Source organism: Oncorhynchus nerka, linkage group LG8 (genome assembly GCF_034236695.1).
Source record: "Oncorhynchus nerka isolate Pitt River linkage group LG8, Oner_Uvic_2.0, whole genome shotgun sequence".
In the NCBI taxonomy this organism is placed as follows: Eukaryota; Metazoa; Chordata; class Actinopteri; order Salmoniformes; family Salmonidae; genus Oncorhynchus; species Oncorhynchus nerka.
Genome location: NC_088403.1, coordinates 54527692 through 54648872, shown reverse-complemented (window position 1 = coordinate 54648872; position 121181 = coordinate 54527692). Strand labels below are relative to the sequence as shown.

At 43.1% G+C, this 121181-nt stretch overlaps 4 protein-coding genes across 8 annotated transcripts in view; 3 read left to right on the top strand and 1 right to left on the bottom strand.

Annotated features, from left to right (window-relative positions):
• The window catches only part of LOC115133570 (DENN domain-containing protein 4C-like), a 64140-nt gene extending 48083 nt beyond the window's left edge, over window positions 1-16057 (top strand). Inside the window, 19 exon segments of the mRNA XM_029666966.2 lie at window positions 1294-1500; window positions 1697-1825; window positions 2787-2934; window positions 3251-3382; window positions 3604-3729; window positions 3883-4026; window positions 4213-5333; window positions 5609-5813; window positions 6046-6137; window positions 6399-6574; window positions 7686-7877; window positions 10229-10293; window positions 10296-10417; window positions 12025-12135; window positions 12423-12560; window positions 12798-12915; window positions 13147-13300; window positions 13438-13502; window positions 13725-16057. Coding sequence (XP_029522826.2) covers window positions 1294-1500; window positions 1697-1825; window positions 2787-2934; window positions 3251-3382; window positions 3604-3729; window positions 3883-4026; window positions 4213-5333; window positions 5609-5813; window positions 6046-6137; window positions 6399-6574; window positions 7686-7877; window positions 10229-10293; window positions 10296-10417; window positions 12025-12135; window positions 12423-12560; window positions 12798-12915; window positions 13147-13300; window positions 13438-13502; window positions 13725-13861 — 3582 coding nt within the window. The 3' untranslated portion in view covers window positions 13862-16057.
• Window positions 16058-31237: 15180 nt separating this feature from the next.
• On the top strand, window positions 31238-61290 carry LOC115133581 (tetraspanin-5-like). 2 transcript variants are annotated; one of them, XM_029666984.2, is made up of 11 exons: window positions 31238-31594; window positions 42056-42106; window positions 48309-48455; window positions 49336-49506; window positions 52437-52562; window positions 53118-53165; window positions 53411-53527; window positions 55596-55657; window positions 56360-56472; window positions 59052-59097; window positions 59269-61290. In XM_029666984.2, the coding sequence occupies exons 1-9, from the start codon at window positions 31514-31516 to the stop codon at window positions 56433-56435; spliced, it is 879 nt and encodes a 292-aa protein (XP_029522844.1). In that variant the 5' UTR covers window positions 31238-31513; the 3' UTR covers window positions 56436-56472; window positions 59052-59097; window positions 59269-61290. The 2 variants fall into 2 exon arrangements, with proteins under 2 accessions (XP_029522844.1, XP_029522845.1); XM_029666985.2 differs by lacking the exon at window positions 56360-56472 and having other exon boundaries at window positions 31242-31594.
• A 452-nt stretch (window positions 61291-61742) lies between these two features.
• On the bottom strand, window positions 61743-116173 carry LOC115133573 (rap1 GTPase-GDP dissociation stimulator 1-like). 4 transcript variants are annotated; one of them, XM_029666969.2, is made up of 16 exons: window positions 115896-116173; window positions 115696-115780; window positions 108794-108904; window positions 106703-106825; window positions 104640-104765; window positions 100459-100605; window positions 95665-95793; window positions 95115-95240; window positions 75418-75561; window positions 70519-70650; window positions 67122-67256; window positions 66584-66709; window positions 65314-65453; window positions 64353-64479; window positions 63742-63870; window positions 61743-63558 (listed from the first exon to the last, which is right to left on the bottom strand). In XM_029666969.2, the coding sequence occupies exons 2-16, from the start codon at window positions 115697-115699 to the stop codon at window positions 63431-63433; spliced, it is 1827 nt and encodes a 608-aa protein (XP_029522829.1). In that variant the 5' UTR covers window positions 115700-115780; window positions 115896-116173; the 3' UTR covers window positions 61743-63430. The 4 variants fall into 4 exon arrangements, with proteins under 4 accessions (XP_029522829.1, XP_029522830.1, XP_029522832.1 ...); XM_029666970.2 differs by having other exon boundaries at window positions 108794-108901; window positions 115696-116173; XM_029666972.2 differs by lacking the exon at window positions 115696-115780 and having other exon boundaries at window positions 108794-108901; window positions 115896-116172.
• On the top strand, window positions 76468-78687 carry LOC115133582 (CD276 antigen-like). Its single transcript, XM_029666986.2, has 4 exons — window positions 76468-76662; window positions 77356-77703; window positions 78017-78298; window positions 78486-78687. The coding sequence occupies exons 1-4, from the start codon at window positions 76593-76595 to the stop codon at window positions 78581-78583; spliced, it is 798 nt and encodes a 265-aa protein (XP_029522846.1). The 5' UTR covers window positions 76468-76592; the 3' UTR covers window positions 78584-78687.
• Window positions 116174-121181: the final 5008 nt, after the last annotated feature.

The window sequence follows — 121181 nt, the reverse complement described above, 5'->3', positions numbered from 1 at the left end:
CTCGAAGCTGTTCTGAATGTCCAGATGCTGTTTTTGGTCATAGGAAATTATGGCGGAGACATTATGTTAAAAAAAGGGGGGGGGGGGAAGCAGAATTGCTCAGGAGCCCGTAAAACCGCTACAATTCACTGCAGCGCCATCTTTGTCAACAACATTGTCCTGATCATTTTAGTTTTACTCACTGTGTCCTGTCTACTGCCCTGACCACATGACCAATTCCCCAATCAGGGAATAACGTTGCCTGCCATGGACGCTGTCGGCTGCTGAGTCATTCTCTCACCTGGTGTTCCAAATGGCACCCTGTTCCCTATATAGTACTGTACTTTTCACCAGGGCCTATAGGGTAGTGTGTGCACTATGTAGGGTATATGGTGCCATTTTGGACAACCATTCTCCTTCTGGAATGGTACACAGGCTGGTTCTAATAAAAATAAGTCACTCACCACTGTCATCAGCAGCAACTTATTTACAATCGGGCCGAGTAGAATAGCAGACTCTGGGCTATGACGCTGCTGCTCTTTGAGTTTTGTCTAGGCCAAGTACAGACAACCAGCTTACTCTGGACAGAGATGGAAGAAGGGGTGTGTGTGTTTTGGGGAGGGGAAAGGGGGTCACTGTGACCCGTTTTTAGAATAATAGACCTCCCAGGAAACAGGCTTATTTTTTGTCTTGTGATTCTTGTTGTTTTGTCATTCTCTGCTTTTGTGGGAGGCCAATATATTTTCCCAGGTCAGACAAAACTGTTTGCTGTGTATGTGTAGCGCTTGTCTGGCTACATGTAGAAGACCTAAAAAGTACCTTGAAAATAAATAGATTACATAATATAAACTGGTTGATTCGAGCCCTGAACGCTGATTTGGCTAAAAGCCGGGTTATGTTAGACCGTATACCATGGGTATTACAAAACATTTATTTTTACTAATCTAATTATATAAATAGATTCCATGATGTGCACCACACATTTTTATATTCACACACATACCACAAACATGGTGCGTGGTGGTGTCAGTATGTGGGCGTTAATATTTCTGTGGCGCTTGAAAGACTCGCCTCAGAAGGCCACATGCAGTATTATTCGGCCATTGTTGTACGGAGGGAGGGAAGGAAGGTTCACCATTAGGAACGTGCACAGTCACACACAGTCTCCTCCCAACTCTGACCATGAGGAAATAGCACAAGATAATAATAAACTTTAAATCATCTGGAATCACACATAATCATTCAATTGTATTCATGTCTCCCACCCCCATTAAATAAAGCTAATTTAAACTGAACAGAAATGCCCCTCTGCAGGAGATCAAGCTGGCCTACAAGATGGCCAAGCGCTTCTACTCCGACCCTCCGCTGTGGGCCAAGTGTCTGTTCAGCCACTGCTACAGTCTGTGGTTCATCTGTCTGCCCGTGGGGGTGAGGCTGGTCCAGTCAAAGAGCTGGGCCATGCAGCAGGCCTACAACGTCCTGCTCAAGATGAGGACGTCTGAGGTGGAGGTCCTGGATGAGGTGAAGGGAGGGGAGTTGGGGTATGGTTGGGTTGTGGGGATTGGTATGTAAGGGGGGGGTGTGTTTGTCAATGTTAACATGAGTCGTTATGTGTGTGCGCGAGTGCCATCATTTCCACTACAGGGTTAACGACTACAGTGGAAGTCTACTGTAGCTATTAGGTTGTTATTATTAGCCACCATCTCTCCCTCTGTAGGTGTGTTACCGTGTAGTGATGCAGCTGTGTGGTTTGTACGGTCAGCCGGTCATGGCCGTCCGTGTTCTGGTGGAGATGAAGAAGGCAGGGGTGCACCCTAACGCGATCACCTATGGCTACTACAACAAGGTGGGTTACTTTAACCAGCCCATACACTTACAGGTAACTGCCAAAATAAAGGGAAAGCCAACATAGTGTCTTAATCGGGCGTTGGGCCAGAACGGCGTCAATGCGCCTTGTTACAGATTCTACAAGTGTCTGGAACTTTATTGGAGAGATGCGACATCATTCTTCCACGAGAAATTCCATAATTTGGTGTTTTGTTGATGGTGGTAGAAAATGCTGTCGCAGGCGCCGCTCCAGAATCTCCTTTAAGTGTTCAATTGGGTTGAGATCTGGTGACCGAGACATGTATGTATACACTACTGTTAAAAAGTTTGGTCACTTAGAAATGTCCTTGTTTTTGAAAGACAAGCATATTTTACTGGGTATTTGTATACTTGGCCCTAAGCATAATGGGATGTTAATTACTTAGGAACCATACCTGTCTGGAGGCACCTGCTTTCAATATACTTTGTATGCCTCATTTACTCACGTGTTTCCTTTATTTTGGCAGTTACATGTACATACAGTCCAATTAGCTCCCTGCCCCATCTCCTTTGACCCTTCAGTGTTTGGTTTGGATAGGGTTGAAGGGATAGATTTGGGCAATTTCCCGAGAGTGATGAATTCATGGACACCATTTTTGTGTATGAAGGAAGTTTGCAGTAGTTTTGTGAGATAATACTAACTAGCGTTAGCGCAATGACTGGAAGTCTACAGGAAACATTGGCATGCTACCTTCATACTGGACACAGAGACATAAAAATGGTATCCACTAGTTCATCAGGCTCTGAGGAAGTAGGTTAAGGGCTTCATTACCAAAATATCGAACTATCCCTTTAAGATGTTTAGTGGTGGAGATTCCACCATATTGCTTATACCTTATGTATCTGCAAACATTTAAGATTAGGGCACTTTAAACTAGCTCATACAAATACCTAAATTCAAAGCAGGTCCATGTTAACTTGCAATCTGCTCTTTCCTCCAGGCTGTTCTGGAAGGCCCCTGGCCAAGTCGGAACCGCAGCGGTCTCTTCATGTGGGCCAAGGTTCGCAACGTGGTGCGCACTGTGGCCCAATTTAAACAGGCACTCCACCGGATGCCCGCCACGAAAGGACCCACCATCATCACGACAGGTGAGGTGTCAGAACACTACAGGGACAGAGCATGAGAGAGTGTCCTTCACTTAGGTTGGAGTAGAATCACAACAGGTTTTGCACCAAATTCATATTTCTTTCTAAATGTTTTAAATCCTTTTTAACGATGCAATGTAATGAATCAGTGCTTGATTGTAGGACAGTAAAGTCGATTCACAATAATACAGTATTATACTGTACAGGCTGTATTGCTTTGTTTCTTTGTATAACTACTACATGGTAAAGGGCAGTAGCTCCCTTTTACCTTACTGATCTGGGACACAGGAAGTGATGTAGGCTTGTTCTCTGTCTGTAGTGGTGTCTGTGAGCGGTGACCTGCTGAGCCACGGGAGTGCAGACCACTCCAGTGAGGTGAACGGAGAGGATCACACGCTGTTCGCACGCAGCCTCATCATAGGAGACGCCACGGACAACCACTGCAGCACAGGTAGGCTGCAGCACAGGTAGGCTGCAGCACAGGTAGGCTGCAGCACAGGTAGGCTGCAGCCTGGAAACACTGGACCAGGCCACTCACACAACTTTGCCCAGCCCCTCGCTGCTAGCCCCTAACCCCTAGGTACTAGCCTATAGCTCCGAGCCCCAACTCCTTAGATATGCACAGATCTGAACGGACTGGGTAGATGACAACAATATGTTTGTGTCCCACAGGAGGTCAGTCTGACCAGGGCTACGGCTCTAAAGATGAGCTGCATCAGGTGCAAGTGGATTTGGCTCCATCAGCAGCCCCTCTTGTCGATGTGGATCACCGCAGCAAGCCCAAAGCACAGCACAATGGTAACCAAATTAGGCATTTCCAAAATATATACGCCAGTCTAATCTAGAAGAACGCATCTGCAGGTTGAGCAATGCATTTTTATTCAGGATTTTCTGTCAGCAAAAATTAATAAAATAAAAATGTTGACTTGATGTGGGATAATGTCTCTTCAGGTGGGGACATAGCTGGCTCGGTGGACAGTTCTGTGGTCGTAGAGGAGCCCACCAGCCCTGTTGAAGCCATCCCACATGTCCCCAGCATCGTCAAGCTGTCCACAGGAGGGAGCTTCGATACTGCCATGAAGAGAGGAGAAACTGGTAAGTGACAGGAGCAGACCCAAACTTATAAACCTAATCTCAATCCGAGGTTGACACATTTGATATTAAGGGTAACGTCTGCGATATCACTGAACTCTGGGGGGGTGGTTTATTTGAGTAAACTTCCGGACAGAAAAAGGTCCCCAGAATTGAAGGCATGCTTCTGTGTTCCTCTCTACCAACCAGCCCCAGGGAAGCTGTTCTCTCTGCGCAGCCAGAGCGAGAATGTCTCTCTGCCGGAGGAGGGTGAGTCTACAGCCCCGGGTGGCTCTGGGGAGGCGGGGCCTGCAGTTCAGGGGCAGGGCCAGCGCCAGAAGGCCTTCTCGGAGCGCAGCTGCAGCTTCAGCGTCGAGAGTCGTGCCGGCATGCTGATGGAGAAAAATGGTGTGGACCACATCGCGAGACGCATGGGTGCCGATGCCCGAATCCTCGCCGATGCCCTTTCTGGGTGTGGCACCACCCAACCACCTACAAATCCACCATCCAAGGCCCTTTTTAAGGAGTTGGAGTCAGAGGAGGGGCGTTGTCCGATGCTGGGGAAACTGTCAGAGGAGGAGGGTCCTGTAATGGACCCAACCCCATTGGAGGAGGGGCTAGGGAAAGGGGAGGAGAGAATGGACGGGGAGGATGAGATGGGACTGAAGTTGGAAGAGGAAGGAGATTCAGGGGGGAGGGGTGATAGCTCTCTGCCAACCCTGGAGATGAAGGAGGTGGATGTGGGGGCTGATCCCCTCTCCCTGCTGGTCTCAGAGCACGAAGAGTTGGCCTCCGTAACCAGCCAGGAGCTGCCGCACTCCCTGCCCGCCGTGGTGTCTCGAAACCTGGCAGACGAGATTGAGATGTACATGAGCCTGCGAAGCCCACTGGGCCCCAAGTCCTCCAGTATGGAGTTCCAGCAGGGGGGGCAGGGAGGGGACTCTTCCCCGGACACTGCCCCAGTTAAACAAGCTCTAGAACGGAGGTCCAGCCTCCCTGTGCCCCCTGTCAAACACCCAGGGGGTTCAAGCGGGGACTCGACGCCCAAACGCAGCCCTGCTGCTGTCACGCGCTCCAAGACCTTTGCCGTTATGGCCACCAAGAGCCGCGGTGTTGTTGCCAGCCCGAGGTCGTCACTGACTGCGCTGGTGAGGTCATCGCAAAATGGCTCGCTGGGCTCGGTCATCAACTCCATCTCAGGCATGAAGATGGACACCCTGCTCTCTGGTCCCAAGATGGACGTGTTGAAGTCAGGCATGAAGCAGGCAGGGAACCTGGCCAGCAAAGTGTGGGGGGCTGTGGCCTCAGCCTATTCCTACTCCGATGACGAGGTGAGCAGGGATGGACTGCAGAACTAACCGTAAAATGGTCATTAATTGCACAAAAATAACCTGCAACAGCCAGATGATATAGATACCACACGGTCAAACACCATTATATACAGAAAAATGATGTAAGACTTTCATTATTCAAGCAGAGCTTCTCATTTCAGTTTCACCTCGCAAATCATATTGCAGAATGCATTCAATGTTGTACATGGGAATAATATGAAGATTCACAATCGTTTGGAAGTTTGAATTTCTTCTTATTTCCCCCCTCTCCCCAGGATGAGCTGGCCCCGGGCTACAGGGATAGGGATAGTTTCCCTGCCGGGCTGGATGAGTCCATGCTGTCAGGGGGTGGAGGAGGGGACAGTCCCACCCACAGAGGGCCAACCCAAGGCCTGGTGTCCAATGGACTGACACAGAGCAGCACCAGCCTGGCCAGCAGCAGTAGCAGCAGTGACACAGGGAGAGGACCTCACTCCACACGTAAGACGCACGTGCGCGCACACACACACACACACAGCTTATATAAATACAAACATATGTAGGCATATACTCACATACTCCTATATATGCATGCAGAGACAAACAACGTTACCTGTATACACAGTCGCAACGTTACCTCTGCGCGCACAGTAAACACACAAAAAATATGTAGACGGGTGTATGGTTGAAAACTGAGTGTAGAAGTGAGTGACTGTATACTCTGTGTGTGTAGTGACTCCAGGACGGCCAGGGAAAGGTCCAGACTCTGATCAAGGCTCCCACCACACCAGCTCCTCAAGTATCTACCAAAACTGTGCCCTAGAGGTGAGAATATCATACTCACAATTACTGGCTACAGTACTCAACATACTGTCTCACCGAGTCAAAGAGTGAGTACAAGTGCTTTAATAACCTGGCAGTACATACACGGGAGCTAGAGAGTCATTTTAGACTGTGACATCTTGCTATCCATAACATGAGTTTGCTGCTGTTATCTAGCCAGGGAGCCTCAAGTAGCCTATGCCAGGTGCATCTGTAATGTTTCTCTGTGTGTGTGTGTGTGTGTGCGTTTCCGCATGTTCCTAGGTGCTGATGTCCAGCTGCTCCCTGTGTCGGTCCTGTGAGTGTCTGGTGTACGACGAGGAGATCATGGCGGGCTGGACGGCAGACGACTCCAACCTCAACACCACCTGTCCTTTCTGCCGCGCCGCCTTTCTGCCTCTGCTCCACGTCGAGTTCCACGACCTGCGCACCAACACAGCGTGGGTGTCTGTGGATTTGTTGATCGTTGAATAGATCCGTTTAATAGTACATTTTCCCGGTTTAAAACCCAGTGATTTCCCTGTGTTTTATATACACTACCGTTCAAAAGTTTGGCGTCACTTAGAAATGTCCTTGTTTTTGAAAGAAAAGCACATTTTGTCCATTAAAATAACATCAAATTGATCAGAAATTCAGTGTAGGCATTGTTAATGTTGTAAATGACTTTAAGTTGACTCAGGTTTGCCAAAAAGCATCTAGAAGCACCTGGATGATCGTCAAGACTCTTGGAAGAATGTTCTATGGACAGATGAGTCAACTTTTTGGACCACATGGGTCCCGTTATGCCTGACAAATCAAACACCGCATTCCACACTAAGGACCTTATACCAACGGTCCAGCATGGTGGTGGTGGTAGTGTGATGGTTTGGAGATGCTTTGCTGCCTCAGGACCTGGATGACTTACATTTACAGAGCAGAATTCACGGTTCCTTCTATATCAGAGAATTCTAAAGGAGAATGTCAGGCCATCCGTCTATGAGCTGAAGCGCAGCTGGGTCATGCAGCAAGAAAATGATTCGAAACACACTATCAAGTCAACATAAAAATGGCTAAAAAGTTGACGTTTTGGAATGCCCTAGTCAAAGTCCAGTCCTAATCCCAATAGAGATGTGGCAGGACTTGAAACGAGTAGTTCATACTTGAAAACCCACAAATGTCGCTGAGTTAAAGCAGTTCTGCGTGGAAGAGTGGGCAAAAAGTCCTCCCACAGCGACGTGAGAGACTGATCAACAACTACAGGAAGTGTTTGGTTGCAGTCATTGCAGCTAAAGGTGGCAAACCCAGTTATTGAGTATAAGGGGGCAATTACTTTTTCACACAGGGCCATTGGGTGTTGCATAACTTTGTTTATGAAATGAATTAAATAAGCATGTAATTGTTGGTTCCCTTTATCTAAAATTAGGTTTTGGTTGAAGATCTGATAGCATTCAGTATAAAAATATAAGAAATAGAGATGACTAGAAATGGGGAAAATACTTTTTCACAGTACTGTATATGGCTGGATAGTTGTGTATGCTCTATTCTGTTTCAAAGTGTCGATCTCCCCTACAGGTTCTACCTGAAGCCCAGTGCATCAGGAGACAATATCCACAGCGCCAGCCACCAGCCCACAACTACAGACTCCACCGTGCTCGGGGTTGGGGATGCAGCCGACACCCCGCGCCCGGACCTCATCAGCTTCCCAGAATCCTCCTCTGAGGACCCAGGGGAGGCCCCGGCCAGCCAAACCGCCACTCACAAGAGGTCTGTTCACAGAAATGCCTGTCTCATGAATGACTTGGTGACTATACTAACACAGGCAGAACAAGAACCCAGATGTTTCACCAGATGTATAAATCTGGTGAGGAGAGGAAATGCAACTGAGCCTACATTCTGCAGACGTTCCCTAACAGAAATATGCAAATGCATGTTGGAATGCGCCAATAGGGCCTCGTTAGCTTGTTCTTGGCTCTGCCCACTGTGCTTAATTTGCTCCCATTGAAAAGAACACAGATGAAGTATCTTGGTTTAGTTCTATATATAAACTCAGCAAAAAAGAAATGTCCCTTTTTCAGGACCCTGTCTTTCAAAGAACATTTGTAAAAATCCAAATAACTTCACAGATCTTCATTGTAATGGGTTTAAACACTGTTTCCCATGCTTGTTCAATGAACCACAAACAAATTATGAACATGCACCTGTGGAACGGTCATTAAGACATGAACAGCTTACAGACGGTAGGCAATTAAGGTCACAGTCATGAAAACTTAGGACACTAAAGAGGCCTTTCTACTGACTCTGAAAAACACCAAAAGAAAGATGCCCAGGGTCCCTGCTCATATGCGTGAATGTGCCTTAGGCATGCTAAAAGGAGGCATGAGGACTGCAGATGTGGCCAGGGCAATAAATTGCAATGTCCGTACAGTGAGACGCCTAAGACAGCGCTACAGGGAGACAGGACGGACAGCTGATCGTCCTCGCAGTGACAGACCACGTTTAACAACACCTAAGCAGGATCATCTGAACATCACACCTACAGGACAGGTACAGGAAGGGCAACAACAACTACCCGAGTTACACCAGGAACGCACAATCCCTCCGTCATTGCTCAGACTGTCCGCAATAGGCTGAGAGAGACTGGACTGAGGGCTTGTAGACCTGTCGTAAGGCAGGTCCTCACCAGACATCACCGGCAATAATGCCCCCTATAGGCACAAACCCACCGTCGCTGGACTAGACAGGACTGGCAAAAAGTGCTCTTCACTGACAAGTCGGTGTTTTGTCTCACCAGGGTTGATGGTCGGATTCGCATTTATCGTCGAAGGAATGAGCGTTACATCAAGGCCTGTACTCTGGCGCGGGATCGATTTGGAGGTGTAGGGTCCGTCATGGTCTGGGGCAGTGTGTCACAGCATCATCGGACTGAGCTTGTTGTCATTGCAGGCAATCAACGCTGTGCGTTACAGGGAAGACATCCTCCTCCCTCATGTGGTACCCTTCCTGCAGACTCATCCTATCCTGGCCTTCCAGTATGACAATGCCACCACGCTCAAAAGGAGCAGTATGGCTGATTTCCTGCAAGACAGGATTGTCAGTGAAGAGCCCGGATCTCAATCCCCTTGGTGAAAGAGTGGGGTAACATCTCACTGACAAATCTGGTGCAGTCCATGAGGAGGAGATGCACTGCAGTACTTAAGGCAGCTGGTGGCCACACCAGATACTGACTGGCTTTTGATTTTGACCCCCCCCCCCTTTGTTCAGGGACACATGATTCCCTTTCTGTTAGTCACATGTCTGTGGAACTTGTTCAGTTTGTCTGTTGAATCTTGTTATGTTCATACAAATATTTACCATATATATATTTGTTAAGTTTGCTGAAAATAAATGCAGTTGACAGTAAGAGGACATGTCTCTTTTTTTGCTGAGTTTTAAATATTTAAATATATATTGTGTGTGTGTGTGTTAAAAAAAGTTTTTTTACAACGCTCCTTTTTCTCCCCAATATTGTGGCATCCAATTGGTAGTTAGTCTCGTGTCATCGCTGCACCTCCCGTACGGACATGGGAGAGGCGCATCCTCCGAAACACAACCCAGCCAAGCTTCACTGCTTCTTGACAACAACACCCACTTAACCCAGAAGCCAGCCGCACCAGTGTGTCAGAGGAAACACCGTACTCCTGGCAACCGTGTCAGCGTGCACTGCGCCCGGCCCACCACAGGAGTCGCTAGTCCCCGATGGAACAAGGACATCCCTGCCGGGCCAAACCCTCCCCTAACCTGGACGACACTGGGCCAATTGTGCACCGCCCCATGGTTCTCCCAGTCACGGCCGGCTGCGACAGAGCCTGTACTTGAACCCAGAATCTCTAGTGGCACAGCTAGCACTGCAAGCCAGTGCCTTAGACCACTGCGCCACTCAAGAGGCCAGTTCTAAATATATTTTATACTATTATAAGGGCATCACGTGTATCCTAATGATACTAACTTCTTCCTCTTTTAAATTGAACTGTCAGAGCCGAAACATCACAAGCTGACGACTTGACTCGCACTTGCTGTAAATGTTTGTTAAAGTTCCTATGTCTCTGTATTTGCCCTCTCCTCTGTACGTTTGTCAGTTTGGTACCGGTACCGGAGCCGGCTCAGTCGGACCCTCTGGGCTTGCTGGAACACCAGGCAGGGAAGCGGGGACTTCTCTGACGCGCAGTAACAGTGTGGGCGGGCCACTACAGAGCCTGGTCTCTTACCAGAGACAACCCGGACACGGCGTGTCCACCACCAGCCTGCCCTGCAGCCTGACAGAGGTGGTGAGTGTCCTTAGAATGTTTTCATAACGTATCAATCATGTCCTCACAATGTCCCAGTAATGTCCTCACAATGTCCCAGTAATGTCCTCACAATCCTTACCACTTCCAGGACTTGAGTCAATTACATTTCAGTAAAGTCAATTCAGGGTATCAATTGAAATTCATCTTTGAGTCGAAAATGACTTTCTGTTTGTGGACTTTCATTGAAATGTAATTTTCCGGTACTCTAAAACTGCAGCATGCATACTGGCCATGCAGTTACAGTGGGGCGGGCGACAGGGTAGCCTAGTGGTTAGAGCGTTGGACTAGTAACCGAAAGGTTGCAAGTTCGAATCCCCGAGCTGACAAGGTACAAATCTGTCGTTCTGCCCCTGAACAGGCAGTTAACCCACTGTTCCTAGGCCGTCATTGAAAATAAGAATTTGTTCTTAACTGACTTGCCTAGTAAAATAAAGGTAAAATAAATAAATAAATAAAATTCGGAAAGTATTCAAACCCTTGACTTTTTCCACATTTTGTTGCAGCTTTATTCTGAAAGGGATTACATTTTTTTTAAATCCTCATCAATCTACACACAATACCCTATAATGGCAAAGCGAAAACAGGTTTTTAGACATTTTAGCAAATGTTTTAAAAATAAAAAACATAAGTATTCAGACCCTTTGCTATTAGACTCAAAATTGACCTCGGGTGGATCCTGTTTCCATTGATCATCCTTGATGTTTCAACAACTTGATTGGAGTCCACCTGTGGTAAATTTAGTTGATTGGACATGATTTGGAATGGCACACACCTGTCTATATATGGTCCCACAGTTGACAGTGCATGTCAGAACAAAAACCAAGCCATGAGGTCGAAGGAATTGTCCGTATCGCTCCGAGACAGGATTATGTTGAGGCACAGATCTGGGGAAGGGTACCAAAACATTTCAGCAGCATGGAAGGTCCCCCAAAACACAGTGGCCTTCATCATTCTTAAATGGAAGAAGTTTAGAACTACCAAGACACTTCCTAGAGCTGGCTGCCCGGCCAAACTGAACAATCGGTGGAGAAGGGCCTTAGTCAGGGAGGTGACCAACAACCCGATGGTTACTCTGGCAGAGCTCCAGACTTCCTCTGTGGAGATGGGAGAACCTTCCAGAAGGACAACCATCTCTGCAGCACTCCACCAATCAGGCCTTTATGGTAGAGTGGCCAGACGGAAGCCTCTCCTCAGAAAAAGGCACATGACAGCCCGCTTGGAGTTTGCCAAAAGGAACCTAAATGATTCGGACCGTGAGACACAAGATTCTCTGGTCTGATGAAACCAAGATTGAACTCTTTGGCCTCAATGCCAACTGGCATGTCTGGAGGAAGCCTTGCACCATCCCTACTGTGAAGCACAGTGGTGGCGGTATCATGCTGTGGGGATGTTTTTCAGCGACCGGGAGACTAGTCAAGATCGAATGGAAAGATGAAAAAGAGCAAAGTACATAGAGATCCTTGACGAAAACCTGCTCAGGACCTCAGACTGGGGCGCCCATTCACCTTCCGACAAATGATATCTTGTGTGGATGGTCAGAAGGAGTTACGCAACTGCCTAAAGCCGTCTGTATGTGTCTCTCTCAGGATGGCCTGGGACAAAAGCGGCCCAACCCCATGCCAGTGTCTGTGCCCTACCTCAGCCCCCTGGTCCTCCGTAAAGAACTGGAGACCCTACTAGAGAACGAGGGGGACCAGGTAATGCACATTTAACAGACCTAAGAATGTTCAGAAAGATGCAAAATTTCAACTAGACAGCACCGCAAAATGGAACCCATAGATTGTTACATGAATTATGACTTATTTATGTGTCAATGATGTCAAGATGCTTTTGTATGTGTGTCCCATTTACTTTTTAAGTCATTTAGCAGATGATCTGCTCAGATTTCAACCTTGCTTTTGCTGTTTCCATCATCCCAGTGACTTGACATATTTGAACAATAAGCTGTAGTACCCCTTTTGAGCACTGTTTAATTCACAACCAGGTGATCTACACCCATAAATTCCTGAGTCAACACCCCATCATCTTCTGGAACCTGGTGTTTTATTTCTGTCGTCTGGACCTGCCCAGCTACCTGCCGGGCCTCATCCTCACCTCAGAACACTGCAACAATGGAGTACAGGTACATGACCATGCTGAGCACACACACACACACACACACACACACACACACACACACACACACACACACACTCTACTCCTCTCCACATGAGAGTACTGTAACAATAGACTAGTGGTCAATCTCATGCAGATAGGAACATTGCTCTCTCTACTTATGATCACACCGGAGCGCTGTTCAAGTAGGGTAACAGAAGATGACTGTGTTTGGTCTGTATTTTTTTATTCACCATGTTTGCAGCTCCCCCAGACCTCCCTGTCCCAGGACAGTAAACAGGTGTATGTGCAGCTGCTGTGGGACAACATCAACCTGCACCAGGAGCCTGGCGATCCCCTCTACCAGAGCTGGAGGACCCTGCGTGAGTACAGAGAGACAGAGCGCGAGAGCTCTTACGTCTGATCAAGCAATCACCCTCAGAACACTGTGCATTCTCTCTCTGGGTCTCTGTCTGCGTGTGTGATGTATTTTTGGCCATATTCATTAATGGACAGGATGTCTGCTATTAAAAATATCTATACCCATGACATACATTATTCTAATGTATTGAACAGTGAATGTAATGAGTAATGACTCATCTGTTGTTCCCCAGTGGAGAAGAAGGCCACCCTGGCCCCTACGGACCATCAGGAGACACGGACCTTCCTCAACAGCATCGTCCGCAGCATCCAGACGAACGACGTATACGGCCCCATCAATCTGCTCCTCCGAGAGGTCAAGCGGCACCCAGAGGTCAAACGCCAAAGGTATGTCCTCTGAAGCTTATGGTTTTGGGTGATCCATTTTGTGAGACGAAAGCATTGCATTTGTCAATGTTCTCTGTTGGTGTCTGTCTGTACTGTTTTGATCTATTCATGAATCGATCGATCTGTCTCTTTATCAGGGGTATCTATAGGGAGATCCTCTTCCTGGCGCTTGTGGCATTGGGACGGGAGAACATTGACGTCGGTGAGTGAACTGTTTTCATAACCCAACCACTCTCTTTAAACCAAGACTGGGATTTGGGTAATTCCAATCAACAACTGTTGTTGAGACTGCTGTAGTTACCACAGCTACTATGAGCTTTTCTATCCTGAGTTTGATAAGCTATGTATAAAAAAAAAACGAATTCTATTTCCAGGTTTCTATCATGTTCTGATTGGATATTCTTCCCTCCTGTGTTTCCAACAGAGGCCTTTGACCGTGAATACCGCCAGGCCTTTGATGGTCTGAGCACAGAGCAGCTCAAGGCTCTGCACAAGATTGACCGGCCACCCAACAGCAATGTCCAGTGGTGCCTCAAGTGCTTTGGAGCTCCAGTCATCTGACCTTGCCACCGCTGCCCTCTACTGGACGGTCTGAGAAGTGCTCCACCTGTGGCCCTCACTCACGCCGTGGAGAGGAGCAGAGAGGAGACAGAGGGAAAACGGGAAAGAAACTTGATGGGTAGTGGTGGGTCAGGGTGTAAGGGAGAATCTTGGACAGATCATTTTTACACCCTCCTATCGCCCAAAGATGGTACTTTTTTTTTATCCCTATCCTGAAAGGCCCTATTGTTGATGTTTTTTCTCCTGCCTATTGTAGCTCTTCCCACAGGCCGATTTGTAACTCAAATAGTTATTTATGTGAATATTCTGGAGGGTGCGGTAGAGAGACTTGTTCTTTATGAAATGGTGTGTTTCTTTATCGATGTTGTAGAGCGAGTGAAGTGTGTATCTCACTGCCCAGTCCTGTGTGTGACCTTGCTCCAGCTCTGTCCTACTGTCCTGTAGCCCCACGGTGACCTCTAGAACCACCTTGTAGTAACCTAGGAGGCCATTCACCCATGGACAGAATACTGATCGTCACTGTCATTGATGTGCACTTTTAGAAACGGTAACTTTACCAGTCCATTGGTTGTCTTTTTTGTACATATTTTTCTAAATGGGGGGCAATTTGAAAACCGGGGTTGCCTTTTTTTCAAAACGAGGAGGAATATTGGTGCCTTGATAAGTTCTCCAGATTCAGTCTTATAAACTAATGTTATTGTCATTGTGGGTGTTTCTCTCGATGCAATTTATTTTTGAGGAGTACTTTTCTCTTGTTTGTGTGTGAATAAGTGTTTGGTAAGGGCGTATTGAGGCTGCCGCAGACAGTCAGTCAAGATCAGTTCGAGAACATTCCAGAACCCTGCACTTGTGTCTTAAAGAAAAGCAAGAACTATACGAGTTTGGATTCTTACAATATTGACATCCCAATTGGAGAGAAATAGTATACCCAAAAACCTTGAATGTTCCAGACATTTTGTGGCTAGACATCAAACGTAAGCGTGAATTGGAAGGGAACTGAGATGCCAAACCACTAACGTGCAGCTCTTTCCTTCTCTTGCCATCGCTCTATGCCTTAAGCAAAGAGACGAGAGCTGTTCTCTGACATGAAAAGAAACCATGGTAAGTTACTGCGGTACCAGTCAGTCAGTCCAATGTGTTTGTTTGTTTTTAACGATTTCATTTTTAACTGCAACGTACAGTTAAAACGATTATGGTAAAGTATGCCAAAATATGCAGTCATGTGATAAAAAATCTGCTTGTGTACATGCTTGGGTCACTCCTTAATCATAAACCATAATATATAGATTAGTACATCTCCCTTGGAAAGCATCATGAAGCATTGTAGTTATGGCAAATACAGTTTTCTTTGGACAAGCTAGCTTTTAAGGTTTCCATATTAGTGTGGTCTGCCTTAATTCATGTTGTCACGTCTCTTGTTTTCCATTGATTGTGAATGGAATATCAATTTTGACAAAGAAGAGCGGAAGAGACTACACAGAACGTAAAGGACTCATTAAAACCAACGCGCTATAGTGTATTCAAACAGGAGAGATGTGCCCAGAGCCTGTGAATAGAAGTGTCGATCCTAGATCAGCACTCTAAGATGCTTTAAGAATACGGACCCAAATTACATTCCAGAAAGTATCATAACTCCTACAACGGCTCTACACACCGCGTTGTAGGACAATGGGTGAATATATAGACGTGTGAATATACTGTTCATTGTCCAGATTGCCCTGCTTAGATTAGTACATGATTTAACCACAATTGTTATCCTCTGTTCCAACATTATAAAGGTTTAAACATCAAACTTTACCACCGATGAACATTTTATTTCACCATTTCTTTCCAAATCAGTAAATAGGATGAGAATCTAAAACTTACAGGAAACCTAAAACAAAACCTAATTCCAATGATTTGTTATTATGATATGGTAACATATGGACTACAGAACATGTATCAGTCCAATCACACAGTGGTGTTATACGTTTGACTAACTTCTTATATTGAAGTGATCCCACCATTTGTGGCATTGTACATTTGAGCGTTTCCTGTTGGCTAAGAGCTTATGATGATATGCTCGCCAGAGGATGTACAGAAAGAGCGTTCTATTCAAAATGGTTAAACGGACCCTCTACTGTCCTGTGGAATTGATGTGAATGTCTATACACTATTGTGCCCCAATAAATTAGTTGTGACCTGATTCAAAACAAACCCTGCATCTAGTGATTTATTTGCATTAGTCACTGCATTGGTTTGGAGACCATTACAAACCCACTCTTCAACATGGCATTAAGGGAGTACATCTTGCCACCAAAACACCAACACAGTTCTGGAAAAGTAACTAGTTATGAATAAATGATTTTAAAACACTAACAATATGTAAAAAATAAATGATACAAAAATATAAAAACAGCATTCAACAATTTGAAAGGTTTTACTGAGTTACAGTTCATAAGGAAATCAGTCAATTTAAATTATTTCAACCGGCCCTAATCTATGGATTTTAGTGTCCTTTCCTTGGCCCCAGCACAAGGTGCACCTGTGTAATGATTATGCTGTTTAATCAGCTTCTTGACATGCCACACCTGTCAGGTGGATGGAAACAAATTTGAGTGGGCTGAGATTAGAATAATATTTCATATCTCATTATGACTGCAAGAAAAACATTTATAGCATGTTTTTTTTTCTAGTTTACCTACATCTTAATCTCTCCTACTTCCTCTCTCACTACCCTCATAAGTTTATTTTCGTGGTCTTGCGTATCAAAGCCATTTGCACTGTAAAGTACGAAAGAACACCGACTGTTTTCGAAGTGCTTGCTTTGCAAGGTCGGCTAACCTATTATTAACCACTGAACAGATGACGCCTGATGCAGGAAAAACACTTTGGAAAGCTTTTTCTGAACCATTGTCTTGTTCTCTCATACAGATAGTGATCAAACAAAAAACAGTCTTCTAGAAGGGGAATCACCAACATACTTAAGGTCTAAAGCAACCTAAATCATCTCTTACTCCAAGGTAAGAATTCATCAGTGTACTTCGTCACAGTGACACACCCAACTACACGAAAGCCACCAAAGTTTGGAATAACCTTTGACCTGTGTGTCAAACCAAATACTGTGTAATCTACTGTTCACCATCCCTCTTCTTCCCTGACCCTTTCCCTGATGTAAACTAATAGAAATATAAGTACAGTACAATTTTTTTAGGGGAAAATTTAAGCTTTTTAAAGCTTTATATCCTACATTCAAAACTTCCTAGAAACTGTAAAGCTAAATATGTTACTAGTATGCTAAAGTTAACAATCTAATAAAATAGACATATCTAAAATAGGCTATGCTGCAAAACAGTGCTTTAGCTATTTCAGTCCCTGAGAAAATGTTTATTGGCCCATTGGCACATGCAGTTTGTGTAAGATGGACATATGTGGAACCCGCTTTATCTCCTGATGCAGACACACATATAGTACCAGTCAAAAGTTTGGACACACCTAATCATTCAAGGGTTTTTATTTTTACTGTTTACATTTAAGAATAATAGAGAAGACATCAAAATTATGAAATAACATATGGAATCATGTAGTAACCAAAGTGTTAAACAAATCCAAATATATTTTATTTTATTTAAAGTAGCCACCCTTTGCCTTGATGACAGCTTTGCACAGTCTTGAAGGAGTTCCCACATATGTTGAGCACTTGTTTGCTGCTTTTCCTTCACTCTGCGGTCCAACTCATCCCAACCCATCTCAATTCTGTCGAGGCCAGGTCAACTGATGCAGCACTACCTCACTCTCCTTCTTGGTCAAATAGCCCTTCCACAGCCTGGTGGTGTGTTTTGGTTCATTGTCCTGTTGAAAAACAAATGATAGTCCCACTAAGCGCAAACCAGATGGGATGGCTGCAGAATTCTGTGGTAGCCATGCTGGTTTAGTGTGCCTTGAGTTCTAAATAAATCAGTGTCACCAGCAAAGCGCCATCACACCTCCTCCTCCATGCTTCACGATCGGAACCACACGTGGAGATCATCCATTCACCTACTCTGCGTTTCACAAAGACACGGTGGTTGGAACCAAAAAAAAGGACAGATTTCCACCGGTCTAATGTCCATTGCTCGTGTTTCTTGGCCTAAGCAAGTCTCTTCTTCTTCTTGGTGTCCTTTAGTGATTTATTTGCAGCAATTCAACCATGAAGGCCTGATTTTCACGCATTCTCCTCTGAACAGTTGATATTGAGATGTCTTTTAACCCAAAATATAAGCTCCTTTTAGTCCAATGTTTGTTAACAACGTACTTTTTTTTTTTTAATCAAAAATTCACCTTTATTTAACCAGGTAGGCCAGTTGAGAGCAAGTTCTCATTTACAACTGCAACCTGGCCGAAATAAAGCAAAGCAGTGCAACAAAAACAACAGAGTTACACGTGGGATAAATAAACATATAGACAATAACACAAAAGAAAAAAATATATATAGTGTGTGCAAAATATATATACAATGTAAACAAACTATTTAGCCAAAATAAATTAAATGTAAACTATAATTTTATCATGCATGCTTTATCATTGCTCTGTATATGAATTTGAGAGTGGTTACATTTTTCCAGACCCATCCCTCAGCTGGTTACCGAATCAGTGGCAGGGACTCCGCTTTGTTATTGTTTCAACTACTGATTTACCCCTGTAATGATCAGCTTCTGCCAGGCTGAGTCTAGTGAATTAGCCCTCTCTATTGCCACTTTTACATTTTTACAGCAAAAAGCAGGCTTGGAGTGTATTGCTTTGGAAATGCATTAATTCAGGTATTCCCAAACTGGGGTACGGACCATGACATCAGGTGTATGCCAAATACAAATGTGATTGACATTTAAAAAATGGGGCTAAACAGTTGGGTGAGGTTTTTTTCTTGCCTGAGTAGCCTCGTTTCACTGCCAAAGTTTAATTTTATTTATCTAGTCTTCAATAAAATAACAACACAATGTCAAATACAGGTAGCCTCGTCAAATACTTAACATCCAATCACATTAACCATTACTCTCTCGCAGGAATTCCACTAACGGTCTGTATGTAGCCAAATGTAGCTGCTGCTCATGTTCGTATCTGTACTGATGGCGCAAAAGCTATGACAGGGAGACATAGTGGAGAGATAAGGCGCATGCAAGCGGTTGCTCCCGACGCCACTTGGGTACAATGCAGCATCCACCGAGAGGCTCTTGCTGCCAAGGGAATGTCTGACAGCTTGAAAGATGTTTTGGACACTACAGTGAAAATTGTTAACTTTGTTAAAGCAAGGCCCCTGAAATCTCGTATTTTCTGCACTATGCAATGATCTGGGCAGCGACCATGTAACGCTTTTACAATATACAGAAGTGCGCTGGTTATCAAGGGGCAAAGTATTGACATGTTTTTTTTAAATTGAGAGACGAGCTTAAAGTTTTCTTTACTGATCATAATTTTCACTTGTCTGATATATTGAAGCACCTGAGTGAGTTGAGTGTGCAATTATCAATCAACCAATCAAATGTATTTATAAAGCCCTTCTTTCATCAGCTGATGTCACAAAGTGCTGTACAGAAACCCAGCCTAAAACGCCAAACAGCAAGCAATGCAGGTGTAGAAGCACGGTGGCCAGGAAAAACTCCCTATAAACACCGGAACCTAGGAAGAAACCTAGAGAGGAACCAGGCTATGAGGGGTGGCCAGTCCTCTTCTGGCTGTGCCCGGTGAAGATTATAACAGAACATGGCAAAGATGTTCAAATGTTCATAGATGTCCAGCAGGGTCAGATAATAATAATCACAGTGGTTGTAGAGGGTGCAACAGGTCAGCACCTCAGAAGTAAATGACAGTTGGCTTTTCATAGCCGATCAATCAGAGTATATATGCAGCTCCTGCTGTCTCTAGAGAGTTTAAAACGGCAGGTCTGGGACAATGTAGCTCGTCTGATGAACAGGTCAGGGTTCCATAGCCACAGGCAGAATAGTTGAACTGGTGCAGCAGCACGACCAGGTGGACTGGGGACAGCAAGGAGTCATCAGGCCAGGTAGTCCTGAGGTATGGTCCCAACACAAACTATTGCAGCATAAAACTGGAAGCTGAGACCGGAGGGGTCGGGTGACACTGTGGCTCCGTCCGACGATACCCCCGGACATGGCCAAACAGGCAGGATATAACCCCACCCACTTTGCCAAAGCACAGCCCCCACACCACTAAAGGGATATCTTCAACCACTAACTTACTATCCTGAGACAAGGACGAGTATAGCCCACGAAGATCTCCCCCAGGGCACGAACCTGAGGGGTCGCCAACCTGGACAGGAAAATCACGTCAGTGATTCAACCCACTCAAGTGACGCACCCCTCCTAGGGCCGGGATGGAAGAGCACCAGTAAGCCAGTGACTCAGCCCCCGTAATAGGGTTTGAGGCAGAGAATCCCAGTGGTGAGAGGGGATTACGCAAGTACTTTCCCGAAACTGATGACACAAACAACTGGAATCTTATCCCTTTCATGCCCTGCCTCCAGTCCACTTATCGATATCTGAACATCAAAATTGCAACAAGCGGTTCTGTGAAAATGTAATTTAATCAGAAGCCACTGCCAGATTTCTGAATTGGGCTGTGCTGTTAAGACACTGATGCCCTTTGCAACCACATACCTATGTGAGAGTGGATTCTCGGCCCTCACTTGCATGAAAACTAAATACAGCCAGATTGTGTGTGGAAAATGATTTAAGACTGAGATTCTCTCCAATACAACCCAACACTGCAGAGTTATGTGCATCCTTTCAAGCACACCCGTCTCATTAACCTGTGGTTAATGTTGTTCACAATTATTCACAATTTTCAATTAACAAATAAGTTTTATATGTAAGATAGTAAATTTTATGCAAAATGATTGATTATTATTATCTTATTATTTGTGCCCTGGTTCTATAAGAGCTCTTTGTCACTTCCCAAAAACTCACACTCATTTTTATGTTTAATAAATGTATCGCATAGTGTGTGTGTGGCAGGCTTACAATGATGGCAAAAAAACAACATTTGAGAGTGTGCTGACCCTGGTGCAAAAGGGGGTATGCAGCTGGAGGTTAAATGTTTGAAGGGGTACGGGACTATAAAAAGTTTGGGAACCGCTGCTAACTGATTGATTGAGTAGTCTGTTCATAACATTTAATTTGGTTAGACTGCTTAAGGGTGGCCGCCTGCCCAACTGTAAACTATTTAATATAGTTTAAAAAATGCATGTTCATTGAGCAGTTTTTGTTCTGAAGTAGTTATCTATTGTGGAGCATTGTAAAACTTACACATTTAAAATAACAATCCAAGCATTGCATGTAAAGTTCTTGTTGACCCTTACTATAATGCCACAGTTTTTTATGATGGACAAACTATAAATAACTGCAACAAGCAACAATTTCAAAGATTTTACTGAGTTACAGTTCATCGAAGGAAATCAGTCAATTGAATAGAATTCATTAGGACCCACTCTATGGATTTCACATGACTGGGCAGAGGCCCACCCACTTGTGAGCCAGATCCACCGACTGGGGAGCCAAGCCCAGCCAATCAGAATGAGTTTTTCTACAGACAGAAATAGCATTTCCCATCATCCTGGGATCAGATAAGATGATTACACATCGGCTCATCCCAGACACCTGTTTGAGAAGATTTTTTAATCAAAGGTTTGTATTTAGAGTTTTATGGTGGTGTGCAAACCAGCTTTTTAGGTGAATTATCTCAAAATCCTGTTTGTGAAGTTTAAGGTTTTTGAATTAAAGGTTCTTCTGTGCAAATCAGCTTATTAGGTGCATTAGACAACCACTGCCTGTTTGAGATGCCTGCATGTCATACTGTTCCTTCTGCTGTTGAATTGTGCCTGGGGCATATTTCTCTCAGGCGACCCGGAGATGTCTGCACCGCATCAAGCCAAACCACACCCATACATGAGACAGGTTTACCAGCTCCTACACACACAAGAGGCCCGAGACTTGGGCAGCTCTGATGGAACACTGGCACAGAGTTTACGGAGTGTCCTGGGTAGGAGCCTAACTTGAAACGGTTAACATAAATCAGATGTTTTCCTGACATTGATTGGTCCTCATATGGAATTTGAGCAATATGTTTTATGATTTATAGCTAGTGAAATTCTTCTTAGTCCTTAAAATAATGTTAGCTTGTAGTTCGCTAATATCAACTGCATTATACCATAGTTGTCCCAGGAAAATTATGTATGTGATGTTGTTAATTGATGCCTGTGTCTTATCCCAGGAACGTCATGTCTGTGTTGTGTGCTATGGGCTGACTTTGGATGCAATCAACTCCATTGATCAACATTGTCTATCTTTATGCTCCTTGGACCGAGCAGGCCCATAACCTGAAGCCTTCCAAGCTTGTGTTGCTCTGCAAGACCCTCCACCCGACCCCCTCAGTGTCACAGTAGCTTTACACACCCTGACACAGGGGGCCTGAGCATGAGACCCCCCTGGTGGAGAGGCTCTTCACCCTGAATCAGCTACCCTCGTCCGGGCACTACGTGTTCGGCGTGTCCCCCTTCATGTTCTCCTCCAAGCCTCTGGACGTGGTGGGCTTCTAGCTGTGCTACACAGACGAGAGTGGGAGCCTGGTGCTCCACGAGGAAAATTAATGCGTACATTTTTTATTTAACAACCATCATTACAACAATCTTGCCCGCTGACTGGGTCATGAAGTGATCATCCAACTCCTAGCTTTTATAATGAGTGTTATCCCATTCAGAGGTACCTGCCACATTGGGAATTCAGGAGTGTCCATAGAAGGATTTAGACAGAGATGACCAATTGAGGAGAGAACTCAATATCCACCATGCATTATAGATAGCCTACTGCAGTAGCCTGGATACATGTAGACATCCACTTTGTGTAGTGTCATATCCACTATGCATTACCAATTGTGCGCCGCCCTATAGGACTCCCAATCATGGCAGGTTGTGACACAGCCTGGAATTGTACCAGGGTCTGTAGTGACGCCTCAGCACTGAGATGCAGTGCCTTAGACCTCTGCGCCACTTGCGAGCCCAGCATTTCTTTTGAAAGTTTACACAAACACTGGTATATTTAAAGCTATTGTGTAGGCTATAGTTAAAGAAATACACTTTTAATAAAATACAAATATATGTTATTGGAATTACTCAAAAGAGTCTGCAAAACCTAAATGGGTATCTTGTGTACTGGTGAGTCTTTACACCAACCACTCCTATCACTGCAACGAAATACTCGGTATATGGGATACTCTCAGCTAAAGTGGGGAGGGAAATAGTCAGTACTAACCAAATATGGTTCGTTTTGAAGTGTGTCGTTCTCTGTCCCCTCTATAGCGCCCGATTAGTGCTTGTTGAGGTCGGTTCAGTTTCAGTGCAAGTATTTTTTTTATTTTTTTTCAATGAAATGTATTATGAAATAATGACCGTACAATGATTTTGGGGCTTTTTAATGGAAATTCCAACGCCAAAAATAGTGAACATTGAATTACCAAAACAATGAAAATGTTCCATTGTCTCTGTCAGGTCCACATTGGATAGACATCAAAAGAAAAATAGGAAATTACTATGAAATAATAAAATATTTCAGTTGTGTATATTACTTTTTATTTGATAACTATTATTTTTCATTCCTTAAAGGTTCACCCATTTTGAATGTTGTATTGTTTTTGTGCTTCTCTGAGTGATATTCTGTCAATTCCCTCTGTCATTTCATGTTTTCCTGTGTATCTGAGTTATTGGCATTAAAGCAGGCAGAAATCCGTCCGATATGACATAGCACCGTGATTAACTCGCTCTCACCACACTGGAAGGAATACAACTTTTAGATCGTGAAACGTCTATCATACATGTCAGATTTTAATACTGGCCGATGTCATAAATCGTGAGGATGTCTTCTCTCAAATGAGCCATTGATAATTTGCGATATTCCTACCTTGATAAATGTTTCATTTAACGGAGGGTCTAGCACACATTTTTCCTATTTGCCTGCCTCTTTAGTCCAGGGTGCATTGCATGGTTCCATTGCCCGAGACATTATAAAAAGGAGATAGGAATTCAAAGAATGAAGGAACATATAACGCCCTCATTGCACAAAAGTATTGCTAATGTTGGGTTTTTGAGTTTGTGCCCAATAGACTCTCATACACTCCTTGAAGGAGAGCTCTCCTGGTCCCAGAATCGCCCAGAATGCACTGCGTGGCCCATTGACGAAGCATGGGAAACGTAACCCATCTCCTCAACCGTTAAGAATGTTAGACTCGGTGAGGTTCATCGATCTGCGGGTTGAACATGGTGCGATTGCAGACTCCTAAATTGATAGTGCAGTTTGTTTAGGCGATTTTACAGCTAACTAACTATGTTACATGCTGATATTTATTGTGTTTCGCTACGTTTGCTAGCTTGCCGACCAGTCCTTAGAGAGAACATTGCATTGTGGACTTTGTAGTGGACTTTGGAGTCGACTGGAGCTGCAACAGATTTCCACAAGGATTTTCCATGTTGCTACCAACCTTAAAACGCCTAAATGAAACATTTGTTCACAAAAAATATTGTTTTCACATATTAGTGCTATTTAACACTGTAAATTAAAGGAATGAGTGGTTTTGGGTGGATTTTTCCATTAAAGTAATAATCTCATCTCTGCCCAGGCAGTAGCAGTAACCCAATGTGCTCCCCATACTATACTTACTGTCCTTAGTCATCCTATTTAGCTAGCCTGCCTATGTATGCTGCACAGCTGTCTGACAAAATCATTTGACTAGTTCTTCAAAGTAGATAAGGTAGATGTTCATGAACTGTCTCTGTCTATCTCGCCCTTGTGTTGTGTACATTCCTCTCTCATGTGGTCTGTGTGTATCTAACCTAAGGTACAGGCTTAAAAGTGTAGGCCTTTCCATCCAGAGATCTGTATATAATGACGAGGTGCTCATGTCTATGCCCTAACAATGGGAGTTGTTGTCCCAACGGCGGGAAGGCAGGCAGGAGACAAGCTTAAATCCAAAATAAGCCCACAGAGTTTATTTTGGACAGATTTTGGTGAGCGTGAAACCTCTCGCATCGCCTCTTCCTCTCTGAGCCGGAACAAACTGGTGCAATGGATTATGATCATTGTAATTAATTGTCACATTTTTTGCGCTGAACTAGGTTGAATATTTGCTTAATGAAAATTACAACTCCCTTCAGCCCAGTGTTCCTCAAAGTTCTTGATTTTATTTCTCTATAAAGAAACAGCTAGTAGAGACCCTACTGAGTATTTCCCACCCTACTTTAGCTGAGACAGGTAGAAAACGTATCTCCCTACAAGCCAATATGTATCCCATGTACAGTCTATTACAGTGTATTGCATTGGGGGCTATGGAGGGGGTGGAGTGAAAAGCCAGGAGAAGGCCGTGCGACACAGTCCCTCTCCAAAGCTAACCATACTACTGAGTATTTTCCACCGGACTTTAGCTGAGACAGATACAAAAGTTCTCTACAGCCCAACATTCAAATGAAATGCTTACTTACGAGCCCCTAACCAACAATGCAGTTAAAAAAAATATGGATAAGGATAAGAAATAACAGTAACAAGTAATTAAAGAGCAGCAGTAAAAATAACAATTGCGAGACTATATACGGGGGGGGTACCTGTACAGAGTCAATGTGCGGGGGCACCGGTTAGTTGAGGTAATATGTACAGTTGAAGTCGGAAGTTCACATACACCTTAGCCGAATATATTTAAACTCAGTTTTCACTACCTAAGTATGGTTCCCAATCAGAGACAACGATAGTCAGCTGTCCCTGATTGAGAACCATACCCGGCCAAAACAAAGAAATACTCAACATAGAAAAAATAACATAGAATGCCCACCCAAATCACACCCTGACCAAACCAAAATAGAGACATAAAAAGCTCTCGAAGGTCAGGGCGTGACAGTCATGCACAAAGTAGATGTCCTAACCGACTTTCCAAAACTATAGTTTGTTAACAAGAAATTTGTGGAGTGGTTGAAAAATGAGTTTTAATGACTCCAACCTAAGTGTATGTAAACTTCTGACTTCAACCTTACATGTAGGTAGAGTTATTAAAGTGACTATGCATAGATGATAACAGCGGTGTAAAAGAGGGGGAGAGGGTAGCCATTTGAGTAGGTGTTCAGGAGTCTTATGGCTTGGGGGTAAAAGCTGTTTAGAAGCCTCTTAGGCCTAGACTTAGCGCTCTGATGCTGCTTTCCATGTGGTAGCAGAGAGCACAATCTATGACCTCTGACACCGCCTGGTATTGAGGTCCTGGATGGCAGGAAGCTTGGCCCCAGTGCGAACGGCCCAGTACATCACTATCTTCTGTAGTGCCTTGTGGTCGGAGGCCGAGCAGTTGCCATACCAGGCATTGATGCTCTCGATGGTGCAGCTGTAGAACCTTTTGAGGACCCATGCCAAATCTTTTCAGTCTCCTGAGGGGCAATAGGTTTTGTCGTGCCCTCTTCACGACTGTCTTGGTGTGCTTGGACCATGTTAGTTTGTTGGGGATGTGGACACCAAGGAACTTGAAGCTCTCAACCTGCTCCACTGCAGCCCCATTGATGAGAATGGGGGCGTGCTCGTTCCTCTTTTTCCTGTAGTCCATAATAATCTCCTTTGTCTTGATCACGTTGAGGAAGAGGTTGTTTTCCTGGCACCACACGGCCAGGTCTCTGACCTCCTTATAGGCTGTCTCGTCGTTGTCGGGGATCAGGGCTACCACTGTTGTGTCATCGCCAAACTTAATGATGGTGTTGGAGTCGTGCCTGGCCCTGCAGTCATCAGTGAACAGGAAGTACAGGAGGGGACTGAGCACGCACCCCTGAGGGGCCCCTGTGTTGTGGATCAGTGTGGCGGACGTGTTGTTACCTACCCATACCAGTGTCAACATTGTATTTTTTCATTATTGGTCATAAAAAATGTTTTTAAAACCATCTTTGATTTGTTTTCATAAATTACTTATTGCATTTTCTTGTTGGCACAATAAAAGTGGCCATTGATTAAAATTCAACACTGTTATCCACCTAATTTTCGAATGTTGCTACGGGTATTGCCAAACAATCGACTTCTGTTTTACCTCCCTACAGCAGCGCGCCTGTGGCAAACTTGCCAGAGTACATTATTTGAAGGAGTCAATTTATAGAGTATAAAAGTCAAGTTAACAAGTGTATGTGTAATTTTTTATTTATTTCATTCAGGTTTGCTAACGTTAGCTAGACACACTAGTAGACTATTTCTGTTGTGATAATAATGTTAGTTATGTTGTCAGTTAATGGCCATCCACCAAGCCAATAACTATAAAACGTTGGTGAGCAGCCACACTAGAGGACACTAACAGTTTATAGTTCTGCAGCTCTACACCTGTCAATCAAGACATCCTACTGCACGCTGCCTATTAGAAAAGTTGTAACAAGACTATTCATGAGGTCTCTCACACACAGATACTGGTTCAGATCATTCAGTGCTATCAGCATGCGTTCATTGTCAAAAGGACAACTGCAAATTTAAGTCACATGTAGGTGTAACAGTATTGCTTCCGTTCCTCTCCTCACCCCTACCTGGGCTCGAACCAAGGATCCTCTGCACTCACAGATAACAGCCACCCTCGAAGCATCGTTACCCATCGCTCCACAAAAGCTGAGGTCCTTGCAGAGCAAGGGGAACAACTACTTCAAGATCTCAGAGCGAGTGATGTCACCGATTGAAACGCTATAAGCGCGCACCCCGCTAACTAGCTAGCCATTTCACATCGGTTACATAGGTCTAATGAAAATAATAAAGTAACTTGTATTTAAATGTAACAATTCAACAACAAACACTGTTTAGCTTGCGCACATATTATAGCATGTCATTGTCTCCTTGCTCAAGTGGTTTGCAAGTGATTTCCATTTTTCTAATGGTTGTCAATTCCTTTGTGCCTTCTTTTTCACTGTGCTCATCTCTCTGTCCATCCTCTGCAACTATTTGTAATGCATCAGTGTCGCAATGTTATCATAACCTGCCAAAAGTGATCACACCAATGCACTTTGTCTCCTCGACATTCCCTGACATACATGTTCTATGCTGTGGGCCTGTTCTACATTCAGCAAGAGCAAGCCTCCTGCTTTCCCCAGAGGCTTGTATAGCCTATAGCCCAGGGGTAAGGCAACCCAGGGTTTTTCCCCAACTAGGCACCACACCTGAGCAAATTGATCAGTTCAATGATTGCCAAAATTCAACACACCTGGTCTTCCAGATCGGTTAAATCAACCAACATGAAGTCGAAGGTTACCCATCCCTGCTATAGCTTGTTGTTGTTCACGGAACAGCTGGAGGAGAGGCTAGTGAGGTGAAGTAAGATGCTAGGTATTAGGCCATTCATTATCTACAATTTTGCTAATGATTGGCCTAATATCTAGCTTCTTATGGCTTTAGGCTAAATATTTTCCTGTCAAAGTGCAAAAAAAAGATGAACAGATTATGAAATGAAAGATCTGTAGTGCATTCCAGCAGGCTGCAATCTATGGTCCCAGGGCACGCAAAACGCCACAATTGATTAGGCCTATGTTTTTAGACGATCATGTTTATCCTTGGGCTACAACAACAAAGTACAATGAGGAATGTATTATTTTTTATCAAGTGAGTACACAATTATTGTCCATAGGCCAATAATGGGCCATAAACTGCGGGGATGCAGGCTAATTTGAGTAACCTCTTAAACGTCCTATTTTGTTTCATTATGAAATAACTCCTTTCCAACTCCCTGCCCGTTCCTAATACTGTAGTGTAGCCTATTTCACGTTCAACAAGCGAGAGGGAGCGTGCATCTCGTCCAATAGGCTTTTAGTATGCTAAGGCAAATCAATCGAAATAAGTGTCCAACAAGCTTTTGTAGTTTGGCTTTTCCAGGGACTTCACAAGATTTGCGGAGAGGCAGGTGACTAATTGCATAACAGAACAAAGACAGACAGGCCTAAAGCCTAAATTAGAAGCGTATGCATATTAGCCCATAATTCATAAACTCAATGTTAGGCTTAATGCTGCATTGAAGTCAATTTACGGCGAGGGGAAAAAAGTGGATCAGATAATGAAATCATAGGAAACCTAGCCTACACTATGCACCCCCGAAACTACGCTGAGTGGACTGCTCCCTCCCAGACCCTGGGTACCAGGTCGAAAATCGACCATATTGTTAAAAAATGTGAAGGACGAGAAATGCATCCTGCCTAGGCTACAACAACACAATGTAATGAAGAACGTTATTGTTTATAAGTGCGTACAAAACTCTAGTCTAGGGTGTAAACTGCATTGAATAGCCTATTATGGCCTATACCATTTGAATAACCGCTCAAACGCCTGGCGTTTGAATGCATAAACGGCACATAGCCTGCCTGATTGGGCAACCATTTGGATCAGTTATGGGTTTGTTCATTGTAGTTTAGCCTACAATGTCCAGGCACATTAGCAGACCAGTAATATCTGGTGTATTTTTTCAGGATATTTGGCTAACAGAAGCATGCTAATGCAGGGATTTCTAATGGCATACATATTAATGCGCGAGTGCGGAGGAAGTTGTATCTAGTTTCCACGTTTTGCTTTCGGGTTTTAAAAGCGTTAGAAAATTAGAGGTGCGTTCGTAAATTCCATCAGGAGAGCCCTCAGTGTGCTCTGGGCGTTCGTAAAATTCAGAGTTGTCAGATTAATTCGTTAATTCAAAGCGTTTCGTTCTCTGAGCGTTCAGAGCGAACAACGGCAGTCAAGCACCCAAGCTAACTGGCTAAAGTTAGCTAGCTTGCTAGCTACTTCCAGACATAAATGAGAGAACACCTCACTGACCATTTTTGTCACCCTAGCAGAGCTGGTTAGGCCGTTTTCATGTTATCCAGAGCAATGGTGACTGTAACTGTGCTCCTGGCAACAATTTAATTGCATGTTTACTGACACCGGCCATATTCAACGTCCATAAATTCATCATTTATTCTACGCTCTAGCACACTCAGACAAGAGCGCTCTAAAATCGGACTAAGATAGCCAGAGTGAATTTACGAACACGCCCTAGGTGGATACCATGGCATTGTTGAATACTCATTTCTGATTGCCTTGAGGGGCATTCTAGACATGCATTATTTCCACATTTGTTTAAATTTAACTAGGCAATTCAGTTAAGAACACATTCTTATTTACAGTGACGGCCTACCAAAAGGCCTCCTGCGGGGACGAGGACAGGGATTCCAAATAAATTAAATAAAGATAGAGGAGAAAACACATCCCGGCAAGCGAGACAACACTACATAAAGAGAGACTTAAGACGACAGCACAGCATGGTAGCAACACAGCACAAAACAGGGTACAAACATTATTCGGCACAGACAGCAGCACAAAGGGCTTGAGTGTAGAGACAACAATACATCACGCAAAGCAGCCACAACTGTCAGCAAGAGTGTACATGGTTGAGTCTTTGAATGAAGAGATTGAGATAAAACTGTCCAGTTTGTAGTTGCAGCTCGTTCCAGTCGCTAGTTGCCCGAACTGAAAAGAGGAGCGACCCAGGGATGTGTGTGCTTTGGGGACCTTTAACAGAATGTGACTGGCAGAACGGGTGTTATATGTGGAGGATGAGGGCTGCAGTAGATATCTCAGATAGGGGGGAGTGAGGTCTAAAATAATTGTATAACTAAGCATCAACCAGTGGGTTTTGCGACGGGTATACAGAGATGACCAGTATAGAGTGTAGTGATGTGTCCTATAAGGAGCATTGGTGGCAAATCTGATGGCCGAATTGTAAAGAACATCTAGCCGCTCGAGAGCACCCTTACCTGCCGATCTATAAATCTAGCACGGGTAGGCTGGTCATCTGAATCAGGGTTAGTTTGGCAGCTGGGGTGAACGAGGAGCGATTTACAATAAAGCACTGTATATTTGCATGGTAGAATTCAATGGCTATAGTTTTTTACAAGTTTTGTTTGAGCTCATTCTGAAAGAAAAAGTCGAATTGAAAACAGTATTGCTATTGTTGAATTCGATTTTCATATTCTGATGTTTTTGTTAGCCAAACTAGCTAAATATGTTTGCTTGGTTACCATGGCAACTACTGTAGCCTAAATTTGCTAGCTACTTCAATGGCTGTTGAACACATTTCTAGTGGCAAATGTATAGACATTGTATTAACGAGATAATCAACGAGGGGCTCTATGCATTATCTGAAAAATAATGCAACTTTGTGGAAGGTAAATTCCAGTCTGCTTGCGCGTTCGAACACACATTCTACATAGTTCATTATTTTCCATAGAACGCATAGCCTTTTCTTGAGTATCCTTTATACATCATTTGAAGGAGTTATTGTCATTGCAATGCTTTGAAATGCGGGCTTTTATTTTGAAGGTTTCCTCATTATCATACGAACGTGACCTCGTTTGTGCTGCGGGCAGAATACTAGTCAGTTAGTTCTAAATACAAAGCCTAGTAGGTTGACGTTTGTTGCTCTTTCCTGTGTTGGATTGTGCATTGTTCTACTCTTGGCATTGTGGCATCCGTATCAAGGGATAGGCTACATTATGTTTATTTTATTTGGATGAATCGAGCAGGCAGCAAGTTGCAAGAACTGGATCGCTGAACCTGCCACTTGCGAGCCCATGATCCCGTTGACTTGAAGCATACTGTATGTTGATGAAATTCAAGCATGTCAGGAAAACAATTTAAAGGTCATGAAGTCAGTTGCTGCATCAAATATTTTATTTTTGGATTTAACATAATATTTTGGGTAAGTGTTTTCTTATTTTTGCTATATTTGTCTCTCATTGTTTTTCATTGGGCAATCTTCAATCCATGTTGTTAAATTAAACAGTAGGCCCATCTAGAGGAAATGGCTTCATAAATGAAATGATAATTTGTCATTTGTTCATGCTTATTTTACGACCAGTCCCTCACAAGCTAGCTAGGTCTATAATAATAGGCTATAATAGCCGATGATAAACATTCAAATGTGATCGTTTGATATGTGAATAGCAGCAAAACCTTTTGTTTGTGTTGATATGCATTACAAGCGCTTTTTAATCTTGCTTATTTAGATTTGTTGACATACACAATAGCCTTCACATACTGTAGGCTGCTACCCAGAGCACTTTTTAATTTAAGTCGCCTACACTCCAGTGTCCCCGGTAATCCGCTTTCTGTCCTTGTTTGTCGTGACGAACTCACGTACGTGACACGTGAGAAGCTTATTGTCCTCACATGCAAATGTATGAATAAACATGAATATGCAATATATCATCATCATACAACATTATGTCGCATTCAATTCCCACTGCGTAAGAAAGTACACTAGGCCTGATTTGAACGTTCTTCCCGAGCAGTGGCGACCTGTCATTCATGGCAGGTGCAGAGCCCCACATTTTGTTGTTGTTGCCTGTTTTGCATGTTATTTTGGCATTAATATGTGTCACACATCCGTTTGCAAACAATGTACAGCAAAACGCGTTAATAAAGCTTCCATACAAATTTGGATCTTCTCTTCTTTGCTTTCTTGAGTAAGGCAGCTCCAAAATGCAGGTGTTTCAGCCACATTTTATGCAGTGTTAGCTCGCTGTAGCTTATGCTTTCAGTACTAGATTAATTCTCTGATCCTTTGATTGGGGTGGACAACATGTCAGTTCATGTTGCAAGAGCTCTGATAGGTTGGAGGACGTCCTCCGGAAGTTGTCATAGTTACTGTGTAAGTCTATGGAAGGGGGTGAGAACCAAGAGCCTCCTAGGATTTGTATTGAAGTCAATGTACCAAGAGTAGGATGGAAGCTAGATGTCCTCTAGCTACACCCTGGTACTACCCTACAGAGTGCTGTTGAGGCTACTGTAGGCCTTCATTACAAAACAGCATGTTTTAATCAATTATTTGGTGAAATGTGAATATATTTAGAATAGTTTTATCTGAAAATTATAACTTTTTAATTGTAATAAAAAATATATAAAAAAATACTGAGGAGGATGGTCCTCCCCTTCCTCCTCTGAGGAGCCTCCACTGGTGTCGAGGAAATCATGTGTGTCGTAGAAAAACATAATTAAAAAGGAATTAGTGCAGGTGCAAAAATAAGTGAACCCAAAGTTGCATTGGTTAAATCAAGTAGGTAAGTAGAATCAGGTGGGTAAATAATTGGGTACAACATGAACCAATCAAAGGAGAGATTGTTAGGAAAGAGTTTGGGTGGGACTTATTGGGTGATAAACAGAGATAAGAAACGTGGTCAGTTTGGTGTTACCCATCCAGGTGAATACAAACCACACCATGCCGAGAGGAAAGGAGATCTCAGAGGACATCAGTCTGGGGAAGGCTATACAATCATCTCAAATATATTTGAGCTCCATCAGTCCACTGTGAGGCAAATCATTTACAAATAGAGAGCATTTAATATGACAGCAACTCGTCCTAGAAGTGGACGCACTTCCAAAATATCCCCAAGAGCCACAAGAACAATAGTAAATCAGGTAAAAGCCAACCCAAACATAACATCTAGAGATTTGCAGACCTCCCTTGCTGCATTTCGGGTAACTGTGTGTGCTTCAACAATAAGAACACTGAATCGAAATGCCATTAATGAGAGGGTTGCTAGGAAGAAGCCTCTGCTGTCAAAAATAACCGAACTGCCCATCTTAACTTTGCCAGAGACCACTTTATCCCAACAGTAAAGCATGGTGGTGTGAATGTCAAGATCTGGAGCTGCTTTTCCTCCTCTGGACCTGGATGACACCACATCATTAAAGGGAACCATGAATTCTGAGGTATACCAGGAGATTCTTGAACAGAATGTCAGGCCATCAGTAAAGGAGCTAAAGCTGGGCCGAAAATTGATCTTCCAACAAGACAAAGACCCAAAGTATTGAAGCAAATCTACCAAAGAATGGCTCAGGAGAAGGACGATTTCTGTTTTCGGTTGGCCAAGTCAAAGTCCTGACTTAAATCCAGTCTAGATGCTGTGGCAGGACCTGAAGCGGGCAGTTCATGCCAGACACCCCTCAAACTTCACACAATTGGCTGAGTTCTGTAAGGAGGATTGGGCAAAAATCCCTCAAAACAGATGTCAGAGACTGTATACTGGCTATAGGAGATGTTTACTCCAAGTTATCGCTGCTAATGGAGGTGTCACAAGCTATTGACTGAAGGGGTTCACATATTTTTGCAAACAGCAAATCTGAGTTTCTGTTAAATAAACCACTTTTGTTAAATAAACAATGAAAATATATATATTTTTTGTTTCTGTCATTAAAGGATTTTATATGTTTATTTTAATATTCTATAGCAAAATAATTACCAGCCCTGTAGGTTTCATATACTTTCAAGAAGCACTGTAAATTGTCAGTAGAAACTACGTTTGTTTAAGCAAGTCAGCCACAGGCAGTAAATGAGGCTGAATGAACTGTTTCACTGCCAGACAAGGCTCTGCTGATAGCCAGGTGTAGCGATGGTAAGGTGTTGGGACTGATGTTGGGACAGCTTTATGGCCCTAACAGTTTGTTGGCACCATTTGTCACTGTTATAGTGCAATTAATTTATTGATTCGTGTTGTGTAGTGGCTTTGCTGGCATGCATCCTAATTTTTGTTTTTTTGTTTGACCAACCAAGATTTACATGCTAAAATCGCCACTGATTCCAAGACAGTTTAGGTGTGTTAGTGTTAGGTGAACAATAATCTAATTGTGACGAGGCCAATTAGTGAATTGTCTCAAATCTACTGCGAAACTATAGCCTACCATTGATTGCTGGACTACGAGTACACACTGAAAAGGGAGGATAGCTTCTAAAGCTCCAACCATTATTTCAGGGACTTCATCTCAGACACAGGAAGAGCTCATTATAGAATACCCAGTAGCTGGAAAAATGTACTAAATAAACCTCTCAGATTCTATTGTTGGTGGAACATGTTTTCTTATTCTCATTTTGTTTCAACTTCTCTCTTAGAGAAATGCACAAGCCTGAGCTTAATAGTAATTTCTCATCTCCAGAGGGACAAAGACAATAACAATGTTGAAATATAATAACCGTATGGGCCGGATAATCTCATTTGGCTCTTCAACGTCTTTCCCTGAAGGATGGCCCTGTATGGTTTTGGACTGGGAATAGGAGACTAGAGATATTCTCCGCTTGTCCCATTCAGATGATGTCACGTCGAGGTCATGTGACTCTCTCGGGTCTCATTCTGGCTCACAGGAGTTTGGCTGAATTGATACCGACAGGCCGGTTTCCTGGTCAATTCAATGCTAATGTATTCCCATTCAACGCCCTCCATCGCCTTTGTTTCCCTCAACCCCTCCACCCCTCCCTCTGTCCACCCTCCTAAATTCTTTCCCATTCGCCATTGTCTGCTTTCAGTGCTGTTTGCCATGTCCATGACCGTGAGAGCCAGTGTTGTACTGATTTGGCCATTAGTGAGGTCTTCAGTAATGGGGCAGCAAGTGCCTGTTTAACCTTTCATGTTAGTGCACCTGCAATGTAGCCATGTCGCTGGCATGCTTAGGCCTATAAAATATGTGCTTTTGATATTTTTCATAAAGCTGATAAGGACTACAACTTAAATGTCTTTGGAAGGGAAGTGAATGCGTCTTTCGCAGAGTGGTGCGGGGGTCTGCCGTAATTGACATCCTTGTCTTCAGTGCCCTGGGAACAGTGGGTTTACTGCCTTGCTCAGGGGCAGAACGACACATTTTTACCTTGTCAGCTCGGGGATTCGATCCAGCAATCTTTCAGTTACTGGCCCAACGCTCTAACCACTAGGCTACCTGCCGCCCCAGGGTACCGTGCATTGTGTAATACATACACTACCGTTCAAAAGTTTGGGGTCACTTAGAAATGTTCTTGTTTTAGAAAGAAAAGCTATTTTTTAGACATTGTAGACATTGTTAATGTTGTAAATGACTATTGTATCCCGGAGTCGCATCTTCACTGTTGACGTTGAGATTGGTGTTTTGCGGGTACTGACAACATTAACAATGTCTACACTGTATTTCTTATCAATTCGATGTTATTTTGATAGACAAAATGATGTGCTTTTCTTTCAAAAACAAGGACATTTCTAAGTGACCCCAAACTTTTGAACGGAAGTGTAGGTGCATATGATATCAGATTTAACTAATGGAGCTAGTGAGCTGAAGAGAGGTTGTGATAATAATTGATTGCTTTTCAATTAGATTATGAGTGCAGTGTCAGCCTGAAACTTTCTGTCATGGCATATGCTATCTGATCCAACACCTTCTCAAAAACGTTCTCTTTGTGTAGCCACCCATTCACATGATGCCCAATGTAATACATACATTCAGTATTTCCATATATTGTGCTACCACATAGTTGAGCGGGACTGTTGACGGCATGTAGCTTAGTGATTTTAAGAGCTTTGGGCCAGTAACCGAAAGGTCGCTGGTTCGAGTCCCTGTGTCGACTAGGTGAAACATCTGTCTGTGCCCTTGAGCAAAGCTCCTGTAAGTCGCTCAGGATAAGAGCGTTTGCTAAATGACTCAAATGTAAAGGTTGTAACTCACTGAATGCACTCAACCACTTTTTAACATGATCATTTATAACCCAAATAATGTTGTTCTTTCTGGTATTGGAAGTCAGTATTTGCATTATATAAAAGTTGTATCTACACTACATTCTATAAACATTACAGAATGTTCTCATGGAGTTGTAATGAACTGAATGTCAGTGGATAAATGAAGGCTTTGGACACAGCTATAGTAATAGAACCGTAGCCAGGAGACTGGTCCATCTGGGACCAAAGTCTGGAGGACCTCGCAGTGTGTGGTGAAGTTCGGGGTAACATGTTGCACAATTGGAGTCTTTACAAAACAAGAACCATGGAAACCAAAGGGTTAGGGTGTAATTTGTCACTGTCACGTCAGTAGATCTAGTTACATCTGTATGGACACAGAGGAGTGTGGGGGAAATATGGCTATAGCTTTATACAGTATGATAATCCTCCTCGTTGCTTAAATCTATCCATGTGAGTTTAGACCGAGATCCCAGAGAGTGTTGAAATAATGCTGAAATTGACATTTATCCTCTGGCCCTTGGAGATATTCTCATTTTAATCCGTTCTGATATAGTGTCTGATGGTTTTAGGAAATGTATGTCTATCCCCCAAAAGCCACCCTATTCCTTACACATAGTGCACTACTTTTGACCAGAGGTCAATGGGCCCATGGTGAAAAGTAGTGCACTATATAGGGAATAGGGTGCCTTATACGGTGCCTTTTGGGACGTCTCTCTCTATGCATTGATTTGACACACATACTTATTGGCGGACATCTTTTCCCAATGTCTCTCCCATAGCTCAATGCTTAGTGCTTAGCTCTGTGCTCCCCAGCAGCCCAGTTAACTTCACCGGCACCCCCTCCACCAATCTAGACACTAGAGGCGTCGCCATAGAAACAGCATGAGCTTGCACTCTGACATTTGGCTCCACTGCAATATTTATGTGAGCTGTGTAAAAGACCCTCCAGAAAATGTCCGGGACATCGTCAGGTCAAGTTACCTACATTTGAATGTGTATAGGTTTTTGGAAAAGCTATCAGGTCTTGCCACCCATTTTAATATTCAATGTCATCTCAGGGAATTAAAGTGACAGTATGCATTTTCCTGTGCCAACGTTGCACTTGTCTTGTTTTCAATGGCTGAAGGGAGAATTCATTATAGAGAGGGTTATAATTCACACACGTTTTTACAAACAAATAACTAGTATTTATGTGTACTAGTCAAAGTAACCTTTAATCCATCTTTCAATGATGCAGATTTAAAATATACCTTACCCTAACATGTTAGATGGTTTATTTAATTTAGGGTGTCTTCAATTATATTGTCTCTCTCTTCCCTCAACCAGGTTACCTTCAAAATGGTACCCAGTGGACCAGATCCACTTTCTCTTTTCTCTAGAGCCGCGTATGGGGCTTCAAAACATACAGTAAACGAACCATATCTAGACTACGTGATCCACAGTGTTGATAAGGTGGCTCTGATACAGCATTGAACAACCTGAGATTTAACACCATTATTCTCTTCCCAAAGTCAGTCATCATGTATAGGGTGGCAGGTAGCCTAATGGTTAAGAACATTGGGTTAGTAACCGAAAGGTCACTGGTTTGAATCCGTAACCCGGCTAAGTGAAAAATCTGCCGATGTGCCCTTGGCCAAGGCACTTAACCCTAATTGCTCCTGTAAGTCGCTCTGGATAAGAGTTTCTGCTAAATGACTCAATTGTAGATATATGAAAATACAGCTTACTTTCTATTCTCACTTTTAACTCCATTGTCTCTGTCATGAAATCAAAACTAGGACTGTAATTACACAGTAATGATAATACTGATTGTGGTGGTGTGATGGCTTATTCTGCTCCCACTCTGTTACAGTGACATTGTGAGTGTCAGTTATTACAGTGGCATGTTTGGTATGAGCATGTCATGCAGGGTTATATGTGACCGTGAGCCAAGCTGAGATGAGGGACAGGTCGAGGTCCTCTCTGACGTCACGACAACGGATGCCTTTAGGAGTTGGCTCGTAGTCGAGGAGAAGGAACTTAGCAACCAGGTTGTTCTTAGGAATCATCTGGCAGATGAGCTGTAAAGAGGAGCAGCACACCTCTAACTTTCGATCATCCTTAGTTCGATGATCAACGATGCAAGTTCATTGCCACTTTGGAGAAGAATAACTGCAAGGCCATTACATGTAAAAGGAAGGCCCAATATTGTTGGCCATAGTGATGATCTATTTCGATCATCCTTAGTAGGTAAAAAACTTGTTGAATCAAAGTTGTTTCCACGTCATTTAAATAAAAATGATGGACATTGATGTTCATTGCCAAAACTTTGGTAAGAGTCTGTTTGTGATAACTGCAAGACAGCCATTACATGCACAAAAGGAAGGCCAAAACCACCCTTATTGTCATTGGCCAAAATAGTTTGATGATCAAATATTTACCTTTTACATGGAAAGGTTGCTTTAACTGGGACATATATTTGAGTTATTCTTGAGAACATCCAAAGTATCACTCCATTTGTGATTTGAATGTTTGCATGTCTGAATGTCATTGAACAAATGTGTTTATTGACAGTGTGAAACCCCAGCTGATGAGGCTTAGCTGTTTCTCGTGTTAGTACAGCCTATTGATCCAAGCCCTTGGGGTGTTCCGACCATCAGGACAAACAGGTCTGCTCATTCTGCCTCACTGGTCACAGATGTCAGTTCATCTCTAGTTTTGTTACATTTGGTTGAGTTGTCAACTTTGAATTCAACTCAACAAAATAATTCACAATGTCATCTGATCTCAGAAACCAGCCCTTACATTGATGACTTAAAAAACAGCTTTGTATTATTCAATTTCATCACATGACATTTTGGCTCTTGAAAGTGTTTCAATGGCCACTCTGCCACTGACAAGGTCCTCTGTTGCTGGAACTTGCATCATTGAGATGCAGCAGTTTGTTCTTATCTCTTTTTTCAGTGACATTATACAACCACAGGACAAGCTGTTGCTGGCTTGTAGATGCAGCAGTTTGTTCTTATCATTCAGTGACATTATAGGACAAGCAGAGTTAAACATAGCTGGCTGACATGGCCTGATCAAGACAAGCTGGAAGGGTGGAGCGCTTGGGCCTGTCCCGTTCACTTGTTGTTGTTGTTGTTTGAATTGGCCCCGGCATTCAGTCTGCTTCCAAATGCCCGGGCCCCCACCCCATAGCATCCTCTCAGACAGACAGGCAGAAGGATGAACAGGCAGAAAAACAGAATAGACAGGCAGGCAGACAGACAGACAGACAGGCAGGCAGACAGACAGACAGGCAGACAGGCAGGCAGACAGACAGACAGGCAGACAGGCAGGCAGACAGACAGACAGACAGACAGACAGACAGGCAGGCAGGCAGGCAGACAGACACCCCCCTCTCAACTTACCCTGAGACAGTGGTTTTAGATGTTACCACCAAGCCTACCTTTAGTTCTGACAAACCTGGAATTTAAAGGGCTTCAAAATTTTAATCCTCTTTTCTCTTTGCACAAAGTCACTTGTCCCTGTCATATCCTCACATGGTCTCTCCAATAATTGCTATGCGGATTAGAGGTCGACCGATTAACCGGAATTTCAAGTTTTCATAACAATCGGAAATCTGTATTTTTGGGCGCCGATTTGCGGATTTTTTTATATATATTTTTGTATACCTTTATTTAACTAGGCAAGTCAGTTAAGAACACATTCTTATTTTCAATGACGGCCTAGGAACGGTGTGTTAACTGCCTTGTTCAGGGGCAGAACGACAGATTTTCACCTTGTCAGCTCGGGGGATCCATTCTTGCAACCTTACAGTTAACGAGTCCAACGCAATAACGATTTGCCTGCCTCTCTCGTTGCACTCCACAAGGAGACTGCCTGTTACGCGAATGCAGTAAGCCAAGGTAAGTTGCTAGCTAACATTAAACTTATCTTATAAAAAACAATCAATCATAATCACTATTTAACTACACATGGTTGATGATATTACTAGATATTATCTAGCGTGTCCTGCGTTGCATATAATCTGACTGAGCATACAAGTATCTAAGTATCTGACTGAGCGGTGGTAGGCAGAAGCAGACGCGTAAACATTAATTCAAACAGCACTTTCGTGCGCTTTGACAGCAGCTCTTCATTGTTTTGACAGCAGCTCTTCATTGTGCGTCAAGCATTGCGCTGTTTATGACTTCAAGCTTATCAACTCCCGAGATGAGGCTTGTGTAACCGAAGTGAAATGGCTAGCTAGTTAGCGTGCGCTAATTGTCGTTGTGTTGCTGGTTCGAGCCCAGGGAGGAGCGAGGAGAGGGACGGAAGCTATACTGTTACACTGGCAATACTAAAGTGCCTATTAGAACATCCAATAAATCAAATCAAATCAAATTTATTTATATAGCCCTTCATACATCAGCTGATATCTCAAAGTGCTGTACAGAAACCCAGCCTAAAATAGTCAAAGGTTAATGAAATACAAATGGTATAGAGGGAAATAGTCCTATAATTCCTATAATAACTACAACCTAAAACTTCTTACCTGGGAATATTGAAGACTCATGTTAAAAGGAACCACCAGCTTTCATATGTTCTCATGTTCTGAGCAAGGAACTGAAACGTTAGCTTCTTACATAGCATATAATGCACTTTTACTTTCTTCTCCAACACTTTGTTTTTGCATTATTTTAACCAAATTGAACATGTTTCATTATTTACTTGAGGCTAAATTGATTTTATTGATGTATTATATTAAGTTAAAATAAGTGTTCATTCAGTATTGTTGTAATTGTCATTATTACAAATAAAAATAAATAAAACCGGCCGATTTAATCGGTATCAGCTTTTTTGGTCCTCCAATAATCGGTATCAGTATCAGCGCTGAAAAATCATAATCGGTCGATTATGGCAGACATCTCAGCTTGAATGTCGGCTCACCACTTCATGGCCAACCTCAACAAAACGGAGCTGCTCTTCCTCTCAGGAATGCCCGAGCATTCCATTCCGCCACTCAGCCCAGTCAAAGCTCTTCTCTGTCTTGGGACCCCAATAGAGGAACAACCTTCCCCCTAAAGTCAGGACAGTGTGGCGTCAAGGGGAACTGGCCATCTTCCGGAAACGTCTGAAACCCTACCTCTCTGAAGAGTATCTTAAATAACTCTCACACCCCCCGCTTCAAAAAAGGGCACTTTTCCTACTACCACTGACTTTGATGATAAATACTTTCTTTAGGGAAAATGTACTTGATGTACTTGTGATGTGTTGTTGTCTCATCAAGCTATCTTAAGATGAATGCACTAATTGTACGTCGTTCTGGATAAGAGCGTCTGCCAAATGACTAAAAAGTTTTTTTTTTTTTAAATCGGCCAAGAAATTAAACCAATGACTTCTTTACTTTGCAGACATTGTAGGCTACTTATTAAGGGTGAAGAAACTCCCCAGGAGGATTGTACATTCCTGCTTGTTGATGCTTGACTCTTGTTTAGATTACCCAATTGAAGATGTCCAAACATGACATTTAGTACTCGAAAGTGAAGTAATGTGTGTTTCTGTAACCTTTGTAAGCATCGAAGGAGAAATTGAAAGATAATTTATCTTCCGGGAATTTCAACAAAAGTGAACTTGAGGGGGAGGTTTCACTCTTTGGGTATCTCCCTGAGGTTTGTTATGTGATTATTAATGTTACTTATTGTCTGTCTGTTCTCTTTCAGCTGCTCGGTGTGGCCTTCCTGGGCATTGGACTATGGGCCTGGAATGAGAAGGTGAGTGAGACTGGGTAACATAAGAACCCTGTAAGAACATACAATGATGTCTAATATACTTTTATTTATTTTATTTAACCTTTATTTAACTAGGTAAGTCAGTTAAGAACAAATTTTTATTTACAATGACTGCCTACCAAAAGGACTCCTGTGAGGGCGGGAGCGGGGATTAAAAATAAAAATAAAATATAGGACAAAACACACATCACGACAAGAGACAACACTACATAAAGAGAGACCTAAGACAACAACGCAGCATGGTAGCAACACCAACATGACAACAACATGAAGCAGCACAACATGGTACCAGCACAAAACAGAGTACAAACATTATTGGGTACAGACAACAGCACAAAGGGCAAGAAAGGTATAGGCAACAATACATCACGCAAAGCAGCCACAACTGTCACTAAGAGTGTCCATGATTGAGTCTTTGAATGAAGAGATTGAGATATACATGTACTGTACCAGTCAAAAGTTTGGACACACCTACTCATTACAGGGTTTTTCTTTATTTTTTACTATTTTCTACATTGTAGAATAATAGTGAAGACATCAACACTATGAAATAACACATATGGAATCATGTAGTAACCAAAAAAGTGTTAAACAAATCAAAATATATTTTATATTTGAGATTCTTCTAAGTAGCCACCCTCTGCCTTGATGACACTCTTTGCATTCTCTCAACCAGCTTCATGAGGTAGTCACCTGGAATGCATTTAAATTAACAGGTGTCTTGTTAAAAGTTAATTTTCAGAATGTCTTTCCTTAATGCGTTTGAGCCAATAAGTTGTGTTGTGACATGGTAGGGGTGGTATACGGCCCTATTTGGTAAAAGACCATTTACATATTATGGCAAGAACAGCTCAAATAAGCAAAAAGAGTAACGACAGTCCATCATTACTTTAAGACATGAAGTTCAGTCAAAATTTCAAGAACTTTGAAAGTTTCTTCAAGTGCAGTCGCAAAAACCATCAAGCGCTATGATGAAACTGGCTCTCATGAGGACCGCCACAGGAAAGGAAGACCAAGAATTACCTCCGCTGCAGAAGATAAGCACCTCAGATTGCAGCTCAAATAAATGCTTCACAAAGTAACAGACACATCTCAACATCAACTGTTCAGAGGAGACTGCGTGATTTTTAAATTTATTTTTTATTTCACCTTTATTTAAACAAGTAGACAAGTTGAGAACAAGTTCTCATTTACAATTGCGACCTGGCCAAGATAAAAGCAAAGCAGTTCGACACATACAACGACACAGAGTTAAACATGGAGTAAAACAAACATACAGTCAATAATACAGTAGAAACAAGTCTATATACGATGTGAGCAAATGATAAGGGAGGTAAAGGCAAAAACAGGCCATGGTGGCAAAGTAAATAGAATATAGCAAGTAAAACACTGGAATGGTAGATTTGCAGTGGAAGAATGTGCAAAGTAGAAATAAAAATAATGGGGTGCAAAGGAGCAAAATAAATAAATAAAATAAAATAAATACAGTAGGGAAAGAGGTAGTTGTTTGGGCTAAATTATAGGTGGGTTGTGTACAGGTGCAGTAATCTGTGAGCTGCTCTGACAGCTGGTGCTTAAAGCTAGTGAGGGAGATACGTGTTTCCAGTTTCAGAGATTTTTGTAGTTCGTTCCAGTCATTGGCAGCAGAGAACTGGAAGGAGAGGCGGCCAAAGAAAGAATTGGTTTTGGGGGTGACCAGAGAGATATACCTGCTGGAGCGCGTGCTACAGGTGGGTGATGCTATGGTGACCAGCGAGCTGAGATAAGGGGGGACTTTACCTAGCAGGGTCTTGTATATGACATGGAGCCAGTGGGTTTGGCGACGAGTATGAAGCGAGGGCCAGCCAACGAGAGCGTACAGGTTGCAATGGTGGGTAGTATATGGGGCTTTGGTGACAAAACGGATGGCACTGTGATAGACTGCATCCAATTTGTTGAGTAGGGTATTGGAGGCTATTTTGTAAATGACATCGTCGAGGATTGGTAGGATGGACAGTTTTACAAGGGTATGTTTGGCAGCATGAGTGAAGGATGCTTTGTTGCGAAATAGGAAGCCAATTCTAGATTTAACTTTGGATTGGAGATGTTTGATGTGAGCCTGGAAGGAGAGTTTACAGTCTAACCAGACACCTAGGTATTTGTAGTTGTCCACGTATTCTAAGTCAGAGCCGTCCAGAGTAGTGATGTTGTATTTACTTGTATTTAAGAGCAATTGGAGGCCACGGAAGGAGAGTTGTATGGCATTAAAGCTTGCCTGGAGGGTTGTTAACACAGTGTCCAAAGAAGGGCCACAAGTATACAGAATGGTGTCGTCTTCGTAGAGGTGGATCAGAGACTCACCAGCAGCAAGAGCGACATCATTGATGTATACAGAGAAGAGAGTCGGTCCAAGAATTGAACCCTGTGGCACCCCCATAGAGACTGCCAGAGGTCCGGTCAGCAGACCATCCGATTTGACACACTGAACTCTATCAGAGAAGTAGTTGGGGAACCAGGCGAGGCAATCATTTGAGAAACCAAGGCTGTCGAGTCTGCCAATGAGGATGTGGTGATTGACAGAGTCGAAAGCCTTGGCCAGATCAATGAATACGGCTGCACAATAATGTTTCTTATCGATGGCGGTTAAGATATTGTTTAGGACCTTGAGCGTGGCTGAAGTGCACCCATGACCAGCTCTGAAACCAGATTGCATATCAGAGAGGGTATGGTGAGATTCGAAATGGTCGGTAATTTGTTTGTTGACTTGGCTTTCGAAGACCTTAGAAAGGCAGGGTAGGATAGATATAGGTCTGTAGCAGTTTGGGTCAAGAGTGTCCCCCCCTTTGAAGAGGGGGATGACCGCAGCTTCTTTCCAATCTTTGGGAATCTCAGACACGAAAGAGAGGTTGAACAGGCTAGTAATAGGGGTGGCAACAATTTCCGCAGATAATTTTAGAAAGAAAGGGTCCAGATTGTCTAGCCCAGCTGATTTGTAGGGGTCCAGATTTTGCAGCTCTTTCAGAACATCAGCTGACAGGATTTGGGAGAAGGAGAAATGGGGAAGGCTTGGGCGAGTTGCTGTGGGGGGTGCAGTGCTGTTGACCGGGGTAGGGGTAGCCAGGTGGAAAGCATGGCCAGCCGTAGAAAAATGCTTATTGAAATTCTCAGTTATAGTGGATTTGTCAGTGGTGACAGTGTTTCCTATCTTCAGTGCGGTGGGCAGCTGGGAGGAGGTGTTCTTATTCTAGCCTTGGCTTTTCTAACTGCCTGTGTATAATGGTTTCTAGCTTCCCTGAAAAGCTGCATATCACGGGGGCTGTTCGATGCTAATGCAGAACGCCATAGGATGTTTTTGTGTTGGTTAAGGGCAGTCAGGTCTGGGGAGAACCAAGGGCTATATCTGTTCCTGGTTCTATATTTTTCTTGAATCGGGCATGCTTATTTAAGATGGTTAGGAAGGCATTTAAAAATAAATAATCAGGCCTTCATGGTTGAATTGCTGCAAAGAAACCAATACTAAAGGACACCAATAATAAGAAGAGACTTGCTTGGGCCAAGAATCACGAGCAATAGACGTTAGACCGGTGGAAATATGAGATTTCCAAATATGAGATTTTTGGTTCCAACCGCCGTGTCTTTGTGAGACGCACAGTAAGTGAGCGGATGATCTCTACATGTGTGGTTCCCACCATGAAGCATGGAGGAGGAGGTGTGTTGGTGTCGGGGTGCTTTTCTGGTGACACTGTCAGTGTCACTTAAACAGCATGGCTACCACAGCATTCTGCAGTGATACGCCATCCCATCTGCTTTGCTCTTAGTGGGACTATCATTTGTTTTTCAACAGGACAATGACCCAATACACCTCCAGGCTGTGTAAGGGCTATCTGACCAAGAAGGAGAGTGATGGAGTGCTGCATCAGTTGACCTGGCCTCCACAATCACCTGACCTCAACCCAATTGAGATGATTTGGGATGAGTTGGACTTCGGAATGAAGGAAAAGCAGCCGACAAGTGCTCAGCATATGTGTAAACTCCTTCAAGACTGTTGGAAAAGCCTTCCTCCTGAAGCTGGTTGAGAGAATGCCAAGCTGTCATCAAGGCAAAGGGTGGCTACTTTGAAGAATCTAAAATATATTTTGATTTGTTTAACAATTTGGTTACTACATGATTCCATATGTGTTATTTCATAGTTTCACTGTTATTCTACAATGTAGAAAATAATACAAAAGAAAGAAAAACCCTTGAATGGGTAGGTGTGTCCGAACTTTGGACTGGTACTGTATATTACACAAAGAAATCATACCATAAGAAGAACAATATACAGTAAGAAAAGAACATACCCAGCTAGCACATAACGTTCTGAGAACCGTATCTCTTAGAGTTTGGTGAGATAGTGGTTGTGATATGGATATTCTCCATACAACCTTCCCACAGCATTCTAGGAATGGTGCAGTGTAGTTCCTTGGTTTTGGAACATTCTCAGCACATTTAAGGAAATGTAAAGTTATTTTCTTGGTATTACATGACTTTAACAGAACGTTTACTAAAAGTTCAAACATGGTTACGTTTAATGTAACGTTTGGTAGTTCAGAGGATGTTAATGAACAACGTTCTTCTGTGGGAATTTCAATACATCAGCATAACGTTTCCTACAGGTCTCCTCATGGTTCCATTTAAAGTAATGTTCTCACATTTTTCAGAGAACCTTAAGAAACAACGTTCTTCTGTGGGAATTTCAGTAGTTCAACATAACGTTCTAAGAATGTTAGTTAAAAATATATTTAATAAATATCTAATTGGATCCCGCAAGCTTGTGCTTGACTCTTTTATTTTATTTAACTAGGCAAGTCCGTTAAGAACAAATTCTTATTTACAATGACGGCCTAGGGAACACTGCCTTGTTCAGGGGTAGAACAACAGATTTTTACCTTGTCAGCTCCTTTCGGTTACTGGCCCAACACTAACCACTAGGCTACCTGCCGCCCCCACATATACACTACCTTCCCCACATATACACTACCTTCACCACATATACACTACCTTCCCCACATATACACTACCTTCCCCACATATACACTACCTTCCCCACATATACACTACCTTCCCCCCACTACCTTCACCACATATACACTACCTTCACCACATATACACTACCTTCACCACATATACACTACCTTCACCACATATACACTACCTTCCCCACATATACACTACCTTCCCCACATATACACTACCTTCACCACATATACACTACCTTCCCCACATATACACTACCTTCCCCACATATACACTACCTTCCCCACATATATACTACCTTCACCACATATACACTACCTTCAGAAAGAATTCACACCCCTTGACTCTTTCCACATTTGGTTGTGTTACAGCATGACTTTAAAAGGGTTCAATTAAGATTTTGTTTTACCGGCCTACACACAATACCCCATAATGTCAAAGTGGACTAATTTGGGTTTGGTGGATGCCAGGAGAAGGCAACCTGCCCAAATGCATAGTGTCAAGTGTAAAGTTTGGTGGAGGATGAATGAATAATCGTGAGGGGCTGTTTTTCATGATTCTGGCAAGGTCCCTTAGTTCCAGTGATGGGAAATCTTATAGCGTACAATGACATTCTAGACGATTCTGTGCTTCCAACTTTGTGGCAACAGTTTGGGGAAGTTTCCTGTTTCAGCATGACAATGCCCCTGTGCACAAAGCGAGGTCTGTACAGAAATGGTTTGTCGAGATCGGTGTGGAAGAACTTGACTGGCCTGCACAGAGCCCTGACCTCAACCCCATCAAGCACCTTTGGGATGAATTGGTACACCAACTGCAAGCCAGGCCTAATCAACCAACATCAGTGCCCGACCTCACTAATGCTCTTGTGGCTGAATGGAAGCAAGTCCCCGCAGAAATGTTCATCTAGTGGAAAGCTTTCCCAGAAGAGTGGAGGCTGTTATAGTAGCAAAGAGGGGAAAGACTCCATATTAATGCCCATGATTTTGTAATGAGATGTTCGACGAGCAGGTGTCCACATAGTGTATATATTACACAAATAAATAATCAAATAAGTACAATAGATAATCAGTATTTTCCCTGGACCGCCTTTGTGTCTGGAAGAGTGGCAAAGCATACAATTCTTACTGTGCTCACTGTTAACACGTCTGTCTGTCTCTGTCTCTGTCTGTCTCTGTGTCTGCCTCTCTAGGGTGTTCTCTCCAACATCTCGTCCATCACAGACCTGGGGGGCTTTGACCCCGTCTGGCTCTTCTTGGTGACGGGAGGGGTCATGTTCATCCTGGGCTTTGCCGGTTGCATCGGAGCGCTGAGGGAAAACACCTTCCTGCTCAAGTTTGTACGTCCACAACTCTCTCACTCCCACTCGGCTCGCCCCTTAGACATGGACATGAACAAATATATGAATATACACTCCCCTCTGTATTTATTTAATTTGGCTCTATACTCCAGCATTTGGGATTTGAGATCAAATCTTTCATATGAGATGACAGTAAAGAATGTAAACCATTTATTTGAGGGTATTTTCATACATATATGTTTTTACCGTTTAGAAATTAAAGGACTTTATGTACGTAGTCTCTCTACTTATAGTGTATTAAAGTAGTCAAAAGTTTAGTATTTGGTTCCATAGTCCTAGCACACATTGACTACATCAAACTTGTGACTGCAAACTTGTTGGATGCATTTGCAGTTTGTTTTGCTTGTGATTCGGATTATGTTGTGCCCAATAGGAACTGAATGGTGAATAATATATTGGGTCATTTTGGAGTCACAAACTAAAAGTTTTAGCTTCACTGTCGAACTAAATACAGAGGGGAGTGTCTATGTATTTCTCCATGAAAAGCTCTAAATAATACCTATGCATTATTAGGCTTATCATTAGATGTCTTTATAGTCATCATTGACTCCACTTTGAACTCTCACTCCCTCCCCAGTTTCCTGGACTCAAATTAAGCTTATTCTTGGACTGTCCCACTCTGTATAGTCCATGATGAGTAGGCTTACTCTGAATCTGGGAGACCAGTCCTCCATGTCCCCTCTATGACATGTCAGAATTACAGCTGATTAATCAGGTGTGTTAGTGCTGGGTTAGAACACAAATATACACCCCTGGATCCCCCAGGAATGGAGTGAGAAACACTGGACTTTGGGGCTTAATCATAGCTTTGTTCTATGTTTGCTCACATGCTCCCCCCCTCCCCCCCATTCTGTTCCAGTTTTCTGTGTTCCTGGGGATCATCTTCTTCCTGGAGCTGACAGCTGGAGTGTTGGCCTTCACCTTCAAGGACTGGATCAAGGACCAGCTCAACTTCTTCATCAATAACAACATCCGGGCATACCGTGACGACATCGACCTCCAGAACCTTATAGACTTCACTCAGGAATATGTACGCATTTGAAAATCAGTGTGAATGTGTGTCAGAGGATGCTGGTGGGAGGAGCTATAGGAGAATGGGCTCATTGTAATGGCTGTAATGGAATACATGGAACTGAGTCAAGCATGAGGTTTCCAAATGTTTGATGTGTTTTATACTGTTCCATTTATTTCATGGAGCTCTGGTTTGAGTGAGGTGAAGAGTTGGTAGGTTGCGGGGGTAGGAGCAGGTGTGCGAGTGAGCAGGAGAGAGCCTGGTAGCCCCACTCACAGGCATGGGAGGGAATAGGCCCAACTACTAGGGAGCCAGAGCCAGCCAATCAGAATACGTTTTTCCCCACAGACAGAAATACTCCTCAGTTTCATCAGCTGTGCTTGTGGCTGGTCTCAGACTACCCTGCAGGTGAAGAAGCCAGATGTAGAGGTCCTGGGCTGGCGTGGTTTGATGTGGTCTGCATTTGTGAGGCCAGTTGGAATGATGTTGGAGGTGGTTTATGGTAGAGAAATTAACATTCAATTATCTGGAAACAGCTCTGGTGGACATTCCTGCAGTCAGCATGTCAATTGCACGCTCCTTCAAAACTTGACATCTGTGGCATTGTGTTGTGTGACAAAACGGCACATTTTAGACTGGCCTTTTGTTCCCCAGCACAAGGTGCACCTGTGTACTGATCATGCTGTTGTCATGGGAATTCTACACATGGGACACTCAAAGTTTATATTAAATTAATCATTGTTTATTAAGATTCAAGAGTTTTCTAGGCTCTCCCAAGTGTCATTGGTTTTGAACAAGATCTTAATGAAAAAGACAATCAGCTGCCAAACTGATAACAGCTTTGCTCACCTCACCCTCCAAGAGTTCTTTGTAGAACTTGACGTAGGCACTACTGTGGTGGCGGAGACTGCATCACGTTTGGTAAGCTTAATCCTGAGGTGTGAAAGGCTACACAGTGTACATATCCGCTTGATTGGCATCCTTTTCCATGCCTATATTTCCAGCAGTGATAAATGGTCACAGTGTTTTCATTTTCTTGTTACAAGACGAGGCTCGCCAGAGAAGACCACAACGGTAAGTTGTTCTGCATTTGGCTGACACAGGAGGCGATCAGAGTACTTTGTGGATCCCAAGGTCGTAAAGACATCAAGCTAACCGTTTCTGGGTGGAGATGTGACAAACCAGAGTATCAGTGCTCTAACCTGAGACGGGTAAAAGAGGACTGCAACTCTCTCATCACACTTGATACAAGGGGGAACAATCACAGAGCAGCTAAATGAGTGCAGGTGTTCACAATGGTGGTGTTCATATTTGATTGACTTTGGCAATGAGGTGGCGGAGTATGGCTGCCGCGAGGAAGGCTCATAGTTAAGACCGGAATGGAATACATGGAACAGTATCAACCACATGGAAACAGGATGTGACAGAATCATGCGTTTGATGCCTTTCCATCATTCCATTCCAGCTATTACAATGCGCTCCTCCTCCAATTTAGTGGCATCAGCCACCACTGGCACTAAATTGAAATCTCCGCCCACCTTGGGCACTGCAACCAAAACAAACTGTGGCATCCATAGGTTAAGTTACTGAAATCGAGATTGCCTTTTTTAAACACTTCAATGACCTCCAGTAGATATTTCAGTAGAGGGCAAGTCCTTGAGGGCTCAAGTGTCTACTGGGATTTGCTACTCTTGAATCTAATCAATGGGCTCACTAGATTGTTGTGAAACTGCAGTTACTCCCATTGCTGTACTTAGGTTGTGTGTCAAATTAATAACGTTGTACATGCTTCATAATTGATCCCTATATTTGTTCCAGATTGTTTGAAATGTGTTTGGAAAATGTTTTATTGCTCTGTGTGTAAAAGGGCATGAAATTCTCAAGACAAATCATAGTCTTAAGCACCTATGACCTAAATGTGACAACAACAAAAAAACATTTATGTTTAAAACTTTTCGTTATGGAAATGGATTTATACAGACAAAATGTGAAAGAGAGGGGGGGGAAGGGAGATAAACAGTGGAAAGCTAATGACAGTGTTCAATACAATTTACCCCAGCACTAGCTAAACCCTGTTTCCTTATTGGGCTGCTAATCACCTCGTAAAATTATTATTATGTGCTAAAGCTATTAAGCCTACCCTTCTTGTGAGATTACCATTTTAGAGTTATGCTGAATTACTTGCAGTGCAATACAGTAGTTTTGCAACAGCATGATGTGTAATGAAATATGATATACTGTAATACATGATTCATAACATCTACATTTAAGTTGTTTTGCTTCACTTAAGAATGTGTCTTAAAATCGTCACTCAAGTTTCTTATATTGTTAATGTAAATGATTTGATATGCTTTAGCCCAAATTTGTATTGAATTCACAAGGGCTTTCTTGAGTAGAATCTCCTCTCTGGCGCTGGATTGGTCTAAAGTCAGTTTCTCTATTCAGTAGCAGGCCTTTGTTATTGTAGCCAACTGGTTGGCAGAGACACTTGTGGCGACTCTGACCATATGACTCCCAGATCGTATTCCATCTGAGCCTCTATTCACAAAGCAACTCAGTTGGAATGCTGATCTAGGATCAGTTCACCCCTTTTGTTATTCATTAGGGTCTGAAAGCACTCCTGAGACACTGTGAATACGGGCCTTGTTGTCAAGCCTTCCCCAATCTCTGTTGGTCACACTCCACCCACACTGATGCTGTGTGAGACGAGAGAGGAATTCACTACAAAGTTATCCCCTCTAAACATTGGACCTCTTTTTGTTTTGATCATGTATGATGCCGCTGCAGAAGAGGTGTGTGTGTGCGCGTGCGAATGCATGTGTTGTGGGGTAAAATAATTATCCTGATCTCAATGGGACTTCCTGGATAATTAAAGGTTAAATAAAAAGGTTAAAAAAAACATGGATTCTTTATTGACGTTCTCTTCTTCTCTGTTTTCTTCTCCTTAGTGGGATTGTTGCGGCGCGTTCGGAGCGGACGACTGGAACCTCAACATCTATTTTAACTGCACGGACACCAACCCCAGCCGGGAGAAATGTGGAGTCCCCTTCTCCTGCTGCACCAAGGACCCTGCGGCAAGGAACTCTCACAGGGGCTAGGGAGGGTTGGTCAGAGACATGGGTCATGGGGTTTCGGCTAATCAAGTCTTAGATTTTAAAGTGAAAATTACAAACTTCAGAAGCCTTTTTAAACCTCAACTAGGCTACAAGTTTGCATTTGCTACTGTGCAGGAAAATTCTCTGCAACAAAAGAGTGGTCAAATTAAGATCCTACGTTGAAATGAATGAGTACTATAGTCGCTGAAAATACAGATTTACATGGTTTTCCATTATTTGGTTTGCCCCGATGACAGTATCTATGAGAGGGCAAAACTCATTTCTCAGACTGGCACCAAGGTTAAGGGCACCAACACACTGGGATTTTGTGTCCCGAGAATGTTGGATGGAGCTAACACTTAATTGGGAGTTGCCGGGCTAAATGACAACGAATGATGATTGTCCGACAAAAAACAGTCCATCTTTTGAACAGGAAATGGTCATGTGTGTCAGTGGTATTATCAGTGGTGGTCAGGGTTATGATGACAGTTGACATCTGCTTTTTTTGATAACACTTCTATTTCTCTTCATTAGGAGGATGTGATAAACACGCAGTGTGGCTATGACGTACGAGCCAAAACTGTAAGTGCTGTTCCATTTCTCTCTGTCCATCTACCTCTTTCCTTCTACACTTTTCCTTGATATAGTGACCTTTATTATTATGGAATCTAAGAGATACTCAGAATATACAAAGTCATATTATATTATAAAGGGTTATATGATGAATGATCACATATGGTTGTATAATGATGTATATGTTTGGTTTTCATGCCATTTGCAGGCTAAAGAGCTCCCTCTAATAAACATGTTACTGTCCCTTGTTGTAGGACGTAGAGCAGAAGACCTACATCCATGTGAAAGGCTGTGTGCCACAGTTTGAGAAGTGGCTACAGGACAACCTGACGCTAGTGGCTGGGATCTTCATAGGAGTTGCGTTGTTACAGGTGAGAGAAGCGTTTCTTTGACTCCTTTTAGCCTAGTGTACAAACAGGGCTAGCTACTCTCCGACTCAGAACACTAACTTGTCTCATCAGGGTGACAAGGTGTTGAAGGCGTTCCACAGGGATGCTTTCCAGTGTTGACTCCAATGCTTCTCACAGTTGTGTCAAGTTGGCTGGATGTCCTTTGTGTGGTGGACCATTCTTGATACGCACGGGAAACTGTTGAGCGTGAAAAACCCAGTAGCGTTGCAGTTCTTGGCATAAACCGGTGCGCCTGGCACCTACTACCATAACCTGTTCAAAGGCACTGAAATCTTTTGTCTTGTTCATTCACCCTCTGAATGGCACACATACACAATCCATGTCTCAATTGTCTCAAGGTTTAAAAATCCTTCTTTAACCAGTCTCTTCCTCTTTATCTACACTGATTGAAGTGGATTAAACGAGCAGAAATTCAGAGCAGAGAAGCTTGCATGTGACTCAGTCACTGGTTACTATGGCTGACCATGTAAAACAACACATTTCACTGCACCTATCTGGCATATGTGACAATATAAACACGTATACACTGAATAAAAAATATAAACGCAACATGTAGTGATGGTAAATTGTTTCATGAGCTGAAATAAAAGCTCCCAGACATTTTCCATACACACAAAAAGCATATTTCTCTCAAATTTTGTGCCCAAATTTGTTTACATCCCTGTTAGTGAGCATTTATTCTTAGCCAAGATGATCCATCCACCTCACAGATGTGGCATATGAGGAAGCTGATTAAACAGCACGATCATTACACAGCTGCACCTTGTCCTGGGGACAATAAAAGGCTGCTTTAAAACTTGCAGTTTTGTTACGCAACACAATGCCACAGATGTTTTGAGGGAGCGTGCAATTGGCATGCTGACTGCTGAATGTCCACCAGAGCTGTTGCCAGATAATGTAATGTTCATTTCTCTACCATAAGCCGACCCAAACGTACATTTTAGAGAATTTGGTAGTACTAACCGGCCTCACAACCACAGACCTCGTGTAACCACGCCAGCCCAGGACCTCCACATCCGGCTTCTTCACCTGCGGGATCATCTGAGACCAGCCACCCGGACAGCTGATGAAAATGTGGGTCTGAACAACTGTCAGAAACTGTCTCAGGGAAGCTCATCTGCGTGCTTGTTTGTCCTCACCAGGGTCTTGATCTGAGAATTTAATGTTAATTTCTCTACCAATGTCGTTTTTGAGAATTTGGCAATAAGTCCAACCAGCCTCACAACCTCAGACCACGTGTATGGTGTTGTGTGGGTGAGCGGTTTGCTGATGTCAACATTGTGAACAGAGTGACCCATGGTGGGGTTATGGTATGGGCAGGCATACGCTGCCAACAAATACAATTGCATTTTATCAATGGCAATTTGAATGCACAGACATACCGTGACAAGATCCTAAAGCCCATTGTTGTGCCATTCATCCGTCGCCATCACCTCAGGTTTCAGTATGATAATGTTGCAAGGATCTGTACACAACTCTTGGAAGCTGAAAATGTCCGAGTTCTTCCATGGCCTCCCTACTCACCAGACATGTCACCCATTGAGCATGTTTGGGATGCTCTGGATCAACAGGTACGACAGCATCTTCCAGTTCCTGCCAATATCCAGCAACTTCGCAGAGCCATTGATAAGAAATGGGACGACATTCCACCAGCCACGATCAACTCTATGGGAAGGAGATATGTCGCGCTGCATAAGGCAAATGTTGGTCACACCAGATACTGACTGGTTTTCTGATCCACGCCCCTACCTTTTTAAGGAATCTGTGACCAACAGATGCATATCTGTATTCCCAGTCGTAAAATCCATAGATTAGTGCCTAATACATTTATTTAAATTGACTGATTTCCTTATATGAACTGTAACAGTCAAATCTTTGAAATAAATTGTTGCATGTTGTGTTTATGTTCAGTGTGTGTGTATATATATATATATATATATATATATATATATATTTTTTTTATGTTAATGAAAACATGATTTAATTACAAAAGACATCACATTCATAATTCTCTTTCTTTCTTTTACAGATATTTGGAATATGCTTGGCACAAAACTTAGTTAGTGACATCGAAGCTGTGAGAGCAAGCTGGTGAGGAAATATAAAATACTTCAAATTAACGTCTCAAGTTAATTCTATCACATCTGATGTGTTTCCTCATTCCCTACCACTTTTTATTAACTAGGTTCATTATTGATTGACACTTCGTAGGATAGGCTTTAACAGCATGGAAAATCAATCACTGAATCAAAGGTTCTAAATGGTGTTTTGTTTGATAGTGTGTCATCATGTGGACCAAAAGGGAATTTGAAATCACATTTTCAAAACCAGACAGTATTTTAGAAAAGGTTCTTCATTATATTTGGCATAGAATAAAGTAAGAAGATATTGCGCCGTATGTATCAAGCTGCTGTAAAAGAAACAATGGTGGAATTGAACTCCTCAAAATGAAAAGTTCAACAGTATTGATGTTTGTAACCACTAAATCTGCATTTTACAAGGTTCTTAATAGTTTTTGGCTACATATCAACCTAGATAGATCCAGAATATGCTGAGTAAAACTTTTATAAAAACTTTTATTTGTACTTTGACTTTGCTCTGCTTCCTAACTTAACCTATTAGTTTGACAGTCATTTGGCGAAGGTTCTACGCCCTGCTCCTTCCAGCTGGCCGCTCAGCTAGGAGACAGGAGCACAGCACCCCCTGTCCACATTACTATCCCATCCCCTCTGCCACACCATTGTCATGCCAACTCACCTCACACTTCATTTTTCATCCCCCATACTTTGTCAGGATGCCCCCGCCCTCTCTCTCCATGCACCGACCCCTGCCTCACTCTGGAAAAAAAGGGTCTGCATACTACGCATGAGGAACGTACTCGCGAGCGTGCGTATGAACTGTAGCCGGTGGGTGTTGTTGTTTTCCTCCGTATAACCTGTAGCCGGTGGGTGTTGTTGTTGTCCTCCGTATGACCTGTAGCCGGTAGAGGTTGTTGTCCTCCGTATGACCTGTAGCCGGTGGGTGTTGTTGTTGTTGTCCTCTGTATGACCTGTAGCCGGTGGGTGTTGTTGTCCTCTGTATGACCTGTAGCCGGTGGGTGTTGTTGTTGTCCTCTGTATGACCTGTAGCCGGTGGGTGTTGTTGTCCTCTGTATGACCTGTAGCCGGTGGGTGTTGTTGTCCTCTGTATGACCTGTAGCCGGTGGGTGTTGTTGTCCTCTGTATGACCTGTAGCCGGTGGGTGTTGTTGTTGTTGTCCTCTGTATGACCTGTAGCCGGTGGGTGTTGTTGTCCTCTGTATGAACTGTAGCCGGTGGGTGTTGTTGTCCTCTGTATGATCTGTAGCCGGTGGGTGTTGTTGTCCTCTGTATGACCTGTAGCCGGTGGGTGTTGGTTGTTGTCCTCTGTATGACCTGTAGCCGGTGGGTGTTGTTGTTGTTGTCCTCTGTATGACCTGTAGCCGGTGGGTGTTGTTGTCCTCTGTATGACCTGTAGCCGGTGGGTGTTGTTGTCCTCTGTATGACCTGTAGCCGGTAGAGGTTGTTGTCCTCTGTATGACCTGTAGCCGGTGGGTGTTGTTGTTGTTGTCCTCTGTATGACCTGTAGCCGGTGGGTGTTGTTGTCCTCTGTATGACCTGTAGCCGGTGGGGTGTTGTTGTCCTCTGTAGAGGTTGTTGACCTGTATGACCGGTGGGGGTGTTGTTGTCCTCTGTATGACCTGTAGCCGGTGGGTGTTGTTGTTGTTGTCCTCTGTATGAACTGTAGCCGGTGGGGTGTTGTTGTTGTCCTCTGTATGAACTGTAGCCGGTGGGTGTTGTTGTCCTCTGTATGACCTGTAGCCGGTGGGTGTTGTTGTCCTCTGTATGAACTGTAGCCGGTGGGTGTTGTTGTCCTCTGTATGAACTGTAGCCGGTGGGTGTTGTTGTCCTCTGTATGACCTGTAGCCGGTGGGTGTTGTTGTCCTCCGTATGAACTGTAGCCGGTGGGTGTTGTTGTCCTCTGTATGACCTGTAGCCGGTGGGTGTTGTTGTCCTCTGTATGAACTGTAGCCGGTGGGTGTTGTTGTCCTCTGTATGACCTGTAGCCGGTGGGTGTTGTTGTCCTCCGTATGACCTGTAGCCGGGGGGTGTTGTTGTCCTCTGTATGACCTGTAGCCGGTGCGGGTTGTCCTTCGTGAATCAGTAGTAGTCACTGTAGTGAATGATTTACCACAACCCAGACCCTGCAAGACCCATGTTTCATTCATAACAGTATGTTAACATTAATAAAGTACAGATCAGTATCAGGGAATACACCTCTGGCAGGGATATTAAGATCATAGATCGAATGTGTTTTATTTGGCCCCCAAAGTTTTGAGCAAAAAAATATTTTCACTGTTGATCATAAACAAATGTAAAAACAGAAAATCGGCTGCAAAGGATTTTAATTTAGGAAATTTGTTCCCAAAGCAGAGAGGGACATATGTTATATTATCCAAATAATAATAATAATAATAATAATAAATGGGATTTATATAACACTTTTCTTCCAACTGAGGTACTCAAAGCGCTTTACATAGTAGGGGGAAACTCACCTCATTCACCAGCAATGAGCGGCACCCACCTCAGGTAGCAGGGTGAGGAGTGATATGCCAATCAGGGATGATTAGGTGACCATGTTGGAAATGTAGCCAGGACACCGGGGTCAACACCCCTACTTTACAATAACCGTCATGGCATTTTGAATGACCACAGAGAGTCAGGACACCGTTTTAACGTCCCATCCGAAAGACAGCACCCTACGCAGGACAATGTTCCCAAATGTAATCAAGGTTTGAAATGGTTTTAGTTAAATATTTTATCCATTTTGGCTTCTTGCTGTCAATTGGCAGTCTAAAAATATATATTTTCTTGTGCTCTGGCCCCACGACCATCCGCTCAAGAAAATAATTGTCCTGCGGCTGAATTTAATTGATGATCCCTGACGTATAACATTTGTATGTAAATCAAAATGTCAGGCTAAGATGGAGGCTTAACTAGCTCACTGTTTGTTGGCAACAGTCTGCTAATAGATTTAAGGACATGACCCATTTCCTTCAGCCATCAGTTCAACCCAGATCCTGTGGTCATGAAGAATAGAAAGTTTCAGAATAATAACCAACTTCCCTCAGATCCCTCCACCATCCTTTGGCCACTCTCCCACTTGTCACTGTCCCAAACTCTGCCACCCCTGTGCCTCCCTGCCCTATTCCCACCCATCTTCTCCACCAGGGGTGTATTGAGGATGCATTACATGTTCACCGAAAACTCAGGAATGTAAATAGAATTTAACATGTGGTTCCAGAGTATTGTGAACACTATATGAATATGCAGCAGAGTGGGACTGAAAAACACCTGATAATATTTGACAACTTTAGTCATTCTGAATGCTCCCCCTCCCTGGCTTTGCTCTTATGTAATGAAAGGAACATGTTTTAAACCTTCCTTTTGCTTTCTCTTGCTGTGTAGTTTATTTACCTGATGTCGCTGCCCGGCTTGACCCAGGAACGCACAGGTAAGGATCACTACCAAGTCACCTAGCTAATGGTACAATACATCATAATTGACTTTTGTCTCAAATACAACCGTGTCGTTGACTTTTCTCAATGTTGGCCCTAGTAATACTGAAACTATGATGAGTTTGTTTTAAGAGCTGTGTCTGACCTTGATTTCCATTTGTCCCAAGGTCTCTTCAGCATGGCGACGCCAGTCTCAGAGCATCAAAAGCTGCTAGAACTAGGAATGATACCACCTGCACCATATTCCGTCATGATGACTGGCACATTCTGATCCTTTTTAAAAGAGATTTGGGGTTGCAAAATTCCAGTAACTTTTCAGAAATCCCAGTTGGAAGATTCCTCCTATCAGGATTTCTGGAAAACCTGGGAAGTTACCCACGCTTTGCATCCCATTTGTTCCATGTGGTTTCATCCATGTGGTAAACACTGTGTAGAAATGTACAGAAAATAATGAAGACAAAAAAATGTACTTGAGGGGGGGGTGTTTGTAAATGCACTGCATGCCTATCACAATGGCATGGACTCGTTTAAATTCATGATGTACAGAAGCTCTTATTGACACAGGTATTTTTAACAGTAAAATGGTAGCTGTATGTGGCGACACTGAGCATTAGGGAAGAGGGTAATGGTGCTAGAATACAAATGTACAGTAGTAGTCGCAGCCCTCAAGTCGTTCGCTTTGAACTGCAGTAGCCTTGTAGGCTCAAGAGTTTCTGTGGCACAGATGGGCATTCGTTATATTTCATGGCATCTCTACCTGGGTGAAATACATACAGGTACGTTACATACTTTCAAATACTTGAGGTGGGCCTGATTTAGCAAGAGTTTGCACTTTTGGGGGGGACTAGTCAATTGGTTCTATTGTAACAGACAAGCTAAATCAAGCACACTTCCAAGTATCAATGTATTTGACCCAGGTCTGATCTCTGCACACTCTACATTAAAATGAATTGTCAATACATTCAATGAACTGAAAAACTTCATGTCCATTTCTTGCTATGGTAGTCTTCTGTTTTCAATACCGCTAAGTGAAGTGTCAATCTTTAGGAATCCCTGTCACTTCATATTCAATCTTGTTCTGAGGGCTGAATGTGATTTGTTCGATTGCTCAGCGGGGGGAGCTTACAATGACCAGTGAGTGAATAAAACTCACTTCCTGACATTTGTTGGTGGTGGAGGGCGTAACACATGGGTTGCTGTGCTGAGGGTTCCTGGCTCAAATCCCTGTGTGCTTTCAGTTTTCTAGCTCAATGATCAGTGAGTCAAATTAAATAAATACTTGTAGGGAGGTGGCAGGCGCGTTAGATACAGGTTGAGACAAGGTCCCTGTTGAGGATCCCCATGTCTGGTTTTCCAACCTTGAACTTACTTTCTAAAGGTAACCAATCACTTTTCACATTTGTCTAACCATTTCTTGTGACTGGTTAAAGGACCAAAACCTAAGGCGGGTGGATGGGGTCCTGGGTGGCAGAGGTCGTAACACGAGTGTCCATGCATTAGGTCCTCGGTTCGATTCCTCGTGTGGCTTTTAAAATAACTTAACCAATTACACTCCTTTCTGCCCTCAGAACAAGAAAATAAAGGTTTGATTCAATCTGTATCGTGGAAGTTCAGTGCTATAGCGCAATTGACACTTAATGTCCCACGTTCACGGAGATTGCGCTCATGGTAAACCTTGCATATAGGCTCAACAGCTTCTACCCCCCAAGCCATTAGACTGCTGAACAATTCATGAACATTTACACTGATACCCCCTCCCCTCTTGTACACTGCTGCTACTTGCCGTTTGTTTGTTACCTATACATAGTCACTTCGCCCCCACCTACATGTACAGATTACCTCAACTAGCCTGTACCTCTGCACACTGACTCTGTACCGGTGCCCCATCTATATAGCCTGGTTATTCTTAGTTACTTTTTATTTTTGCCTACTTATATTTTGTTCTTGAACGGCATTGGAGGTTAAGGGCTTGTAAGTAAGCATTTCAAGGTAAAGTCTACACTTGTTTGATTTGATATATCGGCTCAATCGCAAACTACCTTTAAATTTCAAATCGCACTGAACTTCCATGATAGGGATTGAATCGAGCCCTTTGTTTTTCTTTCATTCCCATGAAATAAATCATTTTTGTTGACCTGCTGACATTCTTAATAGTACTAATTATTATTAAAAGGACAAGACAAAGTGAATTGGCATCCTCTTGCTCTCGGACTCCATTACACATTAATGTATTGGTCAATGGTGCTTTGGCTAGTCCCTCAATCAGATGGAACTAAGTCCAATCAGAAACAGTGACAAAGGTGTGATCAATGGACATTACATCACTGTCAAAACTACGTAGTGTTTGCCAGGCCTATCAGAGCACCTCAAAGCCAGGCATGTGAAGCTGCATTCTATTCGAGATGGAGCTTCTGCTTACCCCTAGCCTAATTGTCTCAGATCCATGAAGAGAAGTGAACAGGGATAGATGTGAGGGGACAACCATATGAAATGGAATGCAGCCTAGGTGACACCATAGCCTTGGCCAAGGCACTCAGGAAACCCTGTGTGACCATGAATGAAACATGATTAGAGTGACAATATTATGAAACAGACGTCACCCTCTTACTCTAACAGGCAGTACAAACTCTAGAAACAGATACATTATCGCCAGCAATCATCTTTAATTATCTGTTTGAGTTACGATCTTCCAAATGTACAACTCAATGACATTTACAACAAACATTTATACCGTAACGCAGTTAGTTTGTAGTTACGTCTTGATTGGATTGTGTCTTTGTAAAGTTACAAATCTGAAATTACCATTCATACCTGACAAAAAAAAAACAAATTTAACAAGACCGATTAGTAAACAAATAATTTATATTTAAAAAAAAACACCTATGTCACCAGACGTTGCCTAACGCAGTATCCATCATGCTGGAATGGGCATGTTCTCGATACTTGGAGTGGGAGAGAAACCATCACACATGCAAACAAAGCGCTGGCTGGGATAAACCATAGAGAGGTACCACACGTAGACGGGGGGGGGATCTTCTCTGGCTGTCTGGACTGGCCCATTCTGACAGGGTTATGGGGAGGTTCTCGTAGCTGTCAGGGAGACCACAGTGACTATGTGAAACGATGCAGCCAGATTCCAATCGACGGTGACGTTCATCTCTTTTGCAGTCGCGTTATATAGATGATCAGATCTCACAACACCTGGAGAAGTGTTAAATAACTTAGGAACCACATTAATATGATATAGAAATCTTCTGAAATGTGCAGCGCTACGGCAACAAAGACACCCTGGAACATAACACTCCCCCCCAAAATCGGTCTTTCCTGGCGCACCTGGCTCATAATCCATTCAGACATATACTACGCACCTGGTAGGGCTGACTGCTTCACTGTACACTCAGTGACCAGGGAGAGAGTGACTGTTCATCTGGGGGATCTAACTTGTAACTTACACAGGATTCCTCAATGTTAGGTGAGAATTATTACATGCTAGTGGAGTCAGCCTAGGGTATGTTCAGTTGGGGTTAAACATTTACAACATTGCAGATAGAAATCTAACACATTTAGTTAACACAATTCCCTATTCTACTTGACAGACGGTCATATCTGTTCTACATAATATATTTACATCTGAACATTCTGTAACATTTCCCCATTCTAAACATACCCTTGATATAACAGTAAGGTTGTTTGAGACAGCAAGTTAAGTTTAAATCGGGTTTGTATGAAAGTTAAGGGAAGAGAGAGGGATCGGTTGGGATTTTCAAGAAAACTCCTTTGAAACGCCAGTTTAAGTACAACATGACTGAACTCTACTCAGCTCTGGAAGATCTGCCCAGGGCTGTGGTTTTGGGTATGCGAGGGTCAAAATGAGCATGGATACACCATCAACTGGACTAAAACATGCAGTTCGTCTTCAACTCAAGCTTAAGATGGGACATAGGATGGATGCATGGCAGCTTAGTTTGTTTTCAGACCAACCTACTCAGTTTTTTTGTTCTTTTTGTATTGTTTTTCAACGGGTTTCACAGCTATGGTCATAAAAAGTGTTCTCTTTGTATGTCTATTGCAGAAAGAAAAGGCTGTCTTGTTTTTATTATGGAGGAGTACGCATGCGTGAGCGGCGGTAGTGTGGGAAGGCAGGCTAAAGGCAGGCTGTAAGGCAGAGGGGGGGTGGGGGGGTACGTTTTAGCTGGACCAACTGGCTGTTGACAGGGGCAAAGGGACAGGATACCTTGGCACGTGATGATAGAACACACAGAGGGAAGTTCTGGAGAGAGAGAGGGAAGGGGGGCAGGGATTGGGGGGAGTGCGGGCATTAAGAGTCCTTTAGCTCTGTGCCGTTAGCCTCTGCTCTGTGAGCGACGCCTGGTGGGACACCGTTTTGTTCTCGTGCGACCGCAGCTTGGAGACCACGTCGATGAAGGCCAGGCCCTGCACTTCTTTATGGAGAGGCTCTGGAGGAGGGAAAGATAACAGGTCTCATTCAGAAGTCTTTAAAGGAAGAGCACAAACCTAAAGCAGAACATTCAGCTACATTCCAATGTCCATACTAGTACACCACTCTGCTATGCCTTAGACACAACTTCTGCTCCAATATCCAAGCTAAGTGGCTGATTCAAAATGGCCGCCCCTTTTACCTGAGCCCATGACCGCACAGATGAGGATCATGGAGTTGTATTTGATCTCCGGGGCGGTCCTCTCGTCTGAGAGCAGCTTGTGGAGCACCTGCACCAGGCCAGCCCCGACAAAGTCCTTTTCAGCCCCCACTGAAACCATGAAAAACACAAGTCACAGACTCATTTGTCCAATTGTTTTAATGCATTTCAATGCCCCACCAGAGTCAATGCTTTGCTTCTGAGAAAAGGGTGTACTGAGCACCCCGTTACAAATGCTTCAACAGTGAATTTAATTTATACAGTGCGTCACACTAGGTCAAAATTGCTTTCCATTGTATGGTTCTAACTCACCCTGTGCATCATCAAACTACTTGCAGTTGATTCAAGCCATGCAATATCAGGTCATGTTCAGTAAGCATGGAAAATTGAAATTATTTTAAAACCGAGTAAAACAGGAACTCCCCCTCCCCCCTCCTCCATTTCTAAACATTTTACTACAGTATGCCCTACTGAACACAACCCAGGCACAGTCAAAGGAAGTGCTACCAATCTGGACTTTACAAAACCATGTGGCTAACACAGTAGTCAGAATTAGGCTGCACTGTGACATGAACCTGACCCCTGACTCTTACCCAGGTCCAACCCGGCGATGAGGCCCAGAGCCACCAGCGCCTCGTTCTGCATAATCATGTGTTCGCTCATCGCCATGACTACTAAGTGCTTCACACCTGCCCCCTGGATGACTGTTTTTACGACGTCCTAAAATCACAAAAACAAACATTTCAAATGAGGCACAATTCTAAAACGGGGATATTTTCTCCACCTTGTGGGGGAGCTACTGGGTGTGCAGGGTTTTGCTCCAGCCCTGCCCTAACCCACATACCCTCTACTAACCCGCTGCTCATCAGGACTCTGATTAGCTGAAATGAGGTGTGTAAGTTAGAGCAGGGTGGGAGCACAAACCTGCACACCCAGTGACTTTCCAGGAGGAGAGACCACTAGGCCAGTCCACCCCTGCTCTAAATGATACATGACTTGTGTACGATTTTTTTTATTTTACTAGGCAAGTCAGTTAAGAACAAATTCTTATTTTCAATGACGACCTAGGAACAGTGGGTTAACTGCCTGTTCAGGGGCAGAACGACAGATTTGTACCTTGTCAGCTCGGAGATTCGAACTTGCAACCTTTCGGTTACTAGTCCAACGCTCTAACCACTAGGATACCCATGCGTAAGTATGACATCTCTAGCTGTGAAATCACTACCACAGGGGTGCTATTCTGTCTAAAGACCTGCAAATAGGACAGAGGTCACAAATCTACAGATTAGAAGGGGAAAACCAGTCCGAGTAACACCGGAGTCATTCTCCCTGAGATGAGACTGGATGGGAAGTGTAGCAGAGCTGCCAACGCTAGGTCTAGGCATTATCCCACAAGAAAGATCCTATTTCAGGAAGAGTTAGACAATGAATCACAGTCCATTGTTCCCCTTTATGATCAACAGTTCCATTATGGGTCAGAATGCATTCTGTGGTCACAGCCAGCCAGCTAGTCAGTCACAGATGGTGTGTGTTTCCATGGCAGCTGGCCCTAACCTTTGATTTGCTGTGGCGGATGAGAGCTGAGAGCAGTCTGTTGGACTCTCCCATGACTCCTGCATGGTCCTTGGCCTCACACCACTCTACCAGACGCTCCACAAGCTTGGAATTGGTCCCCAGCTGGTCTGCCGCATCCGCTGGGGAGAAAACAACAGTTAACACTTTATTTTACATCCCCATTACCATTGGTAGCTCTCTGGTATATAAACTGAAATGACTCGACATAAAAAACTGGTAACTTCTTGTTGAAATGATTTTTAAATGGGTCAATTCTTGGTAACAATGAGTACTTTCTAGTATTTGTTATAATGAATCTCTGAACTCCAGGAAGGAAGAGATAAAAAAATGTGTATTGTAACACCATACAGGTATTAATGTCCTATCACCTTGAATTGCCTGCTATTCTAACACCCTGTCAACATCGCACTGTGACACTCCGGTCCATAGCGACTCAATCAAAGATGGACTCCATCGATCGCCATGGCACTTTGGATCCAGCTGGACTGCGCTTGGCCTTGTTCGGTCCTCCCCAACCCAACCACTATTTGATGAAGACTCAAACGTTTGGCGGAAAACATATCGCATTCTTTGCTTTTTAAAATGTATTTGTAATTGATTTTTTTAGACTGTACTTTCCCATCAATGGCTTCCCGAGTGGCACAGGTGTCTAAGGCACTGCATCGCAGTGCTTGAGGCGTCACTACAGATCCGGGTTCGATGTCTGGCTGCGTCGCAGCCGGCTGCAACCGGGTGACCAATGAGGCGACGCACAATTGGCCCAGAGTCTTCCGGGTTAGGGGATGTCCTTGTCCCATCGCGCTCTGCTGACACGGTCGCCAGTTGTACGGTGTTTCCTTCAACACATTCGTGCGGCTGGCTTCCGGGTTAAGGGAGCAGTGTGTCAAGAAGCAGTGCGGCTTGGCAGGGCCGTGTTTCGGAGGACGCATGGCTCCTGAAAATACTTTGCTGAATAAATAAAATCTTTGCACCTGGATTTGATACTGATCAATTTAAGGACAAAAAGTGAGGTATGGAACAAATCAAGTTTAGAGCATCATTTGGAAAGCATTATCACCTCCATTTCAGAAAAGGTTCCTTTAGATCTTTCTGCAAAGTTCATGGGTTGAAACATTCACACCTGTGACTGATTCTGGTCAATTTAAATAGAGTGCGAAGCACAGACGTCGGGGGCATCATTAGAAAGTTGTTCTACGGTGTATTAAATGTGCTATAATTGTGATATATAGGTGTTGTAAAGATGCTTTACCCTGTGTGTCGATGAGCATGCGTAACGTCCCCAGCAGTTTGAACTGGACAGGAGGCATCTCTGACGGGAGGAACTTCAACACCGTATCTGACACACCAGCTGACAGCATTTTAGCCTTGTTCACCACTTAGGGAAAGATTATAAATAAAAGATTAAACATGTTAAATAAATCAATTCATACTATGCTCCCTCCTCAAAGACATGTATAATATGCTTTGTTTCCTTAGATATGGACTGTACATGTCAATGTTGTACACCATGAAAATAAACAATACACTAACTTAGTAACAATTGTATTCAACCAATATTAACCTAAGGCTCAAAGAAGGAACTTAAGTACAGGGAAGCACTTTTGACTAGAAGTTGTTTGTAGTTGCATTTGCCAAGACCTGCCCCCACCCACAGATCACAAAGACGTACAGGGGAAGCACTTCTGACAGGAAATGAATGTTAAAGACTTGCCTTGAACCTACGAGTCATATAGAAAATGTAGAACACAGTATACTCAATCATGCATGGAGCGCCTTGGGCGTCTCACCAGGAATGGCCAGGTTGCGCAGGGCGCTGAGCGCGGCGTGCTGCACGGTGACGTTACCCTCCTCCACGTGGCGATCCAGCAGCTCCAGAAGCTTCTGAACAATGCCTGATTCCACCATCTGTATGCAGTTACCATCTGGGGGGGGGGGGTGAATAGTAAAAACAGCCCACAATTCTCTAAACAATATTTTCCTGGCTTTAATATTTCTGAAACTCTGTGGTGAAGCTGAGTAATGGCCTGGAATGACTGTCATGATTGGGACTTGTATTCAGCTCTCTGAGTGTGTTTTCATTGGGGGGGGGGGGGGGGGGGGGAACTTAACTAGAGAGAAAATCTGGAAGAAAGTGCGGGGGGACGTGCAAAAGTGGATTCTCAGTTCTACATGGCAGAGAAGTGTGTTTGCTCTATATACAGAACATTTGGAAAGTATTCATTCCTTCCTTTTCTCACATCGTTTACAGCCTTATTCTAAAATGGATTGAATCAAATCACAATCTACAAACAATACCCCATAACGACAAAGCCAAAAACGTTTTTTAGATTTTGTGATTAAAAATTCAAAACAGAAATACCTTATTTACATAAGTATTCAGACCCTTTGCTAAGAGGCTTGAAATTGAGCTCAGGTGCATCCTGTTTCCATTGATTATCCTTGAGATGTTTCCACAACATGATTGGGTCCACCTGGGGTAAATTCAATTGATTGGACATGATTTGGAAAGGCACACGTCTATATAAAAAGGTCCCACAGTTGACAGTGCATGTCAGAACAAAAACCAAGCCACGAGGTCGAAGGAATAGTCCGTAGAGCTCCGAGACAGGATTGTGTCGAGGCACAGATCTGGGGAAGGTTACCAAAACATTTCTGCAGTATTGAAGGTCGCCAAGAACACAGTGGCCTCCACCATTCTTAAATCGAAGAAGCTTGGAACCACCAAGACTCTTCGTGGAGCTGGCCACCCGGCCAAACTGAGCAATTGGGGGAGAAGGGCCTTGGTCAGGGAAGTGAACAAGAACCCGATGGGCACTCTGACAGAGCTCCATAATTCCTCTGTGGAGATGGGAGAACCTTCCAGAAGGACAACCATCTCTGCAGCACTACCAATCAGGCCTTCATGGTAGAGTGGCCAGATGGAAGCCACTCCTCAGTAAAAGGCACATGCCCGCTTGGAGTTTGCCAAATAGCACCAGACCATGAAAAACAAGATTCTCTGGTCTGATGAAACCAAGATTGAACTATTTGGCATGAAGGCCAAGCGTCACGTCTGGAAACCTGGCACCATCCCCACGGTGAGCATGGTGGTGGCAGCATCATGCTGTGGGGATTTTTTCCAGTGGCAGGGACTGGGAGACTGGTCAGGATCGAGGCAAAGATGAATGAAGCAAAGTACAGAGATCCTTGATGAAAACCTGCTCCAGAGTGCTGAGGACCTCAGACTGGGGTGAAGGTTCACCTTCCAAAAGGACAACGACCCTAAGCACACAGCCAAGACAATGCAGGAGTGGCTTCAGGACAAGTCTCTGAATGTCCTTGAGTTGCCCAGCCAGAGCTCGGACTTGAACCCGATCAAACATCTCTTGAGAGACCTGAAAATAGCTGTGCAGCGATGCTCCCCATCCCAACCTGACAGAGCTTCAGAGGATCTGCAGAGAAGAATGGGAGAAACTACCCCAATACAGGTGTGCCAAGCTTGTAGCGTCATACCCAAGAAGACAAGGCTGTAATTGCTGCCAAAGGTGCTTCAATGTACTGAGTAAATGGTCTGAATATTTATATAAATGTGATTATAATGTTTTATTATTATAAATTTGCAAAGAAATTCTAAAAACCAGTTTTTTGCTTTGTCATTATGGAGTACTGTCAGTGGATTAAGGTTGTAACTTAAATTGTGGAAAATGTCAAGGGGTCTGAACGCTTTCCAAACACACTGTGATTCTAGAATCTGAGTGTTATATTTTAGTCTTTCGTACTGGTCCCCTGTGAGAATTGAACCCACAACCCTGGCATTGCAAGGGCCATGCTGTACCAACTGGGCCACATGGGACCCTGATCAGGGCTGCGAAGGTGAACGGCAAGGCAATGGAGCGACGAACTGCCCTTGCGGTCTCTGCCTGGCCGGCTCCCCTCTTTCCACTCGGATTCTCTGCCTCTGACCTTATTACAGTCACTGAGTCACTTGCTTACTAGTGCTCTTCCATGCTGTCCCTAGGAAGGGTGTGTCACTTGAGTGGGTTAAGTCACAAACGTGATGGTCAGAGACCATGGTCGTGTGGTGCCAGATCAACAACCTCTCCCTCAATGTGATCAAGACAAAGGAGATGATTGTGGACTACAGGAAAAGGAGGATTGAGCACGCCCCCATTCTCATCAATGGGGCTGTTGTGCAACATGTTGAGAGCTTCAAGATCCTGGGGTCCACATCAACAACAAACTATCATGATCCAAACACACCAAGACAGTCGTGAAGAGGGCACAACAACAAAAAAACACCAGTCTCCAGTATCTATGCTGCAATAGTGTATGTGCCAGGGGACTGGGGTCAGTCTTATATCTGGTGTCCTGTGTGAATTTAAGTTCTCCCTCACTCTCCCCTCCCGGAGGACCTGAGCCCTTGTATTATGCCTCAGGTAAGACTGGCTGTCCCCAGTCCACCTCGTCATGCTGCTGCTCCAGTTTCAACTGGTCTACCTGTGGCTAGGGAATCCTGACCTTGTCCCGGACCTGCTGTTTTCAACTCTCTCTACCTGCGGTCTCAAACTCAATGCTTGGCTATGAAAAGCTAACTGACATTTACTCCTGGGGGTACTGACCTGTTGCACCCTCTACAACCACTGATTATTATTATTTGACCCTGCTGGTCATCTATGAAGGTTTGAACATCTTGAAGAACAATATGGCCTTAAATGGCCATGTACTCTTCTCATGTACTCTCTTCTTATAATCCCCACCCGGCACAGCCAGAAGAGGTTCCTCTCTAGAGAGGAAGTTCCACTCTAGGTTCCTGCCTTTCTAGAGAGTTTTTCCTAGCCACCGTGCTTCTACTATTTGGGGTTTTAGGCTGGATTTCTGTATAGCACTTTGTGACATCTGCTGATGTAAAAAGGGCTATAAATAAATTTGATTGATTAACTGGTGCTTACTACTAGAGAGAGAAGTGTATCTGTTCTACATGTTTCCAGTTTGAGTGATGAGATTAGTCAAGAGGCAGTTTTATCCTGAATAACCCATTTTGTTGGTTCCCTATCCCAGCAGGCAAAACTGTTTGAATCATTTCAGTTCAACATAATGTAATTTCAACATGGTAACGATGTCCTTTCAACATTGCAATGACTTAATTTCAACCAGGTTTGCCCACTGAGCTGTTACTACAGACAACGTGTGCAGTAATCTCTTTACCGTTGCGGGCAAAGTTGGCAATGGCCAGTGCCCCTGCCAACTGCAGCTGGTGGTTGTGGGATGGTACCCAGGAAAGGACCCTCTCGAACACACTGCCCTTGCCCGCGTCAAACAGCTTCTGCATGGACTCATCTGAAGGGAGAGAGATGTGGAGAGGCTGTCAACACAAAACACCTGCCCACTGCACCAGAGGGGAGAGAGATGTGGAGAGGCTGTCAACACAAAACACCTGCCCACTGCACCAGAGGGGAGAGAGATGTAGAGAGGCTGTCAACACAAAACACCTGCCCACTGCACCAGAGGGGAGAGAGATGTGGAGAGGCTGTCAACACAAAACACCTGCCCACTGCACCAGAGGGGAGAGAGATGTAGAGAGGCTGTCAACACAAAACACCTGCCCACTGCACCAGAGGGGAGAGAGATGTAGAGAGGCTGTCAACACAAAACACCTGCCCACTGCACCAGAGGGGAGAGAGGCCATCAAAATGTCACAGCAGTTATTTACTAAAAAAAAAAAAACACACAAGACCACACAAATAAGCATATATGTTTCTGGAAGAAAATGTTACAGGATAAATGTCCTACTTCTTGGCTTCAGTATAACAAAGTGGTGAGGGAAGATTGGAAGGCAAGTAGAATGCTATGTTTATGTTTTGAGGAACAGAAACGGGAATGGAAATGATCTATACTGTTCCGGAATAGAACCGTTATTTTCAAAGCATACATTCCGGGCATTATTCTTAAAAAAAAAAAAAAAAAAAAAAAAGATAATAGGCCCCACAAAAACAAAAAAAATCACAACAAAGCACCTACACTGTCACTCATTAACGCAAGGCCCCTCACTGTCACTCATTAACGCAAGGCCCCTCCCTGTCACTCATTAACGTATTCCAGTTTCTGTCTGCCAGCTGTAAATCTTTGCCAGTGTGTGTCGCGTGCACGTTTGTATGCTGCCTGCCTCTACTCCCTCCGAAGCATAGGCTACTGATTATACGAGCGTGATTTGGAGAGATTATTAATTTGAGAAGAATTAATTCACTTTTTCAAACGCTAGTACCGGATACTATAGTTATCACATTTGATTTATTTAACTAAAAAAAAATATATATATATAAAAAATAAAAAAAGAACAACGTTTTAAATCTGGTGCTGCTCTGCACCCCCAAATGTAGTTAACGAAGATTCAAATCAGGAAGGCTTGTCTGAATACTTGTCCAACTTCATCCAGTAAGCATAACATAATTCACTTTGTTTCCTAGTCTATGGGCCGAGTGGGAATAAATCACCAGCATAGTCTCTCGTTTCTTCTCCTCTCCTATAAGCCATGTGCGAAACATCATTCTCCTATTTACCTTATAGCCTAGAAGCACCCCCCCCCCCCAAAAAAAAAAAATACACATTCCGCTTGTCTATACAGAAAAAGAAAATACTTCAAAATACTTCACCAGAAAGCATGACTTAGCCACAGAGGAATCGAGGATCATTAGCTGTGGACTGTTTCACAAGCTCGTAGGCCTATCAATGCCTATTTGAGAAGACCAGTATTTGGGCTGTGCGCGTGGCAATAGGACTAGCTGATTATTGAGTTGAGGCTGTCAGTGAAAAGCATCTAAAATGTGTGGAGTAGACTTTTCAAATGTTGAGACAAGATGGGGGAGGGGTGTGGCGACGATACAGGAGAGTCTTTCTCCAGAACGGAAGAAACTGGCGATCTTGTAATTATTGACTTAACTTTTATCATTTTAAATTCCGATTTTTATGATGAACCACGTGGCAAGGATTTTTTTAGAAACCAAAACGTTATTATTGAAATGAAACTGTTCCACAAAAATGTGCATATTAAAATCATAACTGGCATGCAGAATGACAGAAAATGGTAGGATCAATTGTAAGCTTCCACAAACCTGAAACTCACCGGCCGCCTATGAAGTATGAAGCATTTTGAAAACATAATTGTTTGAATCCTGAATGTTTTATTTTATGGAGGCATGTCTAACACCTATGAGGCAGGCCTACCATCTACCAATCCCTACCATTGAGACATGCCCCATAACAAGAAAATAAAAACGGCAGGATTCATCCAATTAAGTAAGTTTTCAAAATGCATACTGCCTCCAGCTCACATTGTAAAGTGTTTGGTGATGCACTAATAGCCTGCTGCCTGCACTAGAATGGTGTTGGATTCCAGCTCGAAATATACCATATGTTATCATAGTAGAACTTAGATTACTTTCCATGTAAAAGGAAAGTAAACTCAGCAAAAAAAGAAACGTCCCTTTTTCAGCACCCTGTCTTCAAGATAATTTGTAAAAATCCAAATAACTTCAGACTAGAGGTCAACCGATTATGATTTTTCAACACAGATACCGATTAAATCGGCCAATTTTTGTATTTTTTTTTTGTTGCTTTGTAATAATGACAATTACAATAATACTGAATGAACACTTTTTAAAATGTAATATAATACATCAATAAAATCAATTTAGCCTCAAGTAAATAATGAAACATGTTCAATTTGGTTTAAATAATGCAAAAACAGTAAGAACAGTAAAAAAACAGAAGTAAAAGTGCAATATGTTCCATGTAAAATATGTGCCATGTAAGAAAGCTAACGTTTCAGTTCCTTGCTCAGAACATGAGAACATATGACAGCTGGTGGTTCCTTTTAACATGAGTCTTCAATATTCCCAGGTAATACGTTTTAGGTTGTAGTTATTATAGGACTATTTCCCTCTATACCATTTGTATTTCATTAACCTTTGACTAAGGATGTTCTAATAAGCACTTTAGTATTGCCAGTGTAACAGTATAGCTTCCGTCCCTCTCCTCACTCCTCCCTGGGCTCGAACCAGGAACACATCGACAATTAGCGCGCGCTAACTAGCCAGGCACAAGCCTCATATCGGGAGTTGATAGGCTTGAAGTCATAAACAGCGCAATGCTTGACGCACAACAAAGAGCTGCTGTTTGAATGAATGTTTACGCGCCTGCTTCTGCCTACCACCGCTCAGTCAGATTATATGCAACGCAGGACACGCTAGATAATATCTAGTAACTAGTGATTATGATTGTTTTTTTATAAGATAAGTTCAATGCTAGCTAGCAACTTACCTTGGCTTACTGCATTCGCGTAACTCCTTGTGGAGTGCAACGGGAGAGAGGCAGGTCGTTATTGCGTTGGACTAGTTAAGGTTGCAAGATTGGATCCCCCGAGCTGCCAAGGTGAAAATCTTGGCAGTTAACCCACTGTTCCTAGGCCGTCATTGAAAATAATAATGTGTCCTTAACTGACTTGCCTAGTAAGATGAAATAAAAGGTGTTAAAAAAATAAATTAAAAAATAAATCGTCAAGTCGGTGCCCAAATATACCAATTTCCGATTGTTATGAAAACTTGAAAGCGGCCCTAATTAATCGGCCATTCCGATTGATCGGTCGACCTCTACTTCAGACCTTCATTGTAAAGGGTTCAAACACTGTTTCCCATGCTTGTTCAATTAACCAAAAACAATGAAGATGCACATGTGGAACAGTCGTTAAGACACTATGTGCTTACAGGCAGTAGACAATTAAGGTCAGTTATGAAAACTTAGGACACTAAGAGGCCTTTCTACTAACTCTGGAAAACACCAAAAGAAAGATGCCCAGGGTCCCTGCTCATTTGCATGAACGTGCCTTAGGCATGCTGCAAGGAGGCATGAGGACTGCAGATGTGGTCAGGGCAATAAATTGCAATGTCCGTACTCTCAGTAGCAGACCACGTGTAACACCTGCACAGGATCGGTACAGGATGGCAACAACAACTGCCCAAGTTACACCAGGAACGCACAATCCCTCCATCAGTGCTCAGACTGTCCACAATAGGCTAAGTGGCTGGACTGAGGGCTTGTAGACCTGTCTTATTAAGGCAGGTCCTCACCAGACATCACCAAAAACAACATTGACTATGGGCAAACCCACCGTCGCTGGACCAGACAGGACTGGCAAAAAGTGCTCTTCACTGACGAGTCAGGGTTTTGTTTCAGCAGGGGTGATCTCAATCGGATCTCAATCCCATTGAGCACGTCTGGAACCTGTTGGATCGGAGAGTGAGGGATAGGGCCATTCCCCCTAGAAACGTCCGGGAACTTGCAGGTGCCTTGGTGGAAGAGTGGGGTAACACCTCACAGCAAGAACTGGTAAATCTTGTGCAGTCCATGAGGAGATGCACTGCAGTACTTAATGCAGCTGGTGGCCACACCAGATACTGACTTACTTTTGACCCCCCCCCTTTCTTTCAGGGACACATTATTCAATTTCTGTTAGTCACATGCATGTGGAACTTGTCCAGTTTATGTCTCCGTTGTTGAATCTTCTGTTCACACAAATATTTACACATGTTAAGTTTGCTGAAAATAAATGAAGTTGACAGTGAGAGGAAGTTTCTTTTTTTGCTGAGTTTATATGTTGGGGTCATTGAAGGGTGAAAAGGGACTTTGTGTATGTTTATAAAGCATGTTTTACTCCAGCAACAATAACCTGTGGAGCAGCAGGAGAAATCCCGCTCAAAATAGGCTCTGTATGCTGTGCGCGTAGGATAGTTGTGTTGGATAAATAAGATAAACGATGACTAACAGACACACACAGGCCAATTTAAAGTACACAAAATGATGCAATTGAACCTATAGACCGATAAGCATGACAGTCAAATCCATTTCCATCGATTGGTATTTCCATCAATTAAAAAGCATTATTTTGCAATGCATTTTCCTTTCTCCCGGTAATTTTTTATTTAAAAAAAAAAATCGGCCTTTCATAATATTTTTGGGCCAAAAGCCGGCAATTGCTGGCTAACGGAAATCGATGTTGGTTTGTGTGTGTGTGTGTGTGTGTGTGTGTGTGTGTGTGTGTGTGTGTAGTACCTCCCAAAAGCAGCAGGACCATCAGATCGGAGGCAGTCTTGAGCTGGGCCACATCCTCTTCCCTCTCCCCATTCACGGTGTGAGTCACCACATCTAACAGACACTCCACCAGGCCCGCCTCCACCAACTGCAGCTTGATCACATCTGAGAGAGCGAGACAGTTACACAAAATTAGAAAATGACAGCATTTCCCGGAGGTGGATTAACTATCAACAACTCCCACACACCCCACTTTTGTTCCTTTAGACTATACACCCCAATCATTGTCCATTTCTGTCCATAAAAAGTACTTGAGTCAACAATTATTCGGACTGTGTGAGTTTGTCAGACAATCATTAACTGTAGTCATTCATCCGGCAATAACTGTTGGGAGCTAGAAACACAAGCATTTCATTACACCCGCAATAACATCTGCACGTGAGCAGTAACATTTGATTTGAAATGATTCTCATTTAAAATGCATTGGGGGCATCTGAAATTCTCAGACACAAAATCCCAGTGTTCTGACAGCCTCATCTTTTTCAGGATGTATATCTTGATATTTTCTTTGTGTACTCAATTCCTACCTGAGTGTCAGAGTAAAAAAAAAAAACACATATATATATTTTTTTTTAGGTGTCCACAGTCCAGACATGGATAATGATGGTTCAGTATACACCTAGTGTACAAAACATTAAGAACACCTGCTCTTTCAATGACAGACTGACCAGGTGAAAGCTATGCTCACTTGTTAAATCCACTAGATAAAGGGGAAGACAGGTTAAAGAAGGATTTTTATGTCTTGAGACAGTTGAGACATGGATTGTGTATGTGTGCCATTCAGAGGGTGAATGGGCAAGACAAAAGATTTAAGTGCCTTTGAATGGGGTATAGTAGTAGGTGTCAGGCGCCCTGGTTTGTGTCAAGTACTGCAACGGTGCAGGGTTTTTCATGCTCAACAGTTTCCTGTGTGTATCAAGAATGGTCACCCAGCCAAAACAATTATTCACTCCAGCAGGGAACTGATTACAGGAATAAGTCATGTTGTAAGCGGAGACAGAGTGGGCGCAGTTAGACAGAAGCAAATATAAAAGGAAAATGCTACATTTAGTTGTAAGACGTGAGCGCCCAGAGTCCGCAGCTGAACTGAAGGATTTCCATGTGATTTGCTGAACGAATGCAATCCACTCAAGAACATGGCTATGAACTGGAAATCCTGTCTCACTTTTGTCGTTTCATTTCTGGTCTTCAAGTTATCCCACTTAAGTAAGTCTAAATTCAGTTATCTTCAATTCATATAACCTTACCAGTAATATAGATGGAGTGATTATTTTAAAAAAGTGTTACTAAATATGCAGATGAGAACATCAAGTTTTATGTGGTCAATTATTTGCTAGGTCAAAGGTTTGTTTGAAAATAACAAAAGTGGTTTCGAGACACAATCAACACAGTGATGAATTGTCCATTTTGGATAAAAATGTTTGGACATAGCCCTATATCCAAACTCTGTCCTATTTGTCTATTTTCAAAACGTACTGGATGCAGGTTTGTTTGTGTCATTTGTGCTAACCATCTACAATGTCAAAGTACAGCACACAGTATGGTTGTACTGTACAACTCAACCGACTATTTCTAAAAACCCCAGGAGTAAGAAATGGAACGGCACACTTCCTGAACCACCTAAATCTGGAGTGGCAGGTACCCACCCTACTGGTTAAGAGCGTTGGGACAGTAACTGAAAGGTCGCTGGTTCGAATCCCCAAGCCGACATGGTGAAAAATCTGCCGGTGTTCCCTTGAGAAAGGCACTTAAAGTTAATTGCTCCTGTAAGTCACTCTGGATAAGAGTGTCTGCTAAATGACTCAAATGGAAATCTTTCACAGAACAGCTTTGGCTCAGTGGATAATGCCTTTTATAAGAATGAGGTTCTATAAAACCTATATTTTTCTGTCTTCGTAGCGGAGTTTGAGACCACTGTTCCCAGTGAGACGCAGCTTGCCATCCTGGGGCAACATATAGTCCTAGACTGCAGCTTCCCTGTGGACAAACAATGGGATCGAACGTGGTGCCAGATTGAATGGAAGTTAGACAAGTTGGTGGTCCACAGTTTCTACTATGGTCAGGACCACCTGAATGACCAGAGCAGTCACTATGTCAACAGAACCAGCCTGTACCACTCTGATATACAGAAGGGGAACGCTTCTCTCAGGCTGGAACGTGCCACTCTGGGAGATGAGGGAAACTATACCTGCACTGTGCACACAGAAATGGGCCCAAAGAGGACATCTGTATCCCTTAAATTAGCAGGTAACACTCACATCTTTATTTCTGCTTTTTGGAACAAGGAATAAACTTATTTATTCCTAATTTGTTGAGAAACAATCAAGCACCTTATATATATATATATATAACTTATACGACTCATGATTTTGCACTCTTTACAAACATGTTATTCAGTAGAACATTTAGTTGCTTTAACAGCAATTTGTCTCCAATGAAGTCAATTGGGGTTGTTATGGTCACGCTCCCCTTCATATTCTTAGCAACTACACTTCCGCAGAAGGCATACAGTTAGTCATGATACTACTTTAACATCCAATTCTATCATTGTTCTGTATAGCATTCTACCCTGAGCCTCGCCTGAAGTTCTCAACCTCTGCCTGTGGCGTGGAGCTACTCTTGACCACCGAGGGGTACCCCCGACCCTCAGTGCAGTGGCTGACTGTCAGTGGCGAGGACGTCGGCGACGACACAGTCACACACCTCTCCCAGGACACACAGGGCCTATACACTGTTTCGAGCACAGTATCCCTGCAAGGAGCGGTCAATAAGACCCTGACGTTTGTCTTAAAGAACGAGGCCCTGGGACAGGAGATCAGGAGAAACATCACACTTCTCTCAGGTAACTTAAAAAGGACAAGGAAATATAATTATTTATATGGCAGAGCATTTGTTGTAAAGTGAAAATGAAAAGGTAGGTTGTCGGTAGTTTATATATTAAGTGAAACTGGAAGTAAGAGAGGCAGGCCTACGTAGATAATGTGTTGCAAAGCGAATCTGACTGTCTTTTCACTTTTTTTTAATAACAGGAAATAGTGTTGATGTGTCACCTGGGGTTTACCAAGAGAGATGGTGGTTTGTTATTACTGTCCTGGCTGTGATGCTGAAATACTTGTTGTGTAACTAAAATGTAACCATTTGTTGTTTTGCTTCTTGGACTAATTTGTAATGATGCACAATGCCACTAAGAAAATTGAATAAACTGTACAGAATGCATCTGTAAATAAGTAAGTTTGTTATGCTGCATTTACAATTATTATGTAGATCTATGTACTGTATATTACAGGCATATGTCCTAACATCGGTAATACCCTCTTGAAACTAGGGGGCACTATTTTTATTTTTGGAAAAATAACGTTCCCAAATTAAACCGCCTATTTCTCAGGACCAGATGCTAGAATATGCATATAATTGACAGCTTAGGATAGAAAACTCTAAAGTTTCCAAAACTGTGAAAATATTGTCTGTGAGTGTAACAGAACTGATATTGCAGGCGAAACCCTGAGGAAAATCCAATCAGGAAGTGCCTCTTATTTTGAAATTGTTGTGTTCCTCTGCACCCCTATTTGGCCATTGAAAGGGATATCAACCAGATTCCTTTTTCTACGTATTCCCTAGTGTCTAAAGCATTTTGATGTCGTTTCACGCCTTTATGTTGAAGAATGAGCGTAAACGACTACATTGCGTAAGTGGCCAGCTGAGGGCTCTCGGAGTGATTCTTGCGTAAAAGACAAAAGGTAGTCGTGGCCGCTATTTCCGGTGGATTTCTCAACATAAAGTGACCAACAAACTGTGGTATTTTGGGTATAAAAATAATCTTTATGGAACAAAAGGAACATTTGCTGTCTAACTGGGAGTATCGTCAGTGAAAACATCCGAAGATCATCAAAAGGTAAACGGTTAATTTGATTGCTTTTCAGATTTGTGACCAAGCTTCCTGCTGCTAGCTGGACATATTGCTATGTTAGGCTATCGATAAACTTACAAACGCTTGTGTTGCTTTGGCTGTAAAGCATAATTTCAAAATCTGAGATGACAGGGTGATTAACAAAAGGCTAAACTGTGTTTCACTATATTTCACTTGTGATTTCATGAATATGAATATTTTCTAGTAATATTTTTTTTACTGTTGCGCTATGCTAATTAGTGTAGTTGATGACAATTCTCCTGGATCCGGGATGGGTAGTTCCAAGATAAATTCCTTAGTGTTGCCGCAAAAAGTCTCTGGCCTTATAGAACACCTACTCATTCAAGGGTTTCTTTATTTGTACTATTTCTACATTGTTGAATAATAGACATCAAAACTATTAAATAACACATGGAATCAAAAAGTGTTATGAAATATTTTGATTTGAGATTCTTCAAAAGGCCACCCTTTGCCTTGATGACAGCTTTGCACACTCTGCATTCTCTCAACCAGCTTCACCTGGAATGCTTTTCCAACAATCTTGAAGGAGTTCCCACATAAGCTGAGCACTTGTTGGCTGCTTCTTCACTCTGCGGTTCGACTCATCCCAAACCATCCCAATTTGGTTGAGGTCAGGGGATTGTGGAGGCCAAGACATCTGATGTAGCAACCCCCATCTCCTTGGTCAAATAGCCCTTTACACAGCCTGGAGGTGTGTTGGGTCATTGTCCTGTTGAAAAAACAAATTATAGTCCCACTAAGGGCAAACCAGTTGGGATGGTGTATCGCTGCAGAATGTGGTGGTAGCCATGCCGGTTAAGTGTGCCTTGAATTCTAAAATAATCAGACTGTCACCAGAAAAGCACCCCCACACCACCTCCTCCATGCTTCACGGTGGGAAATACACATGCGGAGATCATCCGTTCTCACAAAGACACAGCGCTTGGAACCAAAAATCTCAAATTTGGACTAATCAGACCAAAAGGACACATTTCCACCAGTCTAATGTCCATTGCTCGTGTTTCTTGGCCCAAGCAAGTCTTCTTATTAATGTCCTTTAGTAGTGGTTTCTTTGCAGCAATTTGACCATGAAGGCCTGATTCACACAATCTCTTCTGAACAGTTGATGTTAAGATGTGTCTGTTACTTGAACTCTGAAGCTGCAATTTCTGAGGTGGGTAACGCTAATGAACTTATCCTCTGTAGCAGAGGTAACTCTAGGTCAATGACGGCCTAGGAACAGTGGGTTAACTGCCTTGTTCAGGGGCAGAACGACAGATCTTTACCTTGTCAGCTCGGGATTCGATCTTGCAACCTTCCCGTTACTATTCCAACACTAACCACCTGCCGCCTCATAGTGATTAATGGTTTTTGTGACAGCACTTGAAGAAACGTTCTAAGTTATTGAAATTTTCCGTATTGACTGACCTTCATGTCTTAAAGAAATGGACTATTGTTTCTCTTTGCTTATTTGAGCTGTTCTTGCCATAATATGAACTTTTACCAAATAGGGATATCTTCTGTATACCACCAATACCTTGTCACAACACAACTGATTGGCTCAAACGCATTAAGGAAAGAAATTAACTTAAGGCACACCTGATAATTGAATGCCAAGAGAGTGCAAAGTGGTCATCAAGGCAAAGAGTGGCTACTTTGACAAATCTCAAATATATTTAGATTTGTTCAACACTTTTTTGGTTACTACATACCTGTCATTTAATCATTTTGATGTCTTCACTATTATTCTACAAAATAGTAAAAACCCTTGAATAATTAGGTGTCCTAAAACGAGAGAGAGAGAGCGCGTGAGCACACACAGAACAAAATTTTAAACGCAACAATTTCAAAGATTTTACTGAGTTAAAGTTCATAAGGAAATCAGTCAATTGAAATAAATTCATGAGGCCCTAATACACTGCTCAAAAAAATTAAAGGGAACACTAAAATAACATCCTAGATCTGAATGAATGAAATATTCTTATTAAATACTTTTTTCTTTACATAGTTGAATGTGCTGACAACAAAATCACACAAAAATTTTCAACCCATGGAGGTCTGGATTTGGAGTCACACAAAATTAAAGTGGAAAACCACACTACAGGCTGATCCAACTTTGATTTAATGTCCTTAAAACAAGTCAAAATGAGGCTAGGCAGTGTGTGTGGCCTCCACGTGCCTGTATGACCTCCCTACAACGCCTGGGCATGCTCCTGATGAGGTGGTGGATGGTTTCCTGAGGGATCTCCTCCCAGACCTGGACTAAAGCATCCGCCAACTCCTGAACAGTCTGTGGTGCAACGTGGCGTTGGTGGATGGAGCGAGACATGATGTCCCAGATGTGCTCAATTGGATTCAGGTCTGGGGAACGGACGGGCCAGTCCATAGCATCAATGCCTTCCTCTTGCAGGAACTGCTGACACACTCCAGCCACATGAGGTCTAGCATTGTCTTGCATTAGGAGGAACCCCGTGCCAACCGCACCAGCATAGGGTCTCACAAGGGGTCTGAGGATCTCATCTCGGTAACTAATGGCAGTCAGGCTACCTCTGGCGAGCACATAGAGGGCTGTGCGGCCCCCCAAAGAAATGCCACCCCACACCATGACTGACCCACCGTCAAACCGGTCATGCTGAAGGATGTTGCAGGCAGCAGAACGTTCTCCACAGCGTCTCTAGACTGTCACGTCTGTCACATGTGCTCAGTGTGAACCTGCTTTCATCTGTGAAGACCACAGGGCGCCAGTGGCGAATTCGCCAATCTTGGTGTTCTCTGGCAAATGCCAAATGTCCTGCACGGTGTTGGGCTGTAAGCACAACCCCCACCTGTGGACGTCGGGCCCTCATACCACCCTCATGGAGTCTGTTTCTGACCGTTTGAGCAGACGCATGCATATTTGTGGCCTGCTGGAGGTCATTTTGCAGGGCTCTGGCAGTGCTCCTCCTTGCACAAAGGCGGCGGTAGCGGTCCTGCTGCTGGGTTGTTGCCCTCCAACGGCCTCCTCCACGTCTCCTGATGTACTGGCCTGTCTCCTGGTAGCGCCTCCATGCTCTGGACACTACGCTGACAGACACAGCAAGCCTTCTTGCCACAGCTCGCATTGATGTACCATCCTGGATGAGCTGCACTACCTGAGCCACTTGTGTGGGTTGCAGACTCAGTCTCATGCTACCACTAGAGTGAAAGCACCGCCAGCATTCAAAAGTGACCAAAACATCAGCCAGGAAGCATAGGAACTGAGAAGTGGTCTGTGGTCCCCACCTGCAGAACCACTCCTTTATTGGGGGTGTCTTGCTAATTGCCTATAATTTCCACCTGTTGTCTATTCCATTTGCACAACAGCATGTGAAATTTATTGTCAATCAGTGTTGCTTCCTAAGTGGACAGTTTGATTTCACAGAAGTGTGATTGACTTGGAGTTACATTGTGTTGTTTAAGTGTTCCCTTTATTTTTTTGAGCAGTGTATATGGATTAAACATGACTGGGATACAGAAATGGGGGTGTTTTTCATGGTTCAGGCTAGGCACCTTAACTCCACAGCATAGAATGACATTCTAGACCATTCAGTGTTTCCAACTTTGTGGCAACAGGTTTGGGGAAGGCCCTTCCCTGTTTCAGCATGACAATGCCCTGTGCACAATGCGAGGTCCATACAGAAATGTTTTGTCGAGATCGGTGTGGAAGAACTTGACTGGCCTGCACAGAGCCCTGACCTCAACTCCATCGAACACCTTTGGGATGAATTGGAAAGCCTACTGCGATATAACAGATGAAATATTGTGTACTTATGAGTTATACTTACCTAGTGGTCAAGATTGTTGGGACACTAACCCGAAAAGGTCGCTGGTTCGAATCCCAGAGCCGGCAAGGTGGAAAAATCTGCCGTTCTCCCCTTGAGCAAGGTAGTTAACCTCCAACAACTGCTCCCCTGGCGCCGATGACGTTGGGGGCTGCCTTAACGTCATCGGTGCCGGGGGAGCAGTTGTTGGAGGTGAAATGCAGAAGCCACATTGTTTGAATGCAGTCAGTTGTACAACTGACTAGGTATCCCCCTTTCACTCACCAGATTGATCTATTCATTTTGTTATTATTTTACATTAGTATATGGCTCCCCCTCTTGCCCATTCATTGTACTGTGGCAAGTGTGTAGGACCAATGGAAGAAGTTGGGTGTTCGGTAGGAGTCCTAGCTAGACATGTCTTGAACATACATAGCAGACCATATTATGTCTTTACAGTTCCAGTAATCTACGCTTTATATTGAACAGAGAATTCATTTTTGTTAGCTCTATAGAAAATAAAAATATATATAATTGCGGCACCATGTCCCTGGATCTCTGAGTGCTTTTGGGAATCTTGAATGTGGACTACGTGTTGGGGGGAAAAACCCGCTTCAGGCTTGGGCAGTGGCTATGGTCAAATGGTAAAGAGGTCACTACAGCAGTACGGTCATAGACGAGAGAAAGGTATACAGGGTTTGTGTGAGGGGAGAGCGAGATTAGATGTTTGAGTCTGGGATTGTATTGTGTATGCATGTGTGAGTGTGGTGCGCATGCGTGCCAGAGAGAGGGAGAAGTTCTCTGGAGTAGAGTTAATCAGGACATCGTCTAAGAACATGGCAGAAGGGGAGAACTCCGTGTGCTGCCAAGAATGAGTCTCTCCCTCTGTCACATACACGCCGTCTCTCACACGAGTGTAGCAAACATTAGGAACACATTCCAAATATTGAGTTGCACCCCCTTTTGCTCTTAGAACAGCCTCAATTCGTCGGGGCATCAAATCAAATTTATTTGTCACATATGGTTAGCAGATGTTAATGCGAGTGTAGCGAAATGCTTGTGCTTCTAGTTCAGACAATGCAGTAATAACCAACAAGTAATCTAACCTAACAATTCCAAAACTACTATCTTATACACACAAGTGTAAAGGGATAAAGAATATGTACATAAAGACATGAATGAGTGATGGTACAGAACGGCATAGGCAAGATGCAGTAGATGGTATCGAGTACAGTACATACATGAGATGAGTAATGTAGGGTATATAAACAAAGTGGCATAGTTTAAAGTGGCTAGTGATACATGTATTACGTAAAGATGCAGTAGATGAGAGAGTACAATATATATATATGAGATGAGTAATGTATGGTATATAAACATATTAAGTAGCATTGTTTAAAGTGGCTAGTGATATATTTTACATCAATTTCCATTATTAAAGTGGCTGGAGTTGAGTCAGTGTGTTGGCAGCAGCCACTAAATGTTAGTGGTGGCTGTTTAACAGTCTGATGGCCTTGAGATTGAAAAACAGCTTCTGTCTCTCGGTCCCTGCTTTGATGCACCTGTACTGACCTCGCCTTCTGAATGATAGCAGGGTGAACAGGCAGTGGCTCGGGTGGTTGTTGTCCTTGATGATCTTTATGGCCTTCCTGTGACATCGGGGGGTGTAGGTGTCCTGGAGGGCAGGTAGTTTGCCCCCGGTGATGCGTTGTGCAGACCTCACTAACCTCTGGAGAGCCTTACGGTTGTGAGCGGAGCAGTTGCCGTACCAGGCGGTGATACAGCCCGACAGGATGCTCTCGATTGTGCATCTGTAGAAGTTTGTGAGTACTTTTGGTGACAAGCCGAATTTCTTCAGCCTCCTAAGGTTGAAGAGGTGCTGCTGCGCCTTCTTCACGATGCTGTCTGTGTGGGTGGACCAATTCAGTTTGTCTGTGATGTGTACACCGAGGAACTTAAAACTTACTACCCTCTCCACTACTGTTCCATCGATGTGGATAGGGGCGGTGCTCTCTCTGCTGTTTCCTGAAGTCCACAAATCATCTCCTTAGTTTTGTTGACGTTGAGTGTGAGGTTATTTTCCTGACACCACTCCGAGGGCCTTCACCTCATCCCTGTAGGCAGTCTCGTCGTTGTTGGTAATCAAGCCTACCACTGTAGTGTCGTCCGCAAACTTGATGATTGAGTTGGAGGCATGCATGGCCACGCAGTCATGGGTGAACAGGGAGTACAGGAGAGGGCTCAGAACGCACCCTTGTGGGGCCCCAGTGTTGAGGATCAGCGGGGTGGAGTTGTTACCTACCCTCACCACCTGGGGGCGGCCCGTCAGGAAGTCCAGTACCCAGTTGCACAGGGTGGGGTCGAGACCCAGGGTGATGACGAGTTTGGAGGGTACTATGGTGTTAAATGCTGAGCTGTAGTCGATGAACAGCATCCTCATATAGGTATTCCTCTTGTCCAGATGGGTTAGGGCAGTGTACAGTGTGGTTGAGATTGCATCGTCTGTGGACCTATTTGGGCGGTAAACAAATTGGAGTGGGTCTAGGGTGGAGGTGAATATGGTCCTTGACTAGTCTCTCAATAGTCTCTCAAAGCACTTCATGATGACAGTGAGTGCTACGGGGGTCGTTTAGCTCAGTTACCTTAGCTTTCTTGGGAACAGGAACAATGGTGGCCCTCTTGAAGCATGTGGGAACAGCAGACTGGGATAGGGATTGATTGAATATGTCCGTAAACACACCAGCCAGCTGGTCTGCGCATGCTCTGAGGGCGCGGCTGGGGATGCAGTCTGGGCCTGCAGCCTTGCGAGGGTTAACACGTTTAAATGTTTTACTCACGTCGGCTGCAGTGACGGAGAGTCCGCATGTTTGGGTTGCGGACAGTGTCAGTGGCACTGTATTGTCCTCAAAAGCGGGCAAAAAAGTTATTTAGTCTGCCTGGGAGCAAGACATCCTGGTCCGTGACGGGGCTGGTTTCTTTTTGTAATCCGTGATGGACTGTAGACCCTGCCACATACCTCGTATCTGAGCCGTTGAATTGTGACTCTACTTTGTCTCTTATACTGACACTTAGCTTGTTTGATTGCCTTGTGGAGGGAATAGCTACACTGTTTGTATTTGTTCATGTTTCCGGTCACGTTGCCCTGGTTAAAAGCAGTGGTTTGCGCTTTCAGTTTCACGCGAATGCTGCCATCAATCCACAGTTTCTGGTTTGGGAATGTTTTAATCGTTGCTATGGGAACGACATCTTCAATGCACTTTCTAATGAACTCGTTCACCGAATCAGCGTATTCGTCAATGTTGTTGTTGGACGCAGTGCGGAAACATATCCCAGTCCACGTGATGGAAGCAGTCTTGGAGCATGGAATCAGATTGGTCGGACCAGCGTTGAACAGACCTGAGCGCGGGAGCTTCTTGTTTTAGCTTCTGTCTGTAGGCAGGGAGCAACAAAATGGAGTCGTGATCAGCTTTTCCGAAAGGAGGGCGGGGGAGGGCCTTATATGCGTTGCGGAAGTTAGAATAGCAATGATGCAAGGTTTTACCAGCCCTGGTTGCGCGATCAATATGCTGATACAATTTAGGGAGTCTTGTTTTCAGATTAGCCTTGTTAAAATCCCCAGCTACAATGAATGCAGCCTCAGGATATGTGGTTTCCAGTTTGCATAGAGTCAAATAAAGTTCTTTCAGGGCCATCGATGTGTCTGCTTGGAGGGAATATATACAGCTGTGATTATAATCGAAGAGAATTCCCTTGGCAGATAATGCGGTCGACATTTGATTGTGAGGAATTCTAAATCAGGTTAACAGAAGGACTTGAGTTCCTGTATGTTGTTGTGACCACACCACGTCTCGTTAACCATAAGGCATACGCCCCCGCCCCTCTTCTTACCAGAAAGATGTTTGTTTCTTTCGGCGCGATGCGGGACATTGGCGAGTAGTATGCTAGGGAGTGGTGCGCGATGTGCCCGTCTCCGGAGCCTGACCAGAAGACCGCTTTGTTTCCCTCTTTTACGATGTCGTTGTTTTGGGTCGCAGGCTGGGATCCATTTAGTTGTCCTGGGTGAAAGGCAGAACACAGGATCCGTTCCGGGAAAGTCATATTCCTGGTCGTACTGATGGTGAGTTGACGTTGCTCTTATATTCAATAGTTCTTCCCGACTGTATGTAATGAAACCTAAGATTACCTGGTGTACCAATGTAAGAAATAACACGTAAAAAAACAAAACTGCATAGTTTCCTAGGAACGCGAAGCGAGGCGGCCATCTCTGTCGGCCATCTCATGGACTCTACAAGGTGTTGAAAGAGCTGCTGGCCCATGTTGACTCCAATGCTTCCCACAGTTGTGTCAAGTTGGCAGGATGGACCATTCTTAATACGCTCAGCAGCCAGCCTCAGCCCAGCAGCTATGGATACGAGAACCACTTCACTCCAATAAGCAGTTACCAAGGCCACAGATGACTCCACATAATACAGGCCCGACTCCCGTGAGTGAAAATTGACCACTGTACATTAAACTGATGACAATCCCCCTTTAAAATATCATATACTGTCCCAAAACAAGGTTAGCTTTCTACTTGGCATAAGAGCACGTTTTGGTTTTAGGTGCCGACCCAAATCCAGCCGTGGACGCTCAATTTATTTTGTTGTTGCAGTGTGCACTTCAATAAAAGCAGTTTCCTCGCTTAACTGACTTCAACCAACGCATTATTCATTTCCGATAGACCGATACAGCTGAGGGGAGTTTCAAATTCTGAACGGAACATTTAAAAAAAAAAAAATGCACACACCACTTTTTCTGTATGCTTATCTGACATGTTAGCATGGCTAATGTAAAATAACCATAGGGATGCATTCCCTAGCTATGCTAATACAACATTAGCATTATAATTCAACACTGCATTTCTGCACCCTAGCCATCATTTTCATATACCTCATTCTCCCCCTTCTCATTTCTTTCACAAGTTCTCGCTCTTATTTAAAAAATATATTTTAAAAACCTGTATACCTATCTATCTATTCAGCCATCTATAGTTGGCAGGATGCATTGTGTTGTCATATTGGTTGTCAGGGGAATGTGACGTCATAATGTAAATGTGTGTGGATCTAAAAATGTTTTCTGCATACTGTATTATAGGTGGAAGATTGATACTTAGTGGTTCACAGCCAAGCTTTGAATACCAATTATTCTCTGTATTCGTAAAAACAAAAACAAAAAAAAGTAATCCTTGACAAAAATCCTTGACAATGTCAAATAACTCAAGCATAGATTGGTCACTTTTCTTTCTAATTTGGGACACAAAAAGTAAAGACCATGAGTAAAGGCATCCACATGATTCCCAGCCGAAACAGTTTGTGCATAGACAGTATTATGACGGCAATTCTGTTAGGTTTTGGACTTCGGCAAGGTTTTTTTGGTGGGGGGGGGCTGTTCCGATCACAAAAATGTTTGAGGCAAGCCGAAATCAGTAGCCGAAGTCCACGTCTTCTCGTCGGCGATTGGTCAAAAGGGATCATTCAACGAATCGCCTGTTGTCATTCAAAAGAGACGACTTGTCCTCATGCACATTTTTTCACTTGAGAAATAAATCCTGCATCAAAACATCCTAGTCAAATGCAAAATCCCCTCGGCAAAATGTAAAAATTATTTACAGATTTGAGTTCTTACACTAATTCGGACTATTTTGAGTTTGAGGAAGTGTATACTGGCGTTTTTTTTTTTAACAGTACTGCTGCTTTTTTCAAGCGTAGATCTTTTAAGGGAGTATGCCAGGTAGGTAGTAGGTGTCAGGTGTACCGGTTTGTGTCAGGAACTACAACGCTGCTGGTTTTTCAGGCTCAACATTCTCCTGTGTGTATCAATAATTGTTTTATTTAACTAGGCAGAATGGTCCACTACCCCAAGGACATCCTGCCAACTTGACAACTGTGGGAAGCACTGGAGACAACACGAGCCTGCATCCCTGTGGAACGCTTTCGACACCTTGTAGAGTCCATGCCCCAACAAATTGAGGCTGTTCTTTGGCCAAAAGGGGGGAGGTGCAACTCAATATTAGGAAGGTGTTCCTAATGTTTGGTATTCTCAGTGTATGCTAATATATGCTACAAATACTTTACATTTGCATGAAATTTTACTGGTTGTATAGACATATTTAGCTAAATGCTTGTGTTCCTAGGGCCAACAGTGCAGTAGTATCTAACAATTCACAGCAACACACACAAATCTAAAAGTAAATGAATGAATTAAGAAAGACATTTCAGGAGGAGCAAACAAATGTCCTTGTTTTTTTAAAGAAAATCTATTTTTATCCATTAACATCAAATGATCAGAAATACAGTGGTCATTTACAACATTAACAATCATAGCTGGAAACGGCTGATTTGATGGATTATCTACATAGGCCCATTATCAGCAACCATCACTCCTGTGTTCCAATGGCACACTTTTTTTTAAAGGTGTGGATCAGCTTTAATATTGCAAATATATTGCTTCCATCAATGTAACTGTCTGCATCATATCCAATCACCCATATATTTTTTGGTAAATATACACTTTTTTTCCATTTTTAGAATATACCTTTATTATTCCTCGCAAACCTAACCACCCCTCCCCAAATTGGAGTAAACTAATGAACAATAACACTTATGTATAAACTGAAGTTAGAAGCCTATTACACATTTTAGACAATATATTTTACAATAGATACTGTTTTTTTTTTAATCCTTCCTCTTTTTCTGATGTCCATCCAGTTTGATTTCTATTTGTAACTGCGCAATATCACAAAATTTGTTGTGTTAGCTAATCCAAGTTTATCCTTTTAAAAAGCTAATTGATAGCACAGCTGAAAACTGTTGTCCTGCTTAAAAAAGCAATAAAACTGGCCTTCTTTAGACTAGTTGAGTATCCCATTTGTGGGATCGACTACAGGCTCAAAATGGCCAGAAATAAAGACTTTCTTCCGAAACGCATCAGTCTATTCTTGTTCTGAAAAATGAAGGCTATTCCGAGAGAAATTGACAAGAAACTGTTGATCTTGTACAACGCTGTGTACTACTCCCTTCACAGAACACGCAAACTGGCTCTAACCAGAATAGAAAGACTGGGAGGCCCCGGTGCACAACTGAGCAAGAGGACAAATACATTAGTGTCTAGTTTGAGAAACAGTCGCCTCACAAGTCCTCAACTGGCAGCTTCATCAAATAGTACCCGCAAAACACCAGTCTCAACGTCAACAGAAGAGAGGCGACTCTGGGATCCTGGCCTTCAAGGCAGAGTTGCTCTGTCCAGTGTCTGTTCTTTTGCCCATCTTAATCTTTTTTAATGGCCCGTCTGAGATGTCTTTCTTTGCAACACTCCAGATTTTCTAATTAGACATTTAAAATCAGACAGTTTGAGAACATTTTTACCTAGAGATGCACATTAGCATGTGCTAATAAAAAAATAAAAAAATCTTCTGAAACCACGAGTCGAATTAGCCTCTAATGAATTTCAGAATGATTAGTTGCTGTATTTAAAGTTTACCACGCTACACCACTAGATGGAACCATATCGCACCAGAGCTATAAGAACTGAACTGATGGACATGAAATGTGGTATGTAAACCTTACTTATGTCCCTAGAAGCTGAGTGAATATAAAGTCACTGCAATAGATAGCTGCACGAGATCAGTTGGTGGGACTATAGATGTCATTATAGAAGTCACCGGTAGCAAAAATTGGCTTGAGAAATGGTGTACACACTCACCTGCAGTGTAATGAAATTAACATATCACAATATAAAAACAATTCCTAAACCTAACTAAATTCACCCCTAAACAATTCTAAAACCACAAATATTCAAACCATATTTGTTGCAATATACCAATACACTAAAGCTGAAAATATTTCACAAATCTTAACATAAAACATGAATAAAATTGACCCCAGTATTGGTATATAAACGCAACACGTTAAGTAATGACTAAGAATGATTACAAGGTGCAGTCAAAGATAACCAACCTTCAGCAACTGCAGCTCCCTCAACCACAAGGCTCTCCAGAGGGTGGTGCGGTCTGCCCAACGCAATACCGGGGGCAAACTACCCGCCCTCCAGGACAAATACAGCACCCGATGTCACAGGAAGGCCATAAAGAGATCATCAAGGACAACAACCACCCGAGGCTCTGCCTGTTCACCCCACTATCATACAGAAGGCGAGGTCAGTACAGGTGCATCAAAGCTGGGACCGAGAGATAGAAGCTGTTTTTCAATCTCAAGGCCATCAGACTGCTAAACAGCCATCACTAGCACATTAGAGGCTGCTGCCTATAGGAATAGACTAGAAATCACTGGCCACTTTAAAGAACGGAACACTAGTCACTTTAACAATGTTTACATATCTTGCATTACTCATCTCATATGTATATACTGTATTCTATACTATTCTACGATATCTTAGTCAGTTCCTCTCCGACATCACTTGTCCATATATGTAAAGAGTCTTCATTCATTCCTACTTCGATGTGTATATGTTGTGTAATTCGTTAGATATTACTGCACTGTCGGAGCGAGAAGCACAAGCATTTCACTAGACCCACAATAACATCTGCTGAACACGTGAATGTGACCAATAAAATTAGTTTTTCAGCACTAGACTAAACTTGATTTGTGTCATCGTTGTGGTATTGAGAAAAACATGGTAATGCTTTCACTGATTGCACATAAAGGAAGAGTTCCTACATGGAGTGCTTGCTTTGTTCCCCAACTGATCTTGTTCCCTTTGTCATCCTGTGAACCACAATTATTGCTGCTCGCAGCTACACTACATTACCAAAAGTACGTGGACACCTGCTTGTCCAACATCGCATTCCAAAATCCTCAGTACTAATATGGAGTTGGTCCCCCCTTTGCTGCTATAACGGCCTTCACTCTTCTGGGAAGGCTTTCAACTAGATGTTGGAACATTGCTACGGGAACTTGCTTCCATTCAGCCACAAGCGCATTAGTGAGGTCAGGCAATGACATTAGGCGATTAGACCTGGCTTGCAGTCGGTGTACCAATTCATCCCAAAGGTGTTAGATGGGGTTGAGGTCAGGGCTCTGTGAAGGCAGGTCAAGTTCTTCCACACCAATCTCGACAAGCCATTTCTGTATGGACCTCGCATTGTGCACAGGGCATTGTCATGCTGAAACAGGGAAGGGCCTTCCTCAAACTGTTGCCACAAAGTTGAAAGCACACAATCCTCTAGAACGTCATTGTATGCTGTAGCTTTAAGATTTTCCTTCACTGGAAGTAAGGGGCCTAGCACGAACCTTGAAAAAAACAGCCCCAGACCATTATTCCCTTACAGTTGGCACTACGCATTGGGGCAGGTAGCATTCTCCTGGCATCTGCCAAACCCAGATTAATCCGTCAGACTGATGGTGAAGCGTGGTTCATCACTCCAGAGAAAGAGTTTCCAATGGCGGTGAGCTTTACACCACTCCAGCCGAAGCTTGGTATTGTGCATGGTGATCTTAGACTTGTGTGCGGCTTTTTGGCCACGGAAACCCATTTCATGAAGCTCCTCAAACAGTTATTGTGCCGACGTTGCTTCCAGAGGCAGTGTGGAACTCTGTTGCGAAACTCACTACCACCGATTTGTACTCGCTACGCATTTCAGCGGTCCCATTCTGTGAGTTTGTGTGGCCTACCACTTTGCGAATGATCCGTTGTTACTCCTAGACGTTTTGCACCTCTAGCAGGGCAGACATTGACGAACAGACTTGATGGAAAGGTGGCATCCTATGACGGTGCCACGTTGAAAGTCGATGAGCTCTTCAATAATGCCATTCTACTGCCATTGTTGGTCTATTGAGATTGCATGGCTGTGTGCTTTATTTTATACACCTGTCAGCAACAGGTGTGGCTGAAATGGCAGAATACACTCATTTGAATGGGTGTCCACATACTTTGTATATATGGTGCATTCAGAAAGTATTCAGACCCCTTGACTTTATCCACATTGTTACATGACACATTTTAGAATAAGGCTATTGTTTTTTCCCCCCTCATCAAATTCACAGACAATACCCCATAATGACAAGTTTTCTTTTTCTACATTTTTTACCCCCTTTTCTCCCCAATTTCGTGGTATCCAATTGTTAATAGCTACTATCTCGTCTCATCGCTACAACTCCCGTACGGGCTCGGGAGAGACGAAGATCGAAAGCCACGCGTCCTCCGAAACACAACCCAACCAAGCTGCACTGCTTCTTAACACAGCGCGCATCCAACCCGGAAGCCAGCCGCACCAATGTGTCGGAGGAAACACCGTGCACCTGGCGACCTGGTTAGCGTGCACTGCACCCGGCCCGCCACAGGAGTCGCTAGTGTGCGATGAGACAAGGATATCCCTACCGGCCAAACCCTCCCTAAACCGGACAGCGCTAGGCCAATTGTGCGTCGCCCCACAGACCTCCCGGTCGTGGCCGGCTGTGACAGAGCCTGTGCGCGAACCCAGAGTCAAGTTTGTGTGCAAATTTATATATAAAAACTGCTATCACATTTACATAAGAATTCAGACCCTTTACTCAGTACTTTGCTGAAGTAACTTTGGCAGTGATACAGCCTAGAGTCTTCTTGGGTGTGATGCTACAAGTTTGGTACACCTGTATTTGGAGACTTCCTACAATTCTTCTCTGCAGATCCTCTCAAGATATATCAGGTTGGATGGGGAGCATCGCTGCACAGCTATTTTCAGCTCTCTCCAGAGATGTTTGATTGGGTTCAAGATTAGGCTCTGGCTGGGCCACTCAAGGACATTCAGACTTGTCCCGAAGCCACTCCTGCGTTGTCTTGGCTGTGTGCTTAGGGTCGTTGTCCTGTTGGAAGGTGAACAGTCAACTTAGTCTGAGGTCCTGAGCTTTCTGGAGCAGGTTTTCAACAAGAATCTCTGTACTTTGCTCCATTCACTTTTGCCTCGATCCTGACCAGTCTCCCAGTCCCTGCCACTGAAGAACATCCCCACAGCATGATGCTGCCACCACCATGCTTCACCGTAGGGATGGTGCCAGGTTTCCTCTAAACATGAAGCTTGGCATTCTGGCCAAAGAGTTACATCTTGGTTTAATCAGACCAGGGAATCTCGTTTCTCATGGTCTGAGTCTTTAGGTGCCTCTTGGCAAACTCGAAGCGGGCTGTCACTTGCCTTTTACTGAGAAGCGGCTTCGGTCTGGCCACTTGTCCTTCAGGACGATTCTCCCATCTCCACAGAGGAACTATGGAGCTCTGTCAGAGTGACCACCACGTTCTTGGTCACCTCCCTGACCAAGGCCCTTCTCCCCCGATTGCTAAGTTTGGCCGGGCGGCCGGCTCTAGGAAGTGTCTTGGTGGTTCAAAGCTTCTTCCATTTAAGAATGATGGAGGCCACTGTGTTCTTGGCGACCTTCAATACTGCAGAAATGTTTTGGTACCCTTCCCCAGATCTGTGCCTCGACACAATCCTGTCTCAGCGCTCTACGGACAATTCCTTCGACCTCACGGCTTGGTTTTTGCTCTGACATGCACTGTCAACTGTGGGACCTTATATAGACAGGTGGGTGCCTTTCCAAATGATGTCCAATCAATTGAATTTACCACAGTTGGACTCCAAGTTGTAGAAACATCACAAGGATGATCAATCGAAACAAGATGCACCGGATCTCAATTTCAAGTCTCATAGCAAAGGGCCTGAATACTTATGTAAATAAGGTATATTTTTATATTTGATATAAATTTGCAAAAAAATTCAAAAACCTGTTTTTGCTGTGTCATTATTGGTTATTGTGTGTAGCTTGCTGATGATAGTATTTTATTTAATCATTTTAGAATAAGGCTGCAACGTAACAAATGTAGAAAAAGTCAAGGGGTCTGAATACTTTCCGAAGGTAATGTATAGTGTATATTTAATATCTATAACCTGACTTGCCGGTCTTAATTGACCCTGTGGGGATAAAGAAAAAGTTGTATTGAATTACCATTCTCAGCGAGTGGAGCCAGGACCTCAAAGATCATCTCCTTCTTCTCGTGCTCTGCCTGCTTCTGGAACAGACGTACCAGCTCCTCAGCGATGTTCGTGGAGGCAAACTGTTCCTTACTGGACTCTGCAGAGACGGGAAAAAAAATGAAGTTAAATCAAGATGAAATGACTGGTCCAGTCGGTTTGTGCGCAGGCCAACTTCTGTGTTCATTCATTTTCATGCCGAGCGTACGGCATGATAACAATCAAAGATTCGGCACCATGCTAAAGACATACACACCGGAATCAGTTCTGTCCATGGACTTACAAAATATGTGAATGACAGGAGAGTCCACAGCGCAACTTTTATTGGGGCTTGACCATTTTTTATGCTCAAAGCCCAGGCACCAGAGAGCATGATATAAAGCTGAACTAAGTCCAGAATGGCGGGGTGGAAGCAGTATTCTACTCAATGTACCGTAGAATTAATTTAGAATACATTTTCTTTGGTTTATGCCTAAAATACATAGTGACCTCTCTGATCAGCCCTAAGATGTCCCACTACCCACCGAGCTCAGCCAAGTTTCCGAAAGCGATGAGGCACATCTCTGTAAGAGCCATGTTGTCTGAGTGGAGCCCCAGCAGCTTCACCAGGGTGGGGATCACCCCCATGTTGATCAGCTGGGCCTGCAAGGAGTCTGGAGAGGACACACAGAGGAGATCAGAGGATAGGTAAGAGTACTGCCATCTAGTGTTTGGGAGGTTGAATTACAATAAGGCCACAAAGATCAGGGTGGGCAGTGTTAGGCAAATTAACTAAAACAGAAACACCCTGATGTGTGTGTGTGTGTGTGTGTGTGTGTGTGTGTGTGTGTGTGTGTAATTTATGAAGGCACTATTGTCTCAGCCCTAAAACGTAGAGAGATACATTGGGCTATGAAAAAGTCTGTCTGCCAGCTTTGCTCTGCCAGAAAACACACACCCACACTAAGTCAATAATATAATTAGAAGTGGAAAAGCTAATGGAATGTATAAAGCCAAACGTCTTGAAATCAAGTCTCAAGAGGATTATAAAAAGGCCATTTCCAAAAAAGGGAAATTAGTTCATGCAAACAAGGAAACAAATTTGCACATTTCAACTACCATTTGCTAAATGTAGACTAGCTATACAGTATATATTTTTTTCATATACAGGATATCAGAGTGCAGATGTATTTCCCTGGTTGTAGTGAGCTCTGGAAAACCAGCTAGAAGAGCCTAGAGAGGAAAGATAAGAAAAAGAGTCGATTAAGTTGACTTTAAGAGACTACCAATACTGACAAAATGGGCGGAGAGAGAGAGGGTACAAGAAGAAAAAGGAGAAGTTAAAGACAAGAAGAATGGGAAAGTGATGAGACAGAGGTAGACGATAAAAGGCTAGAAGGAAGGAAGGAGGGGAAGCGAGTGAGTGAGAAAAGGAAGTAAACCAATTGAAAAATAGTTATATTAGTGAATTATTAAGGGTTCTCTCTGAAATACAAGCTGACATTTTTTGCTGGTACTTATTAAAAACAACCACCATCAATTGTCATCCGCCAGAACTGTTATTCACTCAAAACATTAGATCCTAACCATAATCCACCATAGGCCTCGACACAAGCAAGAAGGCCTACAAGAGAAGAGCGAATTCCAGAAACATAAACCAACTTGGGTCAAAGTTTACATTTACACAAAAATATTGATTTCTATTTCGTCAATTTGCACGGACGCTGTAAAAACCAGTGGACGTGCAGAGCTTCTATCAATGTTAATGAAGGTTATATTAGCTGTGGTTTACAAACAGCCAGCTGAAGGAAATGAGCCGCTGGCGGCCACAAACTCATTTGCATTGCGTAATTGCAAAAATGCTCCGGCCCTCGCTGTGGTGCGCAGAGCAGACCAACTCCATTACTCTGACGTGTTAAGATTCCGTATCTCAGCGTAGAGAAGGCGGTTTAGGACGTGTAGAGCATGCGGTATTTGTATGTATTATTTTCAACCATCAACTTTTTCAGCCTTTTGAGTGGTGACATTTGAGACCGCGTTTGTTTTATTGTAGCCGATGACAGGGCTTGGAAACAACTCTAGGCTACATTTCACACCTAACCTCGTGCTAAATAATTCAAACTTAATTTAATAAATTACATGTATAAACAGTGTTGAGTAGGACGTAATGGAAACAGAATTCCACACATCGTGGAACATTGACTTGAACGGGGATGGCCGTTCTACTAACTCTATTTCTGTGTAACCACAGCACTGTTTAATGTCTGATGATCTGATCGCAGCTCGTTAGGTTTACGAAGAAAATTCTCCTAGCTCCATGTTTGATTGGGGGAAAAGAACAAGAGTTGTCGCTGACTTGCATGTACCTCCCCTGAACGCCACATTTTTGCTCACATTTAAATTCTCAGTCTATTTTCAACGGGAGGACAAAAGAGTTGGTGAGTGACCTTGGACTGGTCAGAGATCGTACAGGAGAGGAGATATGCATCTTGCCCCCACGGAGGAGAGAAAGTTATAGAACCTGGCCCATTCATTAATAATTTACATTATTCAGAGAGGAGCAGTACGTCGTGGAACATCAGGGTTAGAACGTAGACAAAAGGGGCATAAACACTCACCGAGCATCCCTGTCACAACACCACTAACCAGCCTGAGGCGTTTTCATTCATGCAAACCTTTGCAAAATTGTTTTGCATCAGAACAATTCATAAACAGTTTATGGGACAAATTCAGCGACAACTCCCTGTTTCGGCCCATTTACTTCAGTTTGGTTCCTAGTAATCTCGCTTAACCCAGAACTAAAATCTTGTGTAATTTGATCAGCTATGGCAATTCTGGGTCTAAACACAAGAATTAACGCTGCTCATTATCCTATGCATTCTACACAACAGATTCTTCAGTTTACGTGCAGAATCGTATTCTTCGGGTTTATGCACAGAATCTGTGATGAGGTCACTAGTGAATACACTCCTGGGGAACAAATAAGACCAAAACTCAACTTCCTGTAATCCAATTTGATGAGGGTTCCACAGCAGCTACTTGAAATGTTTTACATGTAGACTCAGCAATGACATCGGTCGTGAAAGATTCAGAATTTGTTGGTAACATATGTAAGATGTTTTATATTTATCAAATGTGTGTAAGTTACTTCTCATCAGAATGGTATTTTTGTATAATACTGTGGCGAGGTTGCAGTTATCTGTTCTATGTCAAAACTAAGTTGCATGGGCCACAGAGAGGGGAGAGGTCAAAGTGTCATCATGTGTAGACATATCTTTTACTCCCTACCTTTTTCTAGTGGGGAAAGGAGGGTGGCAGTGTCTGGAATCATTTTATGCTCCCTCTAATGTTGTTTCTATCTTAACCTATAGCCTCAACCTCCTCTCCGTGAATTTGTCCTCTGATTGGTTGTATTTAGAATTGGTTCTATCTAAATGACAATTTGATATATATCATAGGGTGGGGGTAATGTCTTGGTACCATTTTGTACCAAGGACGAGATAAGAGCTTTGTTTAGGAGACCAAACTGAACGATAATTTATAGACCACTCTGTCTGACTAGGGGATATTCTCTCTGAAGTAAGGTTTTTTCTATGTGTAAGTTCCTAAGACCTGTGTTTTGTCATGTTGTCTAGGAGGGGGTGGATCTTTGCTTTAAAGGATCCCATTTGCCATTATGTAGAGCACTCTCAACTTTTCATTAGAGATACTGAACTGTTGAAAGTGAAAATGCTATAGAGCTTATATAATTAAAGATGGACCTTGATAACTAACTGACTTGTGTGTGTGGTTTGCTCCCATGATTTGGTAAATAGAGGAAATTTCCACGACACATCATACCCAGTGGGGTGACTTCCTGCTTACCGACCACAACCAATTTCAAATCTGGCAAGACTGACACTTGACTATTGTCTCTTCTCAATGTGGGCAGGCTTCAAGTGAGGACGCACATTGGGAAGAGTCAATAGTGTCTGTTTTGGTAGATTTGATTTGTTGTTTATGTCTGTACGCAGGAAGTCCCCCCCCCCCCCCCCGCTGTGTAAGATGTCATATTGCAGAGTCTACCCTTAAAAAGGTAGTGACTTGCAAAGGACAATTAGTCACTGTTAATCCCCAGTGGCAAAACCATTGCATCACAACAAGACTAGTTAATTAGCTAGCACAGTTAAACGGTTCTAAAAAATGTGTTCATTTGAATGAAAGATTAATATTTTATGTTGAGTCTTTGTACGAGTCCAAAATGGCACCCTATTCTCTGGTCAAAAGTAGTGCCCTATGTAGGGAATAGGGTGCCATTTGGAACGCGGCCTAATTCAACTGGAACAGGTGCTGGAAGGTTGACAGCCGAAGTGATCCATATTGGTTACGCCGGACCTTGCACCTGGATAGACCATATAGGCTTAGCAAGGAGGGTTGTGGGAGAATAGGCAATCTAACTAGAAAAGAAGAGAGTGCTGTGTAAAGGGGAAGAAATGGCTGCAGTTTAAGCTGTATGGACACCATCACCACCTACCACCAATTACAAGGACAAGCAGTCACTGCTTTAAGAGGAAAATTACCAAGGCCTCAAGCAAGATACAATAGAAAGCAATGGAAGTGGACTTGAAGCAGACAGACCACTCTCCAGGGAACAGATATTGAACAATCCTCTACCTCCTGTCACCATGGTGAGTAAAGGCTGAGTAATATAAAACTTGAACATGGGCTAAAATCTAAATTTGTCAAGACATTTTTAGACTTCTAAAACAGTCGGCTAATGAGTCCATGCCCCTACACCATCTATTATAAAGTCCCAGTTGTGAAGATCCAGCTATATGGAAATAACAATTAGTTTGGATTTGAGGCATATAGCAGCTGCAAAAGCTAATGGAGGTCCACATAAACAAGCACAACAGATGGCCTGGGACGTGGACTCGTTTCGCCATTAATTACATTTGAGGTCTGAAAATATCAGACAAAACTTTCATTTTTAAGTAAACTATCACTTTAAGACTGGATAAAAGCTGTCAACATGACGTTTAGTACAGTCACCAACACTGCCAAAGTAGGGCGGCAGGTAGCCTAGCGGTTAGAGCATTGGGCCAGCAACTGAAAGGTCAATGGTTTGAATACCCGAGCCGAAAAGGTGAAAAATCTGTTGATGTGCCCTTGAGCAAGGCACTTAACACTAATTTCCTCCAGGGGTGCCGTAATACTATAGCCGACCCTGTAAAACAACACATGTCACTGCACCTATCCGGTGTATGTGACAATAAAACATCTCACTTTATCTCTTAGATTAATTATTTTAAAAGTTTACTCTGGTTAATTTAGTTTATCCGGGGGGAGTTTGTTATTACCATTTTCATTGCTATAGTTCATCAGCATGCCACAAAAGACAGTCAAGAGCTTTCCATTGTCCGGGTCAGTATTTTGGGACAGTGACTTTATGTGTCCAGCTACTATCTGAGCCCCTCCCGCCTGGTCAACTGCACTCCTGCCCTCATCTGCAAAACAAAGAGGTCAGGGGGACATCAACAAAGAAAAACCACAAAAATCACAACAAGCAACCTGGAAAATAAATCAAGAGAGAAGGTTAAGCAAGCAGTAAAAAATAAAATAAAATACACAATCACAAAAATGCTATTTAAATATAACCATAAATAATAATGATTCATCAGAACATGGAAAAGGAGAGGCAAAAATATAAAATTAAAATAACTAGCATTACCAAAGCTCATACAGAACTGGGAGTTGTGACATAATTCCAGTGTGTTTTTGGTCATGCCCACCCAAGTAGGGCTGGCAGAGTTAATCATGTAACTCCAGTTTGTCATTTTAGTGCACTCCTTTCTTTTGCGATTAATTGTAGCCTGAAAGCTTTCAAAACGCACTAAAATACATCTATACAGCTAAAAACAATAAATGTGATGTCTTAAGTCGACATTGAGGTAAAAAAAAAAAGTATGCCTTATAAATTTTCCTTGATTTCGCTTACCGTTACTTTGGACATAAGACACGTCAATATTCTTGTAATGCTTTTCGTTAAATTATTTTTTTTTTTTAAATCGTAAATTACAGTTCAATTTGATCAAATTCTGAATTTGCAATTAGTCGCGATTAATCACAGCAAATCTTCCGATTAACTCTAAATATACATACAGCCTTAATTGGTGGACAATCATTTGTCACTTGTCAGAATCACTGTCAAGCTCGCACACAGTATAGTTAATAGTGGTAGCAACAACCATACTAGGGTCCAGCTAAACAGAATGTAGTGGAGTCATGTTATGCAAATGAGCATGACTGAACAGCAAACATATGGAGGTGGAGTGATGAAACTCAGCTGAATTGAGGAGAGACAAAACGGCTGTTCTCTTTGTGCAAATAAAAGGCCACATCTTGGGAACTGAAAACCAGACAGCCTTGGGACCATGGGAGTTGAAGTTATGTCATACCAAGTGACTAGTCTGTTTTTATGAAATCGTTTTTTGGCAGAGGCCTCATTGAGTAACCTGAATTAGCACCACATTACTACAGATCACAGTACTTTTGTGGGATACTGCTCGACATAACAATCGACTACAGCCATGCAAATCCCATCTTTAAAAAAAAAAAGCAAAATGCAATAAGCCGGTCATAGTTATAAATCATTAAACGAAATAGGACTCAACCTCACCTGTGATAGAAACGTGGTTAACAATGCTAGTTGTGGTCAACTAAAATGGAGATTTGTTGGTGCTCCTGAGGTTAGGGTTTGAACTTTAAGGACGTCACCTTTGCCTGCAGACATCGCGTAGACAATGAGTGCTTGACGTGCCAAGAGAAAATGTAGCATGAAAGATCAGAGCCCGGAGGGACGCCACGTGCTGATAGATACACTGAGTGTACAAAACATTAAGAACATCTTTCCATGACATTGACTGACCAGGTGAAAGCAACTATCGCTTATTGATGCCACTTGTTAAAGTCACTTCAAAATCAGTGTAGATTAAGAGGAGACAGGTTAAAGAAAGATGTTTAAGCCTTGAGACATGGATTGTAGGAGTGCCATTCAGAGGGTGAATGAGCAAGACAAAATATTTAAGTGCCTTTGAATGCGGGGTACGGTACTACGTGCCAGGTGCACCGGTTTGTGTCAAGAAATGTGGAACGCTTTCGACACCTAGAGTCCATGCCCCGATGAATTGAGGCTGTTCTGAGGGCAAAAGGGTGTGCAACTCAATATTAGGAAGGTGTTCCTAATGTTTAGTATCCTATTCTGGTTGAATTTCCACAGACTACAGACCAGGAATTAATTACTTTTCTTAGAACTCAGAATTGGGGATAATGTCCTTGTCAAAGTAGATAAACACTAATTAAGGAATGGAAGAGTATTTCCCCTTTGTGAAAATTACAAGCCACATCCTGTGACAGTACGCCAACGCTGGACATCGTAAAGTCAACAAAAACGTCTGTACAAGCGTTGCGTTAGCCAACACAGGAACATATCGACACAGTGTGCGCTTGACGACGGCAGACTATATGGGGATGTCTGGAGTGTAGCTAGCAGAGGAAGCGTTATGGGCCTTGTCAGTATATCATTATCTGTACTAGCAGTTTTAACACAGAAACACAACACATTATACAGTGTTATGTGTGCATGGAGGTGGCAGCCAGAATGGGGTGTCTGGAGCGTAGCTGGCTTGCTGGCAGAGGAAGTGTTAAGTGATCAGTCATCCCGTTCGTGGACATGCACAGACTGGTTCGCCTCTAGTCTCCTGATACCAGCCAACCACGACCTTGCTAGTCCACAGCCAACCACGACCCCCAAATCCAACCTCAACCTGGTTGGGACACCTGCCCACTTCCTTAACACTCGACCATGGACAGGAAGAGAAAGGAGGGGAGAGATGGAGTTGAGAGAGAGGAAGACCGAGATAAAAAAAAAGCGTGAGCGCAAGTGTGTGTGTGTGCATATATGTGTGTGCATGCACATAGACTGGAGAGAGAGAGAGTGCAGGAGAAGGATGGAGAAAGTGCAGAAGAAAGAGAAAGCAAGGGAGAAGGACTAAAACTGGCTAGAATTTGGATAGCATTAATGGACAACGGACAAAATGCTGGCACTGTTTTTCTGTTGCTAGGTCTGGAAGTTGTATGAATGCAATTGGCAGTTGAAGTGGTAGGGTTGTTGTTGGGTTGATTACATTTTGAAAGGGCCAGAACCCAGAGCAACCAGACAGCTACAGACTCCCTCTAAACTGATTTCTTCAGTGGTACCCCTATTAAGAGTTGAAAAAAGCTGCAGCTCTGACTGACACACACACACACACTTCTGCCACCATGCCAAAAAAAGGCTTCACCAATTGCCCCAACACTCACTCTTTCTGATTTTATCAAACCACAGACATCTGGGAAACAATGCCCCAGAAACAACAGCTGCCATTAAGGCCTCGACCCAACACAGACCACTAACCACTCAGCAAAACCCGAAAATGACATATTCCCCTCAAATGAATTCACGACAACTCTTGATTAAGTCACCTACATTTTTTTTTAATTCTAGAGGCATCGGGGGAAGTGATTGTAAGCAGTTTTACCCTTGTGTGACAGACATAAGTCTCTGAGGTGTCTGTCTGGGGAAAGAAATGTGGCAGGAGCTCTGGGCTAGAATGATTATGACTGCCACTCCGTCGCCTCTTGAAACAGACAGAAATTCTCAATAGTACATTTGACATTTTAGTCATTTAGCAGATGCCCTTATCCAGAGCGACTTACAGTATTCAGTGCATACATTTTCGCACTGGTCCCCCGTGGGAATTTAACCCACAACCCTGGCGTTGCAAGCACCATGCTATACCAACAGCCACACGGGACAATGGTGACAGAGTTGCCTAGCGAAGCCTCTTGCTAGTCCACAGATGAAATATGGATTTCATATTGATAATGGGGTGAAGCACAGACAATATCATACTGGTAGTGACCTCAGAGTATTCCAATTTACAGCTGGCCAGAGTATTCCAATTTACAGCTGGCCAGAGTATTCCAATTTACAGCTGGCCAGAGTATTCCAATTTACAGCTGGCCAGAGTATTCCAATTTACAACTGGCCAGAGTATTCCTCGCCTCCAATATATCCAGATGAGAAACAGGTTATATCGCATTATATTATGATGAACTAAGACTAAACAGATTTTCAGCAGACCAATGTCATCAAAAAGAGCAGATAATGCTAACAGTCGGTTTAGAATCCGCTGACACCTGTTTCCCCTGCATGATGCAATTCAGCACCTCTGGGAGGGGAGAGGGAAGAGGGGAGGGCCAGTTGAAAGGAAAAGTCGATTCAGTACTTCCCCTATAATTACACCTAGGCAAGATGCAGTCCCCCTTTCTTATAAAAGTTGACCTCCCCTTCCCATAAATTATAATAATTATGGCGGAACCCATAGACACCGATTCCGGGTCCTTTTCCAACTGGCCTATGACAAATGTTTCAAGGAAACCTATATGAAATGTGTAAGAGAAGCCTTTGAGAGGGAGACCTATAGCAGGATGAACTTACGGCTGTCATAGCAGATGTTGCCCAGGGCGCGGCCTGTCTGCAGCAGCACCTCCTGGTCCTTGGAGTGGAGCAGCTGCACCAGGGGAGGGATGAGGCCTGCCTCCACACAGGGGCTCCGCATGAACTCTGGAGGGGAGAGGAAGTAGTCAGGATTAGCAATTAGGCTCCAGGGTGAAGTTTACCAACCGTACAGACCTGGGATAAATCTTACACATTAGTGGGGGAAATTTTTAAAAATTACCCATTTTTATTTACCTTTATTTAACTAGGCAAGTCAGTTAAGAACAAATTCTTATTTTCAATGACGGCCTAGGAACAGTGGGTTAACTGCCTGTTCAGGGGCAGAACGACAGATTTGTACCTTGTCAGCTCGGGGGTTTGAACTTGCAACCTTCCGGTTACTAGTCCAACGCTCTAACCACTAGGCTACCCTGCCACCCCATGATCTGTGTCTAGGGGAAACTTCACCCTACTCCTACCTTCATGGTCCATTCTGTCTCGATTAAGGAGATGAAATTTTAAATCAAGTTGAAATTGACTGAAAAGTGGACCAGTTATTCAGAGAATGCGTTTCAGTGAATTTGCTGGTTTGACTGGAATTGAAATGGATTTCACTATAACCTCCAATCTGCTCAGAAATATACTGTGTGTGCCAAATTCCAATTGATTAGTCAATGGAAGACTGGATGCGTCTTAAGCGCATCCACATTTGACCATTTTTATATGAACGCATATAAAAAAAGTTAAACTCTGGATGAAACAACTCTGGATCTTTGTCAGAAATACATTTAAGGCAGCCCTAAAGTCCTGCCAAATACAGAAAACCTTCATATAATACTGACTAAGTTTTAAATAAAAGTGCTTAAACACTCAGGTATTCAAGAAAAAGGTTATTTTAGTCCAGTATCTTTCACACAGTAAGCCTTCCACTGTGGACTTGGCATAGACAATTCCGGGGCCTCTTGACAGATAAAATGCCAGCGGGTTGGTGCCAAGTCTCAGGCTGGCACATCAGCAGGCAGCGATCCATTCATTATGTTGGACTTGTCTTCCCCCAACTCTCAAGTCACTTCCTTTCAACTCTGCGCCTGCCTTCCCTGAAACCCACTCATAAATTACTCTAAAAGCACTTAGTATGGCCCAGTTGTTGCTGTAACTGCAGTATGCAAGTTGAGAGGCCTGCATACTGTAATCTGCCACATTGCTAATGGAAGACTGCTTGAGTTCAACATGTGGCCAAGAAAATGTGTGACTTCTCTACAATTGGAGCGTCAAGAAGCCATCAACTTATTTGAATGCCCAATCTCAACCTTAGCATAAAGCTTTAAATGGGGCACAATGCAGATGTTATTTCATGTCTATTAAGTAAGTGCTTCTGTGAGCGTTATGAATGCCTTAGGTTGATTGATTCCTTCTAACCTCTAATCTCAACTAGATCTTACGAGTTCCTGAATCTCAAAATGAGCCACTCACTGCTGTGCATTTTCCCTTGATCAAGCTACAGTATGGCAGGAAGTAAATGCATGATTCACTGTGCTGACGTTGTGTGAAAAAAGACTACCGTCTAGGAAGGCAAGACGGATGGCAACACCAACAGACAGGTCTCCTATGGTGCCTTCTGTTAGAGAGACTGAAGCCATCTGTTGCCGTTGGAATGGGTAAAGGCAGAATTGCTTATGGGGAGTGGCGTGAACAAACAGAAATGAGCACAGGGACTAGACCACAATCTAGGCTACACAGCAAACATCTCTAGAATAATCACCCATAAGTGACTGTCTAAGATTGATCGTCTTTAAGAGAATCATCCATAATCTTCACCATCAGCCCACAACTAGATAAAATCACAATCCCATTAAAATAACATAATTAAGATAATGACAATTAAATGAGAAATACAGATGTATGCTAAACCGCCACTGTATGACAGACACACAAAGCTGAGAATATAATAAAACGTTTAATAATACATTTTTAAAAAATGGTATACAGACAAGATGAGGAGAATTATGTTTCCTGGGGAGGATGAGCTGAGGTGTGGAGAAACCAAGCGGGGGGAGCCTCACCATTTTTGGCCACCTCAGCTATGATGTTGGCTACTTTGGGGGTGCAGGAGGACTGTGGGGCCAGCAGGGTGGGAAGCAGGGAGAGAACGCCCATCTCCTGGACCTTCTCACTGGCATTAGCATCTAGGAGGAAGAGGGGAGAAAGGAGGTGAACAGTTGAAAAAAAAGACAAGGGCTCCATCTCAATTGGTCTTTCATTGATTCCTTGCATCCTATCCCCTTGGCCCTTTCAACCATATTGGAGAAGATCCAAGGTATCTCCCATCTCACCTTCGAATGTTTTTTGAGAAAGAGGAAAGTAGAAAGACTGTAGGGAATTGAGGAAGGATTCATTGAAAAAGAGCCATGGGGTGAGTTGGGCAAGGAGAGGCAGTTAATCCCTTCCCATCCAGGTCATTCCATTTTGGGGGTTATTTATGATCATCCTAAACCAAGCTCCAGAAAATGGCCCATATAAATCAAATTACCAGCGGGACGACGGTGCAGCCCTGAAATTATTATTAACCTCTTAGCCAATTTTGGATTTTTTTATTTTACCTTTATTTAACTGGGCAAGTCAGTGAAGAACAAATTCTTATTTACAATGACAGCCTAGGAACAGTGGGTTTACTGCCTTGTTCAGGGGCAGAACGACAGTTTTTTCCTTGGCAGCTCGGGTATTTGATCTAGCAACCTTCCGGTTACTAGACCAGCGCTCCAACCCCTAGGCAACCGGCCGCCCCTAGGCAACCGGCCGCCCCTAGGCAACCGGCCGCCCTAGGCCGCCCCTAGGCAACCGGCCGCCCCTAGGCGTCACATGTTGAAAAGCTCCCTGTGTATTTATGCAAGTTACAGTTTCTTGTAGCGGCTGCAACTCAATCCCCTCTTTCCGCCATTATAAACGCGTGTGTGCCTATTCCATGACATGAGGCTTCTAAAAGCTGTTTTTCTACACAAGAGGCTCCAGACAAGGAAATGGTCTTTAAAACCAGAACCGTTTGAGCTACAAAGAGGAGACTCTCACACACACACAAAGGTGTCAGTTATTTTTCTCTACGACGCACACAAGCTTAAGGGGAGTAGTCTGAAGGTAACCTGGTACCAGGCTGTAAAAATAGCACCACGTGCATAGGGGGTAAAAGTGCCACAAATGAAGTAACCAAACGGGTCTAAAAATGGCAGAGTTGTCTTATCTCTCTCAGACATAGGACAGACACTTCAAAACCATATTCATTACAATACATTTTGACTGTTTTGTCATATACAAATGTGTAATTCAATCCGTTTCTATGGGTATAGCAGTAAAGCTCAAATTCAATGTTTCATTTAAAAAGATAAAATATCTAGCTTAAACAGTACATTTTATGAGCATCTTAAAACAATTCCACATGTTAGCTTAGTAGATGTTGCGATCTAAGTCCTTAGACCTGCAGGGTTAACCAATGAACTGATTATTACCGTCACTTGGATTTTTACTATTAGGCTAAAGGTAGCATCGGCAAGGTAGCATCGGCAAGGTAGCATCGGCAAGGTAGCATCGGCAAGGTAGCATCGGCAAGGTAGCATCGGCAAGGTAGCATCGGCAAGGTAGCATCGGCAAAAGTGTGTGCCTTTTGGTTTTCTTGGCCATCTCCTCACCCAAACAGACTATTGCACGTTCATCACTTGTGCCAAAAGAGACTAGAAGGGGCATCATCCTCAAAGACTTTTATTTCCATGACTGATCAAAACGTGTTCTCCTGCCTCTCCATTTTCCCTCTGCAGCAGACATGGTGATCAATATGTTTGGAACATCGAATCGCAATAAAATCACAGTATCGAATCGTAAAACGTATAGAATCGCGATACATACCGTATCGGCACTTAAGTATCGTGATAATATTGTATTGTGAAGTCACTGGCAATTCTCAGCCATATTGGTTGTTTCCCAAACGAAGGAGGACAGACAGGTTTGTGAATAACACTGACTGAGATATTCTCTTAGGCCTTGTACGAAAACAAAATGTGAGCCTGGATGTCTAGAATGTTTTTTTGTTCTCCAAATAGTCTAACTAAGCTCTCCATTTCCTCCATCCTGTACTGTGTACTCTGAGGAGTGTGGGTCAAACTTACTGTTGTGGGCCAGTGCTTTGAGCAAGCAGTCCAGGCAGCTCTCCACACTGTCTGTGGCGCTGTCCGCTGAGGCTAGCTTCAGCTTCTTCAACGCTTCGCTCAGGTTATCTGCTGGGAGAGGAGGGAAAAAGTGAATGAGCACTCGTCCTAACCTGTCAATTTACTCCTCGGTCTAAGGTAGCCTATGCTATTCAACGTTTTTAAATCACACTGTGGCTGGATGTTAGATTTGACCACAACTACCTTGGGCCATACAGTATAGAGCAACCCACAAGTCATATCACACAATAAAACAGTATACGAGAAGACATGTAGGCGAAACTAAATCCGCCATCCATGATTTTGTGAATTCTGAATAAAAATGTGTCTCAAAACAAGTAGTCTATAATCACTGTTTTAGTAGCGTTACTACACAGCAAGACAGACAAAAGGTAGCAGACAGCAGGATTGTTTCTGGGTCAAAATGGGGCTTAGCTGGGAGGCGCGGCAGGGTCGTGGTATTGGGCACAGTCAGCAACTGACAATTATATATTTTTTTACATCTCTTGGCCGCGGAGACAATTATGCCATTTTAAAGCCAATTTCCTTCAATTCTAAAAAATGTTGCCATGGCTTATGATTTGTTCTTACGCTATCGGAGTGACTCAAACAGTATTACAAAGTCAAGGGAGACCCATAACATGATAAATTGTCCTGAAAACATGCATCATTTTTGTAATTTAAGATTTCCCCCAGACTATCTAAGCCTTTTGGCTCCTCAGACCAAATAAGAATGCACACCGCTCTGTGCTGCATCATCACTTCCCTTCCTCATTCTCCCTCTCAAATGGTAGCTCTAGACAACACTATGATAGACAGTCCAGGGGTCATACATTGGTGAGCCCTAGTATAAATCAGGACATGAGCGGATGTACAACTCATCCCTGAGGAGATCCACAACCTCGGGCACAGCTGAAACATGGCAGCGGTAGAGCTGGGCAATAGGGACAAAAATCTATTTTGCATAAAAAAGTATCTATTTTCATAACGCTAAATTGAACATTAAGTTCATAATCACCCATATTAGCAAACGTATTTCATTTCAAACTTCACATTTCTCTAGTATGGTACTATAGGTTATTTATCATAATGAACAATATCAGTAAAATGTCCACGATAAGTGGCCAGCGCCTAAAATGTTTGGTTTATTGTCCCAGCTCTAGGCAGCGGGTATCAAACCATTACGACTGCGTCAACATACTCACTGGGTAAACACCAACATGTCAATAAAATATGAATGAGTTCAAGTCATGTTGGGATCCGCCAGTACTTTGATGGGTCCTTATCGTAATGGACATTCTCTGTGTCTAGACAGTACACCTGGTATGCTGGGCCAACTAATAATTGAGAGATTTTGGTGTCTGGAGCTGTTACAGTGCTCAGCAAATTGGATTCTGGGCTGCACGGGGCCAAGAGGAGGTGCGGTGACACACAGAGACAGAAAGCAAAGACCCTGACGTTCCCCATCCCGCAGATGTTCTCCTGTGTGCAGTGAGGATTAGGATTAAATCGTATGACATTTTAAAATCAGTCAAACGAGACGTTCATTTTCCAGGCTGGCCTCCATTCTATAATGGATTTTTCTTGCCTTTCAGATTATGGTATCTGTCAGGGTCCCTCCTTATAGCCAATGAGGCCTGAGTCAGGTGTTCCCATAACACGTCATAAAACACACAGGCAATGTTTGGATAAAGACATGACCAAGGCCAGTCAATCCTCCATAAGCATTAGGCCTATTTCTGTTCCAAGGAGTCGAGATAGCCTACTGACGATTCTACTCATCATCTACCTAAATCAAAAGGATTAATGGGTCATTCAACGAAATGAGTACCTTTTTGGTCATGTAACCTCATCCAACATTGTTATAAAGAGTGCATGTTCAACTTAATAAAAAAACATGTTTTCGCATCAGAAGTCAACATACACTTAGGTTGGAGTCATTAAAACTCATTTTTCAACCACTCAACAAATTTCTTGTTAACAAACTATAGTTTAGGTAAGTCTTTTATGACATCTACTTTGCATGACAAATCATCGTTCCAACAATTGCTTACAGACAGATTATTTCACTTATAACTCACTGTTTCACCATTTCAGTGGGTCAGAAGTAGAGGTCAACCGATTAATCGGAATGGCCGATTTTAATTAGGGCCTTTATTTAACTAGGTAAGTCAGTTAAGAACACATTCTTATTTTCAATGACTGCCTAGGAACGGTGGGTTAACTGCCTCGTTCAGGGGCAGAACGACAGATTTTCACCTTGTCAGCTCGGGGGATCCAATCTTGCAACCTTACAGTTAACTAGTCCAACACAATAACGACCTGCCTCTCTCTCGTTGCACTCCACAAGGAGACTGTCTGTTACGCAAATGCAGTAAGCCAAGCCAGAAGCAGGCGCGTAAACATTCATTCAAACAGCACTTTTGTGCGTTTTGCCAGCAGCTCTTCGTTGTGCGTCAAGCATTGTGGTGTTTATGACTTAACCTATCAACTCCGAGATGAGGCTGGTGTGACCGAAGTGAAATGGCTGGCTAGTTAGCGCGCGCTAATAGCGTTTCAAACATCACTCGCTCTGAGCCTTGGGGTGGTTGTTTCCCTTGCTCTGCATGGGTAACGCTGCTTCGATGTGGTGGCTGTTGTCATTGTGTTGCTGGTTCGAGCGAGGAGAGGGACGGCTATACTGTTCCACTGGCAATAAAGTGCCTATAAGAACATCCAATAGTCAAAGGTTAATGAAATACAAATGGTATAGAGGGAAATAGTCCTATAATTCCTATAATAACTACAACCTAAAACTTTTGCACGTTTACGTTCTTCTCCAACACTTTTTGCAGTATTTAAACCAAATTGAACATGTTTCATTATCTACTTGAGGCTAAATTGATTTTATTGATGTATTATATTAAGTGTTAATTCAGTATTGTTGTAATTGTCATTATTAAAAATTAAAAAATATTATTTGTAAATCGACATTTCTGGTCCTCCAATAATCGGTATTGATGTTGAAAAATTATAATCGGTCGACCTCTAGTCAGAAGTTTACGTACACTAAGTTTTAACCGCTTGGAAAATTCCAGAAAATGATGTCATGGTGTTAGAAGCTTCTGATTGGCTAATTGACATCATTTGAGTCAATTGGAGGTGTACCTGTGGATGTGTTTCAAGGCCTACCTTCAAACTCGGTGCCTCTTTGCTTGACATCATGGAAAAATCTGAAGAAATTCAGCCAAGACATCAAAAAATATATATTGTAGACCTCCACATGTCTGGTTCATCCTTGGGAGCACTTTCCACGTTCATCTGTACAAACAATAGTACGCAAATATAAACACCATTGGACCACGCAGCCGTCATACCGCTCAGGAAGGAGACGCATTCTGTCTCCTAGAGATGAACGTGCTTTGGTGCGAAAAGTGCAAATCAATCCCAGAAAAACAGCAAAGGACCTCGTAAAGATGCTGGAGGAAACAGGAACAAAAGTATCTATATCCACAGTAAAACGAGTCCTATATCGACGTAATCTGAAAGGCCGCTCAGCAAGGAAGCAGCCATTGCTCCAAAACCGGCATTAAAAAGCCAGACTACGGTTTGCAACTGCACATGGGGACAAAGATCGTACTTTTTGGAGAAATGTTCTCTGGTCTGATTAAACAAAAATATAACTGTTTGGCCATAATGACCATTGTTATATTTGGAGGACAAAGGGAGGCTTGCAAGCCGAAGAATACCATCCCAACCATGAAGCACGAGGGTGGCAGCATCATGTTGTGGGGGTGCTTTGTTGCAGGAGGAACTGGTGCACTTCACAAAATAGATGGCATCATGAGAGAGGAAAATTATGTGGATATGTTGAAGCAACATCTCAAGACATCAGTCAGGAAGTTAAGGCTTGGTAGCAAATGGGTCTTCCAAATGGACAATGACAAGCATACTTCCAAAGTTGTGGCAAAACGGCTTAAGGACAACAATTGGTATTGGAGTGGCCATCACAAAGCCCTGACCTCAATCCTATAGAACATTTGTGGGCAGAACTGGAAAAGCGTGTGCGAGCAAGGAGGCCTATAAACCAGACTCAAGTTACACCAGCTGTCAGGAGGAATGGGACAAAATTCACCCAACTTATTGTGGGAAGCTTGTGGAAGGCTACCTGTAACGTTTGACCTAAGTTAAACAATTTAAAAGGCAATGCTACCAGATGGTGTATGTAAACTTCTGACCCACTGGGAATGTGATGAAAGAAATAAAAGCTCAAATAAATAAATATATTATTCTGACATTTCACATTCTTAAAATAAAGTGGTGATCCTAAGACAGGGAATTTTTACTAGGATTAAAATGTTAAGAATTGTGAAAAAACTGAGTTCAAATGTATTTGGCCAAGGTGTATGTAAACTTCCGACTTCAACTGTACCTATCGCGTGCCAAATAAAGAAACAAGGTTGACTAACAAGGTTGGAGGTTATCTTAAAAGTCCAGTCAAAAACATTTTCCAGTGTTTTATATACACATTTCCACACTGTGGTTGGAATAATACAGTGAAATTGTGAGGATGATGCCCCTTTTAGTGTAAGAGCTGCTTTGAAAGACTTCCTGAAATGTAAACCTGTTTTGGTGGGATGGAGGTTTAGCATGCCTGGTGACATCACCAGCTGATTAATTCGTTAGTTCTAAAAATCTGTCAATAACAGCTCATTTTCAGTTTCCACCTCCCCACTCAGACCACTCCGACAGTCCTAGCTAAATTCTTGCTTGAGAAATTGCTCTTTGCCAAGAAGATTAGTTTTTTAAAAACATTTTAATTGAAAACAATAAGTACTTCATTATTACCCAGAAATAATTTGATATAGAGACAAAATGGCTGCAATGGGCCAGTAAATTAGCCTTAAACCCTCTTGTGACAGGGGGAATGGAAGCTTACTGTGTGCAACAGGAAGGGGCAATTGAATGCAAACTATCCAGAGTCGGATAAAAACAAACAAAAAATAAAGTTTCAAAAAACGTGGATACCGTGGATGTTTATATTTCTGCACGCAGTATGAAGGAAGTTAACGCATGCTACACTTTACCTGTAGACAACCAGTTGCCAAACTACCTCTCTTCAAACTGCAAGCAGAGACATAGAAATGGTATCCACAAGTTAATCTAACTGTGGGTAAGTACAGAACTGACAGTATTTTTTGTTTTTAAATTGCCTGTCTATCTACGGGTTACAGGGTTGACGTTATGATCTACCTGCTCAGTTTTCCACCAGAAAATTGCCACAAAGTATAATACCAGATCATCTGAGTTTTATACTATGATTTGACTATTACATGTTCAATGACTTATGAAAAAGACAAATTAAGGAATAGTTTCACCATACTAAAATGAGAATTCAGTTCACAGAACAGGGTTGAACTTAAAATGAAGGACAGACGTTGTGCGAATAAATGAATCACTAAATCAATAACAATCTTCAGAAATGACTGTCAAATCAACGAGAGTTTTACAATGGTAAAATCTTCCTAGAAGTCAGAGGGCGCACAGAAGGACATGCCAAAATGCAGAATTTTGGCCACTCAGATTTGATGTTCCATGTGGTCTATGGTAAAGGGCACTTCATTCAATATAACAGCTTTTAAAATTCAATATTGGTGCACAATTTTACTTAAAATATCAAAAGGGATGCTAAAAAAAATGTACTAATTTGGTGGAATGACCATGATAAGTGTTTCTGCTTAGCTGGAGCACCCCTGTCCTATAGAGATACTGTGTTTGTGGATGGATGGGTTCATTGGACCTCCTTTCTGCTGAATCACTTAGGCTAGTACCGTATGATTGCACATTGTACAGCAATGGAGGCTCAACATATACCCTAGAATTCTGGAATAGTCAAAAACCCTGATGTGACAAGAGTACAGTACATCCTCCGAAACAGTCCAATGCAAGTCACTAGAAATAATTTATTCGGGTTAAGATGGGAGTAAGTACATTACACCAAGAGATAGCATCCTCAGTCAGCGCATTTCTTACCAAATGTCAAGCACACAATTACTAAGAGTGGCCATGAACATTTTGATTTGTCAGTCTGTCTCTGTGCTTTTGTTTAACTATCCTGTGGGTACCAAAGTTCCTCACAAGGATAGTAAAACATGGACAATTCAGACAAGTGGGGACATTTTGTAGGTCCATATAAGGAAAAATTATATTTTAGGCGTAGGAGTTAGGTTTAGGGTTAAAGTTCGAAAAATAGGATGGAATCAATTTTGGTCCCCAGAAGGACAGCAATATAAAACGGTGTGCATAGGCCTATTGCGTAACAGTGTGAGATGGACGATACACATCTGCGCTTTAGACAGTTTAGTACACTGATGTTAGTAAACAAATAGTATGGCTGTCATAACGTGTATGCAGTGCATGTGGTTAACTAAATAATACATAGTTGAGGAATCAATGAAAAAAAATCCACACGTTTACAAGGAGTCTCAAACTGAAACAAACGCAGCTCGTCTCCAAAAATTACAGCAGCTTATGGCTGTCAAAAATGCAGGTTCCGTCTAGCAATGCTCCGTATTACATAATGCGATTCTCGGTCTGACAAGTATACGCTACGATGGGCATGTGAACCGCTAGCTACCCGTTCTCTATGTTCACCCCACCTCACGTTACTCCTTTGAATCTAACGCTAGAGCCACCAAGTGCGGTCTTCTAGTTTGATGCTCCCAAAGGAAATGTTTCTGCTAGTTAACGTTAGCTTGGCTAATTATGATACCCTACCCTGGCATGGTATGGCATTTGTGGGCTACTATGTCGACGTCTGTCTATTTCATATTGACGTTAAATGACAACTGAATGACGTTATGAATCAGATGTTGATTACTCACCCATTTAGCTACTGTAACGTTAGCTAGTGTGAGTGATACTCCAAGCAGTTTCGGATCAGGATGCGCCCAGGAGGCTGACAAATTGCTACTCGCAGCGAAAAAACGTGCAAGTTGTTAGCTAGTGTTGGTTAACAACACTTTATTTGATTTGAAGTCGCTATCTAGCTAGCTGGTAAATCATATACCCAGGCAAGGCCCACCTTAGCTAACCCACGCCGTTTCGTCCCCGGCAAAACCAGTAAGCCACAGCACTCTCTCCCTCCCAGATGCCGCCGGGAAAGCTTGAAGTGTAGCCTATAGTACAACCCCACCTCACAACTATGGTATGGTTGAGTAATTTATCCGCGAGTAATATTGATCCACATCGACGCCAATGTTCGCTACTTCAACCAGAGTTTGCTTCAACTCTACTCGACACGCACTTCCTACTACTCGCTCGCTTGCACATGCAGCAGCTACAGATTCCACGCAAGTGAATCGCAGCCTATTGCTGGCGGTTGATTGGCTCTTGGCCTGCACATAACTCGTTTTCCACGATCATTGGCCGAAGTCTGTCGTTTGTTCGTGCCACGCCCTAAGGCGTTATTAAAAATGTCCAAATTTCAAGTGACATCCACTATTCATAGCAATTAAGTCATACAAATATAATTGTTATAGACTAACAAAATTGTAGCCACATGGTTTGGTCTGCTAGCTACTTTACTGGAAGACTAAGGCACTATTTTCATTGAACTAGTATCACAGGCCATTGGAAATAAACATTACACAACAAATTGGAAATCGCAAATTGAAAAATTAGTGGTTTGGAAGGAATCAGTGGCTAACTGCAAGGATTGCAAAGCGATCACTAGCCTGCTATTCAGTGGAATGGGTGTGTGGTCCCAATTATCGGTTTAAGGGTCTCTTTTCCAAGCTTAAAATTATTTAAAAAAAAATCAACATTGGCCATGCTAGCATGCTTTCTGCCACACTCAAAAATGTTTTTACTCAGAACTGTGAAATCTGACTTCAGTGAGTTCAAGACAACTGGGAACTCAAAAAATGAGCTCCAACTGGGAAAATACACTTTGAGTGGTCGGGAACTCAATTTAGCATTAACACTGGAGTGAGATGTGCAAGTAGAAATACTGGGGTGCAAAAGAGCAAGAGGATAAGTAATAATATGGAGATGAGGTAGTTTGGTGTGCCATTTACAGATTGGCTGTGTACAGGTAAAGTGATCGGTAAGCTGCTCTGGAAGCTGATGCTTAAAGTTAGAGGGAGATATAAGACTCTAGCTTCAGGGATTTTTGCAATTAGTTCCAGTCATTGTCATCAGAGAACTGGAAGGAAAGGCAGCCAAAGGAAAAGTTCATTGCTACCAGAGTCAGGGTATATGCAACAGTTTGGGCCGCCTGGCTCGTTGCGAACTAATTTGCCAGAATTTTACGTAATTATGACATAACATTGAAGGTTGTGCAATGTAACAGCAATATTTAGACTTAGGGATGCCATCCGTTAGATAAAATACGTAACGGTTCCGTATTTCACTGAAAGTTTTGTTTTCGAAATTATAGTTTCCGGATTCGACTATATTAATGACCCAAGGCTCGTATTTCTGTGTATTATATTATAATTAAGTCTATGATTTGATAGATCACTCTGACTGAGCGATGGTAGGCAGCAGCAGTGTCGTAAGCATTCATTCAAACAGCACTTTTGTGTGTTTTGCCAGCGGCTCTAGACAATGCTTCAAGCATTGCGCTGTTTATGACTTCAAGCCTATCAACTCACGAGATTAGGCTGGTGTAACCGATGTGAAATGGCTAGCTAGTTAGCGGGGTGTGCGCTAATAGCGTTTCAAATGTCACTCGCTCTGAGACTTGGAGTAGTTGTTCCCCTTGCTCTGCATGGGTAACGCTGCTTCGAGGGTGGCTGTTGTTGATGTGTTCCTGGTTCGAGCCCAGGTAGCGGCGAGGAGAGGGATGGAAGCTATACTGTTACTGGCAATACTAAAGTGTCTATAAGAACATCCAATAGTCAAAGGTATATGAAATACAAGTCGTATAGAGAGAATTAGTCCTATAATAACTACAACCTAAAACTTCTTACCTGGGAATATTGAAGACTCATGTTAAAAGGAACCACCAGCTTTCATATGTTCTCATGTTCTGAGCAAGGAACTGAAATGTTAGCTTTCTTACATGGTACATATTGCACTTTCACTTTCTTCTCCAACACTTTGTTTTTGCATTATTCAAACCAAATTGAACATGTTTCATTATTTATTTGAGGCTAAATTGATTTTATTGATGTATTATATTAAGTTAAAATAAAACATTTAAAAAGTGTTAATTGAGTATTGTTGTTGTAATTGTCATTATTACAAAAAACAAAACAAAAAAAGCTTTTTTGGTCCTCCAATAATCGGTATCGGCGTTGAAAAATCCTAATCTGTCGACCTCTAGTTAACATGCATGAAACCAAGGCTTTTACGGTTAAAGAAGTCAACAAATGAGAGCGCCTGGGGAATGAGAGTGGAGCTAGGGGCTGCAGGGCCTGGGTTAACCTCTACATCACCAGAGGAGAAGGATAAGGGTACGGCTAAAGTTTAAGAGCTGGTCGTCTAGTGCGTTCGGAACAGAGAGTAAAAGGAGCAGATTTCTGTGTGTGGAAGAATAGATTCAAGGTATAATGTACAGACAAGGGTATGGTAGGATGTGAATAACCACTAACCAAAACAGCAATAGACAAGGCATATTGACATTAGGGAGAGGCATGTGTAGCTGAGTGATCATAGGGTCCAGTGAGTAGCTAGCCGAGCTGGAGACACAGCGATTCAGACAGCTAGCGGGCAGGGGCTAGCAGGCTAGCAGATGGGCCTCGCAACCGAAGAGCCTGTTGAAACCCCCCTCGGACGGTTACGTCGGCAGACCTGTAATGATGGATCGGCGGGGCTCCGTGTTGGCAGTAAAAGGGTCCAGGCCAAATTGGCAAAATAGGTATTGTAGCCCAAGAATTGGCTGATGGACCTCTTCGGCTAGCCGGGAGATGGGCCTAGCTCGAGGCTAAATGGTGCTTGCTTCGGGACAGAGTCGTTGGCCAGGAGTAGCCACTTGGATAGCAGCGAGCTTGCTGCGATGATCCGGTGTAAAAGTTTCAGAGCTTGCTGTAGGAATCCGGAGATGTGGTAGAGAAAAAGCAGTCCGATCGATATGCTCTGGGTTGATATAGCGTTGTGCAGACTGGCAGGAACTGACCGGGCTGAGGCTGGCTGATGGCCGAGTTAACCACTGCTAGCGGTCATCACCGTTAACTGACTACTAGGTAGTAGCTGGCTAGCTTCTGATGGGGGTTCCGGTTCTAAAGGTAAAAAAAAAAATAGCAGATCCGTACCACATTGGGTGAGGCGGGTTGCAGGAGAGTATGTTCAGTCTGTAGATGGAAATTGAGATTAAAAATATATACGAAATAAATAGATCACAGCTGTCATGATTCAAACTTTTTTCCCCCAAGTTCCCAGTTGACTTGAAAGCACTATAAAAATCAGAGAATGCCAGACTGATGCCAAAATTTGCCTGTGAAGGACAGCTGCACCACCTTCCTGTTCAAGTGAGCAGAACACAACAAGAGGAGCCCAAAAATGTACTGTATGCTGCTGCATAAATCATGTAATATGCATTCTGAAGCTAAGGAAATAATATTAAGTGTATGTTGTGTAGTAAACTGTTAGTAGCCCATGTGCCTCACCCTAATAATTTGGTCTATTTTCCCCTCTTAATTTCACCTACTGTTCTGACTTGGTGGTGCACATGTAGCCTATAACCTGTTTTAGAGAAATGTAATCATTGAATATTGTAAGAGCTTTCATTGTTTGCTTATATGTCCCCTTTATTTATCCTACGGTTCTGATTTGGTGTACAGGGAGAACACTAACAGCGGCTCATGTTCTGAATTCTGTCGCTGTATATTTCAAAAGTGCTGAAAAAATAGTTATGGCTACATCCGTCCTAGCTCGCTCATTAATGTCTTAATCTAAATTACAGATGGCCTCCTATCTGTTTGTTGTCCTCTTATGCCATAGTTTGTAAATCTCAATTGTCAGTAGAAACTACATTTGTTTAAGCGAGTCAGCCATATCAGCTATGTTTTTTTTAAGGCAGTAAATGAGGCTGAATGAATTGTTTCGCTGCCAGACAAAGCTCCGCTGATAGCCAGGTGTAGCAATGGTATGTAAGGTGTTGGGACTACTGTTGGGACAGCTTTATGTCAGCCCTAACAGTTTGTGGGCAGCGTTTGGCACTGTTATAGTGGAATTAATGTATTGTTTAGTGCCGTGTAGTGTAGTAGCATGCATCCCCACATTTTTGTTTGCCCCACCAAGATGTACAGTTAAAGTCAGAAGTTTACATACACCTTAACATGAATTTAAATGTATTTGGCTTTCACAATTCCTGAAATTTAATCCTAGTAAAAATTCCCTGTCTTAGGTCAGTTAGGATCACCACTTTATTTTAAGAATGTGAAATGTCAGAATAATAGTAGAGAGGATTATTTATTTCAGCTATTATTTCTTATATCACATTCCCAGTGGGTCAGAGGTTTACATACACTCAATTAGTATTTGGAAGCATTGCCTTTATATTGTTTAACTTAGGTCAAACGTTTGGGGTAGCCTTCCACAAGCTTCCCACAACAAGTTGGGTGAATTTTGGTCCATTCCTCCTGACAGAGCTGGTGTAACTGAGTCAGGTTTGTAGGCCTCCTTGCTCGCACACGCTCTTTCAGTTCTGCCCACACATTTTCTATAGGATTGAGGTCAGGGCTTTGCGATGGCCACTCCAATACCATGACTGTTGTCGTCCTTAAGCCAATTTGCCACAACATTGGAAGTATGATTGTGGTCATTGTCCATTTGGAAGACCCAGTTGCGACAAGGCTTTAACTTCCTGACTAATGTCTTGAGATGTTGCTTCAATATATCCACATCATTTTCCTGCCTCATGATAACATCTAGTTTGCGAAGTGCACAAGACCCTGCTGCAGCAAAGCACCCTCACAACATGATGCTGCCACCCACGTGCTTCACGGTTGGGATGGTATTCTTCGGCTTGCAAGCCTCCCTTTGTCCTCCAAATATAACAATGGTCATTATGGCCAAACAGTTCTATTTTTGTTTCATCAGACCAAATAACATTTCTCCAAAAAGTACGATCTTTGTCCCCATGTGCAGTTGCAAACCGTAGTCTGGCTTTTTAATGCCGGTTTTGGAGCAGTGGCTTCTTCCTTGCTGAGCGGCCTTTCAGATTACGTCGATATAGGACTTGTTTTACTGTGGATATAGATACTTTTGTACCCTTTCCTCCAGTATCTTTACAAGGTCCTTTGCTGTTGTTCTGGGATTGATTTGCACTTTTCACACCAAAGTACGTTCATCTCTAGGAGACAGAATGCATCTCCTTCCTGAGCAGTATTACGGCTGCGTGGTCCCATGGTGTTTATACTTG

What these genes read in the sequence shown, in the direction of transcription:
- LOC115133573 (XM_029666969.2), bottom strand. An exon ending in CAACATCTGCTATGACAGCC is followed by an intron (nt 100,606 to 104,639) that starts GTAAGTTCATCC and finishes TTTGTTTTGCAG; the next exon opens with ATGAGGGCAGGAGTGCAGTT. An exon ending in GCGCAACCTGGCCATTCCTG is followed by an intron (nt 66,710 to 67,121) that starts GTGAGACGCCCA and finishes TCTTTCCCTAAG; the next exon opens with TGGTGAACAAGGCTAAAATG.
- LOC115133581 (XM_029666984.2), top strand. Translation starts at nt 31,514, where the DNA reads ATGTCAGGAAAACAATTTAAAGGTCATGAAGTCAGTTGCTGCATCAAA. An exon ending in TATGGGCCTGGAATGAGAAG is followed by an intron (nt 42,107 to 48,308) that starts GTGAGTGAGACT and finishes CTGCCTCTCTAG; the next exon opens with GGTGTTCTCTCCAACATCTC. An exon ending in GCTGCACCAAGGACCCTGCG is followed by an intron (nt 52,563 to 53,117) that starts GCAAGGAACTCT and finishes TCTCTTCATTAG; the next exon opens with GAGGATGTGATAAACACGCA.
- LOC115133582 (XM_029666986.2), top strand. Translation starts at nt 76,593, where the DNA reads ATGGCTATGAACTGGAAATCCTGTCTCACTTTTGTCGTTTCATTTCTG. An exon ending in CTTCAAGTTATCCCACTTAA is followed by an intron (nt 76,663 to 77,355) that starts GTAAGTCTAAAT and finishes CTGTCTTCGTAG; the next exon opens with CGGAGTTTGAGACCACTGTT. An exon ending in AAACATCACACTTCTCTCAG is followed by an intron (nt 78,299 to 78,485) that starts GTAACTTAAAAA and finishes TTTTAATAACAG; the next exon opens with GAAATAGTGTTGATGTGTCA.